The 135,250-nt window shown below is 42.0% G+C and overlaps 6 protein-coding genes across 17 annotated transcripts; 4 read left to right on the forward strand and 2 right to left on the reverse strand.

The window, feature by feature from the left end:
• Positions 1–1,267: 1,267 nt before the first annotated feature.
• On the forward strand, positions 1,268–62,924 carry stat6 (signal transducer and activator of transcription 6, interleukin-4 induced). Of its 3 annotated transcripts, none has more exons than XM_071347270.1 (22): positions 1,268–1,584; positions 11,578–11,722; positions 17,125–17,267; positions 17,422–17,566; positions 20,474–20,557; positions 20,901–21,090; positions 26,900–27,009; positions 27,332–27,480; positions 36,760–36,876; positions 37,980–38,156; positions 46,037–46,124; positions 46,385–46,507; positions 47,084–47,176; positions 47,334–47,537; positions 52,190–52,284; positions 52,660–52,793; positions 53,014–53,163; positions 53,388–53,454; positions 53,653–53,721; positions 53,930–53,977; positions 56,325–56,479; positions 59,028–62,924. In XM_071347270.1, exons 3-21 carry the CDS (start codon positions 17,137–17,139, stop codon positions 56,434–56,436), a joined length of 2,286 nt encoding a protein of 761 aa, XP_071203371.1. In that variant the 5' UTR covers positions 1,268–1,584; positions 11,578–11,722; positions 17,125–17,136; the 3' UTR covers positions 56,437–56,479; positions 59,028–62,924. The 3 variants fall into 3 exon arrangements, with proteins under 3 accessions (XP_071203371.1, XP_071203369.1, XP_071203370.1); XM_071347268.1 differs by having other exon boundaries at positions 56,325–56,432; XM_071347269.1 differs by lacking the exon at positions 11,578–11,722 and having other exon boundaries at positions 56,325–56,432.
• Positions 30,389–34,606, reverse strand: LOC139542173 (putative nuclease HARBI1). 4 transcript variants are annotated; one of them, XM_071347274.1, is made up of 11 exons: positions 33,731–34,606; positions 33,373–33,443; positions 33,109–33,285; positions 32,957–33,018; positions 32,788–32,874; positions 32,417–32,700; positions 32,302–32,337; positions 31,649–32,203; positions 31,464–31,579; positions 31,256–31,367; positions 30,389–31,161 (listed from the first exon to the last, which is right to left on the reverse strand). In XM_071347274.1, exons 8-11 carry the CDS (start codon positions 32,118–32,120, stop codon positions 30,791–30,793), a joined length of 1,071 nt encoding a protein of 356 aa, XP_071203375.1. In that variant the 5' UTR covers positions 32,121–32,203; positions 32,302–32,337; positions 32,417–32,700; positions 32,788–32,874; positions 32,957–33,018; positions 33,109–33,285; positions 33,373–33,443; positions 33,731–34,606; the 3' UTR covers positions 30,389–30,790. The 4 variants fall into 4 exon arrangements, with proteins under 4 accessions (XP_071203375.1, XP_071203376.1, XP_071203374.1 ...); XM_071347275.1 differs by lacking the exon at positions 31,464–31,579; XM_071347273.1 differs by having other exon boundaries at positions 33,373–34,606.
• A 10,598-nt stretch (positions 62,925–73,522) lies between the features above and the next one.
• Positions 73,523–79,899, forward strand: LOC139542170 (lens fiber major intrinsic protein-like). Of its 2 annotated transcripts, XM_071347264.1 has the most exons (5): positions 73,523–74,337; positions 75,195–75,359; positions 76,045–76,125; positions 76,338–76,538; positions 76,754–79,899. In XM_071347264.1, exons 1-4 carry the CDS (start codon positions 73,978–73,980, stop codon positions 76,521–76,523), a joined length of 792 nt encoding a protein of 263 aa, XP_071203365.1. In that variant the 5' UTR covers positions 73,523–73,977; the 3' UTR covers positions 76,524–76,538; positions 76,754–79,899. The 2 variants fall into 2 exon arrangements, with proteins under 2 accessions (XP_071203365.1, XP_071203364.1); XM_071347263.1 differs by having other exon boundaries at positions 73,524–74,337; positions 76,338–79,899.
• Positions 79,900–80,358: 459 nt separating this feature from the next.
• LOC139542171 (prostaglandin E synthase 3-like) lies at positions 80,359–86,184 on the reverse strand. 2 transcript variants are annotated; one of them, XM_071347265.1, is made up of 9 exons: positions 86,037–86,184; positions 85,809–85,847; positions 84,109–84,222; positions 82,693–82,762; positions 82,451–82,549; positions 82,111–82,200; positions 81,933–81,995; positions 81,738–81,756; positions 80,359–81,561 (listed from the first exon to the last, which is right to left on the reverse strand). In XM_071347265.1, the coding sequence occupies exons 2-9, from the start codon at positions 85,817–85,819 to the stop codon at positions 81,542–81,544; spliced, it is 486 nt and encodes a 161-aa protein (XP_071203366.1). In that variant the 5' UTR covers positions 85,820–85,847; positions 86,037–86,184; the 3' UTR covers positions 80,359–81,541. The 2 variants fall into 2 exon arrangements, with proteins under 2 accessions (XP_071203366.1, XP_071203367.1); XM_071347266.1 differs by lacking the exons at positions 85,809–85,847; positions 86,037–86,184 and adding an exon at positions 85,293–85,631.
• An 11,967-nt stretch (positions 86,185–98,151) lies between these two features.
• Positions 98,152–112,016, forward strand: LOC139542174 (probable E3 ubiquitin-protein ligase DTX3). Of its 5 annotated transcripts, XM_071347276.1 has the most exons (6): positions 98,152–98,554; positions 98,737–98,778; positions 101,383–102,040; positions 103,824–104,037; positions 107,239–107,456; positions 109,424–112,016. In XM_071347276.1, the coding sequence occupies exons 2-6, from the start codon at positions 98,766–98,768 to the stop codon at positions 109,497–109,499; spliced, it is 1,179 nt and encodes a 392-aa protein (XP_071203377.1). In that variant the 5' UTR covers positions 98,152–98,554; positions 98,737–98,765; the 3' UTR covers positions 109,500–112,016. The 5 variants fall into 5 exon arrangements, with proteins under 5 accessions (XP_071203377.1, XP_071203378.1, XP_071203380.1 ...); XM_071347277.1 differs by lacking the exon at positions 98,737–98,778 and having other exon boundaries at positions 98,153–98,554; XM_071347279.1 differs by lacking the exon at positions 98,737–98,778 and having other exon boundaries at positions 98,154–98,299.
• Positions 112,017–112,299: 283 nt separating this feature from the next.
• On the forward strand, positions 112,300–115,764 carry LOC139542176 (probable E3 ubiquitin-protein ligase DTX3). Its single transcript, XM_071347281.1, has 3 exons — positions 112,300–112,788; positions 113,291–113,508; positions 113,754–115,764. Exons 1-3 carry the CDS (start codon positions 112,447–112,449, stop codon positions 113,830–113,832), a joined length of 639 nt encoding a protein of 212 aa, XP_071203382.1. The 5' UTR covers positions 112,300–112,446; the 3' UTR covers positions 113,833–115,764.
• Positions 115,765–135,250: the final 19,486 nt, after the last annotated feature.

A 135,250-nucleotide genomic window follows, 5' to 3' on the forward strand; every position in this document is an offset into this window, starting at 1 on the left:
GTTAATTAGGACTTACCTTCAGGCTATGATGTATTATCATGTTCAATCGAATTTGCTCTAGTGCCCACCAGCGTTCATGTGGGCATGGTGGCCTGTCAGATCTGGAGGTTGAGGCGCACGCAACTAGAAGGCAGCAGACATCTAACTTGATTACATGACACGTAGGCGGTGGCTAAAGTAGCCTAATTGGCAAATGTCCTTTGTCCTAATATGATTGTAGCCATACACTTAATGACGGATATGGAAATGTACCCATCTTACTTTGTCTGCTCGTGGGATTCGAACTAGGGACTTTTCGGTTACTGGCCCAACGTTCAAGTGTGCCAAGAAAGGTGAAATGACGCGTAAGGATACAAGTGTCTGGTCATCATTACACATGAACCACAGTAAATATGTACATGTCTGTGGTTTGTATATGTCATTACTTTTTAAACCAATATGCTATGACTATGTCCCCCAAAGATGATGCACCATTTATGTCTGTCTATTCACCTCATGAACGTATGCCAACAGTACTGCGTGGGCGTGCATGCCGGAGCCCTGAGAACCCAACAACAAACACCTGTTTTACTGGAAGTTACTGTGTGTAGTGTGCGGCAATACTTTCGTCCGCCTACCGTTACCATTCAATGGACCTTTACTATGTCTGTTACTATAATATCATGCCCATTGGCTAGCACTGTTTGCTTGGTTAGTTTCGTTTTCAGAGTGCCAGCAGCTTAGTCGTTTACGCAGTCATTTTACACGGATATGCAATGGCAAAGTAAACTCAACTCCGTCCTATGGACGGTATCCATATTACAGGGATCTAAACTAGAGCTATGATATGCATATGCATATCGAATGTATTTAATGCTTCCTCAATAGCAGATAGAATTTACATACTGGCCTATAGTAGTTTCAAATGGTCTCTATTTTACAGATAAGCCACTGACTATATCACAGGCCCCTTAATTTGAGTATATGTAGAGGTGGAATGGTATTATTGAAGTATTATAGACCATATATCCGTATAATAATACATAATAACTCCATATATCTTTTATAAGAAGGGGATGGTTTCTTGCACAATTTAGAGCAAACCGAAACATAAACAACTCACTAATTAGTGGTAAATTTGTAAAAAAAAAAAGAAAAAAAAAAGTGTGAATACAAACCAAATGTTATTGATCCCATGAAACTGTTGTTCCATAAGCAGGCTACCCTGCTATGTATTTTTTTTTATTCCCCCCTCCCCCTTAAGTATGTGAACGTAAATGTGATCCACGATCACTTCCGTAGCCTACATTATTAAATGCGTATATTTGCGTTATGCCTAACAGGGAAGTCCTCTCCTCCTCGTTCACCTTATTGCACCAAAACCTTATTCGGCCGCGACATTTTTTTTCCCTTTGCTAAACTTTTAAGAAATAGCCTAATAGTCAACAGGCTATGCTGTTGTAGATGGATTGACGTTACAACTGTACGATATACATATTCAGCTGTCTTCACATGAGTGAGGGAAGACGGAGAGAAGAAACGGAACGGAATTATATCTAACTCTTTTGAAATGTTTATAGCTGACTTTTATTGAGTTTGTGAACGGTAAGTTATTGATATCCTAAATATGTCTCATATTGGAGTTAAATTATGCAATAACTACACAGAAGATCGATTTTTATCAAACATTCAAGTTTTAATCGTTTTGGCAGCCTGTTGGTGCGTTCACTGCGCAATCGAAAGTGCTTTCTTCAGTTGAAGTTCGTCAACAATTTATAAGATCAAATATTTTTAGAATACAACTACCAACACTGTCATATAATTATAATTTATATCAACATGCATAAGCAGACCCATGATTATTCAGGCTATGATTATTTAAGGTCGGCCTTCCTCACTCTGTTTATGTCTTGACGTTATGTCTTGAGTTGTCTCTATGTTCTGCTATTCTAGGCCGACATGAAGTTCTCAAACTAGTGATTTTTAGTAGTCTAACTTATTTAAAATCATCATGGTTATGATCACTGTGGCTTATTAACCCATTATTATATGGTTGTTAGTAGTAAGTAAGTAGTTAAGTAGTTTAACTGTAAGAAGTACAGTGTAAGAATAAGTAAGTACCATAGGCTAGCTACACTGTACTTACAGGAATAATTCAACATTAGCCTAGGCCACTGTAATGTAAAGTGTCACCAGTGGTTGTTGTTGTTGTCGTCTGAGTTGCATGTGTATCAGGCCTACAATCATGATTGATTGTATGGTTTTCAAAACCCCCCTTTTTATTGAATGAACAAATGCATGTAAAAACAATTTATCTTACCCTACCATCCAGTGTTGTTTGGTCTCGAGACCATACATTGAATGTCTCGGTCTTGTATCAGTGTCGGATACATTGACTAAGTCTCGGACAGTGGGGACTCGTAATTTCTTCCTGAGACCAGCGGAGTAAAAAACGAATAATTACACTATATATACAAAAGTACAGTTGAAGTCGGGAAGATTAGAGTTGGAGTCATTAAAACTTGTTTTTCACCCACTCCACAATTTTCTTGTTAACGAACTATAGTTTTGGGAAGTCGGTTAGGACATCTACTTTGTGCATGACACAAGTAATTTTTCCAACAATTGTTTACAGACAGATTATTTCACTTATAATTCACCGTATCACAATTGCAGTTGGTCAGAAGTTTACATACACTAGGTTGGCTGTGCCTTTTAAACAGCTTGGAAAATTCCAGAAAATGATGACATGGCTTTAGAAGCTGCTGATAGGCTAATTGACATCATTTGAGTCAATTGGAGGTGTATCTGTGGATGTATTTCAAGGCCTACTTTCAAACTCAGTGCCTCTTTCAACCAAGACCTCAGAAAAACAATTGTAGACCTCCACAAGTCTGGTTCATCCTTGGGAGCAATTTCCAAACGCCTGAAGGGTCCAGTGCATCTGTACAAACAATAGTATGCAAGTATAAACACCATGGGACCATGCAGCCGACATACCGCTCAGGAAGGAGATGCGTTCTGTCTCCTAGAGATGAACGTACTTTGGTGCGAAAAGTGCAAATCAATCCCAGAACAACAGCAAAGGACCTTGTGAAGAGGCTGGAGGAAACAGGTACAAAAGTATCTATATCCACAGTAAAACGAGTCCTATATCGACATAACCTGAAAGGTTGCTCAGCAAGGAAGAAGCCACTGCTCGAAAAACACCATAAAAAAGCCAGACTACGGTTTGCAACTGCACATGGGGACAAAGGTTGTACTTTTTGGAGCAATGTCCTCTGGTCTGATGAAACACAAATAGAACAGTTTGGCCATAATGACCATCGTTATGTTTGGAAGAAAAAGGAGGATGCTTGCAAGCCGAAGAACACCATCCCACCGTGAAGCACGGGGGTGGCAGCATCATGTTGTGGAGGTGCTTTGCTGCAGGAGGGACTGGTGCACTTCACAAAATAGATGGCATCATGAGGAAAGAAAATTATGTGGATATATTAAAGCAACATCTCAAGACATCAGTCAGGAAGTTAAAGCTTGGTCGCAAATGGGTCTTCCAAATGGACAATGACCCCAAGCATACTTCCAAAGTTGTGGCAAAATGGCTTAAGGACAACAAAGTTAAGGTATTGGAGTGGCCATCACAAAGCCCTGACCTCAATCCTATAGAAAATTTGTGGGCAAAACTGAAAAAGCGTGTGCGAGCATGGAGGCCTACAAACCTGACTCAGTTACACCAGCTCTGTCAGGAGGAATGGGTCAAAATTCACCCAACTTATTGTGGGAAGCTTGTAGAAGTCTACCCGAAACGTTTGACCCAAGTTAAACAATTTAAAGGCAACCAAATTTGCTACCAAATACTAATTGAGTGTATGTAACCTTCTGACCCACTGGGAATGTGATGAAAGAAATAAAAGCTGAAATAAATCATTCTCTCTACTATTATTTTGACATTTCACATTCTTAAAATAAAGTGGGGATCCTAACTGACGTAAGACAGGGAATTTTTACTAGGATTAAATGTCAGGAATTGTGAAAAACTGAGGTTAAATGTATTTGGCTAAGGTGTATGTAAACTTCCGACTTCAAATGTATGTGGACACCATTCAAATTCGTGGATTTTGCTATTTCAGCCACACTCACTGCTGACATGCGTCTAAAATCGAGCACAGCCTCAGCCATGCAGTCTCCATGAAAAAACATTGGCAGTAGAATGTTCTTACTGAAGAGCTCAGTGACTTTCAACGTGGCACCGTCATAGGGATGGTACCTTGACAGCAAGTCAGTTCATCAAATTTCTGCGCTGCTAGAGCTGCCCTGATCAACTGTAAGTGCTGTTATTGTGAAGGGGAAACATCTAGGAGCAACAACGGCTCAGCCGCGAAGTGGTAGACCACACAAGCTCACTGAACGGGACCGACAAGTGCTGAAGCTCGTAGCGCGTAAAAATAATCTGTTCTCGGTTGCAACACTCACTACCGAGTTCCAAACTGCCTCTGGTAGCAACGTCAGCACAATAACTGTTCGTTGGGAGCTTCATGAAGTGGTTTTCCATGGCCGAGCAGCCGCACTTAAGCCTAAGATCCCCATGCGCAATGCCAAGCGTCGACTGAAGGGGTGTAAAGCTCGCAGCCATTGGACTCTGGAGCAGTGGAAAAGTGTTCTCTGGAGTGATGAATCACGCTTCACCATCTGGCAGTTGGATGGACGAATCTGGGTTTGACGGATGCCAGGAGAACGCTACCTGCCCCAATGCATAGTGCCAACTGTAATGTTTGGTGGAGGAGGAATAATGGTCTGGCACTGTTTTTCATTGTTCAGGTAGGGCCCTTAGTTTCAGTGAAGGGAAATCTTAACACTACAGCATACAATGACATTCTAGGTGATTCTGTGCTTCCAACTTTGTGGCAACAGTTTGGGGAAGGCCCTTTCCTGTTTCAGCATGACAATGCCCCCATGCACAAAGCGAGGTCCACACAGAAATGGTTTGTCGAGATCGGCTTGGAAGAACTTGACTTGAGGCCAGGGCTCTGTGCAGGCAACCCCATCGAACACCTTTGGGATGAATTGGAACGCTGACTGCGAGCCAGGCCTAATCTCCCAACATCAGTGCCCGACCTTAATAATGCTCTTGTGGCTGAATGGAAGCAAGTCCCTGCAGCAATGTTTCAACATCTAGTGGAAAGCCTTCCCAGAAGAGTGGAGGATGTTATAGCAGCAAAGGTGGGACCAACTCCATATTAATGCCCATGATTTTGAAATGAGATGTTCGATGAGCAGGTGTCCACATACTTTTGGTGATGTAGCATATCGGCTTCATTCATTCAGCGCATAAAAGCGATTCGCCAGGCAAAATATATACACCCTTTTCTTGAAACAATATTATCTTATCGCCTATTGAAACCTTGGATTCCTACTTTAATAGTAACATTACTGTCCTTTACTTTAATTAAAAAATATCCTCAAACTTTGTCAGAATTTCGTTGACTCGCTGGTAGGGAAGAGTGGAGGAAATAGTTTGACATTTGCAAGCTCACTATTAGTAAGGGTTGACAGAAGGTAATATTAACAGGCTTTATGTTATTCCCTATTATAGACATGTTTGCACAGTAGCAAACCTGTAGGACATAGGCCTTCAGTGTGTGATTGGACCTAGGCCTTCAGTGTCTGACAGGCTCCTGATGCTGAAAGGACAGCAACCGTAATACCAGCGCACTCATGTAAGAGAGTGCACTTTTTTTAAATCACAAAAGGCCAGTGGTGTAGTAGAGGCTATAAGCAGGTATAAGCCATATACCCACTTTGTTTTTCAGTGGGCATTGCCTATACTCACTTCTTAATCCCTTCTGTTACGTATCAAAGTAATTTAGTGGAGGTATACGACTTGTTAATTATGTAGTACAATAGAGAAATCATGCACGAAGTAACCTACACAATTGCAAAGCATGTGAAATATATTCACATCCGTGCAGCACACATAGCCTAGTTTCAGCAGAATATAATCTGCAGGCAGCAAGAGCATGCAGCTCTCAACTGGTTGTCACATGGAGCAGCTCACAGAATAATGACATCAGTAGCTGGTAGGTAGGAAAGAATTAAAGGGCAATTACACCCTCCAAAAATATATTTGTCAATTTTTCCAAGACCTCAAAAATGGTCTCATGATGTGGTTTAAGCGTTGTTGTGGACTTAGAACATCACATCTGTCATTTTTTGTATTTTATTTTAAAAAGTGTGATTTTGACAGTGAAAATCTGAAAAATCTATAGGAAAATCTAGGATTTTTCACACAGGGCACCTTACCTTCACACAGGACCCACTTCTCCAGGCACCCCTACACTACTGCATAGGGCCGATGGAAAGACAGCAGTCTTATCACTCTGAGATAATAAGCCAGTAGGTCCCAATCATAAGAATACAAAAACACAACCATTAGGCTAAGCATTTCCCAATCTCAATTTACAACTATTACTTCACATTGCAAAAAACATTTCACGTTTTGCACCAAAGGTGATGTAAAGTTTAAATGCAACAATGTTTCACACACAAGTTATTTTCAAAGCGATGGCTAACAACAGCATGAGAGTTGCAATAATTAACACAGTTCCACTCACCACATGATGATAATTTGAAACTTATTTTTGAAAGTTATTCTTGAAAAGGGAGAAGCCAACAAATTAGCAACAACGTCCTCTTCGATAACACCTGGTGCAGCTGCTGCAAACTAGCCTACAACAAAAGCTAGCTAGCTAGACTGTGGGAAAACTACTTCTAGCTATTGCACAGTGACCTGTTGGCCGTCGAGAAGGCAGAAGTTTCCATGTTTTCGTAAAAACGGTCCCACCCATTACGAGTCAATGTAATTGGTTGATTCCACTCTCACTCCAAAATGTGGGGTGACACTAATACAGTTGAATGGCAGATGCCTTCAATCAAGCTTCTGATGGCCTAGCCAATGACAGACTTAGCTAGCTGAGACCACCAAAGAAAAATCCTGATAGAATTTTTTTGCTAACCCTTTCCTTTCTAACAAAAACTGAAAAGATTGAATCAGAACATAATTGAAAATAATAATATTATTATTTTTTTTTAATTATTTTATAAATCCTTAGCCTTTCTCTGAAAGCATAGATGGCCCTCATTGTTCTCCACTGTCTTTGGGTTAGTAGACATTTGTAGAGTGGCTCTATTTGCAATCGGCATGCATTTTTTTTCGCCATTCTGAATGTGTAAAGAATAAATGTCCATACAGTATGTTCTTCTGAAATATGAACACAGAAATATTGGACATTTTGAACTTTTATTATGTTGATGATTTGACAAAATTACAGTCATGGTCTTGCATTGGACTCACATTTTTCTGGTCTCTGTCTTGACTCTGTTTCGGACCTCTTGCTCCCCTCCTGGTATTGGTCTTGAGTCGGTCTCACCCCCCTCCGGTCTTGGTCTTGAGTCGGTCTCACCCCCCTCCGGTCTTGGTCTTGAGTCGGTCTCACCCCCCTCCTGGTATTGGTCTTGAGTCGGTCTCACTCCCCTCCTGGTATTGGTCTTGAGTCGGTCTCACTCCCCTCCTGGTATTGGTCTTGAGTCGGTCTCACCCCCCTCCGGTCTCTGTCTTGACTCTGTTTCGGACCTCTCGCTCCCCTCCTGGTATTGGTCTTGAGTCGGTCTCACTCCCCTCCTGGTATTGGTCTTGAGTCGGTCTCACCCCCCTCCGGTCTTGGTCTTGAGTCGGTCTCACCCCCCTCCGGTCTTGGTCTTGAGTCGGTCTCACCCCCCTCCGGTCTTGGTCTTGAGTCGGTCTCACCCCCCTCCGGTCTTGGTCTTGAGTCGGTCTCACCCCCCTCCGGTCTTGGTCTTGAGACGGTCTCACCCCCCTCCGGTCTTGGTCTTGAGTCGGTCTCACCCCCCTCCGGTCTTGGTCTTGAGTCGGTCTCACCCCCCTCCGGTCTTGGTCTTGAGTCGGTCTCACCCCCCTCCGGTCTTGGTCTTGAGTCGGTCTCACCCCCCTCCGGTCTTGGTCTTGACTCGTACTTGATTCGCCCCGGTCTTGATCTTGAATCAGTCTCGCTTTAAGTGGTCTCGAACACAACGCTGATATCCTAATTGAAGTAAACTAACAGACAAATAATACTTCCACTGCTACTTACAGCTATCTCACTTCACATCTACCTGTAGTTAAATAATTATACATATATTCCTAATTTCCTCTTTCCACAAGTGCTGGATTGTCACCCACAGTGGCCAATCCACCATTCATTCTGGGTTTGATACCATTCTGGTATGAACGCATGACTGTAAATTGCTTTGGAGAAAAGCATCTGCTGAATGGCTTATATTGTTTTTCCTTGCCAGGTCCGAAGGATGTTGTATTGTGACTATTTATTGTAGTTTTTTTTTTTAAAGACTAGGGACATCACATGTAAACCAGTTCTTTTTTCAAACAAAAATCATTTACATCCAGTGATTTATAAAGTTCTCAATGAATATGTACAGTTTTCATATATAAATAGGACATATGGAATGTCATTTACACAAACACAAGGCAGGTAAAGGTAGAGCACATCCTCCGATAATTCTTATTTAGATATAGTTCAATAATTATTTACTGGGCAATACAGCAAGCTTGTTATAATATGTAGCTGCTATTTTAGATGGAACTCAACATGTCAGCTGTGTGTTCTCTCAAATGTCTAATAAATGAGTCTTTATAAACCAAGGTTGAAGCAAAGCAGATACTGGTTTGTATGTAACATCACAGAGAAGAAAAAATACCTTCTAAATAATGGGCCATTTAGTTTTATTAAGTTTTATATTAAGAACCTATGCATATCCCAATGTTGTGATTGTTATTTATGTACTGTATCCGAGTGGTAACTATGTTAATCATTTTATAATAAAATATTAAAAGTGTAAGCTTAACATTTGCGGTGTACAAACTTAACATGATGAACAGGAAGGACATTTTTAGACTGAAGGAACCATTTATTAGAATGTAGGTTTACACCTACTACCTATATGGGTTGCTGTCTGGAATGAGGGGGGATGTCACATATTAGCCATTTTCAGTTTGACAAAGTGATATGTTTTGGACCAAAGTTTCCAATATGAGACCAATTTGAGTGATTGTACCCCAACTGGTATGTACAGTATCTTTGTAAACCTTGTGTGTTGTATGTACACTTCAATGCCAGACCTGACTTATACACCATTGACAGTAGGCTACCTCAGGGATACACCAAACATGGTTGATAAGGAGAAACAACATTGTTAGTATCATCGTTAGGCCTAGGCCCAGATTTAGAAGTTTCTAGGAACTTAAATGTGCTTTTGAGTCATCGTCCAATCACAGATCCTTTCCTTAGAAATCCAAGAACTCGAGCACATTGCATACATACTCATTGAGCAATAATGCTTGGTGCAGGTTCAGACATAGCAAACTATGTTTATCCTGCAGTGGGAGGTCACATCACAGTGTTCTTAAATAACTTTGGCACATTTATCAGGCACAAGTGGTTCTGGATTTGCCGTTGGTAAAAACACAGAGATTTCTGCACATGCATGATCCACTAGCCTAATTCCAGTGTTGGGGAATGGGGAGTAGTGAACTACATGCAGTTCAACTAGTAATTTTAATAACTTTTAAAATTTTGCAGTAGCTTGGTGGTAGTTCCAACTATATACACTACTGTTTAAAAGTTTGGGGTCACTTAGAAATGTCCTTGTTTTTGAAAGAAAAGCACATTTATTGTCCATTAAAATAACATGAAATTGATCAGAAATACAGTGTAGACATTGTTAATGTCGTAAATGACTATTGTAGCTGGAAACGGCAGATTTTGTTATGGAACATATACATAGCCGTACAGCCCATTATCAGCAACCATCACTCCTGTGTTCCAATTGCACTTTGTGCTAGCTAATCTAACTTTAAAAGGCTAATTGATCATTAGAAAACCATTTTGCAATTATGTTAGCACAACTGAAAAATGTTGTTCTGATTAAAGAAGAAATAAAACTGGCCTTCTTTAGAATAGTTGAGTAGCATCAGCATTTCTAGGTTCGATTACAGGCTCAAAATGGCCAGAAACGAAGACCTTTCTTTTGAAACGCGTCAGTCTATTCTTGTTCTGAGAAATGAAGGCTATTGCGAGAAATTGCCAAGAAACTGAAGATCTCGTACAACGCTGTGTACTACTCCCTTCACAGAACAGCGCAAACTGGCTCTAACCAGAATTGAAAGAGGATTGGGAGGCCCAATGCACAACTGAGCAAGAGGAGAAGTACATTAGCATGTCTAGTTTGAGAAACAGATGCTTCACAAGTCCTCAACTGGCAGCTTCATTAAATAGTACCCGCAAAACACCAGTCTCAACATCAACAGTGAAGAGGCGACTCCGGGATGCTGGCCTTCTAGGCAGAGTTCCTCTGTTCGGTGTCTGTTATTTTGCCCATCTTAATCTTTTCTTTTTATTGGCCAGTCTGAGATATGGCTTTTTCTTTGCAACTCTGCATAGAAGGCCAGCATCCCGGAGTTGATGTTATTTTAATGGACAAAAAAATTTGCTTGTCTTTCAATAACAAGGACATTTCTAAGTGACCTCAAACTTTTGAACGGCAGTGTATATAGTTTGTATTTGTTTGTTGTCTTCAGTCAATTGCAAATGTCCTTAGTGTTTTGAATCATGAGCCATTTCGATGATCTGTTTAGAATTTCGTGCTAGAGTTGTAGCACATACTTGTGAAAATGGCACCAAAGTGATGAAGAAAAACTGTATTAAAGCTTTATCTCCCATCATAACACAACAATAATCCAGCAGTGTATGTGTGTGCGTGTGTGTGTGTGTGTGTGCATCTGTATGTGCTCATGCATGCATTGTGTGTGTGTGTGCACTGGCTCACGTGCGCGGTGGCGTGTGTGTGTGTGTCTATTTGAGCTGTTTGTGGTTTGAGAAGTTAATTAGGAAATCTGAATAATTATGTAATCCCAGAAAGTTCTTGCTAAACTCAACATTTCCTCATCTCCTTACATCAATTTCAACCTGTATCACGTTCCGGTCAAAGGGACATTAAATTATTTAATAGTTTGTAATTGTCCCTCTTCGCCGATCCACTTTTAATTTTCCATTTGTTTTGTCTTTGTTTTACACACCTGGTTTCAATTCCCCAATTACATGTTCATTATTTTACCCTCTGTTTTCCCCATGGTTTTTGTGAGTGATTGTTTTAGTGTAAGTTCGGTCCGATGTTTGTGGGCTTGGTATTACTTCATGTATTTGGAGATTTTGAGTAAATTTCATTGTGTTACTCATCTCTGCTGTCCTGCGCCTGACTCCTCTGCACCAGCTACACCCAGAACCTTACAGTAATTCACATATCTTATCAGGCTTTTATTGTTCACCTGTTAACTGAGAAGTAACTGTTTATTCTATAGGATACCAATGGTGTACAGGTGATCTAATGTATGATAGGTGATACCAGTGACATCATGATTGCATACAGTGTCTCAAAACTCTGAGTGGTCCACAATGTGGTTTTTAAATCTGTATTGTGTACTGTAATATTTTGGAGTGACACCTAAGTAACATGTTCTAACTCTAGGAGTGAAGAGCAGGAGGTTCCCACTAACACTGGACAGGATGAGAGTGTCCTCATAGAGCTGCCTTTGAGCTGCTGCCTTTCCTAAAGTCTTCAGAAGAGTCCTTGTCTTAACACCGGTCAGTGAATCAGAAAGCGCAGTAAAAAGGTATGTTTGGATTAGTCTGATGTTTTTAATAATTTATGTATGGTGATGGCAGACAAATGTCCATCCTATTCTATTATATGGCCACGAAGAGATCTATCTCTGTTTATCAGATCCACATGCTCAAATGCTTTGAGTAGCATACATTATTATGCCAAATGTTTTGGTTAAGCTAAACAAACCAGCATTCATCTACTTACAGTTGAAGTCGGAAGTTTACATGCACTTAGGTTGGAGTCATTAAAACTTGTTTTTCAACCACTCCACAAATTTCTTGTTAACAAACTATAGTTTTGGCAAGTCGGTTAGGACATCTACTTTGTGCATGACATAAGTCATTTTTCCAACAATTGTTTACAGACATATTATTTCACTTATCAGACTCTATCACAATTCCAGTGTGTCAGAAGCTTACATACACTAAGTTGACTGTGCTTTTAAACAGCTTGGAAAATTCCAGAAAATGATGTCATGTCTTTAGCAGCTAATTTGAGTCAATTGGAGGTGTACCTGTGGGTGTATTTCAAGGCCTACCTTCAAACTCAGTGCCTCTTTGCTTGACATCATGGGAAAATCTAAAGAAATCAGCCAAGACTAATTGTAGACCTCCACAAGTCTGGTTCATCCTTGGGAGTAATTTCCAAATGCCTGAAGGTACCACATGCATCTGTATAAACAATAGTATGCAAGTATAAACACCATGGGAACATGCAACTGTCATACCGCTGAGGAAGTTCTGTCTCCTAGAGATGAACGTACTTTGGTGCGAAAAGTGCAAATCAATCCCAGAACAACAGCAAAGGACTTGTGAAGATGCTGGTGGAAACAGGTACAAAAGTGTCTATATCCACAGTAAAACGAGTCCTATATCGACATAATCTGAAAGGCCGCTCAGCAAGGAAGAAGCAAGCCACTGCTCAAAAACCGCCATAAAAAAGCCAGACTATGGTTTGCAACTGCACATGGGGACAAAGCTCGTACTTCGAAATGTCCTCTGGTCTGATGAAACAAAAATAGAACTGTTTGGCCATAATGACCATCGTTATGTTTGGAGGAAAAAGGGGGATGCTTGCAAGCCGAAGAACACCATCCCAACCGTGAAGCACGGGGGTGGCAGCATCATGTTGTGGGGGTTTTTCTGCAGGAGGGACTGGTGCACTTCACAAAATAGATGGCATCATGAGGAAGTAAAGTGATGTGGATATATTGAAGCAACATCTCAAGACATCAGACAGGAAGTTAAAGCTTGGTCGCAAATGGGTCTTCCAAATGGACAATGACCCCAAGTTCCAAAGTTGTGGCAAAATGGCTTAAGGACCACAAAGTCAAGGTATTGGATTGGCCATCACAAAGCCCTGACCTCAATGCTATAGAAAATCTCTGGGCAGAACTGAAAAAGCGTGTGCGAGCATGGAGGCCTACAAACCTGACCCAGTTTCACCAGCTCTGTCAGGAGGAATGGGCCAAATTTCACCCAACTTATTGTGGGAAGCTTGTGGAAGGCTACCCGAAACGTTTGACCCAAGTTAAACAATTTAAAGGCAATGCTACCAAATACTAATTGAGTATGTAAACTTCTGACCCACTGGGAATGTGATGAAAGAAATAAAAGCTGAAATAAATCTTTCTCTACTATTTTTCTGACATTTCACATTCTTAAAATAAAGTGGTGATCCAAACTGACCTAAAACAGGGAATTTTTACTGGGATTAAATGTCAGGAATTGTGAAAGACTGAGTTTAAATTTATTTGTCTAGGGTGTATGCAAACTTCCGACTTCAACTGTACATCAACAGAGCAAAATTGGTTGAAAAGACGCCATTACAGCAGGTTTCTGTTTGTAACAACATCATTTAAACCAGTTTTGCCCACTGGGTAGTTGGTACTAATTAATATCTCTCAAACCTTTGACCTCCTCTGGAGCAGGGATTGACAACTTTGATGGGGGTGGGGGGCCACAAAAAAATCATAACTCATCATGAGGGGCTGCAGTTGCTCGTGGGTCTGAGAAGCCGTTTTAAAGTTCATTTCTTGCAATTCTGCACACTTTGCCATAGGATGGAGGCAAATGTTTGCAGTTTTTAATATGATAACTGATGATCAGTGGGCCCCACCCTGGTTGGTAATTTGACCATGCGTACTACAAGTTTAGATAGCTGTCCGCTAGACTAACTTGGCAATCTAAAAAGTGTTAGCTGTCATGGGCTAATTGAATGACTGCTGATGCACAACCACATTTTTTTATTGCACCTGGTGTGTTCTATTATTCAAATTCTCAACAGCAAGTTGAGACACCGACTGAGTTTTCCAAACTTTTGACTGGTACAGTATATACAAAAGTATGTGGGGGGGCACCCTATTCAAATGACACCCTATTCTATATGGGCCCTGGTCAGAAGTTGTGCACTTTAAAGGTAATAGGGTGCCATTTGGGAGCCAAGAAATGTTTTCACTAAAGAAGAGCTCTTTGACTAGAATAGCAGGTGATTGCTCATTGTCAAAGTGCGTGTTTAAGATCAACTACATTGCAGTCTGGGCTCGTATTCACAAAGGGTTTTAAAGTAAGAGGGCTGATATACGATCATATTTCCCTTTTAGATCATTATGAATACAATTATATGAATACTCTGAGACTTTCTGTAAATACGGGTCCTGCACTCCAAATAACTACTAATCACAGTATGTGACCAAGATTAGGAATTCTGCACTTCAAACATGCCAACTGACAGTACAGTACAGTTAGAGAGAAACAGGAAACCATGGGGCTAGCCATAGGTTGCTTCCCAAATGGTGCAATAGGCTACGTCCCAAATTGCACCCTATTCCCTACATTGTGCACTACTTTTGATGGGCTCTGGTCAAAAGTAGTGCACTATGTAGGGAATAGGTGTCCATTTTGGATGTAGATCACACAGCCATATACTGTAGAGAAGAGGAAGAAGTGAAAGTGTTGTAGTGCCACTTAACTGGGTCCTAGTCATAGAGCTGGGCGCTATCGCCAAAAATCCATAATGCGATAACTTTCCTGAATTGATTAACGATAAAATAGAGCAATACGTTTATAACATTAATGTGCACCACAGTTTTATTTATTTATTATCCTTTAAACTACCACTACTAGTTTGATGGTTGTAGCCATCAATTGCCCCATTAAGATCACCCATCAAATCAAATCAAAGTTTATTTGTCACATGCACCGAATACAACAGGTACAGTGAAATGCTTATTTACAGGCTCTAACCAATAGTGCAAAAAAGGTGTTAGGTGAACAATAGGTAAGTAAAGAAATAAAACAACAGTAAAAAGATAGGCTATATACAGTAGCGAGGCTATAAAAGTAGCGAGGCTACATACTGACACCGGTTAGTCAGGCTGATTGAGGTAGTATGTACATGTAGATATTGTTAAAGGGACTATGCATATATGATGAACAGAGAGTAGCAGTAGTGTAAAAGAGGGGGTGGTGTGTGGTGGGACACAATGCAGATAGCCCGGTTAGCCAATGTGCGGGAGCACTGGTTGGTCGGCCCAATTGAGGTAGTATGTACATGAATGTATAGTTAAAGTGACTATGCATATATGATAAACAGAGTAGCAGCAGCGTAAAAAGAGGGTTTGGGGGGTATAGGGGGGGCACACAATGCAAATAGTCCGGGTAGCCATTTGATTACCTATTCAGGAGTCTTATGGCTTGGGGGTAAAAACTGTTGAGAAGCCTTTTTGTTCTAAACTTGGCACTCTGGTACCGCTTGCCATGCGGTAGTAGAGAGAACAGTCTATGACTGGGGTGGCTGGGGTCTTTGACAATTTTTAGGGCCCTCCTCCGACACCGCCTGGTGTAGAGGTCCTGGATGGCAGGCAGCTTAGCCCCAGTGATATACTGGGCCGTACGCACTACCCTCTGTAGTGCCTTGCGGTCAGAGGCCGAGCAATTGCCGTACCAGGCAGTGATGCAACCAGTCAGGATGCTCTCGATATTGCAGCTGTAGAACCGTTTGAGAAATATGAGAAAACATATTTAATTTCAAACTTCACATTTCTCTAGTATAGGCTACTTATCGTAATGAACATTATCGTCAAAATGCTTGCGATAAGTGATCCGTATGGTCAGTGTTGATCATTTTCAGTTTATCGTCCCAGCTCTACAGTATCAGATACAGTATTGGTGCTTTTCACCTCATGTTACACAATAATACCACGCTTTACTTTTTCTCTTTACTTTTTGTTTTACAGGTGAATATAGGCTATAGGTGTGTTAAGATGTGACAATATTCAGCTATGTGTAACAACACAAAACCGTCATTTCTGTATTGTCATCTCTTGGCTCTAGTATAGCTACACCTGTGGGCCAAAGATAAAAACAACACAGAAAGTGCTAGCCTTTCCTGTCCTCCCCAAAACAGATTTCAGAACACCCAGAACAAGATAGATTGGGGGTCAGGCAATATATTGTCTTGTTGGGGACTTGACCCTCTCTATATCCTCACTTTGCACACAGACTTTTACTGCCTTCATGTCTTGTTCTAGCCTCTCCTCCATGTGTTCCAGATTTAGAACACTCAGAACAAAATAGATTGGGGATCAGTCTCACGACTGTCCTGTCTTGTTCTGTACTGTTTATCCTACTGCCATGTACTGTCTGCTCGGCATGTCTTGCATTTGCACCGCATTTCTTCTGTAGTTCTCGTTTTTGTTGCTTTAATCTGTTGAGGGGTGACGGCATTGCGCTATTAACATAACACTAGACGGACAATGATGAAACATTTTATTTGTCTCAGTGCCTCCACTGTCCTGTTGGAGACTTACTGTATGTTATTTTATTACTGAGTTAGGATAATAATTGACATGTCTGAAAGTGAATGTTCTGAGGGGTATACTACAAAGCAGAATCGAGGAGTTAGCCAGCTAACTTTGATAAGCAACAAGAAATAACTATAGCTAAACTTAGATATATATATATTTTTTTGTTTGTTTTGTTAAATCAATTAGACCATGCCCATTTCAAGCTTATCTTTCCCCAAAAAATTAAAGACTACATCCTCGATCCTGATCCTGCTTTGTAGTATACCCCTCTGGTGTTTTGGTGTTTGTATGATGCATGGACCCTACATTGACCTCGTGTCAATCTTCTTTTAAAAAAATGACCTCTTTATGATGGATTTATATTCACAGATTTATCTCAAGTATTCCCTATTCCCTTTGGTTTAAGATGGAATTCAATCAAAGCTACATTAGCTGACACATTAACTGTTAATAACACAGCAATGTGGCTTTGAATGAATTGAGCCAAAGGGTCTGGTATAACATTGTGCACTCTATAGGGAATAGGGTGCTATTTGTGATGCAGCCTGTATGTTTATGGATATATTACATCATTCAATGTCCTTTATTCCTGTCTCTTCCAGCTCTGCTTCACCATGGCACAGTGGACGCAGATGAAACAGCTGATCCCCTATCTGGCCACACAGACCCTCAACGAGCTCTACTCCCCCTCCTTTCCCATGGACGTCAGGTGCTACCTGGCCAACTGGATTGAGGAGCAGAGATGGTATGACGCACACATAAAGCACACATACAGTCTGAATTTTGACAAATAAAAGTGGGAAAGTGGATACACAAACACACCTCTCGCTCTCTCTCTCTTTCTTTCTTTCTTTCTTTCTCTCTTTCTTTCTTTCTTTCTTTCTTTCTTCCCTCCCCAGGGAGGACTTTGAACCAGAGAAGGTAGACCAGGAGCCCCAGGCTCTGACCCTGCTCGATCAGATCATATCCTGCCTACAGAATCTAGCCAGGCAGAACCCCAATGTGGTGGAGAGTATGAGGCTGCAGCATATCTCCAGGAACATGGTACAGTAGATACACACACTTATCCTCTCCACCAAACACACACACACTTGTAAAAATGGATTCCCATTCAAAATCCTATTTTCCCTAACCCCAACATTTTTTACTGAGTGTTTTCTTTTTATTGACCAGGAAATTAAAATGTGCGGACACATTCTCTTTCTGTCCAACAATAAGAATTTCAGTCTTATCTTGATTTAGCTGGAGGAAGTTGTGAGCCATCCAAGTATTTACAGTCACTTTTAATGAAACTGGGTTCCACTTGATCTCCATCATAACATAATGAGCACAACAGTATTCTTTTTTCGCAAAACTCTAAGTCATTTCTCATTGCTTTCACACACAATGCAAATGCTAAGCACATTGTTGCTAAACAGTAAACACAACTCTACAAAAGACACAAAACTCAGTTGTGTAAATCATTTAAAAAAACATTTGGTCACAGCTGATACAAATTACTCGAATGAATGTGAACCTCTTTTGCGCATGAGCAAAACTTCTTCGCATAAATGTTCGATCAGAAATCAGTCCTTAATTCAGACATAAAAGAGTTCACCTCTGAGTTGCTGTTTGCAAGAATGGGCCAAGTAAGAGGCCGAGAGCAAGGAGAGATAGAGGGGCCCTCAGTTGATATGGAAAAAGGTAAAATTAAGCCTTTTGTTTATGGATGTTCATGCTCTTGAGTGACATTCTTTCTGCATTGGTCATCTTTGGTAACACTAATACAGCCGATGATGTGATAATATGTTTACTTGCCTTTTAAGGTCATACTGTAAATATAGTACAAACAAATGGCACAGGCATATTGTATAAAAGGTTAACCATGTTAGGGTATATTGATAGTTGTAGTTAGTATTTATTGGGCCATTATGTAACGATTGATTGAAATGACTTTTCATTAGATAACAAGTTGTATGTTTTGACGGAGGTAGTTGATTTGGTGTCAGTTTGTGTTAATTGTTTTGAACAAGTCAATTATTTTTGGACAAAGAAAAAGCAAAACTGTAAATCAATACAGTCTAAAAATGTATCCGTGGAGCTAAAATAAATGACACATAAATGTAAAGCGGAGTATTTTCTGTGTAGCAGTGAAAATCAATGCTGTGCTTTCTGATAACGCTGCCAAGTTGTAACATTTATAAACTGAACAGTACTGGACCCAAAATTGAACCTCGAATGCAGCACTTAAATCCAAGAGTACAAGAGAGCTGTTTGGCATCTGTGTTGGCTCTAAGATCATTTACCACATTTACCACCACTTTTGTGATGTGGTGGGCACAAAAAACAGATAGGATTTTTTTTTTTTATTAGCTAGCGCTTAAAAAATAATTTCGCTGTTTAAAAATAAATTTCTCCAGAAATGTACTTAAGAATAGAAGGTTGGAGAGTGGCCGAAAATGTATAACAGCTGAAGAATCTAGATTACTTTTTTCAGACACAGCAGTTTTTACTGCAGTGGGGAAAGTGACTGTGAACAGGGAGTGATTAGCAATAGCTTGCACTTCTTCAGATATGCAATTCTAAACTGTTTTCAAGAAGGTGGTAGGGATAAACCTAACTCTAACCTAGAGAGACTCCCCCTGAGGAAGTTGATGACACTATTTCAAAGCAATTTCCTGTCCTAGAGAGGAAATGCATGTTCAGGTTCCACCAGCGGACGAAGGCTATTTATACATATTCACAAATTGGGTGTGGGAATCTCTACATGGAGCTGATAAACATCAACAAATAGTGCACTGACAGCTGTCAGTGTAGCTAGCTAGCATGCTAACCTTATCTAGCTAGCTAGCTAACTATCTTGCTAACCTAATCTAGCTCATGGTTTTGTACAAAGTGGGCATTTCGGATTTGTCACTTCAAGCCCTAATACACTGAGTGTACAAAACATTAGGAACACCGTCCTAATATTTGCCCTCAGAACAGCCTCAATTCGTCAGGGCATGGACTCTACAAGGTGTCGAAAGCGTTCCACAGGGATGCTGGCCCATGTTGACGCCAATGCTTCCCACAGTTGTGTCAAGATATCTCGATGTCCTACGGGTGGTGATCCATTCTTGACACACACGGGAAACTGTCTCAAGGCTTAAAAATCATTTTTTAACCTGTCTCCTCCCCTTCATCTACATTTATTAAAGTGGATTTAACAAGTGACATCAATAAGGGATCATAGTTTTCACCTGGATATACCTGGTCAGTCTATGACATGGAAAGAGCAGGTGTTCCTAATGTTTTGTACACAGTGTATATCATACTTTGACTAAAACGATGACTTAAATTGTTGGCAACATCATGGGTAATCTTCGGCCATCGTCTTTCAGCTCTAAATAGTGGATTTCTACTGGTGTGGGCATTTGACTCTAAACCTTAAACCTAAAATAGCAGTTTTGCTTTTCAGTATTGTTCTTGTTTTCCTATTTTGTTAGGACATTCTGGTCAAGTCCACACACACGAATACGCACACACACACACACACACACACACACACACACACACACACACACACACACACACACACACACACACACACACACACACACACACACACACACACACACACACACACACACACACACACACACTAATGATACTGAAGTGGCCCACTCAGGGCCTTATACATGGCCTTCTCACCATTGTTTACTGTAAAGAGAACAACTGAAAATACAGGTTTGAAAGCATACAGTTCAGTAGCCTAGGTGCCAGTCTGTTTCTACTCTCTTGCCAAGTCCTTATGGAATTGTCACACATGGAGTTAGCAAGATAGCACAAACAGATCTAGGACCAGTCTAACAGTTCTCAGTACTCAGAGGGAACATGTTGTCATTCAGTAATATTGTCATCTTATATTGAATCAACTGACCTGACTATGTGGATATGGTCTGGTGGTTGATGGGAACTCTGCCTGTCTTCCAGAATATGTTCCGCTCCCAACCCTTCCAGCTGGTACTCACAGTCAGGGATGTCCTGAGGAAGGAGAGAGAGCTGCTCAGTCAGGCGGTAAGTGTAACAGAGCCTTTAGCTCAGCGTGCCAACACAGTCTTGGGGCACATAGGAGGGCCACAGAAACCACAAAAGTTCACTTCCAACACAAAATATGTTTTGGATTGTTAATATGACAAGAAAGCTCAGTGTAAAAAAATTGACTTTTTTACATTTGACTTTTAAAACATTTGAATGTTTAATATGTGGGCATAATAGGTAATACCAGTCCGCCCCCCCTCCATAGTTTACCCAAATCCCCTCACTCCACTTCCCCCTGGCCCCAACCCAGCCCAGAACCCCATGGGCTCTGCCCCCACCACCAGACACACCTCTAATACTTTGTCTTTCCCCTCCACAGTCTACCCAGATCCCGGCCCTAGCCTTCTTCTCTCAACCCCCAGCCCAGGATTCCATGGCTGCAGCCCCCCCCACCAGGGACGTGGACCTGCTTGTGCTCAAGGTGCTTGAGATCCAGGACTGCAGACAGCAGATCCACCAGCTGCAGGAGGAGCTCAACTGGGAGAGGCAGAACTATGAGTCCATGCAGGGTGAGAAATACCAAAGACACATATTACTAAGACGGGGAACAGTTAGCATTTCCCCATAGCAAAACATGTCACAGTTAGCCGCAATGCTAATTCGAGCTGAGCATTTGCATAGCAAATAGCTATGGGTGACGCAGAACTATGAATCTATTCCGGGGCATGAGATGGCTGGGGATAAAGAGATTCTCTGGTACTTTTGTATACTTTTTAGCCAGTAGTTCTGAAAGTAGCGCTCACGAGCCAAAAGTGGCCCCATTTAGACGTTTTTAATCAAAAATCGACTTACAGTCAAGGGTGCATACATTATGTGCACCACGTCATTGTGCATCTTGCTAGCTGTCACTTAAATGGCGAGGTTCTGAATCTCATTGGCTGGAACTCGAATTGCTAGTGGGCTGGTCCATGTGGGAGGAAATGTAGGGAAAATGGTGCCGCACAGCTTCTAGTAAACACTCGCTTTTAAACTAGGGATTTTGTGGCTAATTGAGGTAAAACAGTAATTCAGCTCGTAGATTATGCATGTATGAACTACACACTGACACATTCAGCCCAAGTTGAAAAAATAGTTGTCGCTAAATTTCCGGAGCATGTCTTTAAGTAATATTTCCCCCTTAGTCATGCATGGACTTTTATGGGATGTGACGTAAAATGTGACTTTAGTGGACGTTAGGATTCGTCCCTATATGCCACTCAGCAGACACTTTTATCCAAAAAGACTGTATATTGAGTACATACATTTTTTGTCAATTTACCAGTTGAGCCAGTTGGAACCTATACAAATCTGGATGGAAGCTACAGAATTTAACACAACATACTTCTTTGATCTGGGTTTAATGTTCTGACAAATTGGCCCCCATATGGCACCCTATTCCTTATAATATGCACTACTTTTGACCAGGACCCGTAGTTGCCATTTGGGACACAACCTAAATATACTGTATCGATTATTACTCATGCTCAGACTAGTTTGTCAACTACAATACATGTATGTGGACAACCCTTCAAATTAGTGGATTTGGCTATTTCAGTAAAATCGAGCACACAGCCATGAAATCTCCATAGACAAACATTGGCAGTAGAATGGCCCGTATTGAAGAGCTCAGTGACTTTCAACGTGGAACCGTCATAGGATGCCACCTTTCCAACGAGATAGTTTGTCAAATTTCTGCCCTGGTAGAGCTTCCCCGATCAGCTGTAAGTGCTGTTATTGTGAAGTGAAAACATCTAGGAGCAACAACGGCTCAGCTGCAAAGTGGTAGGCCTCACAAGCTCACAGAACGGGACCAGTGAGTGCTGAAGCGTGTAGCTCGTAAAAATCGTCTGTCCTCGGTTGCAACGCTCACTACCGAGTTCCAAATTGCCTCTGGAAGCAACGTCAGCACAATAACTATTTGTCTGGAGCTTCATGAAATGGGTTTCTATGGCTGAGCAGCCGCACACAAGCGTAAGATCACCATGCGCAATGCCAAGCATCGGCTGGAGTGGTGTAAAGCTTGCCGCCATTGGCGCAGTGGAAACGCGTTCTCTGGAGTGATGAATCACGCTTCACCATTTGGCAGTCCGACGGACGAATCTGGGTACCTGCCCGAATGCATAGTGCCAACTGTACAGTTTGGTGGTTGGAGGAGGAATAATGGCCTGGGGCTGATTTTCGTGGTTCGAGCTAGGCCTCTTAGTTCCAGTTAAAGGAAATCTTAACGCTACAGCATACAATGACATTCTAGACTATTCTACGCTTCCAACTTTGTGGAAACAGTTTAAGGAAGGCCATTTCCTGTTTCAGCATGACAATGCCCTCGTGCACAAAGAAATGTGCATACAGAAATGGTTTGTCAAGATCGGTGTGGAAAAACTTGACTGGCCTACACAGAACCCTGACCTCAACCCCATCGAACAACTTTGGGATGAATTGGAACGCCAACTGCAAGCCAGGCCTAATTGCCCAACATCAGTGCCCAACCTCACTAATGCTCTTGTGGCTGAATGCAAGCAAGTCCCCGCAGCAATGTTCCAACAATTTGTGGAAAGCCTTCCCAGAAGGGTGGAAGGCTGTTATAGCAGCAAAGTGACAACCAACTCCATATTAATGCCCATGATTTTGGAATGAGATTATTGCCCAGCAGGTGTTTACATACTTTTGGTCATGTAGTGTATGTGGTTCATAGTTATTCTGAGGAATTTAGTTGTACCCCCAAGGTCAACTCTTATTCCAGATTCCTCACTGTTGTTAGTTTGAGAACCTGGCCAACCACATTCTATTCAAATTCAATGGTAGAAGCAGCTTGATGTAGCAGAGTTTGTAATCCCTATGGTGTCAAGATTAAGTCAATTCATATGAAACGGTTCTTCCACAATGGAAATCATGGCTTTCACAGCCAAACATGGTTCAATCAATCACATGTATTTATAAAGCCCTTTTTACATCAGCAGATGGTTATACAGAACCCAGCATAAAACCCCAATGAGCAAGCAATGCAGATGTAGAAGCATGTTAGCTAAGAAAAACTCCCTAGAAAGGCAGGAAACTAGGAACTAGGAACCTCTAGAGCGGCTATTCCCAAACTATTCCCAATGCCGTCGGGGGTACGCCAAATAAAAATGTAATTCACATTTTCAAACAGTCCATCTAGCTTTCCCAACGGTGCTATACATTTGGGTGATGTTTTTTTCTCACTGCCAAAAATCAAATTAAGCCATCTAGTGTTCAGCGAAATAACAACACAATGTCAAATACAGGTTGCCTAGTCAAATAATTAACATCCAATCACATTAACCTTTACTCTCTCGCAGGAAACCTTCACTCTTGCGCAAACATTTAGAAACGAAACATGTCAATTTGAAAAATAAGCCACTGGAGTTTTTGGAGCGAGAATTAAGACGACATTCGAGTAGTAAGACATGTATAAAAGCAACAGATATCATTAATAAGAAGGGGCTAGAAGCGTCTTATATGGTGAGCTACCGAGTGGCTAGGACAGGCAAGCCCTATACTATTGTGGAGGACTTAATTCTTCCTGCTGCAGAGGATATGGCTGGGACAATGCCGGGGGAAAATGCAAAAAAAAATATACAGATCATGCCTTCATTAAACAACACTGTTTCACAACGCATCAGTGACATGGCAGGAGATGTTTTGAAACAACTACTGGTTCGCATACAAGCCAGTGAATTCTATCCGTTACAGCTGGATGAGTCAACAGAAGACATCCTCTTCTGCAAACCACTGGAAACCAGGACAACAGGAGAGGATATTTTTAAAGTACTGGACAGCTTTGTGACATCAAATGGACTTTGGTGGTCAAGATGTGTTGGTATCTGTACTGATGGCACAAAACTCTTGTGTATTTTCTGCATTATGCAATGATATGGGCAGCAACCATGCAACGCTTTTACAACATAATTCCGCTGCTTATCAAGGGGCAAAGTATTGACGTTTATTTTTTATTGAGAGATGAGTTTAAAGTTTTCTTTACCGACCATCATTTTCACTTGTCTGACCGCTTGCATGATGATGAGTTTTTCACACGACTGGCCTATCTGGGTGATGTTTTTTCTCACCTGAATGATCTGAATCTAGGATTACAGGGACTCTCCACAACTATATTCAACTATATTCATCGTGCTGTTAAGACACTGATACCCTTTGCAACCACAGTGGATTCTTGGCCCTCACTAGCATGACAACTAAATACAGGCACAGACTGTGTGTGGAAAATGATTTAAGACTGAGACTCTCCAATACAACATTGCAGAGTTATGTGCATCCTTTCAAGCACACCCTTCTCATTAACCTGTGGTAAGTTATTCACAATTTTTGATGAACAAATAAGGTTTTATATGTAAGATGGCTAAATAAAGAGCAAAATGATGTATTATTATTATTTGTGCCCTTGTCCTATAAGAGCTTTTTGTCACTTCCCACGAGCCGGGTTGTGGCAAAAACTCACACTCATTCTTATGTTTAATAAATGTATTGTTTAGTGTGTGTGTGGCTGGCTTACAATGATGGCAAAAAACAACATTTGAGAGTGAGCTGACCCTGGTGCTAGAGGGGGTACGCACCTGGAGGTTGAATGTTTGAAAGGGTACGGGACTATACAAAGTTTGGGAACCACTGATGTAGAGGAACCAGGCTCTGAGGGGTGGCCAGTCAGTCCCCTTCTGGCTGTGCCAGTGGAGATTATAAGAGTACATGGCCATTAAGGCCAGATCGTTCTTCAAGATGTTCAAACATTCATAGATGACCAGCAGGGTCAAATAATAATCACAGTGGTTATAGTGGGTGCAACAGGTCAGCACCTCAGGAGTAAATGTCAGTTGGCTTTTCATAGCCAGAGAGAGGGAAAGACAGAGCTTTTGACTAGCTTTTGAATATCTCCCAGGATACATAGAGTACATTGTTGCCTGATGACTTTAGCAGACATAAAACCGGAAGGAATACCTAGGATAGGATAAAGTAATCCTTCTAACCCCCCCCCCCCTTAAAAGAGTTAGATGCACTATTGTAAAGTGGTTGTTCCACTGGATATCATAAGGTGAATGCACCAATTTGTAAGTCGCTCTGGATAAGAGCGTCTGCTAAATTACTTAAATGTAAATGTAAATGTAAATAAAATATAGGAAGGAACTCCCTGTTGCTGAGAGACTGGGAACAGAGAGCTGGGCCAGTATCCATTAAGTGTCTCAGAGTAGGAGTGCTGATCTTGGATCAGGTCCCTCACTGTCCATGGGATCTTATTCTAAAAAGCACTCCTGTTCTGAAACACTTTGTGAATACGGGCCCTGAGCTCATGGCGGACTTTGGCTGTGTTTACACAGACAGCCCAATTGTGATCTTTTGCCAATAATTGGTCTTTGACCAATCAGATCAGATCTTTTACCAATAATTGGGTAGAAGATCAAAATTGGGATGCCTGTGTAAACACAGCCATTTTATTCTGTGTCTAGTTGAAATGAGGCCCAGTGTGCATTATTTTCCTCCAAGGCCCTGCGACAGACTAGCATCCTGTTTAGGGGGTGTACTAGTACCAATGACTGTATATATGATTGGACAAAGCCATTGATCAAATGACACCATTAATTCCATTAATTCCTCAATAGCGCATTTAAGCCAAATTAAGTCGGTTAAGATGGCGTCTCATGGAGACATAACATGCACAGTTGAGCTTCTCCAGGAAGTGAAGTTGCAGGCTAGCTCAGTGCTGCCCCCTCTCATTGAGTAACTCAATTTGAAGGCCGACCGGGTTACTGCAGGCTGCAATAAGCAACTAAATTATCCTTATAACTTCTTCTGTGCACAATTTTAAAATAATCGGTTCAAGGACATACATCTGGTGTGTTAGAAGCAATTATTGGTACCATGATTGTCTTCAATTTTTATTTATTTTTTACACTAAGATTAACCATGAAGATAGTAATTTTTCCATTCACAATAATGGGGATCCTGTTTTCTGCTAACAATGCTTGCAGTACCGCAGTCGTCCTTGAACTTCCTTGGCTTCAGTGAGAGGGGGCAGTCGCCTCCCCTGACTTGTGCCTCACGCTATAGGAACAGGAGATATGCTCCTGACTTATGGGCCATTCTGGCTCGGACAAGGCTACTTTGACTGCGTTTACACAGCATGGCAAATTCTGATATTTTTGTTCACTAATTGGTCTTTTGACCAATCAGATCAGCTCTGGAAAAGAACTGATGTGAAAATATCTGATGTGGTTGGTCAAAAGACCAATTAGTGGAAAAAATATCCACATTTGGCTGCATGTGTAAACGGCCCAATAAAATAAATAAATGTTACATTTAATTGGGTGACAGGCACTCTCCAGCAGACCCAGACCAATGGGATGGACCCCAGCATGTCAGAAGTCACCAAACTCCAGACTAACATCAAACAGCATGAGTACAATGGCCAAGTCATAGCCAAGGTAAGCTATTACGTAACACACACAATTGTTGTTCTCACGTGTGAGCCTGCTATTGTTACATCTGTCATGAGAGACTATACCTGAAGTTGTCTAAAACATTTTGCTACGGTGTGCCCTTCTGAACATGACCCTGCTACACCTATACTCTAAGTGGATCTCTATGGCCGGAGGGCCATCTAAACTAGTTTTGTTTGTCTCTCCCTGAGGTCGGAGTTTCCCAGTACTGTAATCTGTGTTTGCCTTTCTCTGCATAACTCTCTCTCTATAAGCTAAACTATGTGTGCGTACGTGTGTTCGTGTGTGTGCATGTGTCTGTTTGCAGAAGCGTGTCCAGCTGCTCCAGGAGGCAGTGTCTAGTCTGGAGAAGTGTCAGTCTCGTCTGATCAGCAGGATCAAAGCCTGGAGGTGGGAACAGCATCAAGCTACTATTGGACACCCCTTCGATGACAACCTCAGCCCTCTGCAGACGTGGTGAGGCCTGTGCGCGTGTGTGTGCAGTGGTGGAAAACATATTCATTTGTCATACTTGAGTAAAAGCAAATGCTATACATAAAATTCCTTATATTAAGCAAACCAGACGGCACTATTTTCTTGTTATTTAAATTTACACACAGACAGACGCCAACACTCAGACATCATTTATTTAACTAGGCAAGTCAGTTAAGAACAAATTCTTATTTACAATGACAGCCTACCAGAAGGCAAATGGCCTCCTACAGGGATGGAGGCTGGGATTTAAATAAAATATATATAGGACAAAACACACATCACGACAAGAGAGACAACACTACATAAAGAGAGACCTAAGACGACAACATAGCATGGCAGCAACACATGAAAACACAGCATGGTTTCAACACAACATGACAACAGCATGGTAGCAACATGGCAGCAGCACAACATGGTAGCAGCACAAAACATGGTACAAACATTATTGGGCACAGACAACAGCACAGGGCAAGAAGATAGAGACAACAATACATCACGCAAAGCAGCTCCAACTGTCAGTAAGAGTGTCCATGATTGAGTCTTTGAATGAAGAGATGGAGACAAAACCGTCCAGTTTGAGTGTTTTTTGCAGCTCGTTCCAGTCGCTAGCTGCAGCGAACTGAAAAGAGGAGGGACCCAGGGATGTGTGTGCTTTTAGAACCTTTAACAGATTGTGACTGGCAGAACGGGTGTTGTATGTGGAGGATGAGGGCTGCAGTAGGTATCTCAGATAGGGGGGAGTGAGACCTAAGAGGGTTTTATAAATAAGCATCAACCAGTGGGTCTTGCAACGGGTATACAGAGATGACCAGTTTACAGAGGAGTATAGAGTGCAGTGATGTGTCCTATAAGGAGCATTGGTGGCAAATCTGATGGCCGAATGGTAAAGAACATCTAGCTGCTTGAGAGAACCCTTACCTGCCAATCTATAAATTAAGTCTCCGTAATCTAGTATGGGTAGGATGGTCATCTGAATCAGGGTTAGTTTAGCAGCTGTGATGAAAGAGGAACAATTACGATAGAGGAAACCAAGTCTAGATTTAACCTTAGCCTGCAGCTTTGATATGTGCTGAGAGAAGGGCAGTGTACCATCTAGCCATACTTCCAAGTACTTGTATGAGGTGACTACCTCAAGCTCTAAACTCTCAGAGGTAGTAATCACACCGGTGGGGAGAGGGACATTCTTCTTACCAAACCGCATGACCTTTGTTTTGTTAATCAAGACAAGATTAAGGGCAGAGAAAGCTTGTTGGACACTAAGAACACTTTGTTGTAGAGCGTTTAACACAAAATCCGGAGAGGCGCCAGCTGAGTATAAGACGTTGTGTTTTTTGCATATAAATGGATGAGAGAGCTTCCTACTGCTTGAGCTACGTTGTTGATGTAAATTGAGAAGAGCGTGGGGCCTATGATCGAGCCTTGGGGTACTCCCTTGGTGAGAGGCAGTGGCTGAGACAGCATTGTCTGACTTTATACACTGCACTCTTTGAGAGAGGTAGTTTGAAAACCAGGCCAAAGACCCGTCAGAGACACCAATACTCCTTAGCTGGCCCACAAGAATGGAATGGTCTACTGTATCAAAAGCTTTGGCAAAGTCAATAAAAATAGCAGCACAATATTGCTTAGAATCAAGGGCAATGGTGACATCATTTAGGACCTTTAAGGTTGCAGTGACACATCCATAACCTGAGCGGAAACCAGATTGCATACCGAGAGAATACTATAGACATCAAGAAAGCCAGTTAGTTGATTATTGACAAGTTTTTCCAACACTTTTGATTAACAGGGCAAAATAGAAGTTGGCCTAAAACAGTTAGGATCAGCTTGAGTTCCCCCTTTAAATAAAGGATGCACTGTGGCTACTTTCCAAGCAATGTGAACCTCCCCAGAGAGGAGAGACAGGTTAAAAATAGGCTTGGCGATGATAGGGGCAGCAACCTTAAAGAACAAAGGGTCTAAACCATCTGAACCAAATGTTTTTTGGGGGTCAAGTTTAAGGAGCTCCTTTAGCACCTCGGACTCAGTGATCGCCTGCAGGGAAAAACTTTGTAGCGGGGCAGGGGAAAAAGAGGGAGGAGCATCAGGGATAGTCACATTAGAAGGGGTGGGAGATGTGGAAATCTTGGACATCCAACAGACGTCCAACCTCTGACTTAATGAACTGGGGCCTGTTGCACAAAACTAGGATAAGGGATTAAGCCAGGATATCTTGGTGATCCTGGCTCAATTGATCCGTAATCCGGTTGCACTAAAGATGGATAGGGGGCAGGAGGATATGTTATGGTATAAATTACCATGGAGATTTATTCTGTGGAGCTAGCCTGCTCCAGACCAGGCTAAATTCCAGGATCTATTTAATCTCATCCCTAATGTCAGTCAGCAGTCACCACAAATGGAAACCAATAGTTATTTCACTGCTCACTATACATTGTTATCACATATAACTAGACCCACTGTTATTATTTAAACGTTTGTGATCATTTATTTCAATGATTTTGGATAAAAAATGATTTTTAGATGATGTTGCTATCATTAGATAATTTACAGTTTCCCATAGACTATAAGGCTATATATAAAATGATAGAATATTAGGGCCACAGAGGGGAAAAAAACACAAGTCATAATATTGTAACCAGTTGTTTTAAAGGAGGACAGTTGTTAAAATGACAGATGTGGGGCATTTCGTGAAATTGTACTTCAGTATGGTTTCATAAACAAAGACATGCTGATGTGCCAGAATATTAAGTATCACATTGTCATAAGTATCAAAACTGTAAAAACAATATGTAGCTTTTCTGCAGAAAGAACCAGCCTCATAAATTTATGACTTTATCCTTTTTCTTCAGTGTGGCCCTAGTACTCTGTCATATAAACAAATACACATTCCATATGAATATAAAAACACAATGTGTAACATTATGTTCCTTTATTGAATAAGGACAAAACAAAGCAGGTAAACCATCAGCTCCTTTCGAAACTGAAGTCACAGTGACTCTACAAGATGGAAAGCACAGAATCCAAGCATATTATACAAAATGATACATACACATTCAAAGGTCTGTATATAACACACCCTGCATGTCTGCACACTAAAATAAATGCAGGACAAATCCATACACATCAACTGAACAGACAAATGAATGGATGCAGTAGCCTCCCTGCAGCCTTGTATTACACACAGTATACCGCACAAACATCATAAGAGGCCAAATTCGTCAAAAAACAAACCCAAAAAAACCCAAATTCCTCTGCCACCGCAGGACATATTTAACCAAAATTGAAAGCACACATACTAACTAAAATAATTCAACACATATTGGTCCCTCAGCAGCCGACCACTGTCGTCATCAGGGAAGATTGCCGGATTGTCCCAGTCCATGGCTGGTGGCACTCTGGGGGCCCTCTCCTTCCTCAGGCAGGCCACATTGTGGAGGACAGCACAAGCCACAGTAATATCACATGCCCTAACAGGGCTGACCCTTAATTTGTGAAGGCAGTGAAAGCGTGCCTTCAGGAGGCCAAAGGTCATTTCAACTCTGGCCCTGGTCCTGGCATGGGCATGGTTGTAGGCCTGCTGTGCTTCCTGGGGGTCTGTGAAAGGTGTCAGGAGAAAAGGCTGGCAGCCATACCCCCTGTCTCCCAGCAACACACCAGAGAATTCACCTGTCAACACAAAATCTCATCATTACTACCTCATAAACACAGTGATATTCTTGACACAGCCATGATGGTTATAAATAGGGGTTGTGTGGCTTACCTTGTGATAGGCACTGATAGATTTCAGAGGCCCGAAAGATTCTGGAGTCATGGACTGAGCCAGGCCATTTTGCCACAACATTGCTGATCACACAGTCAGCATTGCAGACCATCTGAAATCATAAGATGAGGAATATTACACCAATCAATGCACATCACTGGCAATGCAGAGTGTTCGTCAATGGACAATATCAAAAAGTTATGTTCACCTGAACATTAATGCTGTGAAAGGATTTCCTATTCACAAAATCGGCCTCATGGGCACCTGAGGGGGCTTTTATCCTTATGTGTGTGCAGTCCACTGCACCAATGACATTGGGGAAACCTGTCACACAAAGTAATGAGTATCCTACTATGTGTTAACAGTTGTCCTGTAATTTGTAGATCCTCTTACCTGCAATCCTATAGAACTCCTCTTTGATGTCACAGAGTCTTCTGTGGCCAGGGAAGGAGATGAAGACATCTGCTAATGCTTTGATAGCCAGACACACACTCCTTATTGTGCGGCAAATTGTGGCCTTGTTCAGCTGTTCTGCATCCCCCACTGAGTACAGGAAGGCTCCACTAGCAAAAAAGCGCAAGGCCACACAAACCATTTGCTCCACACTCAGTGCATGGCTCCGTGCAGTGCGGTGCTTAATCCTGGGACCCAGTAGTCTGCATAGATACCTGATGCCATCTGCAGAAAACCTGTATCTTTCATATAGATGGTCATCAGGGAAGGCCAGTGGGTCCAACCGGTCCCTGAAGACCCTTTCTCGCCTGAAGGCTCTCCTCAGCACAAGTGCTTCTTCATCCACCACATCTCGCACGAATGGGCATGCCATTGTCAGAGCAGAAAGGAACACACAATTTTGGGCCTTCATATAGGCTAGTGGCCACACCTGGTGCTGGGGGGGTGGGCAAAAGAGGGCGATGCCTTATAACGATGACTTGGTTGTACTGATTGCTGGGAAAATAAAAAAAACCTTAGAAAGATGCCACCGTCCTGTGTGCTCACAATAAGAGCTCATATGTCATGGCTCACTTGACTTTACGAGAATATACCTAATTTTTATTTTGAGCTGTGTCATCTTCTTGGAGCTGGGGGAGGAAAGAAAAATAATGATTAATACATTTGTGTTACAGTTAGCATACAGTGTACATTGAAGGCATATCTCACCTCCCTCTCAAGTTTTTTTATTTCAAGGTCCAGTTTCCTAATTGTCCTCTTTTTTATTTCGGACTCCAGTGCAAGATTTTCCATCTTTTTCTTCTTGTACTGAATGTCTATGTCTGCCAGTTCTATTTGGCGCCGGAGGTGGTTGCCATACAACTTTCTGATAGCTTGTGAGCTCTGTGAACACAATACAATTAGCGCAGCTGGAATTTGGCAGGATGTGGTGTCCTTTTATTAATACGCACTATGTTGCCAGGCTGGTGTTCCCACTGTATAGCATCTGGGTCCTGTAAAAGAAATTAGATTTTTTGATTTTGATGAGGACTCCTCACCATTGTAGAGTAAATAGTACTTTCACAGTCTTAACATGATACCTCATGCCTTCTGGAATCCAGAGAGATGGTCTCCTCCTCATCATCGTCTCCATCATGTGCTGTTGCTGCTGCACTGGGGCCTTCACCCTATCACATTTAATCGGATTCATATTGAAGCTAGTAGACAAGACATGCCAGGCCTACAGTATGCCTTTGATGGAGTACTCACTGGATCAGCATCGTCTGGTGCTTGTGCTGGTGGCTCTAACAGGAACACAGTGCTGCCAGACACTGCAAGGCAATAGGTAAACCAAAGTCAGACAGTCCAAATTGATTCAATATGAATGTGGTTGTATCCCATGTAGAGATGGAAGGACATACCTTGAATGAAGCGGGTGGCATCTTGGGAGGAACCTATGCTCGTCTCTTTCCCCCCAGGGATCCCCTCTAAGACGGGCCTGCCTTTATTTAGCTCCAAGGCCATGTCCTCTGCTGGGGTAAGGTCAGCCTTTGGTGACCCACCACCCGTGCCTTGTCTGTGGGTATTCTTTTTCACTGCTAAAACAGTACAGACAATGTGTGAGCAGGCACCTTCTGGGTACAATATATGCTTGTGCTTTGTTAAATATTAGTCAGGGACCATACCATTCTGCAGAATGTTCTTGTATTTGATTTTGACCTGCTGCCATGTCCGTTTTGGCCCGTTCATGTTTAATCTACACACACACACACACACACACATTTAATGGAGTCACACTGCAAAGAATTACTTGGTATTTTTGTCTTGTTTTCAGTAAAAATATCAAAAAATGTATCATAGCTTTATACAGTGTGATGGAGTTACTTTACACAATTTCACTCATATCTGCAGTGCATTTCAATTAAAAATGTAACCGTTTCATAATTACAGTACAACTGCATTTTTGGAGATGTGAATTAAATATTTGAATTGTAATTGTGATGTTTCAGCGGAGCGGTGAGTGTGTAATTGTGCACTACTTACGCATTCAGGCGGTCTGCAATACTTTGCCACGCTTTTTCTCTTTGCTTTATCACTGTGGCGGTGTTGCCTTTCTTCTTAATTATATCTTTTACCTCCTCGTATGCCTCCATGAGGATTTGTGCTTCCGACGGGGAAAAGTACGCGGCTCTAGTTGCCATGGTAAATCAGTTAATCTGTGATCTGTGGCGGGGTCTATTTGAGTGAGCCGTGAGCGCGCACCTATCCAGGATTGGTTTCACCTGGCTTAATGAATCCGTGTCTGCTCATCCTGGCTTGGTCTTTGTGCAACCAATTAAGCCTGGACGCACATGTTTTGGCTTCATTGAGCTCAGCTGAGTCATTTATCCCGGATGTCTTAATTCTACTTTTGTGCAACAGGCCCCTGGTGATTAGAGCTCAGCCATGTGCTCCTTGTCAGTAACAACCATATCATCAACATTAAGGGACATGGGCAGCTGTGATGAGGAGGGTTGGGTATATTCTCCAGGTCTTTAACATTTTCCAGAACTTCTTGGGTTAAACCCACAGAGAGAACTGCTCCTTAAAGTAACTAACTTTGCATTGGCTTCTTCTGTGGTGTCCTCCCATGAACACCATTCTTGTTTAGTGTTTTATGTATCGTAGACTCGTCAACAGAGATGTTAGCATGTTCCAGAGATTTCTGTAAGTCTTTAGTTGACACTCCAGGATCCTTCTTAACCTCATTGAGCATTCTGCGCTGTGCTCTTGCAGTCATCTTTGCAGGACGGCCACTCTTAGGGAGAGTAGCAACAGTGCTGAACATTCTCCATTTATAGACAATTTGTCTTACCGTGGACTGATGAACATCAAGGCTTTTAGAGATACTTTTGTAACCCTTTCCAGCTTTATGCAAGTCAACTTGCAAATTCTTAATCTTAGCTCTTCTGAGATCTTGATTGTTCGAGGTATGATTCACATCAGGCTCTTCTTCTTGTGAATAGCTAACTCAAATTTTGCGAGTGTTTTTTATAGGACATGGTAACTTTAACCAACATCTCCAATCTCGTCTCATTGATTGGACTCCCGGTTAGCTGACACCTGACTCCAATTAGCTTTTGGAGAAGTCATTAGCCAAGGGGTTCACATACTTTTTCCAACCTACACTGTGAATGTTTAAATGATTTATTCAATATAGACAAGAAAAATACAATAATTTGTGTGTTATTAGTTTAAGCACACTGTGTTTGCCTATTGTTGTGACTTAGATGAAGATCAGATCACATTTTATGACCAATTTATGCAGAAATCCAGGCAATTCCAAAGGGTCCACATACTTTTTCTTGCCTCTGTATGCATAACAACAGCATCCCTTCATATACATAGAGCTTTACTCACATAGGCTACCCGTAAACAGTCAACCATACCACAAAGATGTTCAGATACCTGAGAAGCCATGCTACCCTGTCCGTACGCACGGACAAGAAGACACATGCCCAGCCGCCGAGACACATGTCCCCCCCCCCACCTCCATGTGCACGCGTACCCGACTGCATTCATCCGTATAAAACAACTTCTCTAGGCAAATGACTATTAAACAGCTAAAGCCTATGGGTAAACACATATACAAATGAAGACTCAAGTTTCAGATTGTCGTGTTTGAATATGAGAGCTTTTTTATGCAAACTGCCTGTAAAGGTTAATCCTCTGTGAATGACTGGTTTGTCTAATCAATTATGACACACATCAACATTTGTATATGTTTGCAGATGCACGATTTGAAGTGTAACATTGCTTTGTGACCTTCTGTCATTTCTCCCCCCTTCTCTCCTACCTCCATTCCCCCCCTCTCTCACTATCCCTCCCTCCCCCCTCTCTCTCAGTTCAATTCAAAGGCTTTAATGACATGGGAAACATATGTTAACATTGTCAAAGCAAAGTAGCTAATAAATCTAAGTGAATTTAACAATAAAAATGATCAGTAAACATTACACTCACAGAAGTTCCATAAGAATAAAGACATTTCAAATGTCATATTATGTCTATATAGTGTTGTAACGATGTGCAAATAATTAAGTACAAAAGGAAAAATGATCAGTAAACATTACACTCACAGAAGTTCCATAAGAATAAAGACATTTCAAATGTCATATTATGTCTATATAGTGTTGTAACGATGTGCAAATAATTAAGTACAAAAGGGAAATAATAAGTACAAAAGGGAAAATAAATAAACATAAATATGGGTTATACTGTATTTACAATGGTGTTTGTTCTTCACTTTTTTCCCTTTTCTTGTGGCAACAGGTTACAAATATATTGCTGCTGTTATGGCACACTGTGGTATTTCACCCAGTAGATATGAGAGTTTATCAAAATTGGGTTTGTTTTTGAATTCTTTGAGGATCTGTGTAATCTGAGGGAAATATGTGTCTCTAATATGGTCATACATTTGGCAGGAGGATAGGAAGTGCAGCTCAGTTTTCACCTAATTTTGTGGGCAGTGTGCACATAGCCTGTCTTCTCTTGAGAGCCAGGTCTGCCTACGGCAGCCTTTCTCAATTGCAGGGCTATGCTCACTGAGTCTGTACATAGTCAAAGCTCTCCTTAAGTTTGGGTCAGTTATAGTGGTCAAATATTCTGCCACTGTGTACTCTGTTTAGGGCCAAATAGCATTCTAGTTTGCTCAATGTTTTGTTAGTTCTTTCCAATGTGTCAAGTAATTATCTTTTTGTTTTCTCATGATTTGGTTGGGTCTAATTGTGTTGCTGTCCTGGGGCTCTGTGGGGTCTGTTTGTGTTTGTGAACAGAGCCCCAGGACCAGCTTGCTTAGGGGACTCTTCTCCAGGTTCATCTCTCTGGCTCTTTGATGGCTTTGTTATGGAAGATTTGTGAATTGCTTCCTTTTAGGTGGTTATAGAATTTAACGGCTCTTCTGGATTTTGATAATTAGTGGGTATCGGCCTAATTCTGCTCTGCATGCATTATTTGGTGTTTTACATCTCTCTTTCTCTCTCTCTCCCTCCCCCTTCTCTCTGATGAATTTAACACCCTATCTCTTCCTCTTCGAGGTGTGAACAACTCCTGGGGGTGAACGGGAAGTTGAGACAGGAAGTGATGCTGGCCGGGGAGCCAATCCCAGAGCTGCAAGAGAGACTGGGACGTCTGCTGCAAACTCTAATCCAGAGGTCGGTTGTGTTACCTATAATAGTGTGCTACTTATGAAAAGGGCAAATAAGACTGGTTTAAATACTAGTGCACTATATAGGGAATGCTGTTAGTTCTATGTTCACTTGCATAGTCCCCTAGTAAATCCCCTGTCCTCTATGCTTTGTATGTTGTATTGTCTTGTAATCTTGGTTAACCCGGAACTAAAATTGTGGTACCATTTATGTTTACGTAATCTGTCCATGAGAAAGTATATGTCCTGTATGGAGTTTTAAAGACGCAAATCAAATTTCTGTGGAAACAGACAGTAAAAACGAATCTTAGTCCCTCATCCCTCATTGACTGTGCTTTCAACCCAAACTGTAGGATTATTAAAACACCGTTTTGTGTTTTCTTGATATGTTTGATAGTGATCTAATTCGTTAATGTCGTGGTATTATGTATTAGAAAACTAATTTGCCTTCACTGAAATGTCTTCAGTTTGAAAACCAAGTAGGCCCTGCTGGAACCCACTTGACTTAACGTTGTCCCTCCCTTTATGACCTGCCAGTCAGCCAGCCCACTGGACACAGATGTCAGTTCAACATCTACTTTTGATTTACATTTGATTGAGTTGTCAACATGAATTCAACGTGCAATCAACAAATATATTAAAGTTGGATCTTCTTTTTTTTTTACACTAAATTCCTTTTACATTGATGACTTTTTGTAAATTCACTCAGTTTTCCATGTTTATTCAATGTCGTCACATAGATTTTTTTGTTGTTGAAATGACATGAAAACAACGTTGATTCAACCAGTTTGGGCAGTGGGAGGGTCTTTCTAACACATAGTGTTATGCCTGAGTCATATTGTTGTTGCTGGTCATATCATGTTTGGGTGTTATTTTCCCTTTTTCAGGAAATGCTCTGAATCGACAATGTTTCCCCAGACAAGTACCCCATTCCTTTAAAAACCTTAAGTAGTGCGGACATACCAGCACACTACTGACTCATTTTACTAAGTCATGTTTCCTCTCCTGTGCTATCCTGTTGCAGCTCTCTGGTGGGGGGACATTATGGCTACCAGTCCACACATCACAGACCCATTGATCATTCTACTAACTCTATTTCTATGGTTGCAGCTCCCTGATGGTGGACAAGCAGCCTCCCCAGGTGATTAAGACCCAGTCTAAGTTCTCCACCACAGTGCGCTACCTGCTGGGGGAGAAGGTGGCACCCGGAAAACCAGTCCTCTTCAAGGCCCAGATCATCACTGAGGCCCAGGCTAGGAACCTCGGACAGCTGGGCAGCGTACCCAGGTCAGTGATGTAGTGGAGTACTTCTCAACCTTTTTTGTACCGGGGACAGGCAAGCTACAGTATTTTTTGTGTTGGGACCAGTACGTTATGGTCCTTCTTCCTGTGACTGCTTCCATCAGCGAACCGGATGTTGAAAAACACTGTGGTGGATGGTTAAGTTTGCATCACTACTGACTTGCTGAACTACAGTGGGTATCAAATATTCACCCCGTGGATTTCTTCACATTTTATTGTGTTACAGAGTGGGATTAAAATGGATTTAATTGTCTTTTTTACATTGGAGTCATTTAGCAGACACTTATCCAAAGCAACTTACAGGAACAATTAGGGTTAAGTGCTTTGCTCAAGGGCACATTTTCACCTAGTCAGCTCGGGGATTCGAACCAACAAACATCCGGTTACTGGCCCAACGCTTTTAACTGCTAGGCTACCTTTTTGTCCATGATTTACAGAACATAATCAAAGTGGAGGAAAAATAAAACACTTATTTACCTTGATTAAATAAGTATTCACCCCCTAAGTCAATACAGGTTAGAAACACCTTTGGCAGCGATTAGAGCTGGGAGACTTCTTGGGTAAGTCTAAGAGCTTTGCCCACCTGGATTGTGCAATATTTGCTTATTAATCTTTTCAACATTTTTCAAGCTCTGTCAAGGTGTTGGGGTCTTGCCATAGATTTTCAAGGAGATTTAAATTATAACTGTAACTTGACCACTCAGGGACATTCAATGTCTTCTTGGTAAGCAAGTCCAATGTAGATTTGGCCTTGTGTTATAGGTTATTGTCCTGCTGAAAGATGAATTCCTCTCCCAGTGTCTGGCTTAAAGCAGATTGAAGCAGGTTTTCCTCTAGTTTTGTGCCTGTGCTTAGCTCCATCTCATTTATTTTTATCCTGAAAAACTCCCCAGTCTTTGCCGATGTCAAGCATACCCATACCATGATGCAGCCATCACCCTGCTTGAAAATAAGGAGGTAGTTACTCAGTGATGTGTTATGTTGGATTTGCCCAAACTTAAGGTTTTACATTTAGGCCAAAAAGTGTATTCCTCTGTTGTGTTGTTGTTGTTGTAGTATTACTTTAGTGCCTTGTTGCAAACAGTATGCATGTTTCGGAATATTTTTATTCTGTATATTTGTATTCTTCTTTTCTGAGGGACCTTATGTATGTTGTATGTATGGGGTACAGTGAAAGAGTTAGTCATTCAAAAATCATGTCAACCCCTTATTATTTCACACAGTGTGAGTCAATTTATGTGATTTGTTAAGCCACATTTTACTCCTGTGTGAAATTTAGGCTTGCCTAAAGAAAGGGGGTGAATACTTATGCAACGACTATATTTTTGTGATTTAATTTGTAAGAAAAAAAATGGAATTCACTTTTTACTTTGACATTATGGAGTATTTTGCGTAGATCAATCACACACACAAAAAAAATCACAATTACATCTATTTCCATCCACTGTGTAACACATACCCACTGTATGAGACATGAAGCATTGTTGTCCCGGACCCAGGAAAGCCATGGCATGGTTTGTGATCAGAAGGTAGAGAAAAGCTATAGAGTTGAATTGGTCTGAATTGGTCAAAAGCTCTTGCCAAATGTCGTTTAGTAGTCTACATCATTTTTCACCAGTGGGAGATTTTGGATTGAGGAAGTTAAATTAACTTCCTCAAACAATTTAATATTGGCTATTTCTTTGTTTACATATTTGTCTGCTAACATTTGGCTTCCTCTATTACTTGATTACACTTAGCCCACTCAGTCACTTAGAATGCATACAAACTAAAATAGATTGTAAACCCATGACAAGATGGCCAAAAAAGAGTCTTCTCTCAATCTGATTAGAGAGTTAACCTTACTTATAATAAGGGTTACGTGGAGAAAATCTGACATATCTGGAATGATAATGGATGACCCTCCCTTCAGCAAACCCTCCTGGAACGCTTAAAAGAAAACAAGTCCCCTATACCCCAAATAATAATTAAAACAAAGTGGATAGCAGAGAACATGTCTACCATTTACTCACTTCTTGGACAGACCAGAGCCTTAGATATGCAGTTTTAGAAACTGTTCCAAATAGCTTAATCAATTGATAGTGACAGAATTAGTTTACTTCCCAAGCAAAGTCAATTTCTTCTCTCCTCAGCTATAAAAAGTTGTAGAGCAGCCTCTGAATGTCAAAGAAACTAAACAATGATATCCCCATATACATTGGAGTCACATCTTTCCTTGTTTCTAGCATAAAGCATCACGGACCAAAGCAATGTTGTAGATCACTTTATTCAATCGGATCCGTTTAGCTTTTTTTCAAAATCTTAAGCCAACAATGGGTAGGCCTGTGCTTTTAGCCAGTTTCTTTAGTAAAAGGTAGGCTTATGGCATACCTTCTCATACCCCCTCAATTCAAGTCCTGGTTTTAATTTGACAGCCCTTCACTGACACGGAGCTAGACTATTTAAAGAGTGCATGGTGGGTGGAGAAATTGTCAGACAAATCTACTCTCTGTTAATTATATATGTATAGTCACTTTAACTATACATTCATGTACATATTACCTCAATTAGCCCGACTAACCGGTGCACCCGCACATTGGCTACCTGGACTATCTGCATTGTGTCCCAATGCCCACCACCCACAAACCCCTCTTTTACACTACTGCTACTCTCTGTTTATCATATATGCATAGTCACTTTAACCATACCTACATGTACATACTACCTCAATTAGCCCGACTAACCGGTGCCTGTATATAGCTTCGCTACTGTATATAGCCTCGCTACTGTTGTTTTTCACTGTCTTTTTACTGTTGTTTTTATTTCTTTACTTATCTATTGTTCACCTAATACTATTTTTTACTTAAAAATTGCACAAAAAAATTGGTTAGGGCCTGTAAGTAAGCATTTCACTGTTGTATTCGGCGCACGTGACAAATAAACTTTGATTTGATATAGCAGCCTATAGCCTAATATAATCTTCCAAACAGGTAGACCTACAGTGGGGCAAAAAAGTATTTAGTCAGCCACCAATTGTGCAAGTTCTCCCACTTAAAAAGATGAGAGAGGCCTGTAATTTTCATCATAGGTACACTTCAACCATGACAGACAAAATGAGAAAGAAAAATCCAGAAAATCACATTGTAGGATTTTTTATGAATTTATTTGCAAATTATGGTGGAAAATAAGTATTTGGTCAATAACAAACGTTTATCTCAATACTTTGTTATATACCCTTTGTTGGCAATGACAGAGGTCAAACGTTTTCTGTAAGTCTTCACAAGGTTTTCACACACTGTTGCTGGTATTTTAGCCCATTCCTCCATGCAGATCTCCTATAGAGCAGTGATGTTTTGGGGCTGTTGCTCGGCAACACGGACCTTCAACTCCCTCCAAAGATTTTCTATGGGGTTGAGATCTGGAGACTGGCTAGGCCACTCCAGGACCTTGAAATGCTGTGACCTGTGGTCAATTAAATTGATTGGACATGATTTGGAAAGGCGCACACCTGCCTATATAACGTCCCACAGTTGACAGTGCATGTCAGACCAAAAACCAAGCCATGCGGTCGAAGGAATTGTCCATAGATTGTGTCGATGCACAGATCTGGGGAAGAATACCAAAACATTTCTGCAGCATTTAAGGTCCCCAAGACCACAGTGGCCTCTATCATTTTGAAATGGAAGAAGTTTGCAACCACCAAGAGCTGGCCAAACTGCGCAATCGGGGGAAGGGCCTTGCTCAGGGAGGTGACCAAGAACCCGATGGTCACTCTGACAGAGCTCCAGAGTTCCTCTGTGAAGATGGGGGACCCTTTCAGAAGGACAACCATCTCTGCACACTCCACCAATCAGGCCTTTATGGTCGAGTGGACAGATGGAAGCCATTCCTCATTAAAAGGCACATGACAGCCCGCTTGGAGTTTGCCAAAAGGCACCTAAAGGACTCTGACTATGAGAAACAAGATTCTCTGGTTTGACAAACCAAGATTGAACTATTTGGCCTGAATGCCAAGCGTCAAGTCTGGATGAAACCTGGCACAATCCCTACGGTGAAGCATTGTGGTGGCAGCATCATGCTGTGGGGATGTGTTCCAGCGGCAGGGACTGGGAGACTAGTCAGGATCGAGGGAAAAGTGAACAGAGCAAAGTACTGAGACATCCTTGATGAAAACCTGCTCCAGAGCGCTCAGGACCTCAGACTGGGGCGAAGGTTTACCTTCCAACACTACAATGATGCTAAGCACAAAGCCAAGACAACACAGGAGTGGCTTCGGGACAAATCTCTGAATGTCCTTGAGTGGCCCAGACAGAGCCCGGACTTGAACATCTCTGGAGAGACCTGAAAATAGCTATACAGCGACGCTCCCCATCCAACCTGACAGAGCTTGAGAGCATCTGGGGAGAATATTTTGAGAAACTCCCCAAATACAGGTGTGCCAAGCTTGAAGCGTCATACCCAAGAAGACTTGAGGCTGAGTTTGCCTGATCAAAATGATCAGAAATACAGTGTAGACATTGTTAATGTTGTAAATGACTATTGTAGCTGGAAACGGCTGATTTTTTAATGGATTTTCTACATAGGCATTAGGCCATTCCAGTGTTTTACTTGCTATATTGTATTTACTTCGCCACCATGGCCTTTTTTTCCCCTTTACCTCCCTTATCTCACTTCATTTGCTCAAATTGTATATAGACTTATTTTTCAAATGTATTAGTGACTGTATGTTTGTTTTACTCCATGTGTAACTCTGTCTTGTTGTATGTGTCGAACTGCTTTGCTTCATCTTGGCCAGGTCGCAATTGTAAATGAGAACTTGTTCTCAACTTACCTACCTGGTTAAATAAAGATGAAATAAAAAAAAATAGGCGTACAGAGGCCCATTATCAGCAACCATCACCCCTGTGTTCCAATGGCACGTTGTGTTAGCTAATCCAAGTTTATCATTTTAAATGGCTAATTGATCATTAGAAAACCCTTTTGCAATTATGTTAGCACAGCTGAAAACTGTTGTCCTGATTTAAAGAAGCAATAAAACTGGCCTTGTTTAGACTAGTTGAGTATCTGGAGCATCAGCATTTGTGGGTTCGATTACAGGCTCAAAATGGCCAGAAACAAAGAACTTTCTTCTGAAACTCGTCAGTCTTTTCTTGTTCTGAGAAATGAAGGCTATACCATGCGAGAAAATGCCAAGAAACTGAAGATCTCGTACAACGCTGGGTACTACTGAGGTCAGGGCTTTGTGATGGCCACTCCAATACCTTGACTTTGTTGTCCTTAAGCCATTTCCCACAACTTTGGAAGTATGCTTGCGGTCATTGTCCATTTGGAAGACCCATTTGCGACCAAGCTTTAACTTTGACTGACGTCTTGAGATGTTGCTTTAATACATTCACATAATTTTCCTCCCTCATGATGCCATCTATTGTGTGAAGTGCACCAGTCCCTCCTGCAGAAAAGCACCCCCAGAACATGATGCTGCCACCCCCATGCTTCACGGTTGGGATGGTGTTCTTCGGCTTGCAAGCCTCCCCCTTTTTCCTCCAAACAAAACTATGGTCATTATGGCCAAACAGTTCTATTTTTGTTTCATCAGACCAGAGGATATTTCTCCAAAAAGTACGATCTTTGTCCTCATGTGCAGTTGCAAACCGTAGGCTGGCTTTTTTATGGCGGTTTTGGAGCAGTGGCTTCTTCCATGCTGAGCGGCCTTTCAGGTTATGTCAATGTAGGACTCGTTTTACTGTGGATATAGATACTTTTGTACCTGTTTCCTCCAGCATCTTCACAAGGTAATTTGCTGTTCTGGGATTGATTTGCACTTTTTGCACCAAAGTACGTTCATCTCTAGGAGACAGAACACGTTTCCTCCCTTAGCGGTATGACGGCTGCATGGTCCCATGGTGTTTATACTTGCATGCTATTGTTTGTACAGATGAACGTGGTACCTTCAGGCGTTTGGAAATTGCTCCCAATGATGAACCAGACTTGTGGAGGTCTACAATTATTTTCTGAGGTCTTGGCTGATTTCTTTTGATTTTCCCATGATGTCAAGCAAAGAGGCACTGAGTTTGAAGGTAGACCTTGAAATACATTCACAGGTACACCTCCAATTGACTCAAATGATGTCAATTAGCCTATCAGAAGCTTCTAAAGCCATGACATAATTTTCAGGAATTTTCCAAGCTGTTTAAAGGCACAGTCAACTTAGTGTATGTAAACTTCTGACCCACTTGAATTGTGAAACAGCTAACTATAAGTGAAATAATCTGTCTGTAAACAATTGCTGGAAAAATGACTTGTGTCATGCAAAAAGTAGATGTCCTAACCGACTTGCCATAACTATAGTTTGTTAACAAGAAATGTGTGGAGTGGTTGAAAAACAAGTTTTATTGACTCCAACCTAAGTGTATGTAAACTTCCGACTTCAACTGTATATACATATATTTTTAGAATATTTTTGCCTTTATTATTCCCCGTAAACCCTACCACCCTTACCCCAATTGGAGTAAACTAATAAACAATAACACTTAGGCTTCTACTTCCAGTTTATACATACTATATATATATTTTACAGACACAATCTATTTTACAATAGTTATATTTTGTTTGTTTTTAGTCCAGGCCTTCCTCTATTTCTGATGTCCATCCAGTTTGATTTCTATTTGTAACTGTGCCATTTCACAAAAGTTCTGAACCTATGTACATTTTACAGTCCCTGTATGTTTTACATTTGTTATCTTGGTTTTATTAGTCCCACCCTTCAGCTCTATTCAACCCCTCCCATCTATCTCTTAACACCATCCATATTGGATTTCTATTTGCCATATATGTTTCAACTGTGCTGTGATGCTTCACAAAAGTACTGAACCTTTCTATTCTCATAGTTTCTACAGATTGTAAATTAAAGATACACATTTTTGCTAAAATAACTATTATATTATTGATCGATTGACTATGACTTATCAAATCACCCACTATTGCTATCTGCAGCATTAGCTCTAGGTAAATGTTGCAATTCTTCAGCCATTCTTTGAGCTGTGACAAAACGAGCTACATATGGACAGTACCAAAATAAATGATCTAATGACTCTACCTCCTCGCAGAAAAATCTGCATAGCTGGGAAGATTGTATCCACCATATATTTAACATTCTATTGGTTGCAAGAATTGGTTGCAAGAATTAAATTTAAATTTAATAATTTAAATTTAAGTTTTGATTCCGGCGTCTTTTTGTATGTAAATTCATACACCATATGCCATGCAATCGGTACATCGAAAGTCTCTTCCCAACTATGGGGTCTGAATACTTATGTTAATGTGATATTTCTTCTTTTTATATATATATATATATAAATGTGGGAAAAAATCCAAACCTTTTTTTTTAGCTTTGTCATTATGGGGTATTGTGTGTAGATTGATTGAGGGGGGAGGAAACAATTTAATCAATTTTAGAATAAGGCTGTAACGTAACAAAATGTGGAAAAAGTCAAGGGGTCTGAATACTTTCCGAATGCACTGTATAGCCTAATAAGCAACTAATTCCAAAACACTGATAAATATTGAACTTTCAGCAATTACAAATTACATGTCCCTCCCCTGGACTAATTAAAAAAAAATAATAATAAACCCTTCCCTTGACTGAAATGTAAAAAGAATGACCCTTCCCCATTTTTCTCCAGGTACCCATTCTGTACATTTCAATCCATCCCTTAAAACATTTCTGTGAGCAACTTCCTTGGTGGCTGTCAATAGTTGTGCAGAGAGCATAGTAGGCCAATTAGTCATAATCTACAATAGACACGGATATCACTCACCATATTACTGTAGGCCTTTAAGTAGTTATATTCGAGTCTAAATAAGTGTTTTTGTTCTGTTTATTCCAGTGAGAATGTTGGAGAGTTGATCAATAACACAGCCATTTTGGAACACAACACTTCCAGCAAGAGTACATGTGCCACCTTCAGGAATATGGTATGTACTGCAGCCTTGCTTTTACCATGCACTGTCAAACTTCTTGTGTAGCTTCCTGTAATGTCATATTTGCCAGATTTTTTTTAATCAACCAGATTTGAACTTTTTTTTTTTTTAATTCTGTATGTCTTAAAGATATGTAAGAAAAAGTCAAATTCTTATAACTATGTCAAAATGAAATTATAGTTCATAAAGTTATGTATCTTGTTCTGTTGTTATATTCTTCATAAAGTGATATCTTATTCTGTCATTTCCTCCAGTCTATTAAGAAGATCAAGCGAGCAGATAGAAAGGGGTCAGAGTCTGTTACAGAGGAGAAGTTTGCTCTCTTCTTCACCACAGAGATCAGCATCACTGGCTGTGACATTCCCTACAGGATACAGGTCAGGTGTCCTTCTCCCCTCCTTTTCTGCTCTAAATCCTTTCTCCCTTTGGCCTCTGTAATGTTAATATTCTATTCAATTCAACATTTAATAACACTTGTACAGCCCGATCAAACATAGAGGTACATGTTAAAGCTCGAATGACACCAATGTGTGGTATGACAAAGTATTGGTCTCTTTCTACACTCTTTTTCTGGTCTCGCCCATTTGCCTGTGTAATGTCAATTGAGGTTTGACATGTACGATTAGACATCACTTTTTATCTCTTAACGTCTTGGTAATAGCAGTATTATAGCACAGCAGGCCTGAGACATGCAGACAGTTTGTGCCACATCTCTAAATTCTCTTAGGGTGACGTGTTATTAACCTGGTCCCAGATCAGTTTATGCTCTTGCCAACTCCATTGCTGTCATTGGCATGACAATTCCATAAGGAGTTGGCAAGCAGAAACAGACTGGCACCCAGGCTGAAATGTTATTAAGCATAGTTTAGATCCTCAATGGAAAGGTTTTGTCTAGATGATCAGTTATTAGTATGGCTGTACTGACATGGTGTTGCTCTCCTGTGTGCTTGTAGATGATCTCTGTGCCGGTGGTGGTGATCGTTCACGGTAGTCAGGATAACAATGCCCTAGCAACCATCATCTGGGACTGTGCCTTTTCTGAACCAGTGAGTGCCTGCCTTTGGCCATCCCTCGTTCTCTTGCTCTCTCACTCTCACAACTCTCTTCCCTCTCATATCACACCCACTATCAACACAGACTAAACAGTATGTCTGCTCACTTCCCTCACAACATCAACCTTCTCTAATCTTATGACGTCATCAGGAAAGGATTCCGTTTTTGGTTCCCGAGCGCGTTCCCTGGAAGCAGATGTGCAGGACCCTGAACAGTAAGTTCATGTCGGAGGTCGGAACGCAGCGTTGCCTAGACAACTATAACCAACACTTCCTGGCCCAAAAGATCTTCGACAAGCCAGACATCGCTGGAGACTACAGCAACATGCTGGTATCCTGGGCACAGTTCAACAAGGTACACGCACGCACGCACACACACACAAATCAAATTTTATTTGTCACATACACATGGTTAGCAGATGTTAATGCGAGTGTAGCGAAATGCTTATGCTTCTAGTTCCGACCATGCAGTAATATCTAACAAGTAATCCAACCTAACAATTTCACAACATGGACACACACACACACCAGTCTTTACCCACTGGGTACAAACTGGTTGAATCAATGTTGTTTCAATGTATTTTGTCAGCGTATTGTGACGTGGAATCTACATGGACAATACATTCGATTTAAATACATATATATTATACGTAAACAGTTGTTTTGATGGTGAAATTTCAGCCACATGTTATGTCATCATGGTAACCAATTTTCAACATAGACAAACATTGTATAAAATATGTTGAATTTGTAACTTTGAAACAACGTCAGATATTCAATCTTATATCCACTATCAGAAAAAAAACAATAGACTGGGCAGCACCTCCTACTGGAGAGTTGGGTCTACCTACAGTGATCCAGTTGGTCTCCCATCCAGTGTTTTAACCAAGCCCAGCTTTGATTTTTGTCACTGACTATTAGCAATGTGCTATAGTGAGAATGACTACTGAGAGATCTCTTAATAACTAAATAGATTCACTGTTGCTATTGACGTAATTCCAAAGGGTAGATTTAACAGATGAAATGTAACCATACTTTACAAGTCATATGTCATCAATGAGACCATTTAGGCCTATATAGCATTTGAAACAGCTATTGTTTCAATTTAACCTAGGGTTCAACTAAAAATAGACAATATATATAATTAATATGTTGGATTCACGTCTCAACCAAACATCTAACTTAAAATAGGACTAAATCAAACTTTATTTAAAATTGCATTTAAAAAGTCTGTCACGCCCTGGCCTTAGTATTCTTTGTTTTCTTTATTTTAGTTAGGTCAGGGTGTGACATGGGGTATGTTTGTGTTTTTGTCTTGTCTTGGGTGGTTGTAGTGTCTAGGGGGATTTGTTAGAGTGTATGGGTTTGTGTTGAGTGAATGTTTCTAGGGAAGTCTATGGTTGAGTGTATGTGTCTAGTTATGTCTATGGTTGCCTGAGTGGTTCTCAATCAGAGACAGATGTTTTTCATTTGTCTCTGATTGGGAGCAATATTTAAGGTGGCCATAGGCATCATGTATTTGTGGGTAATTGTCTATGTCGAAGTGTTTTGTGTCAGCACTTATGTTTGTATAGCTTCACGGTCGTCTGTTTTGTTGGTTTGTTTTGTTGTTTCCTTCTTTAAATAAAAAGATGTACTTTCCACGCGCTGCGCCTTGGTCCTCTCTCAGTCCCTTTGACGATCGTGACAAAGTCCTATTTAGTCCTATTTAACTTTGATTTTTGGTTAGGATTGAGACCTAAATCCAACATATCAATTATTAATTTGTAGACAAACTGGATCTTGAATTGTGTTTTGGTTGTCAATGCAACCAAATATCAACATTTGAATGAGATGCATCTTCTGCTTGGCTAGTTCTATCCGGGCCACTGACTTAATCTGGTTTTAATTCCAGTTTAATGATTCATGACCAAAAACCAAAGGGAAAGAATAGGATTAAGCCAGTGGTTCAGATTAAACTATCCAAGCCTTAGATACAGTACATATCCTTTAAATGTTGATATTTGGTTGTGTTGTCAACCAAACGCAATTCAATATTACTTTCCGAATACAGTAAATAGCCTAACGTTAAGGCTGTCTTACAAACTAATGTAACATTCAACCTTAAAATGAGTAACATATACATGGCCACATTTTGAGGTTTCTGTTAATAAATGTCTTATGTAATCATAGCAAGGTTGCAGGTCTGTAGAGATCTTCACAATTGCTATTATAATCTGTACAGAATCTTGAACAACATTGATCATGTACTTTTAATGTAATCTCAACTACAATCCAGGGCCCGGTTTCCCGATAGCAATGGAATATAGGGTTATGAATATTTTAAGGATGCATCTTTCCTGCAACGGCCGAAGATGTACCACGCGTTTCCCAAAACACCACGCAGAGAAAACGCTCGCTAAATGCGCCATTGAGGCATGTTTCGATACTGATAGGATCAAAAGAAAGGCAGTGCTGCCCTTCGATCAGCTTTCTCCATTCAAATCTTACCTTAGCATTAGTTATTCCACAATACTGACGACAGATCAGGTCCTAGAGAGATAGTCACGAACGTGAGGAGAGACGGACCAAGGCGCAGCGGATGTTGAGTTCCACATATTTATTATAAAGTGAAACTTATCAAAACAAAACAATAAATCAAATAAACTAACAACGAACCGTGACTACGTGGTGTACATGCACAAAACACAAAATAATATCCCACAAATGCAGGTGGGGAAACAACCTACCTAAATATGATCCTCAATCAGAGGCAAAGATTGAATGCATGAAATTGATTTTAATATCTTTGAAATGTAAACACCTATCTGGCCTATAGGCCTACTGTACACTGAGTGTACAAATCATTAAGAACACCTGCTCTTTCCATGACATCGACTGACCAGGTGGAAGTTATGATCCATTAATGATGTCACTTGTTAAATCTACTTCAATCAGTGTAGATCAAGGGGAGGAGACAGGTTAAAGAAGGATTTTTTAAAGCCTTGAGACAATTGAGATATGGATTGTGTACGAGTGCCATTCAGAGAATGAACGGGCAACACAAAATATTTAAGTGCCTTTGAACGGGGTATGGTAGTAGCTGCCTCTAATTGTGAACCATATTAGCACCCACATAGAAATATCTATACTAGATCACCCACTAGTCACGCCCTGACCTACTACACCATAGAGAACTAAGGGCTCTCTATGGTCAGGGCGTGACAGATATTATCACCTATGGCTGCAAATATTGAGGCGTCTTATTCTAATGCTTAACCTATAATAATGCACTCAATCAAGATTTGGCACATCATCAAGCACGTTAGGATACATATCATGAAATATATTGATGCAGAAATTACAAAATACCCAAATAGCTAAATAAAATTCAATTGAATGAACATGAAATTGATTTTAATATCTTTGAAATGTAAACACCTATCTGGCCTATAGGCCTACTGTACACTGAGTGTACAAATCATTAAGAACACCTGCTCTTTCCATGACATCGACTGACCAGGTGGAAGTTATGATCCATTAATGATGTCACTTGTTAAATCTACTTCAATCAGTGTAGATCAAGGGGAGGAGACAGGTTAAAGAAGGATTTTTTAAAGCCTTGAGACAATTGAGATATGGATTGTGTACGAGTGCCATTCAGAGAATGAACGGGCAACACAAAATATTTAAGTGCCTTTGAACGGGGTATGGTAGTAGGTGCCAGGCGCAACAGTTTCCCATGTATATCAAGAATGGTCCACCACCCAAAGAACATCCAGCCAACTTGACACAACTGTAGGAAGCATTGGAGTCAGCATTGGAGCTTTAGACACCTTGTAGAGTCCATTCCTTGACGAATTGAGGCTGTTTTGAGGGCAAAATAGGGGGGTGCAACTCAATAATAGGAAGGTGTTCCTAATGTTTGGTATACTCAGTGAAGGATATTTATCTGTTAATGCAGTCATCTCAGTTTCATTTGAATCCTTTGCTTGTTTGTAACAATTGCACAGACATTGGCAACTTTGTATTTGTAGTCAACTTTGCGGTCACAGAGAGACAGATAAACATATTGAATGTATGTTTAGAAGAGATCTTCTATGAATCAAGTGACGCAGTAGGTGACGCTGTTCTATATGGTCCGAGGCAGTCGCTAAAGTGCATTTTCAAGTGCAACTTTAGTAACGATGGTTTTTGGAAACAGCTCAGAGATTTAACCATGTTCCTACGAAGGTTGTAACGATGAACTTAGCCTTAAGATGCTTTTGGGAAACCAGGCCCTGGTCATTTGGTTGTGCTATTAGATGAAGCACAGTGATAACACATTAAGTTGTATAAATACAAAATATCTGACATTGTATCCCCATTTGAACTTTGTTCTGCTTTTAAATGGTTGAAAGTACAGTAATAACACATTTGGATGTGAAGTCTAAACCAAAAGTCAGACATAGTTTTTCCATTGGAACTTTGTTGTCACGTGTGCTTCCTCTCCGGCCTCTAGTTCACCAGGCTGCTCGTTATGGCGCACACCTGTCACCATCGTTACACGCACCTGCGTGCCATCAGACTCACCTGGACTCCATCACTTCCCTATACATGTCACTCCCTTTGGTCCCTTCCCCAGGCATCATTGCTTCTGTTCCTGTGTCAGTTCTGTGCATTGTTCGTGTTTCTTATTTTTGTATTATGTTGTGTTTATTTATTAAAACACTCCCTCTCTGAACTTGCTTCCCGACTCTCAGCGCACATCGATACAATTGTGCTTTTAGATGGGTTGAAGCATAGGGATAACACATTGGGAATTCAACAAACTTCTGGCTGAGTGGGTGAATAAAGGTTGAAATCTCATTGGTCTCAACCAAATATTACCCACATTTCTACGTTGAAATTACGTGTTGTGCCCAGTGGGTAGGCACCCACCACCTCTAGGGTAACTCCATATGCCACATGATTGCTAGTAATATTGTGGACAGAACAGAGTGAAATGTAACAAGCAGAGGGATTAAACAGTGTAATTTCGTTGGTCAGGAGGTGCTCCCTGGACGACCTTTCACCTTCTGGCAGTGGTTTGATGGTGTGATAGAGCTTACCAAGAAGCACCTGAAGAGCTACTGGAGTGACGGGTGAGTCATGTCTGCCAGTCAGAGACAGAGCTAGGCCTGTTCATTAAGCACCAAACGGAAGAAAACAGACTGAAACAGGAAAGGACTACCTGAACTTATCCAATAAGAAACGCTTGTTTTAATTTGACTTTGAAAATGTTTTTGCTACAGTGTGTCCTAATAAATAAGACTGTCTACCAGTGAGAGACACAGAGAAGACCTGGTTTCAAATAGTGTTTCAAAGATTCAAGCCTGTTTTGAGTGTCAGATGGACAGGGTTTGCACCTTTGGGACTATTCCATTGGTTCAATCGAGCACAGTTAAAGTATTTAAAAGAAAATTAATATGACTCACACACACATAGATAACTGTGTCCTGGTGTTTTCCTTCCTCTAGGTTGATATTTGGTTTCATCGGTAAGCAGCACCTCCACCTGATTCTGAAGGACCGGCCCAACGGGACCTTCTTACTGCGCTTCAGCGACTCTGAGATAGGAGGCATCACCATCGCATACGTGGCTCCATCAGAGAGTAAGGGTTTAGTCTGTCCGTCCGTCTGTCTGTCCACTCAAAGTAATTGTCCGACTTGGTTTACAGTCTCTATTGGAGTTTCTCGTGCTCTGTTTTTCCATTCTGACTGCTTACCTCTGGAATGGAACACTGGATTCCAGAAATCCTGAGATACATTCCTATTAAAGTGGCCTTTCTTTCTCTCTCCTTTCCTCCCTCCAACCTCCATCCCTCTTTCCAGACGGGGGCCAGAAGATCCAGAATATTCAACCGTCCACCAAGAGAGACTTGGAGATCCGTTCCCTTGGTGACCGTATTCAAGACATCGACTTCATCACACACGTGTATCCAGATCTGCCGAAGAATGACGTGTTCCGAAAATACTACACAGGCAAGTCCTATTGATGACCAACGAGAGAGTGGGGCGGGGGGCGGAGAGACAGCGAGCGAGAGGCAGATAGATAGACAGCGAGAACGAGAGAGACAGAGACACACAGAGAGCGATAGAATATTATTTGTGAGAAGAAGCTTTGAATTAGATTAATATTATGACAATTGTAAGAATGCTCAGTTTAAATGGGAATTCCAATCTTCTTCCCTGCCTCATTTGACCAGATAACCCGTTACCTCGGGATACCACCTCGGGATACCTCTTAGTCTCCATCCAGACCAAAGTAGGAGTGTAAGTTACACAGAAGCTATGTAACTAACCAAGGTTCTGTCCCAAATGGAACCCTATCCCCTATATAGTGCATTACTTTTGACCAGGGAATATGGTGGCATTTGGGACATAACCTTGTTACCTAACATGATGTTGTTAAAAGCATACTATTTGTTGTGAATTATTGGTGTGTGTGTGTGTGTGTGTGTGTGTTTGCAGGGAAGCCCACTGTGACTCTCCTCAGCGCAGTGAGACCCCACAGGACAACAATTCCTCTTTCTATTCCATGTGAGTCTGAATCCCTTACTTACACACACACACACACACGCCAGATGAGTCTGAATCCCTCACTCACATGTACACACACACACACACACACACGCACACACACACACACACACACACACACACACACACACACACACACACACACACACACACACACACACACACACACACAAACAGACTTCACAAGGTCTTCATCATTCTCTCTTAGGGACCAGGGGAATGGAGCCAGTGCATCACCATTCTACTCTCTCTCTCCGTAAGTACCTTGTTAGTCAATGTGATAGACTATACAGTGCCGGGAAGACACATTTACTAGACACTCTTGTCCAGACTTGCAGTTAGTGCATTCATCTTAAGATAGCTACAGTGCTGTGAAAAACTATTTGTACCCTTTCTGATTTTCTCTATTGTTGCATATTTTTGATACTGAATGTTGTCGGATCTTCAAACAAAACCTAATATTAGATAAAGGGAACCTGAGTTTACAAATAGCAAAAAAAAAGTATACTTGTTTTATTTATTTAATTAACAAAGTTATGCAACACACAATTCCCATGTGTGAAAAAGCAATTGCCCCTTTACACTCAATAACTGGTTGTGCTGGTTCAGCTGCAATGACTCCAACCAAACGCTTCCTGTAGTTGTTGATCAGTCACTGTGGAGGAACTGCTTTAACTCAGTGACATTTGTGGGTTTTCAAGCATGAACTGCTCATTACATGTTCTGACAGAACATTTCAATTGGGATTAGGTTTGGACTTTGACGAGGCCATTCCAAAACTTCAAATGTGCTGCTTTTTAGCCATTTTCATGTAGACTTGATTATGTGTTTTGGATCATTGTCTTGCTGCATGAGCCAGCTGCGCTTCAGCTCACAGATGGATGACATTCTCCTGTAGAATTCTTTAAAAAAGAGCAGAATTCATGGTTCCTTCTATTAAGGCAAGTCGTCCAGGTCCTGAGGCAGCAAAGCATCACCAAACCATCATACTACCACCACCATGCTTGACTGTTGGTTAAAGGTTCTCACTGTGGAATGCAGTGTTTGGTTTTCGGCAGGCATAATGGGACCCATGTCATCCAAAAAGTTGACAGAAGTTTGCCAAATATCACCTGAAAGCACCTGGATGATCATCAAGACTCTTGGAAGAATGTTCTATGGACAGATGATTCAAAAGTTTCGACGACATGGGTACCATTATGCCTGGCAAAAACCAAACACTGCATTCCACAGTAAGAACCTCATACCATGGTTTGTGGATGCTTTGCTGCCTCAGGACCTGTACAACTTGCCTAGTCAAAGTCCAGACCTAATCGCAAATGAGATGTTGTGGCAGGACTTGAAACGAGCAGTTCATGCTTGAAAACCCCCAAATGTTGCTTAGTCACAGCAGTTCTCCATGGAAGAGTGGGCCTAAATTCCTCTACATCAACATGAGAGACTGATCAACAACTACAGGAAGCGTTTCGATGGCACAACCAGCTATTGAGGGGCAATTACTTTTTCACACAGGGGCATTGGGTGTTGCATACGTTTGTTTATGCAATAAATGAAATAATTATGTAATTGTTGTGTTATTTGTTCACTCAGGTTACCTTTATCTAATATTAGGTTTTGATTGAAGATCTGATAACATTCAGTAACAAATTAAAAAGGGGGCAAATACTTTTTCACGGCACTGTAGGTAAGACAACCACATGTCATAGTAAACATTTTCCTCAACAAAGCTATCAGCAAAATCAGTGCTAGTAAGAAAGGAGAAGTGTAAGTGCTCCTGCAAGACAGGCAAGTACAACAGTAGGGTGTAGGGTATTTGGTTGTCACACTTTTTACTCTGATGCGTATTTCTCAGCACCAGTATATATTAAGACTCATTTCAACGTTAACATCTCTTATTCCAACATGGAGTCGTTAGTCAGCAAACACACGGTTCAATTGTGACAAACATCCCCATCACGGGGTTGGATGTCACACAGTATGTATGGGGTTGGTTGTCACAATAATACATTCTAGTAGCTTATTCCTTTTGTAACAAGAAATGAAGCAATGTAGCACACAGAGTCTTAGAACTAGCCTTACTTTGATCAAACAATATTTATAACAAAAATCTTTTTCTTTTTTGATGCATAGAGAACAACATGATATTCTGAGTAAATTTGTGTGTTTATGCATGTGTTTGCAATATTTTTTATGGCCGGTATACGCCCACACCATTCCAATACAGAAAAGCTGCTTTTTAACATACATTAAACATACATTAACATACATTAAAACATTTGGAAGGAAAACGATTCCCCTCATATAATTAATTCAAGGTCATATTTCATAGGAATCTGGAAACACTGGACATTTGCTTTAAATCCCAGACAGACTCCGTCAGTTTCATGTCTCATGCAATTGTGAGCTACTGTGAAGTTCATGTGTTGACCAGTGACAGGACTCTAGCCTGAGTGCCAGTCTGTTTGCTGCTATCATGCCAACTCCAGTGACAACGAGTTGGCAAGTTCAAAAACAGGCTAACTTGACTCATCTGGTTAAATAACAGTTACATAATTGAATATAGCTACAAATAAAAATCTAAGTATTTTGTATGTTCTCATCAGGAACAACCAGTTCCACACCCCCTTCCAGCTGGCCCCAGTACCCCTACAGGGGGGGATGTATCCTGACCCCCTCTCCAATCCCAATGGACTCTTCCCTGGCCCGGACATGTGAGTGACACCACACTCGAAGAGGGGATATATAGTGCTTTCAAAAAGTATTCACACCCGTTGACTTTTTCCACATTCTGTTGTGTTACATCCTGAATTTAAAATTGATTAAATTGAGATGTGTCACTGATCTACTACACACAATACCCCATAATGTCAAAGTGGAATTATGTTTCTAAAAATTTATAAAAAATGTAAAGCTGAAATGTCTTCCAGACTCATATCAAACATCTCCAATCCAAAATCAAATCTAGAGTCGGCTTTCTATTTCGCAACAAAGCCTCCTTCACTCACGCCGCCAAACTTACCCTAGTAAAACTGACTATCCTACCGATCCTCGACTTCGGCGATGTCATCTACAAAATAGCTTCCAATACTCTACTCAGCAAACTGGGTGCAGTTTATCACAGTGCCATCCGTTTTGTTACTAAAGCACCTTATACCACCCACTACTGCAACCTGTATGCTCTAGTCGGCTGGCCCTCGCTACATGTTCGTCCACTGGCTCCAGGTCATCTACAAGGCTATGCTAGGTAAAGCGCCGCCTTATCTCAGTTCACTGGTCACGATGGCAACACCCACCCGTAGCACGCGCTCCAGCAGGTGTATCTCACTGATCATACACTGATCATCAAAACCTCATTTGGCCGCCTTTCCTTCCAGTTCTCTGCTGCCTGCGACTGGAACGAATTGCAAAAATCTCTGAAGTTGGAGACTTTTATCTCCCTCAACAACTTTAAACATCTGCTATCTGAGCAGCTAACCGATCGCTGCAGCTGTACATAGTCCATCGGTATATAGCCCACCCAATTTACCTACCTCATCCCCATACTGTTTTTATTTATTTACTTTTCTGCTCTTTTGCACACCTGTATCTCTACTTGCACATGATCATCTGATGATTTATCACTCCAGTGTTAATCTGCTAAATTGTAATTATTCGCTCCTATGGCCTATTTATTGCCTACCTCCTCATGCCTTTTGCACACATTGTATATAGATTCTCTTTTTTTCTTTTTTTTCTACTATGTTATTGACTTGTTTATTGTTTACTCCATGTGTAACTCTGTGTTGTTGTCTGTTCACACTGCTATGCTTTATCTTGGCCAGGTCGCAGTTGCAAATGAGAACTTGTTCTCAACTAGCCTACCTGGTTAAATAAAGATGAAATAAAAAAATAAAATAAAAATAAGTCTTCAACACTTTTGTTATGGCAAGCCTAAATAAGTTCAGGAGTAAAATGTTCTTAACAAGTCACATAATAACTTACATGGACTCACTCTGTGTGCAATAATAGTGTTGAACATGAGTTTTAAATGACTACCCTATCTCTGTACCCCACACATACAAGTATCTGTAAGGTCACTCAGTCGAGCAGTGAATTTCAAGCACAGATTCAACCACAAGGACCAGGGAGGTTTTTCAATGGTTTGCAAAGAAGGGCTCCTATTGGTAGATGGGGAAAAAACAGACATTGAATATCCCTTTGAGGATGATGCCGTTATTAATTACACTTCAGATGGTGTATCAATACACCCAGTCACTACAAAGATATAGGCGCCCTTCCTAACTCAGTTGCCGGAGAGGAAGGAAACCGCTCAGGGATTTCACCATGAGGACAATGGTGATTTTAAAACAGTTAGAGTTTAATGGCTGTGATGGGAGATAACTGAGGATGGATCAACAACATTGTATTTACTCCAGAATACTAGCATAAATGACAGAGTGAAAAGAAGGAAGCCTGGACAGAATAAAAAAATATGGCAAAGTGTTATATTTGGGGCAAATCCAACAAAACACATCACTGAGTACCACTCTTCATATTTTCAAGCATGGTGGTGGCTACATCATGGTATGGGTATGCTTGTCATCGGCAAGGACTAGGTAGTTTTTCAGGATATAAAGAAATGGAATAGGCTAAATCCTAGAGGAAAAACTGTCTCAGTCTGCTTTCCAACAGACACTGGGAGACAAATTCCCCTTTCAGCAGGACAATAACATAAAACAGAAAGCCAAATATACACGAGTTGCTTACCAAGATGATATTGAATGTTCATGAGTGGCCTAGTTGCAGTTTTGACTTAAATTGACTTGAAAATCTATGGTAAGACTTGTGTAGCAATGATCAACAACCAACTTGACAGAGCTTGAATAATTTTTAAAAGTATAATGTGCAACAATTGTACAATCCAGGTATGCAAAGCTCTTAACGACTTACCCAGAAAGACTGACAGCTGTAATCGCTGCCAAAGGTGATTCTAACATGTATTGACTCAGGGGTGTGAATACTTATATAAATGAGATATATCTGTATTTCATTATCAATAAAATTGCAAACATTTAAAAAAAAATATATATATTAATCACGTTGTCATTATGGGGTATTTATTGTGTGTAGATGGGTGAAAAAAAGGAATTTAATGGATTTTGAATTCTAGCTGTAACAACAAATTGTAGAATACGTTAAGGGTTATGTATTTGAGGGTTATGTATTTGAGGGGTATGTATTTGAGGGGTATGTTAAGGCACTGTATTTGACACTTCACTGGGACAGCACTTCAGACTCCTCCATATACTGTGTGTTTGTGTTTTCAGGTCCCAGGGCCCGACTACTGAGATGGAGCTAGAGGAGATTCTGAACACACTCTCGGAGTAGGAGAAGGAGGAGGAGGAGTAGGAAGAAGTGGAGGAAGAGGACGAGGGGGGAATGTAAGAGGAGGAGGAGCCCAGTGGAGACAGTTTCTCATCACTCTGATCTAACAAAGTGGATATTCGTCAAATCAGTCTTGATTTATGTATTGTAACAGGCCCATAATGTGCTTACTCAAGTCCGTTTTGGATGTATTTGGCTGTTCCCTTACAAAAAAAGATTGCTGTTTTGAAACTGCAGTAAAAGTGCATGAACTGCAGTCGACTGTGGTATTTTAAGACGCATACTTGTAGAATAACTGCAATTATACTGCACTCTAACTGCAGTTACACTGCAAAATTACAGCAGTAAAAAAAACGGTGTTTGTTGCATACTGCAGTTATACTGCACTCTGACAGCAATCTTTTTCGTAAGGATTTTCGCTGCATAACATGTAGAAGTTGTCCCTTTTCAGGTTTAGAAGTGACTGCTAAATGCTAACTCCGTTTGTATAAAATGGTTAGCATAGCTAGCATACAGAAATCGGTGGTATTTTTTAAACTGTAATTCAGTTGATTGGTAATGATGACATGAACATGTGATGCGGTTGACTTCTATACAAGCATTATACTCCGATTTTTACCTCAACATAGTGTGAAATAGGCTTATAAACATTAGCCGAAATGTAAGCTAATTTTGCTGGGGGGCAATGAGGAGAATCGGGATCTTTCCCTCACGCGTTTTCATGGCAATTCCATTGTTTTAGTCGAGTTTGATTGACCTATTTACTGCATCTGCATCCCAGTCGGTATTAGAACGTTGCGGCCCCCTGCCCGCCTGTGGGGAAAACAACCTAGGGTTACCTAGGTTACCGCGTTAGTTCACAGCAAAACCTCAACCTTTTTCAAACGCAATTTTCTTGTTGTCTGCTTGTTTTAGTAAATTACAAAACTACATTTAAGACAAGTAAAACATGTTTAAAGATTACTTTTCAACATTGCCTGCTCCCGAGCGTTCTCAATACTTAGAAAAACGTAATATTGTAGAGCTTCTCTCATGCCCCTTTTCATGACGGTGCTAGCAGCCACGTGAGGGAGTGAGTGATAGCTAGCTACCGACTGGAACATTAAGCTTCAAGTAGTGAGTAGAGTTACAAACGGATTATACTAATAAATTAAATGTCTTACATGTGATGTAATGTTTTCCATACACATAGCTATGTGTAGCCTACTTGGACACCGGGTGCCCACTCTCCCACGCCAAAAATCCTAAAGCCACAGGGCTCTTCTCGCAGGCTCTATTTCCCTATGTCGGAGCATTGCAAACCACAGGTTGGGAGTTTTTTACCTGATTACATGTACATTGAACAACACAGCAGCTGTTCGGCATGTTTTGTTATTTATGTATAGCAAAAAATTGACAACGAAGTTATCTCTTTTATAATGGGGTACAATGGGAAACAATGTTTGTATTCTCCAATTTGTGGCGGTGGTCAAGGGGAATTTCTTATGACGTGAATATCGACTCAAAGAGTATTGAGAGAGACGAGATGTTCTGAGAGACATAGACATTCTACCTATCACTCCTTTCTCCTAGTTCAGTGGTTCCCATTCTCGACTTTTTCCTTGCTGAGGACCACCAGATCTGGGAACCACTGCCCTAGTTTATAATATAGAAGTGTGTTAAAAGCCATTGGATCATCTATTTAGTAAATCTCATTTTGGCACCCAGAACCAAATCTCGCATGCGCGTTGGTCTGTTTCGTCTGTCACGATTCTGTCTTTTTTGGGATAAAGGATATGAGACTGATGGATGTACACTAAGGGAAGACTACCACATTATGCAGACAACATAAATAGGATAGTATAGCCAAGACAACGACCAAATCAGTTAGCAATATACCAGCACAAACATATATGGAACCAGGCTACTTACAGTATGAGACTGAGAACAAACTTCTAGGCTTTCTAACACAATGGAATAAACCAGATCACAGCCATATAAAGAACATGTTGGGTGTTCATACAGTACTTACATACATATTTTCTATACAGTAAACTTTGTTTCCATTTAAAGGAGTATTTCAGAAACACACCATTTGCACATATGTAGACACTTATGGGGCTGGATATAATGAATATGAGGTTAGAAATAGGTGAAGTGTTTCTTTAATACACCGGCATCATTATTAGCTGTCAATATGATAGCTCACTATGTAGTAGTTTGATGATTTATCATTGTTTGCTTGTATGTACAAATTATACATTCCTCATATCCTAGTAGATTACAAGGGGACTTCCACACTTTCAGACACCCCACAAAAAATCTAATGCTTAAAATGAAAATATCTTTCCATTTTTAAGTTGTCTTTTTATTGTAAATAACTTAGTTTTACCTAGTTTTAATGTCCGTAGCACAGAGATGGTTGATTTTACATGGCATCTTATACAGTATTCCATGACATAACCTACATAGTCACATAGTAGAGTGATATTAAATCATTGATTGTTGGGTGATGAGATTAAAAATAGTTGTTTCAGATGAGTAGACACAAATATAGGTTGCTATTATGATAGTATATGTATAATACAAAACAAAAATGTTCTATTCAATGCTTTGTTATTTCTCTGTCATTTTGACTACGTTACCTTTAAATGACCAGTAGCGCTTTTGTTATCTCTAAGGGAATGTCATACTCCATGATATATTCTGTCTTTTTCTCAACTATGAAAAGGTATCTTGATATTTTGCTCAAACATGTATTCGGAAGCATTCTCTCTTCTTTTTTAAAATTTGTTGTGAGCAAATGAAGCGGGTGTGCACTATAATCAGAATGCTTCACAAGTCATAATTATTCATACTTCCACAATAAATGTATTTCCTATAAATCCCATGGCTATATAAACCAACCCACCTTCACTCAGATTTATTTTCCTTTGAACTATTAAAAGAGTTGTCATAAACTGTCACAACTGTTTACGACATCTGTCATGTCATGGCTATGACAGTCTTATTTAGTCCTTATGTACAGCTGTAGGATCTTAATTTGAGCCAGTTTGTAACAGCAGGATAATAATCCTGCAGCAACAGGAATTGTGAATTATTATGTGCATTATAAATAATGGACATTTTTTGTAGGGGTTGATACATTTTTCATATTTTAAAGTGGAAATTAATAACTTTAGAAGCCTTTTTAAACCTTGAATGCACTACAAGTTTGCATTTTCTTCCATGCAAGAAAATTCTCAGCAACAAAAGAGTGACTAAATTAAGATCCTACATGTATAAGTAGGGTTCAAGTACAATGTAACAGAGTCTGAAGCAAAACTAAAACATAACTGCAGGCTTTTCTCAACAGCAGCTTTTATCAACTCTGTCAAAGACCTCTGAACTCATCCGATGGGAGAAAGGATGTGAGGAATCAAGGAAATGCATTTGAGGTTTTCTCAAGAACTACTCAGCTATCCTTAATATTTTCCATGGAATTGAGTGAGCGTGGATGTCTAAAAGTTGTTAGTCACCAGAGTTTAATGTTATTTGTGGCTTTGTGTTACAGCATGTTACAATAGTCACTGTTCCTGGTATGACTAGTTCCAATAATTCCATAATTGTTACTTAGGTCTAGTGTTATGGATTTGAATTCAACACGTGACGTGATCACTGTGTCACTACTTTAGACATTTGTTAATAGTTGGTTTTGTTGGTTTTGTGTATCATCATCATAGATGCCCTTATTGCCCAGCTGATTCAATTTAACTAGCCCTGCTTCAATGACTTCATCATGATCATCAAATATAGGCAACAATCCTTTTGCATGTAACAGTATTTGTATGTCTCCTAAACAATATAATCCTTCGACTCTTTCTTGAATTTTGGATTGATTTCCTTTTTTAGACAAAGAAACACACAAAACAGACATAAAATCAACACCATGAGGATTAAGACAGGGATTAAAACAACTCTATAACTTGACCAACTGCCATCTGGAGTTTCCACAGTTCAATGATAAGCATACTTCTATTCACCTCCCTCCCAGCCAAGGCACTTGGGCCCATATTCAAAAAACATTCCAGAGTGGGACTGCTGATCTAGAATTAGTTTTGCCTGTTAAATCATAATGAATAACAGATACTAGATCAGCACTCCCACCAGAGTCACAATGCTTCTTGAAGGAGAATGGCCACAGATTTTTGCTCACAGGCAGATAAACATCTTGCTCTAAAGCACACTAGACTGGTGGTCCTCTGTAGCTCAGTTGGTAGAGCATGGTGCTTGCAAAACCAGGATAGTGGTTTCAATTCCTGGGTCCACATGTATGTAAAATATATGCACGCATGACTAAGTTGCTTTGGCATATACACTGAGTATACCAAACACTAGGAACACCCTCCTAATATTGAGTTGCACGCCCCCCCCCCCCCCCCCTCCACCCTGCTTTTTCCCTCAGAACAGCCTCATTTCGTCAGGGCATGGACTCTACAATGTGTTGAAAGCATTCCACAGGGATGCTGGCCCATGTTGACTCCAATGCTTCCCACAGTTTCTTTTTATTTATTTTTTAAGGGTTGGATCAGTTTAATATTGTGGAAAGATTGTTGCTTCCATCAATGTAATTGATTGATCAATGTAATCCCCCATATCTTTGTTTTGGTAAATATATATATACATATACATACACATATGCATACATATATAAATACACATACCTACAGTTGAAGTCGAAAGTTTACATACACTTACAGTGGGGAGAACAAGTATTTGATACACTGCCGATTTTGCAGGTTTTCCTACTTACAAAGCATGTAGAGGTCTGTAATTTTTATCATAGGTACACTTCAACTGTGAGAGACGGAATCTAAAACAAAAATCCTGAAAATCACATTGTATGATTTTTAAGTAATTAATTTGCATTTTATTGCATGACATAAGTATTTGATACATCAGAAAAGCAGAACTTAATATTTGGTACAGAAACCTTTGTTTGCAATTACAGAGATCATACGTTTCCTGTAGTTCTTGACCAGGTTTGCACACACTGCAGCAGGGATTTTGGCCCACTCCTCCATACAGACCTTCTCCAGATCCTTCAGGTTTCGGGGCTGTCGCTGGGCAATACGGACTTTCAGCTCCCTCCAAAGATTTTCTATTGGGTTCAGGTCTGGAGACTGGCTAGGCCACTCCAGGACCTTGAGATGCTTCTTACGGAGCCACTCCTTAGTTGCCCTGGCTGTGTGTTTCGGGTCGTTGTCATGCTGGAAGACCCAGCCACGACCCATCTACAATGCTCTTACTGAGGGAAGGAGGTTGTTGGCCAAGATCTCGCGATACATTGCCCCATCCATCCTCCCCTCAATACGGTGCAGTCGTCCTGTCCCCTTTGCAGAAAAGTATCCCCAAAGAATGATGTTTCCACCTCCATGCTTCACGGTTGGGATGGTGTTCTTGGGGTTGTACTCATCCTTCTTTTTCCTCCAAACACGGCGAGTGGAGTTTAGACCAAAAAGCTCTATTTTTGTCTCATCAGATCACATGACCTTCTCCCATTCCTCCTCTGGATCATCCAGATGGTCATTGGCAAACTTCAGACGGGCCTGGACATGCGCTGGCTTGAGCAGGGGGACCTTGCGTGCGCTGCAGGATTTTAATCCATGACGGCGTAGTGTGTTACTAATGGTTTTCTTTGAGACTGTGGTCCCAGCTCTCTTCAGGTCATTGACCAGGTCCTGCCGTGTAGTTCTGGGCTGATCCCTCACCTTCCTCATGATCATTGATGCCCCACGAGGTGAGATCTTGCATGGAGCCCCAGACCGAGGGTGATTGACCGTCATCTTGAACTTCTTCCATTTTCTAATAATTGCGCCAACAGTTGTTGCCTTCTCACCAAGCTGCTTGCCTATTGTCCTGTAGCCCATCCCAGCCTTGTGCAGGTCTACAATTGTATCCCTGATGTCCTTACACAGCTCTCTGGTCTTGGCTATTGTGGAGAGGTTGGAGTCTGTTTGATTGAATGTGTGGACAGGTGTCTTTTATACAGGTAACGAGTTCAAACAAGTGCAGTTAATACAGGTAATGAGTGGAGAACAGGAGGGCTTCTTAAAGAAAAACTAACAGGTCTGTGAGAGCCGGAATTCTTACTGGTTGGTAGGTGATCAAATACTTATGTCATGCAATAAAATGCAAATTAATTACTTAAAAATCATACAATGTGATTTTCAGGATTTTTGTTTTAGATTCCGTCTCTCACAGTTGAAGTGTACCTATGATAAAAATTACAGACCTCTACATGCTTTGTAAGTAGGAAAACCTGCAAAATCGTCAGTGTATCAAATACTTGTTCTCCCCACTGTATGTTAGAGTCATTAAAACTCGTTTTTCAACCACCACAAATTTCTTGTTAACAAACTATAGCTTTGGCAAGTAGGTTAGGACATCTACTTCGTGCATGAGACAAGTAATTTTTCCAACAATTGTTTACAGACAGATTATTTCACTTATAATTCACTGAATCACAATTCCAGTGGGTCAGAAGTTTACATACACTAAGTTGACTGTGCCTTCAAACAGCATGAAAAATTCCAGAAAATGATGTCATGGCTTTAGAAGCTTCTGATAGGCTAATTGACATAATTTGAGTCAATTGGAGGTGAACCTGTGGATGTATTTCAAGGCCTACCTTCAAACTCAGTGACCAAGACCTCAGAAAACATATTGTAGAACTCCACAAGTCTGGTTCATCCTTGGGAGCAATTTCCAAACGCCAGAAGGTACTACATTCATCTGTAGAAACAATAGTACGCAAGTATAAACACCATGGGACCACGCAGCCTTCATACCGCTCAGGGAGGAGACGCGTTCTGTCTCCTAGAGATGAACGTACTTTGGTGCGAAAAGTGCAAATCAATCCCAGAACAACAGCAAAGGACCTTGTGAAGATGCTGGAGGAAACCGGTACAAAAGTATCTATATCCACAGTAAAACGAGTCCTATATTGACATAACCTGAAAGGCCGCTCAGCATGGAAAAAGTCACTGCTCCAAAATCGCCATAAAAAAGCCAGACTACGGTTTGCAACTGCACATGGGGACAAAGATCGTACTTTTTGGAGAAATGTTGTCACGGCCGATGAAAGAACTGGACCAAGGTGCAGCGCGGTGAGCATACATTTTCCATTTATTTTAGAAATGGAGACATAAAAAGGCTCTCTAAGGTCAGGGTGTGACAGTACCTCCCCCCAAATGTGGGGACTCCGGCCGCAAAACCTGAACCTGTAGGGGAGGGTCTGGGTGGGCATCTATCCGCAGTGGCGGCTCAGGTGCGGGACGCCGACCCCGCTCCACCACTGGCTCACCCCACTTTGGTGGCACCTCTGGTGCGGGGACCCTCGTCGCCGACTCCGGACTGGGGACCCTCGTTGCGGGCCCCGGACTGGGGACCCTCGTTGGGGACCCTCGTTGCGGACTGGGGACCGTCGCTGGAGGCTCCGGACTGGAGACCGTCGCTGGAGGCTCCGAACTGGGGAACGTCGCTGGTGGCTCCGGACTGGAGGCCGTCGCTGGTGGCTCCGGACTGGAGGCCGTCGCTGGTGGCTCCGGACTGGGGACCGTCGCTGGAGGCTCCGGACTGAGGACCGTCGCTGGAGGCTCCGGACTGGAGGCCGTCGCTGGTGGCTCCGGACTGGAGGCCGTCGCTGGTGGCTCCGGACTGGGGACCGTCGCTGGAGGCTCCGGACTGAGGACCGTCGCTGGAGGCTCCGGACTGGGGACCGTCGCTGGAGGCTCCGGACTGGAGGCCGTCACGGGAGGCTTCGTGCCATGGATCGTCACTGGAGGCTTCTTGCCATGGATCATCACTGGAGGCTTCGTGCCATGGATCATCACTGGAGGCTTCGTGCCATGGATCATCACTGGAGGCTTCTTACCATGGATCATCACTGGAGGCTTCTTGCCATGGATCATCACTGGAGGCTTTGTGCCATGGATCATCACTGGAGGCTTCGTGCCATGGATCATCACTGGAGGCTTCTTGCCATGGATCATCACTGGAGGCTTCTTGCCATGGATCATCACTGGAGGCTTCGTGCCATGGATCATCACTGGAGGCTTCTTGCCATGGATCATCACTGGAGTGAGGAGACGTATGGGCAGTCTGGTACGTGGAGCTGCCACAGGGCTCACCAGGCTGGGGAGACATACAGGAGGCCTGGTTCTGACAGCAGGCACAGGACTCACCAGGCTGGGGAGACATACTGGAGGCTTGGTTCTTGGCGGAGGCACCGGATACACTGGGCCGTGGAGGCGCACTGGAGGTCTCGAGCGTAGAGCCTGCACAACCCGTCCTGGCTGGATGGTTATCTTCGCCCTGCACATGCGGGGCGCTGGCACAGAACGCACTGGGCTGTGCAGACGCACCGGAGACACTGTGTGTAGAGCCGGCGCAGGATATACTGGGCCGAGGAGGCGTACTGGAGGTCTGGAGAGCAGGGCTGGCACAATCCGTCCTGGCTGGATGCTCACCCTAGCCCGGCAACTGCGGGATGCTGGCACAGGACGTACTGGGCTGTGGACGCGCACTGGAGACACCGTGCGCTTCACCGCATAACATGGTGCCTGACCAGTACCACGCTCCTCAAAGCGACTATCTTGCTCCAGACTCCAACCCCTCCAAACTCTTTCGTCCCTCTCCACTGCCAACCACTCCTCGCTCAAACGGTCCAAGAATTCCTCCTCGGTCTCGGACTCACCCCTCAGCACCGACGCCCACGTCATCTGCCCCCCCCCCCCCAAAAAAACAATTTGGTGGTGCCTCGTGGTGAGCGTACATTTTCCCTTTATTTTAGAAATGTCGCCAACAAAACAATAAACCATACAAAACGACCGTGAAGCTTAAGGGCATTAGTGCCACAAACAAAGTTAACTACCCACAACGAAAGGAGAGAAAAAGGGCTACCTAAGTATGGTTCTCAAACAGAGACAACGATAGACAGCTGTCCCTGATTGAGAACCATACCCGGCCAAAACATAGAAACACAAAATCATAGAAAACAAAACAGAATGCCCACCCCAAATCACACCCTGACCAAACCAAATAGAGACATAAAAAGGCTCTCTAAGGTCAGGGTGTGACAAATGTCCTCTGGTCTGATGAAACAAAAATAGAACTGTTTGGCCATAATGACCATAGTTATGTTTGGAGGAAAAATGAGGATGCTTGCAAGCTGAAGAACACCATCCCAACCGTGAAGCACAGGGGTGGCAGCATCATGTTGTGGGGGTGATTTGCTGCAGGAGGGGCTGGTGCACTTCACAAAATAGATGGCATCATGAGGGAGGAAAATTATGTGAATGTATTAAAGCAACATCTCAAGACATCAGTCAGAAAGTTAAAGCTTGGTCGCAAATGGGTCTTCCAAATGGACAATGACCGCAAGCATACTTCCAAAGTCTTGGCAAAATGGCTTAAGGACAACCAAGTCAAGGTATTGGAGTGGCCATCACAAAGCCCTGACCTCAATCCCATAGAAAATTTGTTGGCAGAAGTGAAAAAGCATGTGCGAGCAAGATGCCTATAAACCTCACTCAGTTACACCATTCATAAACCATGTGCCATGGAATGGGTACATCGAAAATCTCTTCCCAACTATTTTGCAATTTATATAGCACAGCTGTCAGTTTGTTGGTCATTAAATTGGTATATGTTTTTATTTATCACACTTTTCAAATTCCTATTCGTTATATAAATAGGCCCTTTTGTTCATATAATTTAAAAAGCAGGTCACTAGGTGTAGGCAAAACCATAAGCAAATAGGTAAACTGACTAAAGAGTTAATCAGGGTGATTTTTCCACAAATAGACAGGTATTTTCCTTTCCATGGTAGCAAGATCTTATCTATTTTTGCTAACTTTCTATAACAATGTATTGGAGTGAGATCATTTCTTTCTTTTGGGATTTGTATACCGAGTATGTCCACATCTCCATCAGACCATTTAATTGGTAAACTACACTACACGGTAATGTAAAATTAGCATTTTTTGTGATCCAATACGTAATATAGTACACTTATCATAATTTGGTTTTAATCCAGAGAGGATAGCAAAAGTATATAGATCCTCTATGAGGCCGTGGAGAGATTCTAATTGTGGTTTTAAAAGAAATCATGAATCATGAATCATGCTTCCCACAGTTGTGTCAAGTTGTCTGAATGTCCTTTGATTGGTGGACCATTCTTAATTCACACGGGAAACTGTTGAGCGTGAAAAACGTAGCAGCGTTGCAGTTTTTGACACAAACCGGTGCGCCTGGCACCTACTACCATACCCTGTTCAAAGGCACTTAAATCTTTAGACTTGCCCATTCACCCTCTGAATGGCACTCATTTACAACCCATGTCTCAAGGCTTAAAATCCTTCTTTAACCTGTCTCATCCCCTTCATCTACACTGATTGAAGTGGATTTAACAAGTGACATCAATAAGGAATCATAGCTTTGACCTGGATTCACCTGGTCAGTCTATGTCAGACATGGGCAAACTACGGCCCGCGGGCCACATACGGCCCGTTAGGCTTTTTAATCCGGCCCGCCGAACTTGTCCAAATTATAGTAAAAACCTCATTTTTTCCCCCTTTCCCTGCAATGCCCACGTTTCCCCAATAGATGGCGCACTCAAAACACATTGACCGTTGTTGGAGTGGCGCGTATTTCTCTTTATTTCACTTTAATTTTGGCGAGTCCGTGGCGAGTTTGTAGAGCGCGCGGTCAGGACAATCCATCCATGATTTTGCGGAGTTTAACACAAGTAGATATTATTGAGCTTGAGTATTTCGTTGTGTAATAATATGTTTTGAATGTTGAAAGTGATTCCATTTTTCAATAAATGTTGATTTCTTTAACTTTGCACCTTCGATTGAAACTTATTAAAAACAGACGCAATCTTGATAAATCACAGTGCGTATGTTATTTTAATCTATTTACATTTCCTCATCCCGGTATCTGCGAAATAGTATGTAAATGCCATATCTTGCATATTCCTTGAGACAAATTTATTAACTGATAAGGGCTATTTTTCACATTTGAAAGACAGTTAATAAATTGGGTTGTAGTGTTCTTACTGTGCTATGAGGTTTGCACACACTACATTTAATGCTTTAGTATATCCGGCCCAAACACTCCCTCCAAATGCTCCTGGCCCGGCCCCTCTGTCAAATTTTAGAACCCATTGTGGCCCGCGAGTCAAAAAGTTTGCCCACCCCTGGTCTATGTCATGGAAAGAGCAGGTGTCCTTAGTGTTTTGTACACAGTGCATTATATTCTTATATTACTAGTCTACAGCCATGTATGTTCTACTCAGTTCTCCAGGTGTCTGTCTGTGCTGTAGTGAGAGTTGTAATGATTATTTCTACCACAATGTAGGGCCTGTGAGGCAGCCCAGGACTGGTATTGAAGAGAGTAGGAGATTGTCCTGGCTTCTGTGTGCTGTAGTGTGCGTTTCTACCACATAGTGTTAGAGCTGATGTTGGAGAGTAGGAGATAGATGGTAGCGCGCTATGAGTTGGATGGTAGAGAGAGGGGCTGTGGATTGGTTAGTTGTGTTGGTGTCAGCAGTCTGAGGCAGAGAGGTGATAGAAGATAAATTCCCCACTCTAGCAGGTTTTAACCCCGTCCTCTGTAAAACAGGCTTATACCCACAATAGAAGGCTTACCAACGCAGAACTCGCCGGGAGGGAGGCAGAATGCATAGACCACAAAAGAGATACAGCAACCCACCACCCAACGAGTTCATTCTGAGCCTGGTCCGTCTTTGCCTTACCAATACCTACAGGCCAGGCAGAAAACAGCTTTTAATATTGCAGATAGATTGTAGCTTCCATCAATGTAATTTTCTGCATCATTTCCAATCCCCCATATATTCTTGGGTAAATATATATATTAGATATTTTTTAAATCATTTTTCTTTTCATTTCCCCTAACCCTACCACCCCTCCCCTAATTGGAGTAAACTAATGGACAACAACACTTACTGTAGGCTTCTACTTCCAGCTTATGCACATTATACGGACACAATGTATTTTACAATAGTTATATTTTGTTTGTTTTCAATCCCACCCTTCAGCTCCCCTCAACCCCTCCCATCTATCTCTGAACACCGTCCAGTTTTTATTTCTATTTTCCATATATGTTTCAACTGTGCTGTGATGTTTCAGGTGTTGGGTTTTGAACCTTTCAGTTCTCATTGTTTCTACAGATTGTAAACTAAAGATGAACATTTTAGCTAAAAGTATACCCAGCAGTGCTATCTGCAGAGTTATCTCCAGGTAAATGTTGCAATTCTTCAGCCATTCCTGCAACCAAAAACAAGCTACATATGGACAGTACCAAAACAACTGATCTAATGATTCTCTCTGCTTGGTTTTAACAAATTCGGTCGTATCAGACTTGGAGATAATACAGAATTTAGTGTTCTTCATTTATTTCAGTTGTTTGCCAACTCACGAAAATTGTGATAGCATCCAACGTGCTCAACTGAATTTCCTTCATTTCTCCAGAGGTGGCTTGGAAATGACATTTAAGTGTGCAGCTGACTGGCATGAGAGAATAGCTTAGAGTTACACTGATTTTATCATAAAAATCAAACATCCCTTTCCTTTGAATACACATGGTCATTTATATCATACATGGCTCACCCAAAATCAATGTATTCTTAGTTCCATGGTGCTGTACTATAAGCACTCCGGTAAGGGGTAGGCTACATAGTGCATATAGGGATGGGATGGAAAGAGTAGGCTAAAGGACCAGCTATTGCTCCACCATGGATAAGGGAAGCTCTTATACATTCGACAGCAGGCGCAGCAAGACAAAACAGATCGTGGAAAGCGACAGAATCTGTTACGGCCAGCGGTTTGTTTCTCCAGCGTATGAAAGGATGGGAGGGGAAAAGCCCCTGACCACAGCACTATGCTTTCACGGCTCAGTCCATCCGCCCTCTCTGGCAGGCTAGCCTGGTCAGCGTGATGCTGGATGCTCCAGTGCAGAAGCTCAATGCCAAACCTTCTGCTGCCCCCCCCCCCCCTCTCCCAACACGGGTTTATCTGCCGCTTTATCTGTCCTGAGCCCGAGCCTCTCCGCTCAGTCACCATATACAATGTAAAAGTCTGCCTAATCAATTCTGGGGCTGCGTAGAACCAACTTGCATTGCACTGCACCCATCCTGAATACTATGGAGAGCACTACATATGGAGAATAAAGTAATACATGTGTTGCAATGAATGTAATGATCCTTCACTAGGAGTTTTAATTGAAGTGTTTAATAGAGTGGATGTGTGAGAATGAGAATAGTTGAGTATGTGGGACAAAAGGACACAATCAAAAGAGTATTGAGAAAGGCCGATTGATAGTGAGGGATTCCTCTGGGTGCAGTGTGCTACTCGGCATGCTGCCAATTGAGGGGGTTAAACAGAACATGACACATGATTAAAGGTTGAAGTCCTGTCACTAGTTCAAGCCAGTGTTAGAGATCTACTTTGGAAAATACTGCCAGTTGAGAACAACATTGTAGAGGCAAATCTGTTTCTTAATATGAGTATAGTTTATATCACTGATTTGCATTAACATAAAGCAACACATTATAAATCCTCAGTAATCAAAGAATATTGTCAGAGTTACATTGATATTGTCATAACAAACAGTAACTCGGGCCATCTTTCGCGTCATAATGAGATAAGAGTACTGCTCCTCTCTGTGTCCATAGGAGTTGCATGCATAACAACACATATGATTTCAGTCTTTCTATTGACAGCAGGTAGTGAGTTCAGGCTGGTTTCCGTTATGGGGCCTCACTTGCTCTATGGTGTTATGAATACTGGGATTGTTCTCTGGCGTCTGTCAGCACTTGAAGAATGTTGAGAAAGGAAGACCAGACCCTTTTTACCCCACTGGAGAGATGAGATGGGCCAAATGGGACTCTGGAAAGGCTAACCAGCCACCGCCAGACCCATATGTATAGCCCTGGTCTTATATTTGTCTGAAGCAATCCACTACTGGTTGTAGCAGAAGGTCAATAAACCATTTATCTGGCCTTCCTGTCCTCAACCAACATCTAACATTAACAACCAGTTATGAATCCCACTTAAAATACTGATTCCTGTTCAATATGAATTTCCTGAGTTTTTGATCAAAAGTAATATGTCTATGAAAACTTAATGTATTTCAATGTATCTTTTCTAAAATATCCCCCTTAAACCTTTCAGCTGTGTCCTTCTCTACATGGCCCCTGGACAATATGAAGCTCATAGTTAGGGTTAAGGGTTAGGATGATGAACCCTGGCATGGGCACTGGGTAGAGAGGTCAGGGTGTTAGAAGGGTTAAGTATTTTTGTTTTTGATTTGTTGTATTGTGTGGTGGCCCCTCCCAGCCCCCTCCCCTGGGTTCCGTGGCCCTGGGGCCGTTATAAATAGTCCCGTGGGCTCCCCCTGCTCTGACAGTGAGGCTAAATGTCTGCAGGACATGCTCAACCTTTGTCTATCAATGTTCCTCTACTAACCACCAGCAGGGTTGGCATATAGATGCACAGAGACCAACGCTCCGCTCCACACAGACAGGACACAGGTCTCTATGACTAGACTAGACAGAAAGCGACGTTGCAGGTCATTGGAAGTCAGTAAAGTTAGTGACTCCTAGAGAGTTGCATGTGGAACTGTTGTTTAAGTGCGGAAGCATCTTTAGGTTTAGAGAGGCATTTTTTGCTTCTAAGTTTGCTGTCTTGTTTTTTGTTTATACTACCTTGAAGGCATCACTGAGATAGTCATTATTGATACGGTAAACAGAGCTTGGTGACTCAAAAGAAGAATACACATTTCTCCTGTTTTCGCTCCTCTTTTCATCCCTCCATTGCTTTGGGGTAGCCTCTTGACTTTTTGGCCATCATGTGGGAGTTCCGGTCCATGTCGTTCTGGCGGGCGGTGTTCGCCGAGTTCTATGGCACCATGTTCTTTGTGTTCTTTGGTCTGGGGGCGGCTTTGCGCTGGACCACCGGGCCCCACAACGTTCTCCATGTGGCCTTTTGCTTTGGCTTGGCCGCTGCCACCCTCATCCAGTCCATCGGTCACATCAGCGGGGGACACATCAACCCGGCTGTCACCTTCGCCTACCTGATTGGCTCCCAGATGTCCCTGTTCCGCGCCTTTTTCTACATCGTGGCCCAGTGTCTGGGGGCGCTGGCTGGGGCCGCCGTGCTCTACGGGGTCACCCCCAACAACATGAGGGGAAACCTGGCACTCAACACGGTAAGACTACCTGACCAATGACAGGTGATATAGGAATGAACCAGGGTTGGGGTCAATTCCATTTCAATTCAGTCAATTCAGCTGGAATTGATCACAACCCTGATAGGAAAGTCTGTGGTGACAATCACACATTTCAGAGTTCCATTGTCATCTGCAATGAATAAATAAAATTAACTTGACAGGTGATAAAGAACATCTGTGTGTGTAACTACGACTTATTTATTTGTACTATTTTCTAAATTGTAGACATCAAAACTATGAAATAACAGATATGGAATCATGTAGTAACCAAAAAAGTGTTAAACAAATCAAAATATGTTTTATATTTGAGATTCTTCAAAGTAGCCTTGATGACAGCTTGCACACTCTTGGCATTCTCTCATGGGGAATGCTTTTCCAGCAGTCTTGAAGGAGTTCCCACATATGCTGAGCACTTGTCATCAAGGCAAAGGATGGTTACTACATGATTCCATATGTGTTACTTCATAGTTTTGATGTCTTCACTATTATTCTACAATGTAGAAAATAGTAAAAATAAAGAAAAACCCTGGAAAGAGTAGGTGAGTCCAAACTTTTGACTAGTACTGTATATATATATATATATCTGAACAATGTTAGATGTTATGAATAGTTAATAGTCATAAAATATCTGTAACTCTTTAGAATGCATGCGCAATGTAAGATTTGCCAATTATACTTTTTTAGTGAGCTATTTTTATGCATTCAAGGTTTAACCTATTGATTGATTGACTAACAGTTAGAGTTTTTCATATCGGCCAGTGGAGTAGATATAACTTCAAAACGTGAACAGTAATCATTCATTCAACTGTCTGTTCTATCTCGTCCCCCTTCTCCAGCTGCAGCCAGGTATCAGCCTGGGCATGGCCACCACCATGGAGGTGTTCCTCACCCTGCAGCTGGTTGTCTGCATCTTCGCTGTGACCGATGAGAGGCGTAATGGACGCCTGGGCTCTGCCGCCCTAGCCATCGGCTTCTCTGTCCTCATAGGACACCTGCTGGGGGTAAGACATGTATTCCAAATATATAAAATATATGTTTATAGACCATAGAATACAGGGAATTGTATTGGGTGAAAGCGGGCTTAGACACAGGGTTGGGTGGGTTGAAGTTTAGAGATTTTTAGCACTTTAAAAATGTTGTATTTACTTAACTTTTTTGACAACTGTTTTTTAATAACTTGTAATAATGCTGAAAGAGCAATAAACTAAACTAAGAGACATAGGCTTGGAGTGGGGTGGTAAGAGACCATTATGATGCATTATGATAGGATCAGGGCTAGGTTTCCCTAATGCGTGGTAGCACTAAGATCATCTTAATTCCATTGAAATTGAGTGGACGAAACATGATCTTAGCGCTACAGTACGATGCTTTTGGGAAACCCGGCCCTGAACAATATAGAACATCAGTCAGAATGGGATATTTAGGGATAGGTCAATTCCAATAATGTATATGAATAGATGATGTCAGAAGCAGGAATGCCTGATTAAACATGGGAATCCCCATCTCTGTGACTACAAGAGAGAATGGGTGTGTAATCCATTGTTTTGATGGGGTTGGTCAGGACTCTAGATAGACCAATATGAGTGCATTAAAAAGTACTATTGTATGATGTAGGTAGGTTTTTCACCACTGCACTCTACATACTGTTACCAAAATATAACCCCGGGTCTATTCTCTTTGATATAGATGTACTACACTGGTGCTGGAATGAACCCTGCCAGGTCCTTCGCCCCCGCTGTCCTGGTCAGAAACTTTGTCAACCACTGGGTAAGACACTTGGTTCACACCTTACAAAGCCACAACGTACAGCAATTTAAAGATTTTACAACAATTTACAGCAATTTACAACAACTTACAATATGTTGTTTGGAGTTTAGAACTGTGAAAAAGCTAGATGAACTCACCAACACATTCCCCTCTCTATCTCTCTCTTTGTGTCTCTGTCTCCCTCTCCCTGGTCTGGTCTGGTCCTGTGCCAGGTGTACTGGGTGGGTCCGATGATTGGTGGTGCTATGGGAGCTATTATCTATGATTTCATGCTGTTTCCCCGCATGCGCGGTCTCTCTGAGAGGATGGCCATACTGAAGGGCACCAGGCCCACAGAGGCTGAGAGCCAGCAGGACACCCGAGGAGAGGCCATCGAGCTCAAGACTCAGGCCCTATAAGCCTGGTGGAAGAAGGTTGGCTTTTTGAACCCCCTATCCCCCTATTCTGTACCCAAATCCCCTCCGAACCCTCAACCCCACCCAACACACACGCGCACACATACCTCTTCCCCCCTTCCCCTTTAACCCACCCACACACATAGTACATATGGACCACAGACACAAACCCTCCTCACCCTCACAACAATTCCACCTTCCTCACCATCCTCATTCTCACTCTGCTGATCCAGAAACAGGACGTGCTGAATTACAGGGCAGCCAAAGCCCTAACCACCCTCCAACACTCCACCACTGACCCTCACCCATACCTCCCCCTTGGACTGCAGGATAAAGACGTAGGGTAAGAAGAGGACTTAGTTGCCACTGAAGAAAGCACCCTACTGTGGCCTGTGGTGTAGGGAATGGGTCACTCCTGGCTGACCAGGTGGCTATAACTGCTCAGGACAGGGGCATCTCTCTCTCTCTCTCTCTCTCGTTTGTAGTCTGCTAGGAGTGAAGCTACAGTAGAGCAGTGGACTTCTGCATGCTTTTTCCATTTTTTCATCCAGTTTGAATCTCTCCCTTGTGTTTTTCTGTTTTTGTTTCATGAAACTTTGGGAACCTGACATGTATGTTATATTATACCTTCAAAGAATTTATGAGGATTTTATTCGACTCAAATTCAATTTTCAAGTCTTGCGTGTGTTGTGTGTGCCTGTTTTAGCAAACCATTTTTATTCTGGCCTTTTTTCATTACCACAATTCCTTTGTTCGTTATCATGCTTTGTTGTCTTTATTCATCACGCTGTAGCCTATTCTAAGGGAAAGAAGCATCTTTTTCCCCCCTCCTCCTTCATTGATTTTGCTACAGTAAAGTTCTGATTCACTAGTAGTTTTACAGACAACATATTTAGAGTGCTCCCCTTTTATCGCAAAGCCCTTAAATTTTTGCGTTGAAGTCAAATTGTTCTGAGTCTGTGTCTTTTCAAGGGGAGCACAAACACAGTCAGATTTATATCAGAATAAACACACAACACACAAAACTTAACAGGTCTTTTGTTAACTCAATCTCCATCTCTATTTAAACACATCTTGAAAGGGAAAGGGGGATACCTAGTCAGTTGTACAACTGAATGCATTCAACTGAAATATGTCTTCCGCATTTAACCCAACCCCTTTGAATCAGAGAGGTGCGGGGGGTTGCCTTAATTGACATCCACGTCATCGGCGCCCGGGGAACAGTGGGTTAACTGCCTTGCTCAAGGGCAGAATGACAGATTTTTACCTTGTCAGCTCGAGGATTCGATTCAGCAACCTTTCGGTTACTGGCGCAAGTCTCCTACCCGCAAAGCTACCAAATTGTACATTATTATACATTTTTTACTACAAAATTCCACTTCTTTGACCTGTTGGCTCTCCTTGACTTCGATACAGCCATGTTAAGTGCCTAAGAAGATAAAAGGGTTTTTACTGTATGCAGTTCAGTACCAGTATTATCTGTACCAGACTGTTACGTTTTACTCAGTTTCTGGAATGCCTTTTTTTTCATTAAAGCTTGTGCCCTTAGAGCGGATTTATGTACAGACGTGTGACAGCTGGATTGGCTTTCATTTCGTGTCATTTTATGTAATAACAACAACAAAAAACCTGACTGGCTTTGTTATGTGGATCAAGCTTGTTTTCTTAGTTGATTGTAGTTCTTTCTTATACATAACCTTTTAAAGAAAAAAAATCACCAAAATGTGGCTGAAAACCAAAATGAGTGCATGATGATGCAGTGGCTTCTTGCTGGTGTTAGCAGACACCTGGTGCGTTTTCTCTTCTCTCTAGGGGGAGAGGTTATCTTTTCTCTCTAGGGGGAGAGGTTCTCTTTTCTCTCTTGGGGGAGAGGTTATCTTTTCTCTCTAGGGGGAGAGGTTCTCTTTTCTCTCTTGAGGGAGAGGTTCTCTTTCCTCTCTAGGGGGAGAGGTTCTCTTTTCTCTCTAGGGGGAGAGGTTCTAGGGGGAGAGGTTCTCTTTTCTCTCTAGGGGAAGAGGGATCGATTTAAGATCAGGGAGTTATTTTCAGTGTACCGGTAAGTCCACCCTCCTCTCTGATATCTAGTCTGTTTGCCCTCCAAACTCAGGTTCTTATAACCTGGTCCTAGTTCTGTTTGTGATATGTTGCCACTAAGTTAGCAAGACAGCACAAACAGATCTGAAACCAGGCTATGGTTCTTACACCTGGGGGGTAAAAACAGAGAAGAATCGAGAAGATAATCACCTAAACTGAGGCGATTTAATTCTTTAGCTTTGTGTTACTAGGTGTGGACGTGGGGTAAACTAAACGTGCACCTGTATGATCTCTTCATAACATCTCTATCAGAGGGACATTAAACTTGGAGGTCAAACCCCCCTTTTTTGACTCCTTAGTCCCACTCTTCCCTCCATTCCTCCTTCCTGCTTTCACCCCCTACCTCCTCCCACTGTTTACAAGGCGGCCATTTTGTGTTCCGATCTAAAGGTGACAGGACAGTTGATGCTGCAGGGACTCTTGTGATGGGATGGAGGGGTACTGCAGTGTTGAACCAGCTCATAGCGTTATTACAAACCACTTCCATTTTCACTACTTGATAGAGCAGTAAACTGAACAAGACATGAAGCTGATTCTCCTTTTACATTCGCTTTCATTTCGCTTGATTCCTCCAGCGGTAGATAGAATAGATTTCCTTCCTTATTTTAGTTTATGACTTATTTTGAAATTAAAATAATTATGTTTGTATTCCATTGAAAAGCTTTGTGATGTACAGTGTAAAATTGTATTTTTTAATTGACCATGATTGTTGAAACTGGATGGATAGACAATATAATTTCAAATCTATACAATGTCTCCTCTTTGGCCATTTGGTTATGAAAGGTATGGGAAAAGACGTGATACAGTATAACAATATGCTTGGATCCTATCAAGAACATATTATAAACATACTTTCATAATCAGAGAACCCTGGATTGATTATTTTATATGTAAAAAAAAAACATCCTAAAATTCAGATTATTCTGTCGGTCTGTTTTCTTCTAGATTGAACTGTAGGAAAAAACAGTTTAGATGTTCATTATTACCAGGGAGATGACAGGTGTTTTCAATTTCAATTTTACACAAATATGTTTTATTAAGATGCTCATATTTCTGTTGGTAAATGATTGGCATTGTCACTACTGGTCTCAATGACATACAATATTACAGCGCATTCATTTAGGGTACTAAGTTCAATAATATAAACTCAATTGGCTCCAATCCCCTTGAACCGAATATACATTATTTCTAAGCCAATTGTAAAATCTAACCTCAATATAAATTTGATATTTATTAACTCCAACAGGGATTGAATTTATGTAAATAAAAATGGACTTGGAATTAATGGTTTGTGCATACATCTTCGATAAGAAGAATATTACCAACTGTTACCAACATTAAGACCTCAGTGTGTGTTATTGTTTACTAAAGTCTCATTAGTCTCTCTGAATGGCACACAGTTGTGATATTTAGCATGCTCCTATATTGACCCAACAGCAAATCATTTTATTGAGAAAAATTAAAACTTCAAGTGAGACTGTCCAAAAGGTAAGGTATCCTAGACTGGCAGCACATAATATTGATATGATGGTTCCTAATCTGAATAGATTCTCTCAATAGCCTATATCTGGGTTTGTAGCCATGGTAGACCATCAGCACTACCAGGTGGCCAGAGGATGTATATGCATTTAAGTGACAACTGCTGAAATAACAAATTATCTTTGTTCATACCCTCTATAGGAGACATGTTATTCTCACTTTAAGTAGCAAGAGACACTGTATTAAACCGGACAACCTCCAAACATCAACTTAGTCTCAGACAGTTTATTAGAAATACGTAAACAAAAATTCCCACTGCATTTAACAAACTGAAATTTATTTAACCTGATCTGCAAAAAAAAATTTGCCGAAACATAGTAGTGCATTTTCTTTAACACTTGCAAATTAAATTAGGTAACTTATTGACAAGTTATATTTTTGTTATGTTTATTTTTGTTATCTGCTCCTACACTTTTGTTTGATACAAAATGTCCAACGACCACTGCATTGAAATAAACTACCGGTATAACCTTTGAAAATGTTCTGTATTTACACTGATATATACTAAAGAAAAAACATCCTCGCAAAATGCGATTGCAAGGAAAGGTTGTATCATTCATGTTATACTGTAAAATATGTTTAACATGCATATTCATTTAAATCTCAATATTTAAAATCAATGAATGAACTATTACCTGTAATATTTGCACGTTAATGTACACTGGGAAAATATTTGCTTTGAGTTAAAACAATAGACACATTAACAAAAATCTAAATCAAACTGAAACAAAATGAACAGTATGAACAATAAAATGGGACATTTTATTTAAAAAAAAGAAAAGAAACTACTTTATTGAAAATAGGCGGTTGTTTTGAAACCTGTTTTTCCCCCTCATTTACAATTCACAAATATGTCTAAATTCAATACGTAACCTCACAGACAATATTAAATAAAAAAGGGAGAGGTGGGGTGTAACTAAGATATTATCCCATCAGAGCAGGGCCACATTCAGCAGGCAAACATTGTCAAACGTTGCAGATAGAAATAGCATGAATAGAACCGACATGATTCCTTAATTCTACATGTCAGAGGCGTGTTTGATCTACATTACGTATTTCAATCTGAATGTTCCACAACGTGGCCCTTGGTTAAGTTAAAGGACGATATAACTAAACCCCACAACAACACATCATGGAAACAACTGACTTTTCCATGCAGAATTAGAACAGCACCACACTAGGACAGTGGCTGAAGAATGCTCTGGTGTCATGTTACGACAAACAGTCTTTCGTCAGTGAGTTTCCTGTGATGTGTTTGGAAAACTGGTGATGTTTCCTCCTTTCAAATATGGCTACCAATAACTCATCTCTAATCTTTCTCTTCAACCGACGTTTGGAGGCTTTACTTCCTTGTTGTCATCGGTTACAAAACTTCCTTTATGCTCCCATTACTCCAAGTCTGGTATCTCTGAAAAGTTAGAAGACTTAAGGTAAAAAGTTATTCTACCAATTCCACAACATCGCTCATGTGTGGATGGTATGAGGATTTTCAAGAAACTTAAAATGAAATGTACTATGAAAATGCTCAAGAATGTCTGCTTCCTACAGTCTTTGGTCATGTGCTAAAATGTTATCAAAACTTACTTTCATCATCACTGTCGTGCTGTAAATAAAATAAATTGACGATTAGTGTCAAATTTACTCGAAATGGCAAAACATAAAAGCAAGTAGATATCCTTTTCCTTACATCATCGTATACAGTAACGTTACATGTTTGCAATTCCTTTGATATTTGCTGTAAGGTTAATTTGGAGATAAAAAATAAATAGAAACACAAACCTCTTTTAGACCTTCCATACCCAGATCTGGCATACCGTCTTCTCCTCCCATCGTGTTCATCATCTGAAAAAAAGAGACAACAATCACTGTTTGGACATATAAAAAAAAAAAACTACAATGATTGAACATTTAAAAACAATACACACTGTGTGCAACATGACATGATTGCTTTGCTTGCCTCTGAAAACTTGTCAAAACTGGACAGATCCTCATCAGAATCATCTTCCCAGTCTTTCCAGTTGTTGAAGTCAACACCCAGCCATTGAAACTGTGGAAAACAAAAAAGACATCCCAAATCAACATTTTAACCAACATTTAAGACAAAATGCCCCTCTTATGTGATCTTAGTCTCAGAGTAGGATTGCTGATCAGTTTGACCTTTTTGATGAATAAGATACATGAACATGAGGGATGTAATCCTAGATGAGCACTCCTACTCTGAGACACTTTCTGAAGATGAGCCCAGAAATACAAAACAGAAGAGGGAATGTAGAATATTGTACCAAAACATTTCTGACCTTTGCCTTGTCCTTCGTTAACCGTGGCCATGCAATACCTGCCTTTGCTTTCTTTAGACAACACAACACAGACCTGTCTGTACGTTTGTGCTTGGACTCCTACAAGGAGAAGAAGAGAGATGCTCATAATATATTACAAGTAATTTTGTATGAGGGATCATCTTTTTCATCCTATTTAACATCCAGGTCATTGCAGTTGGTGATTCAGCAGCTAAATGAAAAAATAAAATAATAATACTTACATTGGGGTCAATTGAGTCAAATAGGTCCAATTCATTTTGGTGTTTGAGGTTTTCAATCCCGCCAACACAACTGAAAAGACAGAACAGAGTAAAATACAGTGACTTCAGAAAGTATTCATACCCCTTGATTTATTTCACATTTTGTTGCGTTACAGTCTGAATTAAAAATGGATTAAATATATATATATTATTGTTTTTCATCCATCTACACAAAATACCCCATAATGACAAAGTGAAAACAAATGTATTGATAATTAAATACAGAAATCTAATTTACAGAACTATTCACACCCCTGAGTCAAAACTTTGTAGAAGTACCTTTGGTAGCAATTACAGCTATGTCTTTCTGGGTAAATATCTAAGAGCTTTCCACACCTGGATTGTCAAACATTTTCCCATTATTCTTTTCAAAAAAATGTAAGCTCTGTGAAATTGGTTGTTGATCATTGCTAGACAACCATTTTCAGGTCTTGCCAGATTTTCAAGTCAAAACTATAACTCAGCCAGGAACATTTACTGCCTTCTTGGTAAGCAACTCCAGTGTAGATTTAGCCTTGTGATTTAGGTTATTGTCCAGTGTCTGGTAGAAAGCAGACTGAACCAGGTTTTCCACTACGATTTTGCTTGTGTTTAGCTCCATTCAGTTTAATTTATATCCTGAAAAACTCCCAAGTCCTTAACGATTACAAGCATACCCATAACATACTGCAGCCACCACTATGATTGAAAATATGGAAAGTGGTACTCAGTAAATGTGTTGTATTTGCCCCAAACATAACACTTTGTATTCAGGTCAAAAGATGATTTGATTTGCCACATTTTTGCAGTATTACTTTTGGTGCCTTGTTGCAAACAGGATGCATGTTTTGGAATATTTGTATTCTGTACAGGCTTCCTTCTTTGCCCTCTATCATTTAGGTTAGTATTGTGGAGTAACTACAATGTTGTTGATCCATCCTCAGTTCTCTCTTATCACAGCGATTAAAGTCTGACTGTTTTAAAGTCACCATTGGCTTCATGGGTTAGGGCGGTTTCCTTCCTCTCCAGCAACGGAGATAGGCAGGACGCCTGTATCTTTGTAGTGACTGGGTGTATTGATACACTATCAAAGTGTAATTAATAACTTCATCATGCTCAAAGGGATAGTCAATGTCAAGGGTTGTGAATACTTTCTGAAGGCACTGTAGATGAACGGTTTGCTCATTCAGACAGTAAGGGCCGATAAAATTCATCTTATTCCTGGACTAAAAGGAAAATACATATGCTTTTTAGTCCAGGCAGGATTAGGTTAAATCTGTGTCCGGGAAACTGCTTCTGCAAGTGCAATAGGCGTAATTTATGGACAGCTCACAATTTACCCTAACATCAGTGTCAATTAAACTGCAGTGTGTCCCGGGTCATGGTGAAGCAGCTTACCGAAAATCAAGTTTTGATTTTTCAAACTTTACTTGAAGATCTTTGCTGTCTTCTACCAGGAACTCAATGAACACGGAGTCCCTTCTGTCAAACCACTTTGCTGTTGCTGGCTGCCTATTGGACAATAGAGAAGAGAGAAGACTTATTAGTCCAATACAAAGCAACGGCCAATGTCTTCTAGGTTCTGTTCATAAAATCCAAACATAAATATTTGGGAAATTGCAACCCCATCATTAGGAAATAGGGATGGAAAACAATGAAGGGATAAAATCCTTTCATTTTGGATGCAAAACTGAATAATTTGCTGTTTAGAAAGCAGTCTCCAGGTCTGTTGCATGCATCATCAGGTGAAACAGAAAAAGCATACACGTTTGCTTTAAGCATTGACTAACTAATTAAGATAATATTGTTTGGTTACATTCAATACATCAGGAACATTCATCATCAGGTGGCCAAGCTAGTCTAGCTCCTCCACCCATTCAACCTTATCCAAGGTTATACTTGGTCAGGTGGCTAATTGTCACTGGTCTCTGCCCTTATTTCAGTGGTTTTGCTGTCATTTCCTAATGGTTATTCTTGGCTAACCAGATCCAACACTCTTCCATATATTAATTCATGCGCTAGCTAGCTGACAGGTCACATAGAATGTCACTCCAATTTGCAAGCCAGTAACGTTTGCTAGGCTAGTCTATTTGCAAGGAAATAGCTAGCCCACGTGAATAAAGGACTATCTGCTCATGTAACCGTTTTGGAGAACTAAAGCCCAGCCTTGTATTATTGATAATATCTCATTACGGCTCATATGAGACTTTTCCTGGAGTGTAGAGCTGACAATTCGACTAGTGTGAACTGACAAGCGCTCCATTCATTCCCACTAATCGTATCCCATGTGCATGGAGGCAGCATGTAGGCCTAACGTTAGCTAGCTACGGTTAGCTAAAGCTATAGAGTTGCAGTTTATGTCCCGTGGACAAAATGTACTTTTATTGCAGAGTTGCTATACATATACATACATGTCGGAGCATTCCAGACAAGTAACGTTGGCTAGCTAACATAGCTAAGCTATGAGTAACAAAACTTGAAGCTAGCAATGGCTAAATTGCTAGCAAGCTACCCTGCATTTGCAAGGGAGGCCATCGCTTTGAACGCTAGCTCTCTCATCCGACCCTCCATCCCACACTTACATCTCTTGCTATCTAGTTCTTTCCGCTCCAGAAAGGCAGTATTCGTCACAATGTGCTGTTGGATATTGAGTTCAATCGGTAGCTAAATATGACAGGGCACAATGTTTCCTCGTTCTCGTGCGCAATGACGTATCTCTCGTATTCGCTGGTTTCACTATCACCGTCTGGAGACCTTTCTGGATCATTCTCTCATGCCGGGGGAAGTTTCTTGCACGCGCTTTACCTGAAGCCTAGGTTGAACGCCGTTACCGTGGCAAAACACACACACACACGATCTGTAACATCATTTCAACTATTTCACCTGTATAACGCAGGTGTGTATGAACAGGTGTTACGTGTGTAAACAATATTTAAAAAATACATGTGATTTTTGTATTTAATTACCAATAAATGGGAAACATAAATACACAGTGTAAACACTAAACAGAAACAAAATATTCCATCTCCTTATTCAACAACTTTATTTCTAGCCTTGAAATTAATTTAGACAACGTCTATTAAAAGGTTGGACTGGACCTGATCCTCATGGTTGTTTGGTGTTTACATGGTCAGCTCCTGCAAAGAAGAATTCAAAAGGTTTTTGCATCTTAGGAGATTCCAACATGGAATAGAACAGAATAGAATCTAGAACTGTAATGTCCAGATGTGCCTGTAATCACCTTACAACATAGAAATCAAAGAAACACGTAAATTACACATGATCTTACATTAACAACAGATTGACAACCAATTAAATATTATTACCATGATGGCATTGATGATGTCATTGTTGTTATTGAGCGCTCGTATAGCCTTCAGTCGAGACACATTGGCTTGTGACATCACCAGTTCAATGTCCTTCACGGCAGTCTCATCAACCTGCAAAGCATGATGGAACACAGTAGTGAATCAGGAACTGCTTATACTGTTAGAGCATAATGAGGAAGTAAAAACTGCTGACGTCATAAACAATGTTTTATGATAAAAGTTAAGTAAACGCCAGAGGATGTAGGTTGGAACAAGCCTGGTTCAAGATCTGACAGAACAGCACAAACAGATACGGGGCCACGCTAAGTTCGACCCTTCACCTCTTCCTCTTTGCTCTCCTCTTGTATACTGTGGGCTTCTGTGTGTTCTCCTGGATGATGGACGTTCTGTCTTCTCCCTGGACCTTGAACTTCTCTGCTGCTGCCAGCTGAGCTTGTTGGGACAACTCCTCAATCTGGAAGAAAAGGAAATCCACTCTCAGAAAACAGAATTGCAAGAATATCTCTAATTCATAAAGAACTTAACATAAATACTTTAATAAATAAATTGCTTATGGCATTTATAGCAATTTTATAAGGTATTTGTAAACTATTTGAAAGTAATCACGTCCGATCTGAAATGAGAAGCCACACTTTTTCAGATCCAACCAAGATGCAATGGATAAATGATTATCCTCGCGTTTCTGATTACTACTTAAACCTTGTGTGGTTACATTTTCAATGTTTACTAAAATAAAAATGATACAATTAATATTTTTTTTAACCTGAGACTCATTGGCCTTGGCTCATTTTCTGTGACGAACATGTAAAAGATCACATTTTCATTGAGTGCACACCCCCCCTACACATTTATATTACATATGTGGTTATCCAAGTGTAATAAAAGTGTGCAAAGGTGGGTGTGTAGGGGAAAACAAAATAAAAATGAAACAAAAAGGTTTGCTCTGTGACTTCACGCTTGTCTTCCTCCTCCCTGGGCCTGCTGTTTCAACATAGCACCAAGAACCTGTCTGTCTGTCTCCCTGCCCGTCGGCCTGTCTCCAACTTTTCTCGCACTCTTTACCCTTTGTAGTGTGTGAAACTACACAAATCAAATCAAATGTATTTATAAAGCCCTTCTTACATCAGCTGATATCTCAAAGTGCTGTACAGAAACCCAGCCTAAAACCCCAAACAGCAAGCAATGCAGGTGTAGAAGCACAATCTCTTGTGGGAATCTGCACAATGTTATTACAATACATTATTTCGATACATTGTGAAAAATTCTGTATTTTCCCACACTCTACCCCAGCCGGTACAAATTGGGACACAACAAATAAATAGCTTTGCATGTGTGGCTCCATACCACAATCAATCAGTACGGCAAAAATAATCTCTTCGAAATAATTTTTGCAGAGAGAGAAGCTAGTGTTTTCCAAATATGAGGATCATGTCTCTGTCAATTCGGAGTCTGACAGTGAGTTGGAAGAAGAGGAGAAGATTGACCCTCAGTCAGCCCCAGGACCAGCCCATCAGCAGACTGTTATGCTGGTGAATGAGGACCCAAAAGCGACTTAATAGAAACAGAGTCTTTATTCCAGTCTTAAACAAAAAACGATACTCCTGGATATTATCTTAGGTAAATCCAAAACAGGAAAACTGAAATCCTCTCGTCAGTAGAGAGGAACGACTGGAGACGCGACCACAGACTGCAGGTCGCTTCGGGAAGGCACAGGCCGTAGCTGACATAGACACCTGCTCACACGCAGCATCTGAAGAAGGCAAAAACACGACAGGGCGGAACAAGGACACAGAACAGCAAACATCAAACAAGGATCCGACAAGGACAGAAGCGGAAAACAGAGGGAGAAATAGGGACTCTACTCAGAGGGCAAAATAGGGGACAGGTGTGAAAGAGTAAATGAGGTAGTTAGGAGAATGAGGAACAGCTGGGAGCAGGAACGGAACGATAGAGAGAGAGAGCGAGAGAGGGAGAGAGGGAGGGGGAGAGAGAGGGATAGAAAGAGGGAAAGAACCTAATAAGACCAGCAGAGGGAAACGAATAGAAGGGAAGCACAGGGACAAGACATGATAATCAATGACAAAACATGACAGTACCCCCCCACTCACCGAGCGCCTCCTGGCGCACTCGAGGAGGAACCCTGGCGGCAACGGAGGAAATCATCAATCAACGAACGGTCCAGCACGTCCCGAGATGGAACCCAACTCCTCTCCTCAGGACCGTAACCCTCCCAATCCACTAAGTACTGGTGACCACGTCCCCGAGAACGCATGTCCATGATCTTCCGTACCTTGTAAATAGGTGCGCCCTCGACAAGGACGGGGGGGGGGGGGAGGAAGACGAACGGGGGCGCGAAGAAAAGGCTTGACACAGGAGACATGGAAGACAGGGTGGACGCGACGAAGATGTCGCGGAAGAAGCAGTCGCACAGCGACAGGATTGACGACCTGAGAGACACGGAACGGACCAATGAACCGCGGAGTCAACTTGAGAGAAGCTGTCGTAAGGGGAAGGTTACGAGTGGAAAGCCACACTCTCTGACCGCGACAATACCTAGGACTCTTAATCCTACGTTTATTGGCGGCTCTCACAGTCTGCGCCCTGTAACGGCAAAGTGCAGACCTGACCCTCCTCCAGGTGCGCTCACAACGTTGGACAAAAGCCTGAGCGGAGGGAACGCTGGACTCGGCGAGCTGGGACGAGAACAGAGGAGGCTGGTACCCAAGACTACTCTGAAACGGAGATAGCCCGGTAGCAGACGAAGGAAGCGAGTTGTGAGCGTATTCTGCCCAGGGGAGCTGTTCTGCCCAAGACGCAGGGTTTCGAAAAGAAAGGCTGCGTAATATGCGACCAATCGACTGATTGGCCCTTTCTGCTTGACCGTTAGACTGGGGATGAAACCCGGAAGAGAGACTGACGGAAGCACCAATCAAACGACAGAACTCCCTCCAAAACTGTGACGTGAATTGCGGGCCTCTGTCTGAAACGGCGTCTAACGGGAGGCCATGAATTCTGAACACATTCTCAATGATGATTTGTGCCGTCTCCTTAGCGGAAGGAAGCTTAGCGAGGGGAATGAAATGTGCCGCCTTAGAGAACCTATCGACAACCGTAAGAATCACAGTCTTCCCCGCAGACGAAGGCAGACCGGTAATAAAGTCTAAGGCGATGTGAGACCATGGTCGAGAAGGAATGGGAAGCGGTCTGAGACGACCGGCAGGAGGAGAGTTACCTGACTTAGTCTGCGCGCAGTCCGAACAAGCAGCCACGAAACGGCGCGTGTCACGCTCCTGAGTAGGCCACCAAAACCGCTGGCGAATAGAAGCAAGCGTACCCCGAACGCCGGGGTGGCCAGCTAACTTGGCAGAGTGAGCCCACTGAAGAACAGCCAGACGAGTAGAGACAGGAACGAACAGAAGGTTACTAGGACAAGCGCGCGGCGACGCAGTGTGAGTGAGTGCTTGCTTTACCTGTCTCTCAATTCCCCAGACAGTCAACCCGACAACACGCCCTTCAGGGAGAATCCCCTCGGGGTCGGTAGAAGCCACAGAAGAACTAAAGAGACGGGATAAGGCATCAGGCTTGGTGTTCTTATTTCCCGGGCGATAAGAAATCACGAACTCGAAACGAGCGAAAAACAACGCCCAACGAGCTTGACGTGCATTAAGTCGTTTGGCAGAACGGATGTACTCAAGGTTCTTATGGTCAGTCCAAACGACAAAAGGGACGGTCGCCCCCTCCAACCACTGTCGCCATTCGCCTATGGCTAAGCGGATGGCGAGCAGTTCGCGGTTACCCACATCATAGTTGCGTTCCGATGGCGACAGGCGATGAGAAAAATAAGCGCAAGGATGGACCTTATCGTCAGAATGGAAGCGCTGGGACAGAATGGCTCCCACGCCCACCTCTGAAGCGTCAACCTCGACAATGAATTGTTTAGTGACGTCAGGAGTAACAAGGATAGGAGCGGATGTAAAACGCTTCTTGAGGAGATCAAAAGCTCCCTGGGCGGAACCGGACCACTTAAAGCACGTCTTGACAGAAGTCAGAGCTGTGAGAGGGGCAGCCACTTGACCGAAATTACGAATGAAACGCCGATAGAAATTAGCGAAACCGAGAAAGCGCTGCAACTCGACACGTGACTTAGGAACGGGCCAATCGCTGACAGCCTGGACCATAGCGGGATCCATCTGAATGCCTTCAGCGGAAATAACAGAACCGAGAAATGTGACAGAGGAGACATGAAAGGCGCACTTCTCAGCCTTCACGTAGAGACAATTCTCTAAAAGGCGCTGGAGTACACGTCGAACGTGCTGAACATGAATCTCGAGTGACGGTGAAAAAATCAGGATATCGTCAAGGTAAACGAAAACAAAGATGTTCAGCATGTCTCTCAGTACATCATTAACTAATGCCTGAAAGACAGCTGGAGCATTAGCGAGACCGAACGGCAGAACCCGGTATTCAAAATGCCCTAACGGAGTGTTAAACGCCGTTTTCCACTCGTCCCCCTCTCTGATGCGCACGAGATGGTAAGCGTTACGAAGGTCCAACTTAGTAAAGAACCTGGCTCCCTGCAGAATCTCGAAGGCTGACGACATAAGGGGAAGCGGATAACGATTCTTAACCGTTATGTCATTCAGCCCTCGATAATCCACGCAGGGGCGCAGAGTACCGTCCTTCTTCTTAACAAAAAAAAACCCCGCTCCGGCGGGAGAGGAAGAAGGCACCACGGTACCGGCGTCGAGAGAAACAGACAGATAATCCTCGAGAGCCTTACGTTCGGGAGCCGACAGAGAGTATAGTCTACCCCGAGGGGGAGTGGTCCCCGGAAGGAGATCAATACAACAATCATACGACCGGTGAGGAGGAAGAGAGTTGGCTCTGGACCGACTGAAGACCGTGCGCAGATCATGATATTCCTCCGGCACTCCTGTCAAATCACCAGGTTCCTCCTGAGAAGAGGGGACAGAAGAAACAGGAGGGATAGCAGACATTAAACACTTCACATGACAAGAAACGTTCCAGGATAGGATAGAATTACTAGACCAATTAATAGAAGGATTATGACATACTAGCCAGGGATGACCCAAAACAACAGGTGTAAAAGGTGAACGAAAAATCAAAAAGGAAATGGTCTCACTGTGGTTACCAGATACTGTGAGGGTTAAAGGTAGTGTCTCACATCTGATACTGGGGAGAAGACTACCATCTAAGGCGAACATGGGCGTGGGCTTCCCTAACTGTCTGAGAGGAATGTCATGTTTCCGAGCCCATGCTTCGTCCATAAAACAACCCTCAGCCCCAGAGTCTATCAAGGCACTGCAGGAAGCAGCCGAACCGGTCCAGCGTAGATGGACCGACAAGGTAGTACAGGATCTTGATGGAGAGACCTGAGTAGTAGCGCTCACCAGTAGCCCTCCGCTTACTGATGAGCTCTGGCTTTTACTGGACATGACATGACAAAATGTCCAGCAGAACCGCAATAGAGGCAAAGGCGGTTGGTGATTCTCCGTTCCCTCTCCTTAGTCGAGATGCGAATACCTCCCAGCTGCATGGGCTCAGTCTCTGAGCCGGTGGGAGGAGATGGTTGAGATGCGGAGAGGGGGAACACCGTTAACGCGAGCTCTCTTCCACGAGCTCGGTGACGAAGATCTACCCGTCGTTCTATGCGGATGGCGAGTGCAATCAATGAGTCCACGCTGGAAGGAACCTCCCGGGAGAGAATCTCATCCTTAACCTCAGCGTGGAGTCCCTCCAGAAAACGAGCGAGCAACGCCGGCTCGTTCCAGTCACTGGAGGCAGCAAGAGTGCGAAACTCTATAGAGTAATCCGTTATGGATCGATCACCTTGACATAGGGAAGCCAGGGCCCTGGAAGCCTCCTTCCCAAAAACTGAACGATCAAAAACCCGTATCATCTCCTCTTTAAAGTTCTGATAATCGTTAGAACACTCAGCCCTTGCCTCCCAGATAGCTGTGCCCCACTCCCGAGCCCGACCAGTAAGGAGTGATATGACGTAAGCGATCCGAGCTCTCTCTCTTGAGTATGTGTTGGGCTGGAGAGAGAACACAATATCACACTGGGTGAGAAAGGAGCGACACTCAGTGGGCTGCCCAGAGTAACATGGTGGGTTATTAACCCTAGGTTCCGGAGACTCGGAAGACCAGGAAGTAGCTGGTGGCACGAGACGAAGACTCTGAAACTGTCCTGAGAGGTCGGAGACCTGAGCGGCCAGGGTCTCAATGGCATGACGAGCAGCAGACAATTCCTGCTCGTGTCTGCCGAGCATTGCTCCCTGGAACTCGACGGCAGTGTTGCGAGAATCCGTAGTCGCTGGGTCCATTCTTGGTCGGATCCTTCTGTTATGCTGGTGAATGAAGACCCAAAAGCGACTTAATAGAAACAGAGTCTTTATTCCAGTCTTAAACAAAAAACGATACTCCTGGATATTATTTTAGGTAAATCCAAAACAGGAAAACTGAAATCCTCTCGTCAGTAGAGAGGAACGACTGGAGACGCGACCACAGACTGCAGGTCGCTTCGGGAAGGCACAGGCCGTAGCTGACATAGACACCTGCTCACACGCAGCATCTGAAGAAGGCAAAAACACGACAGGGCGGAACAAGGACACAGAACAGCAAACATCAAACAAGGATCCGACAAGGACAGAAGCGGAAAACAGAGGGAGAAATAGGGACTCTACTCAGAGGGCAAAATAGGGGACAGGTGTGAAAGAGTAAATGAGGTAGTTAGGAGAATGAGGAACAGCTGGGAGCAGGAACGGAACGATAGAGAGAGAGAGCGAGAGAGGGAGAGAGGGAGGGGGAGAGAGAGGGATAGAAAGAGGGAAAGAACCTAATAAGACCAGCAGAGGGAAACGAATAGAAGGGAAGCACAGGGACAAGACATGATAATCAATGACAAAACATGACACAGACAGCCCCAGGACCAGCCCTTCAACAGAATTGTGTAATTGAATGGTCTTCTTGCCCAAGGAATGAGCCACCTCGCATGGCTGTCAATGTGATAAAACTAGGGATAAAACTAGGCCCGACGCAGATGGCGGTTACGCATGTGCAGGACATAAAGTCTTCTTTTGAACTGTTCCTCCCAGACACCATCCAGAAAATCATTCTGGACTGCACTAATTTGGAGGGAATGCACATTTTTGTAGAGAGATGGAAGGAAATTGACCAAACTCATTTACATGGATACTTTGGGGTTCTTATCCTTGCTGGTGTTGTAACGGCAGCCTTCCTCCTCTTCGTCTGAAGAGGAGGTGTAGCAGGGATCGGACCAAGACGCAGCGTAGCTCGTGTTCAACATGACTTTAATAAACAAGACGAAACTGTGAACACTTACAACTAACAAAATAACAAACGTAGCAAACCGAAACTGGTGCAGAGAAAACACAGAGACAGGAAACAACCACCCACAAACCCCAACACAAAACAAGCCACCTATATATGATTCCCAATCAGAGACAACACAAAACATCTGCCTCTGATTGAGAACCATATTAGGCCAAACATAGAAACAGACAAACTAGACACACACCATAGAATGCCCACCCAGCTCACGTCCTGACCAACACTAAAACAAGCAAAACACACCAGAACTATGGTCAGAACGTGACAGTACCCCCCTCCTGAGGTGCGGACTCCGAACGCACCCCCTAAAACTCTAGGGGAGGGTCTGGGTGGGCATCTGTCCGCGGTGGCGGCTCCGGCGCTGGACGAGGACACCACTCCACCATTGTCTTTGTCCCCCTCCTTAGCGTCCTTTGAGTGGCGACCCTCGCCGCCGACCTTGGCCTAGGAACCCTCACAAAGGGCCCCATCAGACTGAGGAAACAGCTCCGAACCGAGAGGTAGCTTAGGACATAGAGGTAGCTCAGGACAGAGAGGTAGCTCAGGACAGAGAGGTAGCTCAGGACAGAGAGGCAGCTCCGGCGGGGGCAGAGGTCAAGCAGCCTTCTAAACATTTGTAGGCGAGCGAGTAAACTCCCACTGCCATCCGTTTTATTGGCCAACGTGCAATCATTGGAAAATACAATTGATGGCCTACGATCAAGATTATCCTACCAACGGGACATTAAAAACTGTAATATCTTTTGTTTCACTGAGTCGTGGCTGAACGACAAATATAGAGCTGGCGGGATTTTCCATGCACCAGCAGGACAGAGAAGCTAAGTCTGGTAAGATGAGGGGTGGGGTTGTGTGTCTATTTGTCAACAGCTGGTGCGTGATTTCTAATATTAGATAAGTCTCAAGGTATTGCTCGCCTGAGGTAGAGTACCTTATGATAAGCTGTAGACCACACTATCTACCAAGAGAGTTCTCATCTATATTATTCATAGCCATCTATTTACCACCACAGACCGATGCTGGCACTAAGGCTGCACTCAACCAGCTGTATAAGGCCATAAGCAAACAAGAAAATGCTCATCCAGAAGCGGCGCTCCTAGTGGCCGGGGACTTTAATGCAGGCAAACTTCAAATTCCTTTTACATAATTTCTCCAGAGGAGAAAAAAACTCTAGACCACCTTTACTTCACACACAGAGATGCATACAAAGCTCTCCCCCGCCCTCCATTTTACCAAATCTGATCATAATTCTATCCTCATAGTGACTCGCTCAATATGGAAGTGGTCAGATGACGCGGATGCTATGCTACAGGACTAGCACACATTGTCCCGGGATTCATCCAATAGCATTGAGGAGTATACCCCCTCAGAATCGGCTTCATCAATAAGTGCATCGACGACATCATCCCCCCCAGTGACTGTATGTACATATCCCAACCAGAAGCCATGGATTACAGGCAACATCCGCTTCGAGATAAAGGCTATAGCTGCCGCTTTCAAGGAGCGGGACACTACGCTTATAAGAAATCCCGCTATGCCCTCAGACGTACCATCAAACTAGGCAAAGCGTCAATACAGGATTAAGATTGACTCCTACTACACTGGCTCTGATGCTCGGCGGATGTGGCAGGGCTAGAAAACTATTACGGACTACAAAGGGAAACCCAGACGCGAACTTCCCAGTGACGCGAGCCTTCCAGGCGAGCTAAAATACTTTTATGCTCGCTTCAAGGCAAGCAACACTGAAGCATGCACAAGAGCACCAGCTGTTCTGGACGACTGTGTGATAACGCTCTCGGTAGCCGTTGTGAGCAAGACCTTTAAACAAGTCAACATTCACAAAGCCGCGGGGCCAGACAGATTACCAGGACGTGTACTCAAAGCATGCGCGGTCCAACTGGCAAGTGCCTTCACTGACTTTTCAACCTGTCCCTGACCGAGTCTGTAATACCTACATGTTTCAAGCAGACCACCATTGTCCCTGTGCCCAAAGAAGAGAAGGTAACCTGCCTAAATGATTACCGCACGACAAGGGCACGACAAAACCTATTCCCCCTCAGGAGACTGAAAAGATTTGGCATGGATCCTTAGATCCTCAAACGGTTTTACAGCTGCACCATCGAGAGCATCCTGACGGGTTGCATTACTGCCTGGTATGGCAATTGCTCGGCCTCCGACTGCAAGGCACTACAGAGGGTAGTACGTACGGCCCAATACATCACCGGGGACAAGCTTCCTGCCATCCGGGGCCTGTATACCAGGCGGTGTCAGAGGAAGGCCCTAAAAATTGTCAAAGACTCCAGCCACCCCAGTCATAGACTCTTCTCTCTGCTACCGCACGGCAAGCGGTACCAGAGTGCCAAGTCTAGGTCCAAGATGCTTCTAAACAGCTTCTACCCCCAAGCCATAAGACTCCTGAACATCTAATCAAATGGCTACCCAGACTATTTGCATTGCTATCTAGCCCTGATCAATTGCATGGCAGGTCGACAGCCCTCTGTGATTTCCGAGGAAACTCGGGTGACACCAGATTCTCTCAGAAATGTAGACTTTGGCAATTTCCGGGATTCCTCGAGTGGCAGGTGGAATTCGAGGAAGAGCGAGGGCGACAGGGAACAGACCATCGATCCAGATGGTCAAGGCTATGAGGGAGTCGAGGTCCATGGGCAGCTCCCGCACTGCGAACTTGTCTTTAATCACCTCCGATAATCCGTGAAGGAACGTGTCAATGTGGGAGTAACAGTCCACCGTTTGCCTCAGTCTGGAGGAGTTTGTGGCAGAGGTAAGAAAAGTGTTCGATTCTCCATTGTCCGAAAGAGAGGCTGCTTGTAAGCTGCTCTAACTGTGTCAAGACTCCAGTAGTGTCGAAGACTACGCGGTGGATTTTTGCACGTTGGTATTTAGGCCGAAATTTGCAGGTGTATATCTGGTTTATATTAGTATTGGGACTCAGTCAAAGGTGGAGACCTGGTTTGTTGGAGTACTGGAGCTGTGGTGCAGAGGTAGACCTGGTTTACAATTTGAGTATTTGGGCTTCGGCACATTTAGACCTGGCTTAGTTTACTAATTGGGATCAAACACAGGTGCAGACTTTATAGGTATGTAAATTGCTGAAGTACAGGTGTAGACCTGGTTGGTATGAATATAGGGACTGAAATGCAGAAGTACTCATTGTTATGACAATTGGTTCTGGCACGTAGCAGTAGACCTGTTTAAAAAAGTTTATCTATATTGGGTTAGACGTGCAGGTGTACACCTGGTTTAGTGGAAATTCAGTAAGAGAGGTTTGGTCATTTCTTAAAGCAATAATCTTTATTTAATATTGATTAATTATTGCAATAATGAGGCTGGTCGACCCCCCACTCTTGATTGTTGGACCAAGTACCCTAACCTTTACACAAATGCAGAGTACTATATATAGCTGACACTAACAATGCTCAGTCATGGTTGGTTCAACCCCCCTCATGCAGACCAAAGAACATCATAAGCCACTCTGGGTTTATCCTGTTGTTACCTGCACGTGGGTTGTTGTCTTAACCCCACCCTGGCTTAGTTTCCCAGATGCAAGGATGATTTTGAAACAATGAGGGATTGTTCTGCTTCTAAGCTATCTCTAGTAAAACACATTTTTTTCTCTGTAATGCAGTCTTTAACCCATTTGTCAGCTCAAGCCATCTCCAGTGACCATATGCCCAGATTAGCTGCAGGGAACTAGAGTGGAGCCCATGAAAACACAGACACTAGTAGGACAGAAATGTCTTACTATTAGTTAAATATGAATTGTTAACCATTAATATCAAATAAATCAGGTAAATATGTAATTTTCCCCTCACACTGGTCTATAACACTATTGGGGCTGAAGTAGAAGTGTAAACCTGATTTGTATGAATGTTGAGGCTTGGGCACTTGGGTAGATCTGTTTTTATATGAGTATGCCCTTGGATTTACCTGGTTTATATGAGTAATGGGGTGTAGGGATACACAAGGCTCATACAGGTAATGGGTGTGGATGGACATCTATTGCCCATTCATATATTTTCTGGCAACAAGTTTGTGGTAGGAAAAAAGCCAGTGGGTTACATGTTTTATTATACCACTGTACTCAGAAATGATCTATGAAATTATGAGTGCATACATCTCCGAGATCACAGGACTAACATATGCAAATAACAGCGTTGGGGTATGCAGTGAATAGCTGGATATAGGTTACTTTTGGTGATTTGGGGAATAGAGGCCTAAGGAAAGTGGATAACAGGGCTGGGATAGGCAAGTAACAGATATGAGATGTATTGGCAAAGGAACTGGGTCTATGAATAACAAATAGGGCATTTAGGGCTAAGACATGGGTATATCGGTACTTGATTGTATCAATATTAGGCTATTGGCATGTGGGTGTTATGGTTAGGACATGGGGGTTTGAGTAATGGGTTTGAGGTGTGTGGGTAATGGGGTTTAGGTGTGTGGGTATGTGGGTATGTGGGCTGAGGTATATAGATATTGGGGCTGAGGAATAGAGGTAAATGTCTGTTAATGTTATGGCATTACATTTGCATAGTGGCATGTTAGGGAAAATGTTGGGAACAAGGTTAAATAGGTCGTTTCACTAAGGTAATGCATGCGCTGTACATATTTGTGCTGAGAAGTGTGTATGTAGATTGCACTGGATTGCCCAAGAAGATGCTCGAGTCTCCCCAAATCCTTGCCAACAATTTTTAACCAATCATCGAGGGTTCTATGACGAACTTCCTGCTTTCAGTTGTCTCTCGTCATTAAACTGTTGGACATGGCTTGAAAGTACAAACCATTTCCATAAGTATATTATTGAGTACGCGGTTGTCATAATAATGAAACAGCTAACGTGGTTATGTGAAAGTTCAGAATGTGTATGATGTAAGTAGGGGTTGATTTTGTATTAGGCTGTGTCTCAAGGACGTGGAAAGAGAAGGACAACCTCGAGTATCGAGAAGGGGACTCGATTAATTGTTAGCTAACGTTACGGATAGATTAAAATGGATATCAAGTATATATTGACTACAAAATACGTGTTATCAACATATCCACTGCAGCACACGATTTTCAGGCAATGTCCATATATGTTTTAGCTAGTTCCGTAATCTAAACCCCATCGGACAGCTACGGCAAAAGGTGAGACGGTTCACCCCACACCGTATTCTAATTTAGTAAAATGATTATGGACGTTCCACTTTGGAATTTGAACAGATTCCTTGGGTTCCTCGCTGCACAACTCGAATGTCAGCGAATATTTGTCTAGTAATCTGATGTGTCACAATTTGTACTACTTCAGTTTTTCTCTTCATGTTCAACAGGGGGATATTTTCTCGATTGAAGGGATTATATGGGATCGCAAGGTAACTGTCTAATAAATATTTATAATTGTTTCATATGACTGTCAGAGGTCAAATGTTGCTCACAACCAAACATGTTAATAGAGGATCGGGTTGAGCTAGCCTCAGTTTCCTTTGTTTACTCAGTCTGCATTTCAGAACAGCTGATACGTCCATTTCAGCACTGCCGCGATACTGCCAGCCAGCCAGCGTGTTGTAGCTTTGACTTGTCCTGCGACCACTGACACCAAACATACGAGCTCAAGCGGAATGGTAGCACTCGCTCCAACAGACATCTTTCACAGTTGTTATTTGTAGTGGTTTAAGACTAGCGATAGTCGAACGTTCTGTCTGTATTGCGTCGCGGTGCATACACCTTGCTTTCATTGCCTCACGCAACATACCGGTAGGCCGAGTAGCAACGATGTACCAGCAGAAATAAGGGATTTAATCCACAAGTCAACATTTTAACCTGGCTGCATGCTTTTTTGTTGTTGTAACAGTCCATTCGAGCACCGAATGGAAACTGTATATATAGTCTAGTCGTGGTGTTCTTATATCTCATTAATGTGTCATTATTGTCATGGTAGGCTAGTAAACTCCTACTGCATTGTTACACTGTTATGGTTCAGATTTAGGTAAAGATTAAGGAAGGAGTCAATTACATTGTGTTTATTTCAAGTTTTCTGAACTGAAATTAGTCATTTCAGAATATGGGATTAGCCAAACTCCCTAATTATGTTCATTTAATTCTGATGTTGCCTATTAAGGTCAGTATTTCACTTGACATGTTTTTGTTTCACAAGTGGCTTGCCTTAAACACGAGCCACTATTGATTATGAGGTGGCTGTATGACACTCTCTCTCTCTGTCCTTGGTGTCTCCTGTGCAGTTTCATTTTATCTCAGATTTTCAAAAATGTATACAGATCAGAGTATATTGGGATTGCCTGAAATGAGAGAATGACATATATTAGAAACTTTGTTGGTCCTGTATGGCTCAGTTAGTTGAGCATGGAACATGCAACGACAGGATTATGGGTTCAATTCCCTGTTTACAGTACAGTTTCATCCCGGTGTAATAAATGTAACATTACATATTTTCCTTTAATGGCTTGAATATGTGTCTAACAGAGGAGGCTCCTCAGTGAATTTGATGGCTTTTTTGAAATAGTGAAACATTAAAGTTATACTTTTTAGATAAAACTATACTAAATATATTCACCAAATAATTTATTAAAACACTGTTTTGCAAAGGTCTACAGTAGCCTAAACAGCACTCTGTAGGTCAGCACCATGGTGTAGCCTGAGGACAGTTAGTTTACGTCCTCCTCTGGGTACATTGACTTCAATACAAAATCTAGGTTCATGGTTCTCACCCCCTTCCATAGACTTGGACAGCAATTATGACAACTTCCGGAGGACGTCCTCCAACCTATCAGAGCACTTGCAGCATTAACAGATGTCTACTCGGTCAAAGGATCAGAGTTTAAATCTAGTTCTAAAAGCATAAGCTACAGCTAGCTAGCATTGCAGTGCATAAAATGTGACTCAAAGAGAGTGAAAGACTATAGTTGTACAGTTTTGAACAAATTAATTTCTTTAAAAATGAACGAGATGGAGAGAGCTATATTTTGTTGTATTCTTTTTTCTCACTTTCTCTTAGCTAGCGAATGCAGCTAGATAGTTTAGCCTACTCAAACACCTAGCTCAAACAGAGAGGGATGCTATGTTAGTTAGTTGGCTATCCAACATTGGAACTCTTCCAAGTCGAGGTAAGCTTTTGGTTGTATTAATTTATTGCCACCGGGGCCTGCCGGTGTAACTGCTAAACTGCTTGCTGACTGTACTCTCTACTGCATGATTGTAGCAGGTTTACTAACGCGTTAGTTCTAGTAGCTATGTTGATTATGAGATTAGCTAATATGTTGACAACGATGTAGGCTGTGTGTAGCGGTTATGTTATGAAGGTTTGGCTTGGAAAGTTTTTTCGCCTGTGACAGCTGATGTGTTGTGCCATGAAGTCCACAAGCGAAGGGAAAAGGTGAGAGGAGGATAGCGCGTTGATGCGAGAGAGAATTATATGAGCAAAATTATCATGTTGTTTGTATGTGGATGCTATGAAAGTGAACTGTTTGCGTGATCAGGGGTGTGTTCATTCTGCCAATTCTGTTGAAAACCGTTTCTTAAACGGAAGCAAACGAAGCTTTGATAAACATACCTGAATTTGTCCAATAGAAACTCTCGTTTGCAACTGTTGGACTAATGATTACGCCCTAGATCAGCTAGATGCAGGCAAGAGTGCAAGGCGGTATTGAATGTGTCAGTCTGTTACCTTGATTACTCATAATGTTCTCTCGACCTGTGCACCTACGTTGTAAACGTTTATTCATAGGCTAGGTTGGAGCAGCCTCATGATGGGTATAGGGAAAATTTGAGTATCATGTAGTAGCTTAAACCTATCAATGTTTTATTGAGCTGGATGAATGGAATATGAATAACAGTCATCCAATATGCTATAATAGAAATAAGGCCATGCTCATAAAAAAAAAAAATCTTCCTCCCTCATCTTAAACGTCACCGACCACTACTGGTGTCTAATGGTTTCTCTCTTGTGTTTCCCTATGCAGTTTCATCAGTTGAAATGAGTGTGCGCGCGGGGCAGGGTAGCGACGAGGTTCTGGTGTCCCAGGCGGTGTGGGACTACTTGGCTGCCGCCGGCCGGCCCTGGCTCATAGACTTCCAGGACAAGCAGGGCCTCAGCGCAGGCATTATCCGCAGAGGGGAGCGAGGAGGCTGCTGCGCAGTGCGGCTACGCCCCGTAGAGGGCTCCCGTTCTGGGGGAGGACCAGGGATGATGGAGGGGGGATACATCTCCAATGAGACGCGCAAGTCCTTCATAGACTTATGCCGCTGCGCCCGGAAAGAGATGAGCAAACAGGAGGGGGGTCCTAAGTGGAAGAGGTCCGTGCTGCCCTGTGTTGGGGTGGGGGTCCTGGAGGGGGATGGAGAGGGGAGCCTGCTAACACCTCAGCCTCCCCAGCCCAGACGCTCTCAGAGGCAGCAACAGAGGTGTAGGAAGCCTGCGGAGGATGAGGCCTGTGTGGTCCTCTCCAACTCCATGAACTGCATGTCCCACGATGCATCAGGACAGAGGAAGCAGGACAACATGGAAGTCAACTGCAGTATGATGGCATCCTCTCATAGCCGCTCCCAGAGTGAAGCAGACGACCACACCTCATGTTCCATCTGCATGGGAGACATGGTGGAGAGGACCACGCTGGAGAGGTATAGCTACATATTTCAAGTTTTAATGTCACGTGCACAGGTACAGTGAAATGCCTTTCTTGCAAGCTCTAACCCCAATAATGCAGTAATCAATAACAATGTAATACTAAAAATAAAAAGGTAGGGCTCCCGAGTGGCGCAGTGGTCTAAGACACTGCATCTCAGTGTAAGAGGCGTCACTGCAGTACCTGGTTTGAATCCAGGCTGCATCACATCCGGCTGTGATTGGGAGTCCCATAGGGTGGCGCACAATTTGCCCCGCGTCGTCCGGGTTTGGTCGGGGTAGGCCATCATTGTAAATAAGAATTTGTTCATACTTCTTAGGGATAGCCCCTTTTTTCCCCCAATTTTCACCTAAAATGACATGCCCAAATCTAACTGCCTGTAGCTCAGGCCCTGAAGCAAGGATATGCATATTCTTGGTACAATTTGAAAGTTAACACTTTGACGTTTGTGGAAATGTGAATTGAATGTAGGAGAATATAACACAATAGATCTGGTAGAAGAAAATACAAAGAAAAAATGTACTTTTTTTTTCTACCACCATCTTTGAAATGCAACAGAAAGGTCCCAAATCTAGCCATCACTCTGGTTGTAATTCCGATGGTGTCCACAAGATGGCAACAGTGTATGTGTATAGTTTCAGACGGATAACTTGTAGTATGAGAACTACATGACATTTAGTGTGAAGTCACCCAGGTACATTTGGGCAAATCGTGAAGGAGACATTTACATTCACATTACATTTTTCTGCAAGAATATCGTCAAATCTGTATACTTGGACTTTGATTTAGCTTTTCCAGTATTAGTAGCCATATTATAAGTTCAACATTTGCAAAATACCCAGTTTTCATAACTCTCCATATTCGTATAATTTTTGTACAAAAGGAAAAGGCTTGCTGTCGCACAAGGTTAGCAGCTACATTTTGCGACAGATACGGGGTTTCCCGTTTAGGGTTAGATTTTCACAGATTCCTTTCTTTGCAAATTGAACTAGTGGAAAGACAAAATCGATCGTGCATGCTATACGGACCTTTTTAGGATATGAGAAAGGATTTTATCTCTGGGACCCTTTGGATGATAAATCAGAGCAAGATTTCAGAATGTAAGTACACATTTCACCTTCAGAGGTTAATTTATCAAACCTATTGCGGTGAAAAAAGTGTTATTGTTAGGAGCTCTCCTCAAACAATAGCATGGCATTTTTTCGCAGTAATTGCTACTGTAAATTGGACAGTGCAGTTATATTAACAAGAATTTAAGCTTTCAGCCGATGTTAGACACTTCTATGTACCGACATTTGTTTTTTCTCTCAAATCTGCAATCGTGACACACGGCGCTGCATGATTTACAACTGTCTCGTTGACGGGACTCCTATCCCTAAGACTGACTTGCCTAGTTAAATAAAGGTTCAACAACAAAAAAAACACTGTAAAAAATTTGAACAGTATAAAATAAGTAAGCATACTATGTACAAGATCAGTTCCAGTACCATATTTACAATGTGCAGGCATACTGGATCGATAGAGATAGATATGTAGAGGGGTAAGGTAACTAGGCATCAGGATATATGATAAACAGAGTAGCTGGAGCATATATGAATGTGTGTGTAGAGTCAGTATAAATGTATGTGCATATTATGTGTGTGAGCAAATGGAGTGTTTGTATGTGGGTTGGAGTATCAGTGTGCATTGTGTGTAGGGCCCTGTGAGTGTACATAGAGACCGTGCAAAAATAAGTGCAAATTTGAAAGTAAAACCATTCTCTCTCACTCCCTCCCAAGGTGTGGCCACGCATTCTGTCGGTCATGTCTGGACCAGGCCTTCAAGGTGAAGAGAGCGTGTCCGGTGTGTCGTCTGGTGTACGGCCAGCTCATAGGAAATCAGCCGGCTTCCGGGACTATGATGGTGGAGAGGGACCCAGATCTGGAGTTGCCGGGACATGAGGGCCACGGGTGTATCTGCATCATCTATAGCTTCACACCTGGTCTACAGGCGGTGAGTGTATATGACAAAAGAAACACGTTCATGAGAAAAAACACGAGGTACAGTTGAAGTACGAAGTTTACATACACTTAGGTTGGAGTCATTAAAACTCGTTTTTCTACCACGCCACAAATTTCTTGTTAACAAATTATAGTTTTGGCAAGTCGGTTAGGACATCTACTTTGTGCATGACACAAGTAATTTTTCCAGCAATTGTTTACAGACAGATTATTTCACTTATAATTCACTGTATCACAATTCCAGTGGGTTGGAAGTTTACATACACTAAGTCGCCTGTGCCTTTTTAAACAGCTTGGAAAATTCCAGAAAATTATGTCATGGCTTTAGAAGCTTTTGATAGGCTAATTGACATCATTTGAGTCAATTGGAGGTGTACCTGTGGATGTATTTCAAGGCCTACCTTCAAACTCAGTGCCTCTTTGCTTGACATCATGGGAAAATCAAAAGAAATCAGCCGACCTCAGCAAAATTTTGTAGACCTCCACAAGTCTGGTTCATCCTTGGGAGCGATTTCCAAACGCCTGAAGGGTCCACGTTCATCTGTAAAAACAATAGTATGCAAGTATAAACACCATGGGACCACGCAGCCGTCATACCTCTCAGGAAGGAGACACGTTCTGTCTCCTAGAGATGAACGTACTTTGGTGCGAAAAGAAGTGAAGTACTGGAATAGGCCAAGCTTGAAAATCAGACATTTCATCCATTTGGTGGTGAAAAGCTGTAAATATTGTAGCCAGTTGTCTGTATAAACCGTGCTTAAAGGATGTATAGTCTTAGGTCTATGTTGTTGTATAGCTAGAGTTCTGGGCCATTTTGCATACATTTACTTTTATTCCCCTAAGTGCACGTGGAACTGCATGAAAATCATTGTTTATTTCAAACCATTTTGAAATTGATTCCAATGTCACACAATGGCCCCATTTTATTTATAGAAAGACCCATAAACAGAATGAGGTGACCAGTGTTCAATTACTCTATATACAGCGCATTCGCAAAGTATTCAGACCCCTTAAAAAATATATATATAAGTATTCAGACCCTTTGCTATGAGACTTGAAATTGAGCATTCTGTTTCCATTGATTATCCTTGATGTTTCTACAACAGTCCACCTGTGGTAAATTCAATTGATTGGACATGATTTGGAAAGGCACACACCTGTCTATGTAAAGTCCCACAGTTGACAGTGCATGTCAGAGCAAAAACCAAGCCATGAGTTCAAAGGAATTGTCCGTGGAGCTCCGGGACAGGAATGTAGAAGCACAGATCTGGGGTAGGGTACCAAAAATATTCTGCAGCATTGAAAGTCCCAAAGAACATAGTGGCCTCCATCATTCTTAATTGGAAGAAGTTTGGAACCACCAAGACTCTTCCTAGAGCTGCCCGCCCGGCCAAACTGAGAAATCGGGGGGTAATGGCCTTGGTCAGGGAGGTGACCAAGAACCCAATGGTCACTCTGACAGAGCTCCAGAGTTCTTCTGTGGAGATGGGATAACCTTCCAGAAGGACAACCATCTCTGCAGCACTCAACTAATCAGGCCTTTATGGTAGAGTGGCCAGACGGAAGCCACTCCTCGGTGAAAGGCACATGACAGCCTGCTTGGAGTTTGCCAAAAAGGCACCTAAAGACTCTGACCTTGAGAAACAAAATTATCTGGTATGATGAAACCAAGATTGAACTCTTTGGCCTGAATGCCAAAGCTTCACGTCTGGAGGAAACCTGGCACCATCCCTACAGTAAAGCATGTTGGTAGAGAGCTGTGCTCCGTTCATCTTTCCCTCGATCCTGACTAGTCTCCCAAACACTGCAGCTGAAAATCACAGCATGATGCTGCCACCAACATGCTTTACCGTAGGGATGGTGCCAGGTTTCCTCCAGAAATCCTTGATGAAAACCTGCTCAGGACCTCCTACTGGGGCAAAGGTTCACCTTCCAAAAAGACAATGACCCTAAGCACACAGCCAAGACAACACAGGAGTGGCTTCGGGACAAGTCTCTTGAGTGTCCTTGAGTGGCCCAGCCAGAGCCCGGACTTGAAACCGATGGAACATCTCTGGAGAGACCTGAAAATAGCTGTGCAGCGACACTCCCCATCCAACCTGACAGCTTGAGAGGATCTGCAGAGAAGAATGGGAGAAACTCAGGTGTGCCAAGCTTGTAGCGTCATACCCAAGAAGACTCGAGGCTGTAATGTTGCTTCAACAAAGTACTGAGTAAAGGGTTTGAATACTTATGTAAATGTGCTATTTCTGTTTTTTTTTTGTTTTTTTTACATTTGCAAACATTTCTAAACCTGTTTTTGCTTTGTCATTATGGGGCATTGTGTTTAGGTTGAGGTAAAAAAAAATGTAGGTTAAGACTTAACAAAATGTGGAAAAAGTAAATGGGTCTGAATATTTTTCCGAATGCACTGTACATGGGGCATTAGTCTCAAGATGCAGGGCTTAGTTTCTGGTAGTTAGCTGGCTAGTGATAATTGTTCAACAGTCTGATGGCTTGGTCTCTTGGTCCCGGCTCTGATGCACCTGCACCGTCTGCTAGATGGTAGCAGAGTAAACCGACCGTGGCTCGGGTGGCTAAGTTCCTTAATGTTCTTTTTGGCCTTCCTTTGGCACAGAGTTCTGTTAATGTCCTAGAGGGCAGGCAGCGTGCCCCCAGTGATGTGTTGGGCTGACCTCACCACCCTCTGGAGAGTCATGCAGTTGAGGGGGGTGCAGTTGCCGTACCAGGAGGTGATGTATTCCGACAAAATGCTCTCAATGGTGCATCTGTAGACGTTTGTGAGGGTCTTAGGGGCCATGCCAAATTTCTTCAGCCGCCTGAGGTTGAAGATTTGCTGTTGTGCTGCCTTCACCACCGTGTCGATGTGGTGGGATCATTTCAAGTCCATTTCAGGTCCCCTTTCACTTAAGAATATTCATACACTTTGGTAGTTTTCCTGGGGCTATGAAAATCCAGGAATAACATATCTTTCATAACTGGGCACTCAATTAGTATCTTACCCATATGTTTGTCTTAACAAAAAGCTTGGATATTTCAATGAAAGCATGCCATGCTTGACGTAATGTTATTGAATTTCTATACCACTTAACACATTTTTGTGGTTATTGTGTGTGTGTGTGTGTGTATATACATCTCATTTTTGTTCCTGTTCTTTTCAAACTTTCCTCTGAATTATTCCTGGGTCATGCAGCCGGAGCACCCTAACCCTGGTTTAAGCTACCCGGGTACGGACCGCATGGCTTACCTCCCAGACAGCCCAGAGGGGAACCGGGTCCTGGGCCTGCTCCGCCGGGCCTTTGAGCAGCGCCTCATCTTCACTATAGGGACCTCCATGACTACGGGAATGCATAACGTCATTACCTGGAACGACATCCACCACAAAACCTCCATATGGGGCGGACCACGCTGGTATGGAAACGCCTGAATTTACTGAAGGCTAATGGAGATTTTTGTGTGTTTCTAAGATGTGAGATGTGACAGTAGCTTTAAAATACATGTTTTTTAACAAATTTCAAACATCTAGTGATAAATGTATGTACAGTGGGGAGAACAAGTATTTGATACACTGCCGATTTTGCAGGTTTTCCTATTTACAAAGCATGTAGAGGTCTGTCATTTTTATCATATGTACACTTCAACTGTGAGAGACGGAATCTAAAACAAAAATCCAGAAAATCACATTGTATGATTTTTAAGTAATTCATTTGCATTTTATTGCATGACATAAGTATTTGATACATCAGAAAAGCAGAACTTAATATTTGCTACAGAAACCTTTGTTTGCAATTACAGAAATCATACGTATCCTGTAGTTCTTGACCAGGTTTGCACACACTGCAGCAGGGATTTTGGCCCACTCCTCCATACAGACCTTCTCCAGATCCTTCAGGTTTCGGGGCTGTTGCTGGGCAATACAGACTTTCAGCTCCCTCCAAAGATTTCCTATTGGGTTCAGGTCTGGAGACTGGCTAGGCCACTCCAGGACTTTGAGATGCTTCTTACGGAGCCACTCCTTAGTTGCCCTGGCTGTGTGTTTCGGGTCGTTGTCATGCTGGAAGACCCAGCCACGACCCATCTTCAATGCTCTTACTGAGGGAAGGAGGTTGTTGGCCAAGATCTCGCGATACATGGCCCCATCCATCCTCCCCTCAATACGGTGCAGTCGTCCTGTCCCCTTTGCAGAAAAGCATCCCCAAAGAATGATGTTTCCACCTCCATGCTTCACGGTTGGGATGGTGTTCTTGGGGTTGTACTCATCCTACTTCTTCTTCCAAACACGGCGAGTGGAGTTTAGACCAAAAAGCTCTATTTTTGTCTCATCAGACCACATGACCTTCTCCCATTCCTCCTCTGGATCATCCAGATGGTCATTGGCAAACTTCAGACAGGCCTGGACATACGCTGGCTTGAGCAGGGGGACCTTGCGTGCGCTGCAGGATTTTAATCGATGACGGCGTAGTGTGTTACTAATGGTTTTCTTTGAGACTGTGGTCCCAGCTCTCTTCAGGTCATTGACCAGGTCCTGCCGTGTAGTTCTGGGCTGATCCCTCACCTTCCTCATGATCATTGATGCCCCACGAGGTGAGATCTTGCATGGAGCCCCAGACCGAGGGTGATTGACCGTCATCTTGAACTTCTTCCATTTTCTAATAATTGCGCCAACAGTTGTTGCCTTCTCACCAAGCTGCTTGCCTATTGTCCTGTAGCCCATCCCAGCCTTGTGCAGGTCTACAATTTTATCCCTGATGTCCTTACACAGCTCTCTGGTCTTGGCCATTGTGGAGAGGTTGGAGTCTGTTTGATTGAGTGTGTGGACAGGTGTCTTTTATACAGGTAACGAGTTCAAACAGGTGCAGTTAATACAGGTAATGAGTGGAGAACAGGAGGGCTTCTTAAAGAAAAACGAACAGATCTGTGAGAGCTGGAATTCTTACTGGTTGGTAGGCGATCAAATACTTATGTCATGCAATAAAATGCAAATTAATTACTTAAAAATCATACAACGTGATTTTCTGGATTTTTGTTTTAGATTCCGTCTCTCACAGTTGAAGTGTACCTATGATACAAATTACAGACCTCTACATGCTTTGTAAGCAGGAAAACCTGCAAAATCGTCAGTGTATCAAATACTTGTTCTCCCCACTGTATATCTCTAACTCGTTCTTTCACTCGATCACTCACAAGTTACATAGAATCACATGGCTTTAGTCTTATGAGATGTGACCGAACAAGAAAGCTATCCATGTTTTGAGCATGTGGTGAGAGGTTATATAATGATTTCTGTCGGCCATTTGCTCCTAGAAGGCACTCTAGCTGTTCCTGCAATGACAACTCTCAATGACATGCTAATGGTGCTATTTAATTTCCCCTGACAGCTTTGGCTACCCAGACCCCACTTACCTGGTGAGAGTGACTGAGGAACTCCGAGAGAAAGGCATCACTGCAGACTGACCGTCCAGATTCCAGAATGTTCCATTCTAGGAATTCTAGGAACCTCTAGCTGTCCTGCTGCTGGTGGTTGCTAGGCTGCAGGCTCCTGGACCTAGACCCAGCAGGGCTGCGGATGAATACGACAGTGGACAGGGCTTGGCTCCACAGCAGAAACAGGACTACAGCCCAGTGAAGACTCTCATATCACTCCAATACCTCTTTTATGTGGAAAATCCTAACTTCCACTTAAATTGAATTTTCATTTAATCATGCATTGATGTCAATGGGAGACCATTCGACTTAAGTGGAAGTGAAAATTTGTCTAAAGTGGAATTTAGGTTTCACCCTTGTGTTCCTATGTTAGGTATCTATCTTCTGCTCAATCCAGCAGCACTTTGTGTGGAAGAAAACATAAAAGTGAGAGCAATGTGATTTTCTGTGTGACACAATCCTCTACCTTTCACTTGTGTTGACAATAGCAGGACATTTGTTTTCTGAACTCATCCGAGCAGTTATAATATAGGGATTTAATAAGTTGGTAAGTAATAAGTACTTAAATATTATTTTGAAATCTAAGTAAAAGAGAAGTCTATTTTGCCTGATATGTTTATTTCCATGCTGGGGGACACGTTCTTTACTTACCAGTTGCAAGCGCACATTATTGGTGGTCTTTCCAGTACGTTCGTAGAATAATTCTCTTTTTCTGTCATTATTTTCCGTGATAACCTGTTACTTACAGTTTGTATAAAGACCATATCTGAGATAGGTGGCGGGCAGAATAGCACTGTCTGCTTCAATAGAAAGCTTCAAACTAAATAATTTAATTTCTCTAAAAGACGTTGCAATCTAAAGCACTCACAGGCACTTTGTCAAAGGGAGTCAGTCAGTCGTTCAGTTCAGTGGAGGGCTGGTTGTTCTCTGCATATCATTAGATTGATCATGGTTCTCTGCTTCCTTTTCAGGGAAGACAAGTTTATGGAATAGTGCTCTGAGCAAATCGGGTAGGTGTTAGTCGTTAACAGCCCTGAAGCTAATAGCCTGGTAGCTATAAGTTGATGTCAATTTGCTTCGAGCCCTTCATTTCGCTTTTGATCTTCCTCTCCTTTGATTTCTTCTCGTTTTTACTTACATAGGAAGAATGTTTTCTATTTGTGCTGGTCTAGGATCGGTGTGGCCTTTTTAAATCATAATGAATAAATGAGGGACCCTGATCCTAGATCAGCACTCGTACTCTGAGACTCTCTTTTTATGAATACGGAACCAGGTTTTGAACTGCTTCAGTTCAGTTCAGTTTGATGTCCAGTCAGTCATTGGTCCTCATTTTCTAATGACCAGATTTACACGATGATGTCAAATGAGAAGGGCAAGATGTCGAACCACTTAAACCAAATCAAAGACAGAAAAGGGCTCTGAAATAATTAACTATGTGTCTGAAATGGCACTCTATTCCCTATATAGTGCACGAGTGCTGATAGGGGCCCATAGGGCTCTGGTCAAAAGTGGTGCACTATATAGGACCCATAGGACTGGTTAAAAGTAGTGTACTGTGTTGGGAATAGGGTGCCATTTTGGACGCCAGCCCTGTCTGACCAGAGTTTGATTGTCTCATAAATAAAGAGGTATCTATCTGCTGTAATTAAAGTTTGTCTTAAGAGATCATCTAGGATTAACAATGAGTACCTGTAATATGAACATGTTAAGGAGAATACTGCAGTCCCTTATAGGTGTATTGCCAGTGATTTATTGAATTACCTTGTTTTGATACATTTCTCATTGTTAGCGTGCCTTCTATTCAAGTTTTGAAGAAAATGTAGCATGTTGATACTAATGAATGATAAGCAATTCTTTAGTAGACTGTATCAAATTGTTATTTGGAGTGTCAGCCGCAGCAGGAATTATGTTTGTGCTTTGTCTGCCTTTCTACAGTTTGAGAATATAGAAACGGATGTGTATTTGACGTAACCTTTCTGTTATAAACAGTCGAAGTAGTCCAAAAATGTAGCCTCACTCATATGATCAAGCTGTGTGTGAGTGATTTATAAATAAAACACTTTTTGATGAGAAGAATATGCATATAGTCCAGTCTGTGTTAACCTCTTATTTGTCTGCAGTCGGTTGATGTGAAAGAATTTACTTGGCCCATACATTATTTCAATATCCCTTGCTATGACCCAAATGGCACCCTATTTATGATAGAAAAAGTAGTGCACTATATAGGGTGCCATTTGGGACTTTCCCCCATCTCTTTTTGTATTTTTTTGTTTAGGGATCAACTGGAATATCTTTGAGAGACAGGAATAGTAGTTCAAATCAAGCTACCATGCAAATATGTCTATGCAGTAAACTATGTAAGTGAACTGGGGGTTGGGGTACAGGCAGGGGAATAAATACTGAAAAGTATCGTGTTGCAAATTGATTGTGAAAAGTTAAAGATTTGCTTTTCTAATTGTGTTCATTTGTATTTTATGAGTCTGTTGATGTTAAACAATTATGTGGTTTACATTTTAATACTTGAATAAAAAAAGGTTATGTTCTGTTTATGGTGGTGGTATTGTTTATTATTGGTTTAATATTATGTAAATCGCCTCAGTACAAATCTGACATTTATGATCACATGTTTTTCACTCCATTATGCAATATTATAGCAAGACTATTTTATTTATGGTTGTAACACAACTCAACCCTCAGGAAGATATCCTATGCCTTGGTTCACACATGGCAGTGCAAACTATTGAAGTGGAACGTTACTGTAGCCTTTACACTTACGTTGTAGCTTCTGCCGAACATTAGCAACGGGTGACGTATGGTAATGACTAGATGTGGGAGGCTTTACTCCTCTTTCTGTCGACATAGTCCTCTTCCTGAAAAGCAAAGTTCAGCTCAGACGAGTTGGTCAGATGACTTTGCGTTTTCCTGTTTCTGCTTCAAATTACCTATGTATAAAATGTCCTCAAACGCTTAATCTATAATGACATCATCTGGATTCTCCAACATAGGCGACAGATGTACTTCTGCAACAGAGCAGAGACTCGGCGGCGACGAGGAGGACCATTGCATAATATGCATGGACAGTTTTCAGGAAAAGATCACTTTAAAATGTTCTCACTCATTCTGTTCAAGTTGTATTGACTCGTTTTTCAAAATTAAGCCCGCATGTCCGGTATGTAATAGTTTTCACGGGACCTACGAAGGAACGCAGCCCCGGAACGGGATCATGACAGTGAGACGCAACTGGCAGTGTTTACCTGGCTATGAGGAGGGGAATGGACATATCACGATTGATTATCACTTTCCAGCCGGAGTACAAGGGGTGAGATTTATTGTAGCCTATGTTTACTTTATATGTGACGCAGATGGGCCTATATTTTATCGCAGGATTGAAAGTGTCAATAGACATTGTGCCACTCTTGACTTGAAGACGAAAGGGCCATGCGTATAGTCGGAGATTAGTCAGAGATTCATCATAATGTTGTTCTTGAAAGCCCTTATATGGTACTGCCCCTCCATGGCATTACAGTCTTGCTGGTGATGTCATGCCAGACAGATTAGCTGTTGACTTCTTTATCACCTAAGGTGGAGTTTGATCCTCCATGAGTCCCTAATTATAAGTAGTAGGCTTCATCTTACCACCACCAGTCAGTTATTTGAAATAACATGATTAGGCCTACAGCCAGTGGAGAAGACCCAGCTCCGGAGTCTGGTTCCTCTTGAGGTTTCTTCCTTCTAGGGAGTTTTTCCTTGCTACTGTGGAAAAGGGTTTTATAGACACAGTTGATTGATTGATATTACTCTTTCTCGCCACATCCCTCCAGCCTGAGCATCCGAACCCGGGTGAGAAGTACTGCAGCACATCCAGGACAGCCTTTCTGCCAGCCTGTGAGGAAGGAGAGAAGGTACTGAGGCTGCTCCAGACAGCCTTTCACAGGAGGCTCATCTTCACCATCGGGACATCAGCCACCACCGGCCTCAACAACTCCATCACATGGAACGACATACACCACAAGACCAACATTAGTGGAGGACCACAGTTGTAAGTAGGCCTATCTATCCTAGTCAGAGGAAATAGAATCAGAATACTCACACACTGTTTGAATGCTCCTGAAGTTTCATTGTGACATTTCTATCTCTAAGACTAATGAAGACCCATATCAGTGTATGACGGTGTTGTAACGGTGTTATTGACATTCGAGAGCGTTTGAACTTTGCCATGTTTTTGAAATGGCAGATCAATGTGACACTGAAGCTGATACGCCGTCTCTCTTTTCTCCTTGTTAGTTTTGGGTATCCAGACCCGGGCTACCTCTCTAGGGTCCAGGAGGAGCTTCGTCTGAAGGGAGTGACAGAGGAGAGCTGACTCCACTGGAGCTTCATGAAACCATAGAACTAGAATTACTCTTAGTTCAAATTCTATACATATTGTCACACTCAGGAATCAAACACAAGACGAGAAGAGCAGTTACGGTGTTGGGGAAGCTACACTGAAAATATAGCTTACCAAGCTACCAATTCACACTAGAAGCTTAGCTACCCTTAAGAAAAATATAGTTTCCTTCAAGTTACTTTGAAAAAGTAGTACACTACATCAAAACTACTTTGTGAAAAATTATCAAATTTAAATCTGAAATGTCATAGACTACAAGTTGCAAGAACAGATCACTTTACTGGTAAAATGTTAACAGAATGTGTAATTTGGCCTATTAAACATAACAACTTAAAATTAAGAAAGGAAGGTATTGCCTATTTCGCCCATATTTTATTTTATTTTAGCAAAAAAACAGTGTGGGTTTCCAGTAGTTAGCTACACCACCACATGGCAAAAAAAAGTAAATAACTACTGAAAACACTACCTAGATTTGAATTCAGTTCAACTACCACCAAGCTACTGTAAAATGTAGTTAAATTGCTAGTTGAACTACATGTAGTTCACTACTCCCCAACACTGAGCAGTTATGATTGTAGCCAACGGTTCCCAAAAAGGTTGGTTACAGACGTACAAAAATATCATACCACCAAGACATGCTATCCTCTCACCGTCACAATAACAGGGTATTTAAAAAAAATTTTTTGTCCCACTCCTCTTTGCAGATCTTCTTCAAGTCATTAAGGTTTCGAGGCTGACGTTTGGCAACTCGAACCTTCAGCTCCCTCCACAGATTTTCTATGGGATTAAGGTCTGGAGACTGGCTAGGCCACTCCAGGACCTTAATGTGCTTCTTCTTGAGCCACTCCTTTGTTGCCTTGGCCGTGTGTTTTGGGTCATTGTCATGCTGGAATACCCATCCACGACCCATTTTCAATACCCTGGCTGAGGGAAGGAGGTTTTCACCCAAGATTTGACGGTACATGGCCCCGTCCATCGTCCCTTTGATGCGGTGAAGTTGTCCTGTCCCTTTAGCAGAAAAACACCCCCAAAGCATAATGTTTCCACCTCCATGTTTGACGGTGGGGATGGTTTCTTGGGGTCATAGGCAGCATTCCTCCTCCTCCAAACACGGCAAGTTGGGTTGATGCCAAAGAACTCCATTTTGGTCTCATCTGACCACAACACGTTCACCCAGTTGTCCTCTGAATCATTCAGATGTTCATTGGCAAACTTCAGACGGGCATGTATATGTGCTTTCTTGAGCAGGGGGACCTTGCGGGCGCTGCAGGATTTCAGTCCTTCACGGCATAGTGTGTTACCAATTGTTTTCTTGATGACTATGGTCCCAGCTGCCTTGAGATCCATTGACAAGATCCTCCTGTGTAGTTCTGGGCTGATTCCTCACCGTTCTCATGATCATTGCAACTCCACGAGGTGAGATCTTGCATGGAGCCCCAGGCTGAGGGAGATTGACAGTTCTTTTGTGTTTCTTCCATTTGCGAATAATCACAAAAACTGTTGTCACCTTCTCACCAAGCTGCTTGGCGATGGTCTTGTAGCCCATTCCAGCCTTGTGTAGGTCTACAATCTTGTCCCTGACATCCTTGGAGAGCTCTTTGGTCTTGGCCATGGTGGAGAGTTTGGAATCTGATTGATTGATTGCTTCTGTGGACAGGTATCTTTTATACAGGTAAGAAACTGAGATTAGGAGCACTCCCTTTAAGAGTGTGCTCCTAATCTCCGTTCGTTACCTGTATGAAAGACACCTGGGAGCCAGAAATCTTTTTGATTGAGAAGGGGTCAAATACTTATTTCCCTCATTAAAATGCAAATCAATTTATAACATTTTTGACATGCATTTTTCTGGATATTTTTGTTGTTATTCTGTCTCTCACTGTTCAAATAAACCTACCATTAAAATTATAGACTGATAATTTCTTTGTCAGTGCGCAAACGTACAAAATCAGCAGGGGATCAAATACTTTTTTCCCTCACTGTATATATATACAAACACTGACTGTACAAAACATTAAGAACACCTTATTGAGTTGCACCCCCCCATACATACTATACACAATCCATGTCTCAATTGTCTCAAGGCTTAAAATTCCTTCTTTAACCTGTCTCCTCACCTTCATCTACACTGATTGACGTGGATTTAACATGTGACATCAATAAGGGATCATAGCTTTCACCTGGATTCACCTGGTAAGTCTACGTCATGGAAAGAGCAGGTGTTCTTAATGTTATATACAGTGGGGCAAAAAAGTATTTAGTCAGCCACCAATTGTGCAAGTTCTCCCACTTAAAAAGATGAGAGAGGCCTGTAATTTTCATCATAGGTACACTTCAACTATGACAGACAAAATGAGAAAAACAAATCCTGAAAATCACATTGTAGGATTTTTAATAAATTTATTTGCAAGTTATGGTGGAAAATAAGTATTTGGTCAATAACAAAAGTTACGTTTTCTGTAAGTCTTCACAAGGTTTTCACACACTGTTGCTGGTATTTTGGCCCATTCCTCCATGCAGATCTCATCTAGAGCAGTGATGTTTTGGGGCTGTTGCTGGGCAACACGGACTTTCAACTCCCTCCAAAGATTTTCTATGGGGTTGAGATCTGGAGACTGGCTAGGCCACTCCAGGACCTTGAAATGCTTCTTACGAAGCCACTCCTTCGTTGCCCGGGCGGTGTGTTTGGGATCATTGTCATGCTGAAAGACCCAGCCACGTTTCATCTTCAATGCCCTTGCTGATGGAAGGAGGTTTTCACTCAAAATCTCACGATACATGGCCCCATTCATTCTTTCCGTTACACGGATCAGTCGTCCTGGTCCCTTTGCAGAAAAACAGCCCCAAAGCATGATGTTTCCACCCCCATGCTTCACAGTAGGTATGGTGTTCTTTGGATGCAACTCAGCATTCTTTGTCCTCCAAACACGACTAGTTGAGTTTTTACCAAAAAGTTCTATTTTGGTTTCATCTGACCATATGACATTCTCCCAATCTTCTTCTGGATCATCCAAATGCTCTCTAGCAAACTTCAGACGGGCCTGGACATGTACTGGCTTAAGCAGGGGGACACGTCTGGCACTGCAGGATTTGAGTCCCTGGCGGCGTAGTGTGTTACTGATGGTAGGCTTTGTTACTTTGGTCTCAGCTCTCTGCAGGTCATTCACTAGGTCCCCCCGTGTGGTTCTGGGATTTTTGCTCACCGTTCTTGTGATCATTTTGACCCCACGGGGTAGGATCTTGCCCCAGATCGAGGGAGATTATCAGTGGTCTTGTATGTCTTCCATTTCCTAATAATTGCTCCCACAGTTGATTTCTTCAAACCAAGCTGCTTACCTATTGCAGATTCAGTCTTCTCAGCCTGGTGCAGGTCTACAATTTTGTTTCTGGTGTCCTTTGACAGCTCTTTGGTCTTGGCCATAGTGGAGTTTGGAGTGTGACTGTTTGAGGTTGTGGACAGGTGTCTTTTATACTGATAACAAGTTCAAACAGGTGCCATTAATACAGGTAACGAGTGGAGGACAGAGGAGCCTCTTAAAGAAGAAGTTACAGGTCTGTGAGAGCCAGAAATCTTGCTTGTTTGTAGGTGACCAAATACTTATTTTCCACCATAATTTGCAAATAAATTCATTAAAAATCCTACAATGTGATTTTCTGGATTTTTTTTTCTCATTTTGTCTGTCATAGTTGAAGTGTACCTATGATGAAAATTACAGGCCTCTCTCATCTTTTTAAGTGGGAGAACTTGCACAATTGGTGGCTGACTAAATACTTTTTTGCCCCACTATATATATATATACTGAACAAAAATATAAATGCAACATGTAAAGTGTTGGTCCCATGTTTCATGAGCTGAAAGAAAAGATCCCAGAAATGTTCCATACACACAAAAAGCCTATTTCTCTCAAATATTGTGCACAAACTTGTTTACATCCCTGTTAGTGAGCATTTCTGCTTTGCCAAGATAATGCATCCACCTGACAGGTGTGGCATATTAAGAAGCTGAATAAACAGCATGATCATTACACAGGTGCACCTGTGTGCAATTGCGTGCAATTGGCATTCTGACTGCAGGAATGTCCACCAGAGCTGTTGCCATAAAATTTTATGTTAATTTCTCTACCAAAAGCCGCCTCCAATGTCGTTTTAGAGAATTTGGCAGTACGTCCAACCGGCCTCACAACCGCAAACCACATGTAACCACGTCAGTCCAGGACCTCCACATCCAGATTCTTCACCTGCGGGTTCATCAGAGACCAGCCACACGGACAGCTAATGAAACTGAGTATTTCTGTCTATAATAAAGCCCTTTTGTAATGGAAAGTGTAGCCTATAGTTCGAATTATTGAAGTTTAAGTTATGAAGCCTGTAAGAATCTTTGATAGCCTAGTGGTGCTCATCCTGTCGAGCTGATCTGTGCGTGTTGGTAGGCGCAACTAATGTGTAGGCCTGCGGCTGCATTTCAGATACATGTTTGTACATTCGAACAGCAGTAGGACCAGTGTACCTTGTTTTATTAGGGCTCTAAAGTAATACTCGTTGTGCCCCCCTATGGATTTAAATTCCCAATCTGGCCCTCATACCATCATGGCCACCTAATCATCCCCAGCTTCCAATTGGCTCATTCATCGCCACTCCTCTCCCCTGTAACTATTGCCTAGGTCGTTGCTGTAAATGAGAATGTGTTCACAGTCAACTTATCTGGTCAAATAAGGGTAACCCCCCCCCAAAAAAAAAAAAAGTTATGGCTTCCCAGTGGGCGTGCCTGGCTCCGAAGTGGGTAGGCCTGGCTCCCAAGTGGGTCCCAGGCCCACCCATGGCTGCGCCCCTGAACAATCATGTGAAACCATAGATTAGGGCCTAATGAATTGATTTAAATTGACTGATTTCCTTATATGAACTGTAACTCAGTAAAATCGTTGAAATTGTTGCATTTATATTTTTGTTCAGTGTGTGTGTATATATATATATATATAGTACCAGTCAAAAGTTTGGACACACCTACTCATTCAAGGGTTTTTCTTTATTTTTACTATTTTCTACATTGTAGAATAATAGTGAAGACATCAAAACTATGACATAACACATATGGAATCAAAAAAGTGTTAAACAAATCCAAATATATTTTAGATTTTAGATTCTTCAAAGTAGCCACCCTTTGCTTTGATGACAGCTTTGCACACTCTTGGCATTCTCTCAACCAGCTTCATGAGGTAGTCACCTGGAATTTCAATAAACAGGTGTGCCTTGTTAAAAGTTAATTTGTGGAATTTCTTTCCTTCTATAATTTGTTTTTCAACAGGATAATGACCCAACACACCTCCAGGCTGTGTAAGGGCTATTTGACCAATAAGGAGAGTGATGGAATGCTGCAGATGACCTGGCCTCCACAATCACCCGACCTCAACCCAATTGAGATAGTTTGGGATGAGTTGGACCGCAGAGTGAAGGAAAAGCAGCCAACAAGTGCTCAGCATATGTGGGAACTCCTTCAAGACTGTTGGAAAAGCATTCCAGGTGAAGCTGGTTGAGAGAATGCCAAGAGTGTGCAAAGCTGTCATCAAGACAAAAGGTGGCTATTTTTTTATTTTTTTTATTTTTTTATTTCACCTTTATTTAACCAGGTAGGCTAGTTGAGAACAAGTTCTCATTTACAACTGCGACCTGGCCAAGATAAAGCAAAGCAGTGTGACACAAACAACACAGAGTTACACATGGAATAAACAAACATACAGTCAATAACACAATAGAGAAAAAGTCTATATACAGTGTGTGCATATGAGGTAAGATAAGGGAGGTAGGCAATAAAGAGGCCATTTCCAAGATTTTTCAAGAATTTCTAATATAAAATATATTTTGATTTGTTTAACACTTTTTTGGTTACTACATGATTCCATATGTGTTATTTTATAGTTTTGATGTCTTCACTATTATTCTACAATGTAAAAATAATAAAAAAGAAAGAAAGACCCTTGAATGAGTAGGTGTGTCGAAACATTTTACTATTACTGTATATACAGTGGGGAGAACAAGTATTTGATACACTGCCGATTTTGCAGGTTTTCCTACTTACAAAGCATGTAGAGGTCTGTAATTTTTATCATAGGTACACTTCAACTATGAGAGACGGAATCTAAAACAAAAATCCAGAAAATCACATTGTATGATTTTTAAGTAATTAATTTGCATTTTATTGCATGACATAAGTATTTGATCACCTACCAACCAGTAAGAATTCCGGCTCTCACAGACCTGTTAGTTTTTCTTTAAGAAGCCCTCCTGTTCTCCACTCATTACCTGTATTAACTGCACCTGTTTGAACTCGTTACCTGTATAAAAGACACCTGTCCACACACTCAATCAAACAGACTCCAACCTCTCCACAATGGCCAAGACCAGAGAGCTGTGTAAGGACATCAGGGATAAAATTGTAGACCTGCACAAGGCTGGGATGGGCTACAGGACAATAGGCAAGCAGCTTGGTGAGAAGGCAACAACTGTTGGTGCAATTATTAGAAAATAGAAGAAAATAGAAGAAGTTCAAGATGATGGTCAATCACCCTCGGTCTGGGGCTCCATGCAAGATCTCACCTCGTGGGGCATCAATGATCATGAGGAAGGTGAGGGATCAGCCCAGAACTACACGGCAGGACCTGGTCAATGACCTGAAGAGAGCTGGGACCACAGTCTCAAAGAAAACCATTAGTAACACACTACGCCGTCATGGATTAAAATCCTGCAGCGCACACAAGGTCCCCCTGCTCAAGCAGGCGCATGTCCAGGCCTGTCTGAAGTTTGCCAATGACCATCTGGATGATCCAGAGGAGGAATGGGAGAAGGTCATGTGGTCTGATGATTCAAAAATAGAGCTTTTTGGTCTAAACTCCACTCGCCGTGTTTGGAGGAAGAAGAAGGATGAGTACAACCCCAAGAACACCATCCCAACCGTGAAGCATGGAGGTGGAAACATCATTCTTTGGGGATGCTTTTCTGCAAAGGGGACAGGACGACTGCACCGTATTGAGGGGAGGATGGATGGGGCCATGTATTGCGAGATCTTAGCCAACAACCTCCTTCCCTCAGTAAGAGCATTGATGATGGGTCGTGGCTGGGTCTTCCAGCATGACAATGACCCGAAACACATAGCCAGGGCAACTAAGGAGTGGCTCCGTAAGAAGTATCTCAAGGTCCTGGAGTGGCCTAGCCAGTCTCCAGACCTGAACCCAATAGAAAATCTTTGGAGGGAGCTGAAAGTCCATATTGCCCAGCGACAGCCCCGAAACCTGAAGGATCTGGAGAAGGTCTGTATGGAGGAGTGGGCCAAAATCCCTGCTGCAGTGTGTGCAAACCTGGTCAAGAACTACAGGAAACGTATGATCTCTGTAATTGCAAACAAAGGATTCTGTACCAAATATTAAGTTCTGCTTTTCTGATGTATCAAATACTTATGTCATGCAATAAAATGCTAATTAATTACTTAAAAATCATACAATGTGATTTTCGGGATTTTTGTTTTAGATTCCGTCTCTCACAGTTGAAGTGTACCTATGATAAAAATTACAGACCTCTACATGCTTTGTAAGTAGGAAAATCTGCAAAATCGGCAGTGTATCAAATACTTGTTCTCCCCACTGTATATATACTATTATTTTATAATAATAATATATAAATGTTTTCTTATATACCTCCTAATTCATCTCAATTAGATGATTGTTTATAGAGCAGTCAATAAAATCTGTTAATTAATTGTTTTAATGTACAGGATGTCCTTGTTGTGTATGACAGAATCCGCACCTCCATGCCATTTTCCTTCTACCTCAATAGAGGGCGATCCTCTACTTCAAAATAACAGGAGCGTGCTTGGTATGCCGCCTAATCAGCACCAAATCCACTCTCTCTAAAACACTATAAAACAGCACCTCCCCACACCCCACCCGGCAAACCGGGAACATTCTCAGAACATTACCTAAGAATCCCATTAAGTTCTATTTACTGTAGGGTTGTATCTAACATGATGATAACAAAATGTTTATTTTTTCCCCCAGAAAATGTTTTAAATGAAATAACCTTGGAATGTTCTCCTAGTGGTAACTAAAATGTTGTGTTCAACATCTGTAACAACCGCTACAGAACATTCCCCAAATGTTCTAATTAGGTTTCCAGGTAATGTAATAACACAATGTATCAGTAATGAGATGGCACCGACAGACATGGTCGCCCTGTTTCTAGCTCCTAGCAAACTTTGCTATATTTCGTTTTTTTGTTTGTTATTTCTTACATTATTTAATCAGAACGTTTCGAGTACTATCACCTACAGCCGAAAATGCATTTTGGATATTAGATCAGTGGTCACTCACCAGAAATTAGACTAGAAATTTGACTTCCCAGACCTGGATCCTTTGTTTGAACTGCCGAGGCGGCCCCATTCATCCTGGATGATACTCCAAAAAGTTGCTGCCGGAGGAGAGGGAGGAGAAATAGGGTCCTAGTCAGACTCAGGAGGTCGGCATACCACCCATGGGTTCCGAGTATATTACTCGCTAAAGTTCAGTCCATGAACAATAAAATAGGTGAGCTCAGTGCGAGGATCTCCTTCCAGAGAGACATAAGGGACTGTAACATAGTCTGTTTAACGGAATCATGGCTCTCTCCGGATATATTGTCCCATACAACCAGCAGGGTTCTCCGTTCATTGCACGGACAGGAAAAATAACTCTCCAGGAAACACAGAGGTGGAGGAGAATGTCTTATGATTAAAAACTCATGGTGTGATTGAGGTAACATACAGAAAGTCAAGTCATTTTGTTCTCCCCATCTGGAATACCTCATCCTCAAATGCCCACCATATTACTTCCCAAGATAATTTTATTTGGTTATAGTCACTGCCGTGTATGTTCCCCTACAAGCCGACACTGCAATGGCTCTCAAGGAACTACAGTTGAAGTCGGAAGTTTACATACACCTTAGCCAAATACATTTCAACTCAGTTTTTCACAATTCCTGACATTTAATCCAAGTAAAAATTCCCTGTTTTAGGTCAGTTAGATTCACCACTTTATTTTAAGAATGTGAAATGTCAGAATAATAGTAGGGAAAATGATTTATTTCAGCTTTTATTTCTTTCATCACATTCCCGTTGGGTCAGAAGTTTACATACACTCAATTAGTATTTGGTAGCATTGCCTTTAAATTGTTTAACTTGGGTCAAACGTTTTGGGTAGCCTTCCACAATAAGTTGGGTGAATTTTGTCCCATTCCTCCTGACAGAGCTGGTGTAACTGAGTAAGGTTTGTAGGCCTCCTTGCTCGTACACGCTTTTTCAGTTCTGCCCACACATTTTCTATATGATTGAGGTCAGGGCTTTCTGATGGCCACTCCAATACCTTGACTTTGTTGTCCTTAAGCCATTTTGCCACAACTTTGGAAGTTTGCTTGGGGTCATTGTCCATTCGGAAGACCCATTTGTGACCAGGCTTTAACTTTCTGACTGATGTCTTGAGATGTTGCTTCAATATATCCACATAATTATCCTTTCTCATGAAGCCATCTATTTTGTGAAGTGCACCAGCCCCTCCTGCAGCAAAGCACCCCCACAGCATGATGCTGCCACCCCGTGCTTTGCGGTTGGGATGGTGTTCTTCGGCTTGCAAGCATCCCCCTTTTTCCACCAAACATAACGATGGTCATTATGGCCAAACAGTTCTATTTTTGTTTCATCAGACCAGAGAACATTTCTCCAAAAACTACGATCTTTGTCCCCATGTGCAGTTGCAAACCGTAATCTGTCTTTTTTATGGCGGTTTTGGAGCAGTGGCTTCTTCCTTGCTGAGCGGCCTTTCAGGTTATGTCAATATAGGACTCGTTTTACTGTGGATATAGATACTTTTGTACCTGTTTTCTCCAGCATCTTCACAAGGTCCACAAGGTCGCTTCAAGACTGCTTCGATCACGCGGATTGGAATATGTTCCGCATTGCATCCAACAACAATATTGACGAATACGCTGATTCGGTGAGCGAGTTCATTAGAAAGTGCATTGACGATGTCGTACCCACAGCAACGATTAAAACATTCCCAAACCAGAAACCGTGGATTGACGGCAGCATTCGCCTGAAACTGAAAGCGCGAACCACTGCTTTTAACCAGGGCAAGGTGACCGGAAACATGACCGAATACAAACAGTGTAGCTATTCTCTCCGCAAGGCAATCAAACAAGCTAAGTCCCAGTATAGAGACAAAATAGAGTCGCAATTCAACAGCTCAGACACAAGAGGTATGTGGCAGGGTCTACAGTCAATCACGGATTACAAAAAGAAAACCAGCCCCGTCGCGGACCAGGATGTCTTGCTCCCAGACAGGCTAAATAACTTTTTTGCTCGCTTTGAGGACAATACAGTGCCACTGACACGGCCCGCTACCAAAACCTGCGGGCTCTCCTTCACTGCAGCCGAGGTGAGTAAAACATTTAAACGTGTTAACCCTCGCAAGGCTGCAGGCCCAGACGGCATTCCCAGCCGCGTCCTCAGAGCATGCGCAGACCAGCTGGCTGGTGTGTTTACGGACATATTCAATCAATCCTTATCCCAGTCTGCTGTTCCCACATGCTTCAAGAGGGCCACCATTGTTCCTGTTCCCAAGAAAGCTAAGGTAACTGAGCTAAACGACTACCGCCCCGTAGCACTCACTTCCGTCATCATGAAGTGCTTTGAGAGACTAGTCAAGGACCATATCACCTCCACCCTACCGGACACCCTAGACCCACTCCAATTTGCTTACCGACCGAATAGGTCCACAGACGACGCAATCACAATCACACTGCACACTGCCCTAACCCATCTGGACAAGAGGAATACCTATGTGAGAATGCTGTTCATCGACTACAGCTCAGCATTTAACACCATAGTACCCTCCAAACTCGTGGGTCTCGACCCCGCCCTGTGCAACTGGGTCCTGGACTTCCTGATGGGCCGCCCCATAAGGGGCGGTGGTGAGGGTGGTGAGGGTAGGTAACAACATCTCCACCCCGCTGATCCTCAACACTGGGGCCCCACAAGGGTGCGTTCTGAGCCCTCTCCTGTACTCCCTGTTCACCCACGACTGCGTGGCCATGCACGCCTCCAACTCAATCATCAAGTTTGCAGATGACACTACAGTGGTAGGCTTGATTACCAACAACGACGAGACGGCCTACAGGGAGGAGGTGAGGGCCCTCGGAGTGTGGTGTCAGGAAAATAACCTCACACTCAACGTCAACAAAACAAAGGAGATGATTGTGGACTTCAGGAAACAGCAGAGGGAGCACCCCCCTATCCACATCGACGGGACAGTAGTGGAGAAGGTGGAAAGTTTTAAGTTCCTCGGTGTACACATCACGGACAAACTGAATTGGTCCACCCACACAGACAGCGTTGTGAAGAAGGCGCAGCAGCGCCTCTTCAACCCCAGGAGGCTGAAGAAATTCAGCTTGTCAACAAAAGCACTCACAAACTTCTACAGATGCACAATCGAGAGCATCCTGTCGGGCTGTATCACCGCCTGGTACGGCAACTGCTCCGCCTACAACCGTAAGGCTCTCCAGAGGGTAGTGAGGTCTGCACAACGCATCACCGGGGGCAAATTACCTGCCCTCCAGGACACCTACACCACCCGATGTCACAGGAAGGCCATAAAGATCATCAAGGACAACAACCACCCAAGCCACTGCCTGTTCACCCCGCTATCATCCAGAAGGCGAGGTCAGTACAGGTGCATCAAAGCAGGGACCGAGAGACTGAAAAACAGCTTCTATCTCAAGGCCATCAGACTGTTAAACAGCCACCACTAACATTTAGCGGCCGCTGCCAACATACTGACTCAACTCCAGCCACTTTAATAATGGGAATTGATGGAAACTAGCCACTTTAAACAATGCCACTTAATATAATGTTTACATACCCTACATTACTCATCTCATATGTATATGTATATACTGTACTCTATATCATCTACTGCATCTTGCCATCTTTATGTAATACATGTATCACTAGTCACTTTAAACTATGCCACTTTATGTTTACATACCCTACATTACTCATCTCATATGTATATACTGTACTCTATACCATCTACTGCATCTTGCCTATGCCGTTCTGTACCATCACTCATTCATATATCTTTATGTACATATTCTTTATCCCTTTACACTTGTGTGTATAAGGTAGTAGTTGTGGAATTGTTAGGTTAGATTACTTGTTGGTTATTACTGCATTGTCGGAACTAGAAGCACAAGCATTTCGCTACACTCGCATTAACATCTGCTAACCATGTGTATGTGACAAATAAAATTTGATTTGATTTGATTTGTTTTGCACTTTTCGCACCAAAGTACGTTCATCTCTAGGAGACAGAACGCGTCTCCTTCCTGAGCGGTATGACGGCTGCGTGGTCCCATGGTGTTTATACTTGCATACTATTGTTTGTACAGATGAACGTGGTACCTTCAGGCGTTTGGAAATTGGTCCCAAGGATGAACCAGACTTGTGGAGGTCTACAATTTCTTTTCTGAGATCTTGGCTGATTTCTTTAGATTTTCCCATGATGTCAAGCAAAGAGGCACTGAGTGTGAAGGAAGGCCTTGAAATACATTCACAGGTGTACCTCCAATTGACTCAAATCATGACATCATTTTCTGGAAATGTCCAAGCTGTTTAAAGGCACTGTCAACTTAGTGTATGTAAACTTCTGACCCACTGGAATTCTTATACAGTGAATTATAAGTTAAATAATCTGTTTGTAAACAATCGTTGGAAAAATTACTTGTGTCATGCACAAAGTAGATGTCCTTACCGACTTGCCAAAACTGTAGTTTGTTAACTTCTCTAGGATAGGGGGCAGCATTTTCACGTTTGGATGAAAAGCATACCCAAATTCAACTACCAGCTACTCATCCCCAGAAGATAAGATATGCATATTATTAGTAGATTTGGATAGAAAACACTCTGACGTTTCTAAAACTGTTTGAATCATGTCTGTGAGTATAACAGAACTGATTTAGCAGGCGAAACCCCGAGGACAAACCATTCAGATTTTTTTTTTTTGAGGTCACTCTCTTTTCAACGGGTTTTCACTGGGAATACAAATTTCTAATTGACCTTCTTGCAGTTCCTACCGCTTCCACTGGATGTCAACAGTCTTTAGAAATTGGTTGAGGTTTATTCCTTTGTGTAATGAAGAAGTACGGCCATCTTGAACGAGGGTCACTGGAAGTGTACTGTTAGTTAGAGGCGCGTGACCAGAAAGCTAACTACAGTTTGATGTAATCCTGTATTGAACACAGATCATCCCGTCTTTTTTTCGATTATTTACTTGAGAAAATACCTAAAGTTGTATTACAAAAGTAGTTTGAAATGTTTTGGCAAAGTTTACAGGTAACTTTGAGATATTTTGTAGTCACGTTGCACAAGTTGGAACCGGTGTTTTTCTGGATCAAACGCGCCAAATAAATAAATTTTGGATATATATCGACGGAATTAATCGAACAAAAGGACCATTTGTGATGTTTATGGGACTTATTGGAGTGCCAACAACAGAAGCTCGTCAAAGGTAAGGCATGAATTATATTTTTATTTCTGCGTTTTGTGTCGCACCTGCAGGGTTGAAATATGCCTCTCTCTCTGTTTACTATGGTGCTGTCCTCAGATAATAGCATTGTTTGCTTTCGCCGAAAAGCCTATTTGAATTCTGACACGTTGGCTGGATTCACAACCAGTGTAGCTTTAATTTGGTATCTTTCATGTGTGATTTAATGAAAGTTAGATTTTTATAGTAATTTATTTGAATATGGCACTCTGCATTTTCTCTGGCTTTTTGCCAAGTGAGACAGTAGCGTCCCGCCTAAACTCAGATTTTTGGATATAAATATAAACTTTACCGAACAAAACATACATGTATTGTGTAACATGAAGTCCTATGAGTGTCATCGGATGAAGATCATCAAAGGTTAGTGATTAATTGTATCTCTATTTCTGCTTTTTGTTACTCCTCTCTTTGGCTGGAAAAATGGCTGTGTTTTTCTGTGGCTATGTACTGACCTAACGTAATCATTTGGTGTGCTTTCGCCATAAATCCTTTTTGAAATCAGATATGTTGGCTGGATTCACAACAAGTGTAGCTTTAATTTGGTGTCTTTCATGTGTGATTTCATGAAAGTTTGATTTTTATAGTAATTTATTAGAATTTGGCGCTCTGCACTTTTACTGGCTTTTGGTCAAGTGGGACGTTAGCGTCCCACATATCCCAGAGAAGTTAACAAGAAATTTGTGGAGTGGTTGAAAAACGAGTTTTAATGACTCCAACCTAAGTGTATGTAAACTGCCAACTTCAACTGTAAACTGGATTTTGTGCAAACTGGAAACCGTATATCCTGAGGTCGCATTTATTGTAGTTGGGGACTTTAATAAAGGAAATCTGATGGAAACTCCCAAAATCCTATCAACACATCTCCTTTGCTAATCGACGACCCCGGCAGTGGAGATTGTCAAAAGCTTCAACTTCCTCTGCATGCACATCACTGATGACCTGAAATGGTCGATTTAAACCATAGGAGGCTACAGAAATTTGACTTGGCCCCTAAGACCGTCACAAGCGTCTACAGCTGCACAATTGAGAGTGTCCTGTTGGGCTGTATCACCGCCTGGTACGGAAATTGCACCGTCCGCAACTGCAGGGCTCTCCAGAAGGTGGTGCGGTCAGCCCAGCACACCATTGGGGACACACTGCCTGTCCTTCAGGACATTTGTAGCACCCGGTGTCACAGGAAGGCCATGAATATCCTCAAGGACCTCAGCCAGCCGAGCCACAGCCTGTTCAGCCCACTACCAACAAGAAGGCAGAGACAGTGCAGGTGCGTCAAAGCAGGCCATCAGACTGTTAAACAGCCACCACTTGAAATCCTCTGCACATTACCCTGCCCTCTGCCTAGTATCCTACTCTACCCCTCATTCACTGTCACTAGCCGCCTACCACCGGGTACTCTACCTTGCACTTTAGGGACTGCTGCCCTATGTACATAGTCATTGAAAATTGGTCACTTTAATCATGTTTAAATATTTATGCACTACCGTTCAACAGTTTGGGGTCAATTGGAAATGTCCATTAAAATAACATCAAGTTGATCATAAATTTATTGTAGACATTATTAATATTGTAAATGACTATTGTAGCTGGAAACGGCAGATTTTTTTGTGGAATATCTACATAGGCGTACAGAGGCCCATTATCAGCAACCATCACTCCTGTGTGATGACTTTTGTGATAGACTTTTTCAATGTGTGTAGCTCCCTGTACAATTTCTTAAGGAAACCCACGGTGGCTGCACAGTACACTAGGGAAAAACTGAACAGACTTCTTGATCAGAGATGGACTGGCCACCTTAACACGCTGTCAACATCACAGAGATGCTCAGTGAAATCGAGTCTACTTGTACATATGGCACAGTTTATTGCGAACATCCTGGGGCTCCTCGACCCTCATAACAAGTTACTGCAGTCTGAATCTGCTGATCTACACACTGGTGTCAAACCTGTCCGCAGTAGGTATGGGTGCGTTGAAAACTGTAATGTGATGCTGAATTTGGAAACTGTGTGTGAATGGGCATTTTTTTCTTATTGGCGGCAGATTCAAATTGGCTACTGTCATGTAGGAAATTTCACATCAGCTATGAATATAGAATATGCACTTAGATTGATTTAGTTTGCTTTTCTGTGTGCTTTTCATCCCCAGGTTCCAATTTGCTCATTCATCCCCCCTCCTCTCCTTTGTAACTATTCCCTAGGCAATTGCTGTAAATGAAAATATGTTCTCAGTCTTATCTGGTAAAAAGTTATTAAAATCACCCATAACAACAAGCAGGGAATATTCCTGTACAGGGTCCTGCGAGTTTGGGGAGTTTGTCAGAAAATAGAAAGTGACATAGCATTTGAAAGCTACAGCCCTTGTCTTTTGTAAATTGAACTAAAATCTTACTGCTGGCAATGTCATAAGAATCCCACCCCACCCATTAAGACCATAAATCATGCGCTATGGTCATATGCAATGTAGGTCAAGTCACCAAAACTGCAAACGTTTGGTATGCATGGAAACGGTACACCCTGATGGTCATTGTAAAGCAATGCATTTCCTTCTCCGTCCATATTACCTTGTATGAATCCTCCACATCCGCCGTTGATCTACAGTACCAGTCAAAAGTTTGGACACACCTACTCATTAATTTATACATTGTAGAATAACAATGAAGACATCAAAACTATGAAATAACATATGGAATCATGTGGTAACCAAAAAAGTGTTAAACAAATCAAAATATATTTTAGATTCCTCAAAGTAGCCACCCTTTGCCTTGATGACAGCTTTGCACACGCTTGGCATTCTCTCAACCAGCTTCATGAGGTAGTCACCTGGAATGCATTTCAATTAACAGGTGTGCCTTGTTGAAAGTTAATTTTAGGAATTTCTTTCCTTCTTAATGCATTTGAGCCAATCAGTTGTGTCGTGACAAGGTAGGGGTGGTATACCATCACCCCGGACACTTTATCTGGCATGGATCTGCAGTACTTCCTCCAGCTGAAAAAGCTAATTAACATTTTGCCTTCGCTTTGCAGTTGCTGTACTCATAATATACAGGAGAACCATCGCCTTATGGTGAGGATAGCTGAGTTGCATGCCCGGCTTCAGACGCAGTCGTTAGGTAAGGGCAATTTAAGTGTAAATGATGGCTGGACAATTTTCTCATGGCTTTTGGAAAGAAATGCATGCTCAACCGGTGTCGCTCATTCAGCCGATAGAATCTTTCAACCGGTTTTCCCGACAAGTCGGATTTAGAGCCTTCCCAGGTCTCTCCTCCATCCGTTACAGGGTCTGAGCCGCTGAAGCTCTGACTCCAATAGTGCTGACAAATTGAAAACCCTAGTCATTGGCGATCCCATTACATGCAATAAAGAGACTTAAAAAGAATCATCCAGCGATCATTCATTGTTTACCAGGGGGCAGGGCTGCCGACAAAAAGGCTAATCTGAAGATGGTGCTGGCTGAGGCTAAAATTGGCGAGTATAGATGGTATAGGGATATTGTTATCCATGTCGGCAACAACAATGTTAGAAAGGAACAATCAGAGGTCACCAAGTGCAACATAGCTTCAGCGTGTAATTTAGCTAGAAAGATGTGTTGGCATTGAGTAATTGTCTCTGATGAGCTCTGCAGGAGACTTGTAACAATCAATCACTGGTTGAAAACTCTTTTCTGCCCCTCCCAAAAGATAGAATTTGTAGATAAGTGGCCCTCTTTCTGGGATTCACCCACAAACAGGAGCAAACCTGGCCTGCTGAGGAGTGATGTACTCCATCCTAGCTGGAGGGGTTCTGTCATCTTATCTATTAACATAGACAGGGCTCTAACTTCTCTAGCTTCACAATGAGATAGGGTGCAGGCCAGGCAGCACTAAGCTAGCCTACCAGCTTAGTGGAGACTGCCCCTAGCAGAGTCAGTGTAGTCAGCTCAGTTTTCTCCATTGAGACAGTGTCTGTGCCTCAATCTAGGTCTGGCAAAACTTAAGGCAATTTCACTGGAATAAAGACCTCCTCCATTCCTGACATTATTGAAAGAGATGGTGATAATACCTCATATCTCAAAATAGGACTACTTAATGTTAGATCCCTCACTTCCAAGGCAGTCATAGTCAATGAACTAATCACTGATCATAAACTTTAGTCCCGTGTGACTCAGTTGGAAGAGCATGGCGCTTGCAATGCCAGGGTTGTGGGCTTGATTCCCACAGTGGACACGTACGAAAATGTATGTACTCAAGTTAAGAGTTAAAGTATGCACTCTGGGTAAGAGCATCTGCTAAATAACTTGAACGTAAATTGGCCTGACTGAAAGATGGCTCAAGCCTGATGAATTTACTGTGTTCAATGAGGCGTCTGCTCCTGGTTACACGTGTGACCAAATCGCACGAGGTGTTGCTAACATTTATGACAGCAAATTTCAATTCACGAAAACAAAGACTGCATTTTCGTCTTTTGAGGTTCTAGTCATGAAATCTATGCAGCCTAATCCCTTTTGGTGACTTCAATATTCACATGGTGAAGTCCACAGATCCACTCCAAAAGGCTTTTGGAGTCATCATCGACTCAGTGGGTTTTGTCCAACATGTCTCGGGTCCTAGGCATTGCCACAATCATACCCTGGCTTTGTCCCGTGGAATAGATATTGTGGATCTAAACGTTTTTCCTCATAATCCTGGACTATCGGAGCACAATTTTATTACGTTTGCAATCACAACAAATAATTCACTCAGACTCCAACCAAGGATAATCAAGAGCCGCGCTATCAATTCTCGGACAATGCAAAAATTCCTAGATGCCCTTCCAGACTCCCTCTACCTACCCGAGGATGTCGGAGTACAAAAATCAGTTAACCACCTAACCGAGGATCTAATCTTAACTTTGCGTAATACCCTAGATTCAGTCGCACTGCTAAAAACAAAAACTATCTCCCTGGTACACAGAAAATACCAGAGCCCTGAAAGTTTCCAGAAAATTCCCTCTTCCGACTAACTTGGAAAGACAGTACCTTGCAATATCGAAAAGCCCTCACTGCTGCTCGAGCAGTCAACTTTTCCAACCTGATTGAGGAGAATAAAAACAATCCCCCAAAAATGTTTTGACACTGTCGCAAAGCTAACTAAAAAGCAACATTCCCCAAGTGAGGATGGTCTTAATTTCAGCAGTAATGAATTCATTAACTTTTTTGACGAAAAGGTCATGATCATTAGAAAGCAAATTACAGACTCCTCTTTGAATATGCTTATTTCTCCAAAACTCAGTTGTCCTGAGTCTGCACAGTACTGCCAGGACCTCAGACCAATGGAAACACTCAAGTTTAAAAAAATCCTGTATCCCTCGACACATTCACAAAAATAGTCATGGCCTCTAAACCTTCCAGCTGCCTACTGGACCCTATTCCAACTTAACAAATGAAGAGCTACTTCCTGTGCTTGGCCCTCCTATGTTGAAAATAATAAACGGCTCCCTATCCTCCGGATGTGTACCAAACTCACTAAAGGTGGCAGTAATAAAGCCTCTCATGAAAAAGCCAAACCTTGATGCGGGAAAATTGTAAAAACTATCAGTCTATATCGAATCTCCCATTCCTTGCCAAATTTTTGAAAAAGCTGTTTCTCAGCAACTCACTGCCCTCCTGAAGATAAATAATGTATATGAAACACTCCAGTCTGATTTTAAACCCCATCAAAGTATTGAGACAGCCCTTGTGAAGGTGGTAAATTATCTTTTAATCTGTCCTTGTGCTTCTAGACCTCAGTCCCGATTCTGACACCATCGATCAGCACATTCTTCGACACCATACACTTGGTCTGAGGCTGTGAGGCCGGTTGGACGTACTACCAAATTTTCTAAAATGACGTTGGAGGCGGTTTATGGTAGCGAAATGAACCTTCAATTCTCTGGCAACAGCTCTGGTAGACATTCAAAACTAGAGACATCTGTGGCATTGTGTTTTGTGATAAAACTGCACATTTTAGAGTGGCAGTTTATTGTCCCAAGCACAAGGTTGTGCCGTTTAATCAGCTTCTTGATAGGCCACACCTGTCAGGTGGATGGATTATCTTGGAAAAGTAGAGATGCTCACTAACAGGGATGTAAACAACGTTTTTGATCAAATCATTTTTCTATAAAATGTTTGAAATGAAATATCCTTGGAATGTTCTCCTAACATTACGGTTGTTTACAACATCTGTAAAAACTACCCCAGAACATTCCCCCAAGGTTCTTATTAGGTTGCCAAGAAATTTAATAACACAATGTTCCAGTAATGTTCTTAGAACATACTGCCTCAACAAAATGTGGGAGCAATAGAAGTGGTTCAGGAACATTCCGCTAATGTTGATGGATATGTTATTCAAAACACCCATAACAAGAAGCAGGCAAAATTATGATATGATGATTCTAATAACATTCCCTGAACATATTTCACCAATAAAATGTTGGTAACAATAGAAGTTGTTCTAAAAAAACATTCCTGGAATATTCTGCTAATGTTGTTGGAGATATTACTACTAACACCTTTAACAACAAAGAAGAAACATTCCTGCGAGTCTCTTATAAATTTATCCTGTAAGGTTATGACATGATGAATTGTTCTAAAAACAAATTTCAACCATAATGGAAATAGTTCTGAAAACCTTGCCGGAATGTTCTGCTAATATTGATGTGTAATGTAACATTATCACAACTTTTCAACAAAGGGCATTTCAATCTTCTTACATCATTAGATTTTATTAGGATATTGTCTAAATATAGCTATAGCTTTTGTAAAGTATGATATTCAAGTAGATTTGAACCTGCAATCTGCCGTCTTCAAGCTCTGTAGGCTACTTAGTCTGCTGCAACACCAGAATCCTAATGTTTCTAGTGGATATCCCTTTGTACTGAAATCCTTCAATTATGATCCAAACTATGGCTATAGACGGGTTGGTTGTTTAGCAATAAAGCCGACTCATGCACAACTATGGGGCAAAACAGACAGGGTTGGCTTAGATTGTTGACAGCATGTAAACTATATTTAATCTCCAATATTTAATGAAAATGTCACGACTTCAACCGAGGCAGGCTCTCCTTCCCGTTCGGGTGGCGCTCGGCGGTCGTCGTCACCGGCCTACTAGCTGCCACTGACTCTTTTTCCTCCCCCTCCTTATGTGTTTATTTGTATCACCTGTGTTTAGGTAATTGGTAATTAGTGTGGCTTTATTAGTCAGCCAGCCCGTACGCTTCTTTGTGCGGGATTGTTCATTTGTAGCTTTGGATTTCGGGAGTGGTTTATGTATTGTGGACTGGGTTTGTCTCCCGTGTTTTTGGACAGTTGTTTATGACACCCAGTAAGTCCGTGTTGGACATTTTGTTTGCCAGTTGGGCATTAAAGAATCAACGTATTGAAGCTCTGCTGTTCCTGCGTCTGATTTCACACCCCCCGACACCCAGGTCGTTACAGAAAACATAAATACATTTTCACAATGAGCTCTTGTTGTCTCTCAAATACATCGTTACAGTTGTTGGTAAGACATGGTATCAAGAACAAGATGAAACTAGCTGAAACGAGTCACTTACGATTCCCCACATGGCAGTTTCTTGTCATTGTTGGTGGCTATCTGGCCATCCAGAATCACAACAACTCACAGACTTCTGCCCCATTGAAGTGTGCACATGATTTTCTTGACATTGTCAGCTAACCCATCTATGAGTCTTAGTAGATATGTACATACAGTGCCTTCAGAAAGTACCTGTCACGTTCCTGACCTATTTTATGTTATTTTTGTATATGTTTAGTTGGTCAGGGCGTGAGTT

Source organism: Salvelinus alpinus, chromosome 17 (genome assembly GCF_045679555.1).
Source record: "Salvelinus alpinus chromosome 17, SLU_Salpinus.1, whole genome shotgun sequence".
Lineage (NCBI taxonomy): Eukaryota > Metazoa > Chordata > Actinopteri > Salmoniformes > Salmonidae > Salvelinus > Salvelinus alpinus.

Excerpts from the sequence above, each read along its gene's own strand:
- stat6 (XM_071347268.1), top strand. The coding sequence starts at position 17,137 with ATGGCACAGTGGACGCAGATGAAACAGCTGATCCCCTATCTGGCCACA. Across the intron at positions 38,157-46,036 it reads CAGCTGGGCAGCGTACCCAG|TGAGAATGTTGGAGAGTTGA; the intron begins GTCAGTGATGTA and ends TGTTTATTCCAG. Across the intron at positions 46,508-47,083 it reads ACATTCCCTACAGGATACAG|ATGATCTCTGTGCCGGTGGT; the intron begins GTCAGGTGTCCT and ends GTGTGCTTGTAG.
- LOC139542173 (XM_071347274.1), bottom strand. The coding sequence starts at position 32,120 with ATGAAGGCCCAAAATTGTGTGTTCCTTTCTGCTCTGACAATGGCATGC. Across the intron at positions 31,580-31,648 it reads GGAGTTCTATAGGATTGCAG|GTTTCCCCAATGTCATTGGT; the intron begins GTAAGAGGATCT and ends TTTGTGTGACAG. Across the intron at positions 31,368-31,463 it reads TTCACAGCATTAATGTTCAG|ATGGTCTGCAATGCTGACTG; the intron begins GTGAACATAACT and ends TTATGATTTCAG.
- LOC139542170 (XM_071347264.1), top strand. The coding sequence starts at position 73,978 with ATGTGGGAGTTCCGGTCCATGTCGTTCTGGCGGGCGGTGTTCGCCGAG. Across the intron at positions 74,338-75,194 it reads GAAACCTGGCACTCAACACG|CTGCAGCCAGGTATCAGCCT; the intron begins GTAAGACTACCT and ends CCCCTTCTCCAG. Across the intron at positions 76,126-76,337 it reads GAAACTTTGTCAACCACTGG|GTGTACTGGGTGGGTCCGAT; the intron begins GTAAGACACTTG and ends GTCCTGTGCCAG.
- LOC139542171 (XM_071347265.1), bottom strand. Across the intron at positions 82,763-84,108 it reads AAATCAAAACTTGATTTTCG|TTGTGTTGGCGGGATTGAAA; the intron begins GTAAGCTGCTTC and ends CTGTCTTTTCAG. Across the intron at positions 82,201-82,450 it reads TAACGAAGGACAAGGCAAAG|TTTCAATGGCTGGGTGTTGA; the intron begins GTCAGAAATGTT and ends TGTTTTCCACAG.
- LOC139542174 (XM_071347276.1), top strand. Across the intron at positions 102,041-103,823 it reads GAGAGGACCACGCTGGAGAG|GTGTGGCCACGCATTCTGTC; the intron begins GTATAGCTACAT and ends CTCCCTCCCAAG. Across the intron at positions 107,457-109,423 it reads ATATGGGGCGGACCACGCTG|CTTTGGCTACCCAGACCCCA; the intron begins GTATGGAAACGC and ends TTCCCCTGACAG.
- LOC139542176 (XM_071347281.1), top strand. The coding sequence starts at position 112,447 with ATGACATCATCTGGATTCTCCAACATAGGCGACAGATGTACTTCTGCA. Across the intron at positions 112,789-113,290 it reads TTCCAGCCGGAGTACAAGGG|CCTGAGCATCCGAACCCGGG; the intron begins GTGAGATTTATT and ends ACATCCCTCCAG. Across the intron at positions 113,509-113,753 it reads ATTAGTGGAGGACCACAGTT|TTTTGGGTATCCAGACCCGG; the intron begins GTAAGTAGGCCT and ends TCTCCTTGTTAG.